The sequence below is a fragment of the Urocitellus parryii genome, chromosome 4, assembly GCF_045843805.1.
Source record: "Urocitellus parryii isolate mUroPar1 chromosome 4, mUroPar1.hap1, whole genome shotgun sequence".
In the NCBI taxonomy this organism is placed as follows: domain Eukaryota; kingdom Metazoa; phylum Chordata; class Mammalia; order Rodentia; family Sciuridae; genus Urocitellus; species Urocitellus parryii.
In genome coordinates this window covers 32,371,016-32,475,392 of record NC_135534.1, presented here as the reverse complement: position 1 = coordinate 32,475,392, position 104,377 = coordinate 32,371,016, and the positions used below count along the sequence as shown (strand labels likewise).

The following is a 104,377-nucleotide window of genomic DNA, read 5'->3' as shown; positions in this document are numbered from 1 at the left end:
ACTTACTGCTTTGTTGGCTCCACACCAGGTGGATAGACTCTTAATCTAGGTGTTTGTAAAATCTCCTTCCATTGAAAGCTCACTGCAAAATGGGATCATTTATGAAACCATAAAACCCAAATATAAATACAGGTCAGGTAAGGACCGCACTGAAATGGTGTTTTATTGATTAAATGCAGTAGGTAGACAGGAATTTTTTTCTCTAGGAAGAAAAGTTACTAATAATTGTGTCTTCCTAGGCGTATGCTGTGCACATACTGGCAGGCAGTTCTGAGGGGGCTCCTCAGCGGTTCTGTTTGTGTGGAGGAGCTTATTTTCGTCTCTTCAAAGCCTTAGGACTCCTGGGAATAGAGCAAGTATTGTGGCCACCAACTCTCCTGCTGTTTCAAAGGGACCAGGTGTTTGTGTCTGATTTCCAGTGAACTTTTAGCATCCTCTGATCTATATGTATAACATTTGTGTTTTTCTTTTTTTTAAGAGAGGGAGAGAGAGAGAGAGAGAGAATTTTTTATTTAATATTTATTTTTTAGTTCTCTGCGGACACAACATCTTTGTTTGTATGTGGTGCTGAGGATCAAACCTGGGCTGCACGCATGCCAGGCGAGTGCGCTACCACTTGAGCCACATCCCCAGCCCAACATTTGTGTTTCATTTTGAGACAGGGAAGTCAAGAGGAAAGACAGGGCACTGTCAAGAAACCAGGGATCTGATCTCTTATGTACTGGCGGGTACCAGCTCTGGCAAATCAGGGCCCATTTCCCACGCTTATAAAAGGAAAGGACTAACCTTGGTCTTTAATAAGCTCCCTTCCAGTTGTGACATTTGGTGATGGCAGGATTGTACACAAAGCTTGAATGAGAGGAAGATCCTGGTTTGAGTGTTTTCCTCTTTTGTCTTCTGATTGTATGATACTGGACCAGTCATTCTCCCTTGGGCCTCATTGTTTTCATCTATAAAATGGGAACACAGTATACTGACACTGTTGCTGGGAGGACTAAATTAGATAATGGTTATTCAAATGTTTTGTATATGGAAAGGGGCTAAAAATTGCTTTATTAACGATTTAAGAAATATAGAAACTTCTGCCTGTGGGTCTGCATCTGCTGTTCAGCGGTTAGCGTCCACTTCCCTGGAGTGGATTAGGTTTTGCAGACCTGCAGGGAGCGTTCTTGCTGTCCTCTCTTAGGACTGCTGTCTGCCGCCGCCGCTGTCTTGAGCCGCAGTCTTATTTTTGCTTGTCTCCCGAGCTCACCTTCACCCCAGTGACCTCTCCTCATCTCAACTTATTTGAACTAAGTGAACGCATGAATGGAGAATGAGTGGTAATGGATGGGCCATGAAATCGTACTTAAAGGCACTATCTCATATAAAAACAATCTAAATAAATAACTACAAACAATATTTGCAGTTGTGTATTTACATTGGGTTTTGTGTTTTACAGTTATTTTTAACCGATAACCTTTTCAAAGCAAGTTTATGGAGCGGGAAAGGATCTATCTTCTTTAAGCTCAATAAGTTCTAAACCCTCTCTATTATCCTATCAAAGTTCACTTGTACTTTTGGAGAAAAAAAAAAAGAGTCCTAAAAATAAGTGTCACTAGATGAAACACAGAATTTACTAAAACTGTTCTTCAAGTGGGTTTCTGTCACACCTGACTTGTATGTGCTGCCTCCTGACTCTAAGACCCCAGCCCTTTTTGTTTTTTATTTTGAGATAGGGTCTCACTAAAATGCTGAGGGCCTTGCTAAGTTGCTGAGGCTGGCCTCAAACTTGTGATCCTCCTGCCTCAGACTCCTGAATCTCTGGGATTACAGGTATATGCCACCACAACTGACAATGTTGAGAACTATGAAATGCAATTTCTTCTGACTTAAAAATAACCTTAAAATTGGGTTGGGGTTGTGGCTCAGTGGTGGAGCGCTTGCCCATATATGAGGCACTAGGTTTGATCCTCAGCACCACATAAAAAAATAAAATGATATTTTAAAAAACCCTTAAAATTGAATTCTCCTCTCTCTCTCTCTCCCTCCCCCCTCCCCCTCCTCATCCTTCCCACTCCTCCCCTCTCCCCCTTATTCATGTTGCCTCTGCTTTTTAAAGCACTGTCATCTTTCTGATCTAAGCAGAACTTTGGTCAGCGCTCATACAGGGAAGAAACTTTTTAGTAAAAGACTGAATTGTTTCTCTTGACTTCTGTTTATTTTTGAGATGGGGTCTTCCCAGGCTGGCCTAGAACTCTTGGGCTCAAGGGATCCTTCTGCCTCAAGCTCCCCAAGTGACTGGGACAACAGGCATATGCCACTGCACCCAGCTTTTTTCTTGACTTTTGTTCCCAAAGTTTGGTAAGCTGACATTTTGATAATATGAATGTTTAAGATTTTACGTAAATCATTTAACTTAGTAACTGAATTTTATTACTTGGTATGACTGATTTCAGAGGCTCTTGAAATTTTTATTAAATAAAGCGTAAGTTTACTTGCTTTATCTCACAGTCAAGGAAGAATTACCAATTTAAATGAAGTTTGCTTTGGCAATGGAACAAAGCAATGTGTGAACCTGGTAATTATACTTTACTACTGTGAAAATGAACTTTTTCCTAATTTTTATTGGTGCGCTGTAGTTGTACATAATGGTATGATTTGTTGTTAATCTCTCTACATGCACACAATTTTCCCTTACTTCCTTTTCCTCCATCCCCCTAGTCCCTCTCCTCCCCTCTACTAATCTCCTGTTGATTTTCATGAGATCCCCTTCCCACATTTCTTTTCCTCTTTAGCTTCCACATGAGAAAACAAACTGTTGACTTTCTAAATTTGGCTCATTTCCCTTAATATAGTGTTCTCAAGTTCCACCTATTTTCCTGTGATTGACACAATTTCATTTTTCTTCATGGCTGAATAAAACTCTATTGTGTGTGTGTGTGTGTGTGATATATATATCACATTTTCTTTATCCATTCATTCAATGATGGACACCTAGGCTGGTTCCATAGTTTGGCTATTGTGAATTGTGCTGCTGTAAATATGGGTGAGTGTTACCAAGGAGTGGTATAGGTGGGTCTTGTGGTATTTCCATGCGTGGTTTTTTGAGGAACCTCCATACCGATTTCTATAGTGGTTGTGCTAATTTACAAACCCACCAACAGTGTAAAAGTGTTCTTTTTTTCTCCACATTCTTTCCAGCATGTATTATCGTTCATATTCTTCATAACTACCCTCCTGACTGCAGTGAGATGAAATCTGTTTTGACTTGCATTTCCCTAGTAGCTAATGATGTTGCCCATTTTTCTTAGTTTTGTCAGCCATTTGTATTTCTGCTTTTGAGAATCCTGTCAGAAGAGTAGGTAGCAAAGTTTTTCTCCCATTCTTAGGTTCTTTCTTCAAATTATTTCCTTTACTGTGCCTTAGTTTTTAATTTGATGCCATCCCGTTTATTAACTCAACATTATTTCCTGAGCTTGAAGGGTTCTATTCAGAAAGTTTTTGCCTGTGCTTACGTGCTGGTGTGTGGACCTTATATTTTCTTCTAGGAGTCACATAATTTCTGGTCTAATTCTTAAGACTTCTATCCATTTTGAGTTGATTTTTGCATAAGGTGGGAGGTAGGAGTTTAGTCTCATTCTTCTATATATAGATAACCAGTCTCCCCAGCACTATTTGTTAAAAAGGGTGTCTTTTTGCCAACATAAAGAATTCTTATCATTTATATAGTAACTGTGGACCAATAGAGGGTTAAAAAATTACCAAATTAATTCATAATTATCAACCAAGATCAATATGCTGACAAAAATGATATTTTTCATTCTTTTTCAATGGTATAATTTTGTTATTGATAGTTTTATATTTACTAGAAGGTAGTTTCTATAATTGACTTTTTTTACTTTGCTAGGTAAGGCAACATAGATATAACATCTTTGGAGTTTTAGTAGTTAATGCAAGAATTCAAAGCTGATTTGATTTTTTTGGGGTGGTAGGTGGGTACCGGGTATTGAACCCAGGAGCAGTCAGCCACTGGGCCACATCCCCAGCCCTTTTAAAAATTTTTTATTTATTTTTGGTATCGGGGATTGAACTCAGGGGTGCTCAACCACTGAGCCACATCTCCAGCCCCATTTTGTATTTTTATACAGAGACAGGGTCTAAGTTACTTAGTGCCTTGCTAAATTGCTGAGGCTGGCTTTGAACACGTGATCCTCCTGTCTCAGCCTCCCTAGCTGCTGGGATTACAGGCATGCACCAAGCGTGACCCAAGTAAATTATTTAGAGACAAGGTCTCACTGAGTTGCCGAGGCTAGCTTTGAACTTGTGATCCTCCTGCCTCAGCCTCCCAAGTTGCTGGGATTACAAGTGTGCACCACTGCACCCAGCTAAGCAGATTTTTTTTTTCTTTAGTTGTAGTTGGACACATTACCTTTATTTTATTTATTTTTTTATGTGGTGCTGAGGATCGAACCCAGAGCCTCACACGTGCTAGGTGAGCGATCTACTGCTAAGCTACAATCCCAGCCCCGAAAGCTGATTTTTAAATATAAGATTATTTAACCACATCTGAATTCAAATTCTAAATTATGTTCTCAATGTGTAAGTTTCTTTGAAACCATACTACTTTTATGTTTCTCTCCTTTCTGTTTCCTTACCAAGTTTTAGCTTTCATCCTGAATCACAACCCTTTAGGCTCAACTAAGTTTTCAGTGAATAGGTTTTCCAGAAATGAGTTAAGAGAAGATAATTACTACCAAAGAACAAAACTTAATTCTTTGGACTTAGTCTGCATGATAAGTTTTTGCTCACTATAATTATAATTTGGTTAATTGGATATAATTTTCTTTAATGCTGTTTAGCTCATGAAAAAAAATTTGAGTACTAAACATGTTTCAAAATATATTTGACAGAGAATGACACAGTGGGTGAAGGAATTCCCATACTTAAGTTGCTTTTAAGAGCAATGCAAAATGAAATATCTTAATCTGCCTCAAATATAATTAGGGGAAAATGTACTCACATTAGAGGATTTCTAACTGTTTAATTTGCTGTTTTCAAAGTCTGGGAACAGTGGCATACACCCATAATCCCAGCAACTTGGGAGTCTGAGGCAGGAGGATCGAAAATGTGAGGCCAACCTCCAGCAATTTACTAAGACTGCCTCCAAATAAAAAAGAGAGGTGGTAAAGAACATTTGCCTAAGCATGCACCAGGCCATGGGTTTGATCGACAACACCAGAGGAGGTGAGAAAAAAATAAAAAAGCTTTTAGTACCAAAAAGACCAGGAAATGGCATGCAATTAAGTGTACATGACTTTTTCTTGGGGTGTTATCATTTATATTTATTATGTATTTATTGTTAATAAATAATAAATAAATATAAATAATGTGGGTGCTTAACAGCTGACCACATTCCACATTCCAAACCCCCACCCCCTTTTTTGAGATAAGGTCTCAATAAGTTGCTTAGGGCCTCACTAAGTTGTTGAGGCTGGCTTACCTTACTTAGCCTGTGGAGTTGCTGGGATTACAGGCCTCTTAAAGCCATTTATTATTATTAATAATAATATTTATTTACTACTATTATTAAATTTTGTTACTAGGGATTTAACCCAGGGGTGCTTTACCACTGAGCTACCTACCTCCCTAGCCCTTTTTATTTTTGATTTTGAGACAGGTTCTCACTATGTTGCTGAGTCTGGCCTTGAACTAGCAATCATCCTGCCTTAGCCTCATGGAGTTGCTGGAATTATAGGCATGTGCCACCATGCCCCAGTGCCATTTATTTTAAATGGTATTGGCTACCTGGCCATGTTATGGCTACACAGGCCTGTTATCTCAGTGACTCTGGAGGCTGAGGCAGGAGGATCAGAAGTTCAAGGCCAGCCTGGGCAACTTAAACCCTGTCTCAAAACATCAAAAAATGAAAAAGGGCTCAGAATGTGGTTCAGTGGTAGAACACCACTGGGTTCAATCCCCAGAACTGGGAGGAAAAAAAAAAGAAAGAAAAAGGCTGAATAATATAAAGTAGCTATTGTAAATAAAATCTGAATGAAAAATTAGAGGGGCTGGGGTTGTGGCTTAGTGGTAGAGTGCTTGCCTAGCACATTCGAATCCCTGGGTTTGATCCTCAGCACCACATAAAAATAAAGGCATTGTGTTGTGTCCATCTACACCTAAAAAATAAATAACAATAATCAAAAAATAAATATTAAAAAAAAGTAGAGACATGTTTTTGAAATCCTTTATTTTCTAAAGGACTGTTTTAAAATTTTAAACTACAAAACAGACTCCATACATTCTGCCATAAATAAAAACAAACAATACGGCAGGACTCTACATAAGCAAACCGAGAACAACTGTTTTTCAGAAAATGTGATAAAATGCTTTACAATCATAAGCCATCCAGTTTTTAAAATAAAACTGTGGAAAACTCACAAATCTTCAAGCGGGACATACAAGACACCCTTGAAGAGGGAACAAAATGTGGTTCTGCTGTTTTGTACTGTTCTCACATTTTTGAAAACCTAATCTTGCTTAGAGCATAGGTCTGTTCCATATTCTAAAATTCACATAAGTTTGTCTTTTTCTCAAGAACCATATGATAGAGGCACCAATGACAATACAACTTTGTTTCCAAGAACCTTGTAACAAAGTATTGTCTCTTTTAAACATATGACTTAAGAGGCAAAAGGGAATCCTGGGTAAGAGTTTTCTCAAAGGCAGGTTTTGAGCCTGCTTCATCGAATTCGCTTCTGCTGCCGCGCTCTGTAGATGTCATGGACAGGGGGGACAACAGCTCCCTTTTCTTCATCTTCATCTGAATCCTCGTTGGGCCTTTTGACAGCCTTGGTGAGTACGGCGTTACTTTCCACGGGACCGTTGCCTTCCACAGCCAGCTCTGGGGCCCCACCGGTAATGATCCTCACAGCTTCCTCAACAGCTGCAGAAACAGCAAGAAGACTGTTGGACAGTGTTTAAGATCATGCTACTGTGAAAGAATGAGCATGTTCTACTTTGGATACTTAATTAGGTCATTTCTTGGCTTATTAGCACAGCAAGGTAGTATTGCTGATTCTAAACTAAAGGAAAAGACCAAAACTGCTATTAAAACTAATTGTTTTCACAAGCCAGATTGGATAGTACATGTTCACATGGATAGAAAAGATAAGCTTATATGACATTTTACTTAGAATCTGAATAAGTAAGTCTCTCTGTTCAAGAGAGTCCAGCCCACTCCTGGGTTTCATTATACTCTGCAAGTTGGCTGGCTGGTGGGAGGCTTCAATAGCAAAGAATAACCAGCTCTCCTGCCTAGGGGACAAGAATGTGAATAACACTGAAAATGAGTTCTCATTACTCACTATTTGGTATCTTGCATCTTCGGAAAATTTCCATCAGTTCATCCACTTGTACAAAAGGACCCTATTTTGACACATAAATTTTCAGTTACTGGGAAAGTTAAAATAGCAGGAAAAGCATACAATGGGTCTAATCCCTAGAGCCAATATATACCATGAAAATAGTGAACAAACCTGGAAACAGATAGGAGGAGGGAGAAGTTTCATCAAAACGACAGCTGCAGGGGGCACTGGAAATACTCCACCAGGGACAGGGTGTAAACCTGGAGCTGTGAGAGAAGGAAAGCATGACCCAAGTGGGATGGAAAAACTTCCGTGCAGGTAAGAGCTAAATGAAGTAACTCGCACATAATGATTTTCTAGGTTTCTTTTTTTTTTTGTTCTGGTCATTTTAAAATATGCTGTCAGTACTTAACCCGCTTGACCAACTCAAATGGGTGAGACAGGAAATGCATTCTCAACCCTGTGGCCACCTGGAAACAGAAATGTGACAAGTGACTTTGTGTAAGGAAACCCAGGCGCTGAGCTAAAGTTTTTGTTGAGGACTTTCTGAGCTGCACATGTCACTTGTTCATCAATCCTATTTAAAGGCAGTTAATCAATAGCATATTTAATCAGAAGGGCCTTGTTTAAAAAAGATCTAGAGGGGATACTATTAGTAACTGAATAATACCAAATAACACCACCAAAGTAAGTTTCCAGATATTCAAGTGATCTGCACCTACAGCATTTTTGAAAACTAAGTATCACTACCAAAATGGGTTACTGGAATCTGGACCACAGAGTTTTGTTTTTTTTAAGACATTCTTAGTTTATCTGGTTCAAAGATCACTACCAAGTCACTTGTCACAGTAACCCTAAGTCTAATAATTAACCTACAATGGAAAGGCCATGTTACTTTCCCCCCACACCTTGGATTTAAATCCACAAACACACCGAAGCCTCGGTGCTGGATCTGAAGTCATGGCTTACGTGCTAAATGCCGTGGCTGAAATGGAATCATCTGCTGGGTGTCTGGTTTAGGGTATTCTGGTTTTCTATCCACTTCATCTTTCAGAACAGGCACTATAGAAGGAGCTACAACTGGGTCTGGAATTATAGCTGCTAGCTTAGCACGGGAGACATCCTGAAAATGCAGAACAGAAGAATCCTAAACCTGAAAAAGGGTCTTATAAATTGTGCAGTTCTACAATCTTGAGGATACAGTGAGAATAATTGGGTTAAAACCACAGAGAAAGAATAGAGAGAGAAGCAAGAAGTTTAATGATGATAAAGATTGTTACTTAAAGGATAGCTACTGACTCTGAAGACTTGTTGTTTTATGACCCTACCCTGACCCCATCTAAGGATCACTAGATTGTATCACCACATAGGTGACAGGAGACAAATTTGTCAAGCTCTTGTGGGAGAGGTTGTAAGATGACAGCAAACATAGGGGTGATTTGGAAGAAAATTCAAGATTTTAGATATTCTTTTGACCCCTCCTTTCCACTAGAATTGAACACATCTGTCTGTTTCTTTAGGTGAGAAGCTTGGTTAGGGGAGGTCCTGCTGCATAAAGGTACAAATAAAAGGTTTGCCAGCACCTACACTTACGAGTAAGATTTTGCTAATGAAGAATGATTCCCAACAAACTGCTTCGGGGGAAAAAGGAACATATATATTAAACAGCCACCATTTGTCAGTTTTTCTCCTGACATCTCCATTTTATAGAAGGGTCTAAAGCTGAAAGGGCCACATTTCTCATAAGAAATAGAGGTTTGGGAGCCTGGCATTTGACCTCAACCAATCTAGAGGCATCTTTTCAGTATACTGTCAGGTCTGAAAATGTGTTAACAGGCCCTGTCCCTTTTCACTCTTTTCAAATTTGCTTAGACAGTTGGTGACATCTGGTATTATATAGGCAAATCTAAATGACTAGGGACAATGGGAACTGCTTTCTCTCTGACTTGTATGTACATAACACATCACTGACCACCACATGAAGAAGTACATTAATTCTTTCCAAATAAGAATAGAAATAGAAATACAGGATGGAAAATTCATATTCAACAAGTAGTTGTTTTCATTAACCTTAATTTTCATTTTCATCTTGGGAAAGTTCAAATAGCCTTGTTCTAATAAAATAGTCTTAAAATGTCTTTGCCTTTTCATTAAGGAAACAAGAAGCAGAAGCCACTTGAGCAGTGATCCCATGAATACCAAGATTCCCCTGGTTGAGAATAGGAACCAGGGACTGGCACAGAACTAGGGCGTCCACTAAAGACAATGTCTGAAGCTGAATCATGGGGTAATTTTTCTCAGTTTTAATATGGTTCCAACACAGAGTGAGACTCAGACTAAAAGAGGGCAGTGAGAAAGAGAAGATAGTCGAGAATACCCTAAAGCTAGCTGGCTTAAAGCAATCAATCGAGGACTCTGGTGTATCCATCTTCCCTTTGGATTTCCAAAATCTTGATCTTTGTTCACATGGGACAGAAAGATCAAGAAATGATTGTTTTCTCAGCAAGGGCTATTTCTGGTGCTTCATAAACATTACATCTTTCCTCCTGACTTAAACAGGTTCCTGGACCGGATTTGATTTTTATGGCTCAGCAGTCTACATAGGAGAGTTCCATTCCTATTTGAGCCTATTCCCCTGAGGGCCACTGAAGGAGTGCTGTTTTAAGGCTATAAATCTCTCAGGAAATTTTATGAATTGAACAAGTTGTCATGTTTCCTCATTATGTTTTACAGAGTAGAACAGAAACTACATTTGGTTTAAGATCTATCAAAACACATTCATCAATTAGAAAAAAAGTAGTACCTAAGATGATATTCAGAATTTTTTTTTCTTCCCTCCATATACTTTTCCACCACTCACAGGACAAGATGTAAGGCACAGACAATTTCAGGAACAAAATGAAAGTATTTGTTAAATCTCATTTTCAATTATTATTTTATTCAGCTACTTTTAATACTTGACATTTCATAAACCAAGAAAAATCAGTGAATCTCTTTTATTTTTTGCAAATCTGTTCTAAAACTAGATTAATTGATGTTTCAGAATTTACTCATTTAGAATGTTGGTTATCCATAAATTCTTCTAAAACATTGTTAAAACAAAAATACTACAGGCACCTTGATCCTTGGTACATACCTTATAACCCAGTGCCTTTAGTTCACTTGCAGAGCAAGGATATAAATCCATAAACTTATATCTGTCTACCAGCAAAGCTGTTTCTTTGCCTTCGTACTCTTCTTTGAATGCTGTAAACCGTCTTTTTTCCACTTTGAGTATACTGGCAAGATCACCAATATTACTTTCAAAAGCTAGAAATCGGGCCCAGATTTCTCTATAAGAAAAGAAATATAATTAATACTTGGTCATTCTGGTTTTAGGGCAGGGAGTCCATTTATCAAAAAGGAAAAGAAAAAGAAAAGAAAAGCCTGAATCTCTCCCCCTTTCTTCTTGAATTATAAAAAGCTCCTTTTTATCATAAAAACTTCCAAACTATAGAAAAAATGGAAGAGTATAATGAATACTTATACCATTACCCATATTTAATAACAATATTTTGCCATATTTGGTTGATCTTATTTTTGAATGTAAATTATAATACTTCACCCTAAATACTTGAAATTTTCAGTTTTTTCTTATTTAGCATGCTTTCCTATTCTTTGTGATCCATAAGAGACACTTAGGGTAAACTAAGTGGAAGAGTAGGAAAAGGAATCCAGATTTCTAATTTCTTCTGAATTTTGTTTAGTGGCATGAATTATAAATACATTTTCATCTTTTTCCCATGAATGTAGATCACTCAGGACAAACTTGTCTCATCATTATTCCAACAACCAACAGTAAAGGTCTGAGATTACTAAATGTACAAAAGAATATATTGAGTACCTACGATATACCAGGTACAGGGCTATCAGAAAAATCCTACACTGGTAGGTATTATTGTGACTCAGAAAGTGAGGATTGGTGAGGTTTAAAATATGCCCAGTGTCTATGTGAGCTGAGCTGGAAATTAAACCCAAGACCCCAAAGCCTTACTATTTCTACTGTGTTGTTTCTCTGTCTGGTATGACTGACAAGAGTCAAAACCACAAACTGGGGACACAATATATAAAACAAACTTTCAACACGTAAAAACAGTCTGCTTTGGTTTATTGAGGTAAAAACTTCCGAAGTCCTCATTCATATCAATTTCTAGAGATATAGTAAACTAGAAAGACATTAAATATTTAATAATAAATTAGGAAGGCATCTCTCAAAACAATTCTAATCCTTATGGGAAAATAATCAAGTATGAAAATATTACAGGTAAGTAAAACGAACCTTGGGAGAGAAGGGGACTCTATCTCCTAAAGGCCCACTCAAGCACATTCACTCCTAACTGGAGGATGAAGGCTGCCCTTGGAACCTGACTGATGCATTTTCACAATGACTTACCCAGACTTCTCCGGAGGAAGGCTTCCAGATGTCAAAACTCGTTCAAACAAAACTCGGGTATTATTGTCCTCTAGGATATTTAACAAATTTTAAATATTAAAAAAAGTCAGTTTTACAATTTAACAATATATTTTTACAAGCATTATTTCAACTTAATCCTCACAAAAATCCTCTGCAGAAAGGTAACTATTGGCACATCTGACTTTTACAGATAAGGAAACTTGAGGTTCAAAAGAATTGAGTAATTTTGATTTGTTTATTGTCATTGCATAACAGAGCTGTAACTAGAAACCACGTTTTTTTTTTACCTCTAGTTCAGCTCTCTGCACTACACTGCAGTTGTAATACAAGCAGTGTAATATTAGATCAAGGCATCCTATTCGTCTTAAAAATAATGAAAATTACATGCCTGCTGACACAATAACTCAGGCTACTAACATTTAAAAAATAACAATTTCAAACTTAGTTACAATTGAGTTTCTTTTTTTTAAGATACCAGGACTAATCTACACTTCATTATTTTACCATCTTGTAGAGAAACAATAATATCTAGACTGAGAAGCAAATAGTAAATGAATTAAAGAATAGTTGCCAGAGTAGATTAAATTTTAAGTCTTAGGAGTTCCTCTGCAATTGAAAGTGGGGAAACAAAACTTGTTAAACTGTAAGGGACTTTTTAAAATTTAAGAATACAGTAGTAAATCCAACAATCATTGAATTGTATAATAAATGGGTGCATTTATGATATGTAAATTAAACTCAATAAAGTTTTTTTAAAAATAACAAACAGCTGGGCTTGGTGGCACACGCTTGTAATCCCAGAGGTTTTGGAGGCTGAGGTAGGAGGATCATGAATTCAAAGCTAGCCTCAGTGAGGCCCTAAGTGGTTAAGTACACCAGAAAAAGTAAAACTCTAGTAGAGGGGCCAAGGTTGTGGCTCAGTGGCCGAGTGCTTGCCTAGCACACATGAGGCACTGGGTTCAATCCTTGGCACCACATAAAATTTTTTTTTTTTAATAAAAAAAAATACACCTACAACTGAAAAAAAAAAAAAGTAAACAAAATTCTAGTGCAGTGACTGGTTTTTTGTTTGTTTGTTTGTTTTGGTGCTGGGAATCAAACCCAGGTCCTTGTGCATGCAAGGCAAGCACTCCACCAACTGAGCTCCAGCCCAAGTAACTGGTTTTTATTGCCTTAGGGTATTTATTCAATTTACTCCAAGTCCCTATGCAAGATAAACCCGAGAGAGAGTAAATGTATTATGCCAAAGAAGTGGCACCAACTTTATTCACAACTTTCAATTTCACATATTAAACTTTAAAAAATGTTAAATACTACATTTTATCCTTTTTGCTTTATCCCAAGCTTTGCTACAGATACATTTCTTACCATCCCACATAGAAGTTACATGCCATGTTCTTTGCCTGGAATAATGCCTTTTTCTCTTTGTCTGGCTATTTCTTATTTTTCTCTCTGTTTTTGTTTTTGGTTCTGGGGTGGAGCCCAGAGGTGCACTACTACTGAGCACATCCCAGTTTTATTTTGAGATGGTCTCTCTAAGTTGCTGAGGCTGGCCTAGAATCTGTGATCCTCCTGAGTCATCAGGATTGCAAGCGTGTACACCATGCCCAGATATTTTTGTTTTTTCAAGATGCAACTCATGAGGCCTTCTCTATGACACCCTTTAGAACAACACTGTCCAAAAGAAATACAATGGGATCAAGTATGTAATTTAAAATTTCTGAGCCAGGTATGGTTGCACATGCCTGCAATCCCAGCAACTTGCAAAGCTGAGGCAGGAGAATACCAAGTTTGAAGCCAGCTTGGGCAATTTAGCAGGAACCTATCTCAAAATAAAAAAGGGGTGTAATTCCATTGGTAGAGCACCCCTAGGTTCAATCTCTAGTACCACAAAAATAAAAATAAATAAAAAATTTTGTTGGTACCATGGATTGAACCCGGGGTTGCTGAACCACTGAGTCATATCCCCAGTACTTTAAAAAAAAAAAAAAATTTAAATTTCAAGACAATCCCACTAAGTTTCTGAGATTGTCCCCAAACTTGCAATTTTCCTGCCTCAGCCTCCCTAGTTGCTGGGATTACTGATGTGTACCACCATAACCAGCTAAATAAATATTTTTAGAAGTAAATTTTCTGCTATTCTAGAGTAAAATGAGAAATTAATTTTAATATAGTTTATTCATTTCAACATGTAATCAATAAGAAAAATTAAGAAATCTTACATTCTTTTTTTTTTAAATACTAAATCTGAAGTCTGGTTAAGCAATTAAATTTTGCATGTCTTTGACTTAACACCTGCAATGTGGAAAGCAGTCCATAAATGTTAACTATTTGTGATCATTATGACATGCAAAATTTAATTGCTTAATCCTCAAGAATTCTATGGAAGTTTTCCCTGTTCTTACCATTCTACAGATGAGAACATTGCAGAGTAAGATTATACACCTAACTTCATAACTATGCCACAGTGAAGACTGAGGATGCAATTGTATTTTTACATCAAAGTCTTCTGTGACCAGAAGAATATAGTCCTGGTCATCTTTGTATTCCTGGTCCTTAGTAAAAGAATAAATGCTTGACAGCTACTTAGAGGAATGAAGGAACTATCTAAGATACTGAACCTGGGAAAAAACAATGTTGACATCAGATATCATGCTCATGTTAAGAAAATAGTAAGATAAATACATATACTAGTAATTATTCTAAAAAAAAGTAAAGCAAATAGTTTAAGATTAGTGAGGAACATAAACTTCATTCAAGAAAATTTATCAATTAAATGCCCTACTATCTCACTATTTGAGGTTAAGTCTTTTTCCAGAGTGTAGTCACTAAACTGAAATTAAAAAATAAACATTTGACTTTTTTATACTATTTAGGATATAATGATACTATCTTTTATATATGCTATATTTTTCTGAAATACTAAAATTATTGATATATGCTTATAATATCTCATTCTATAATCATTTACACATAATTTCATATTTATCTTTTTAAAATTTATTTTTGCTGGTACTAGGGATTGAACCAAGGTTCTCAGACATGCCAGGCAAGTGCTCTGCCACTGAGCGACATCCCCAGCCCATGTATATTTCTGTCTTAAACCAACTTTTACACAATGTTTACACAATGTTTATTTTAATAGTCAAGAAGTTGCATATCAAACTGTGGAACCAACCTAGATGCCCTTCATTAGATGAATGGATTAAAAAAATGTGGCATATATACACAATGGAATATTACTCAGCAATAAAAGAGAATAAAATCATGGCATTTGCAGGTAAATGGATGGAATTAGAGAAGATAAGGCTAAGTAAAATTAGTCAATCCCCAAAAAACAAATGCTGAATGTTTTCTCTGATATAAGGAGGCTGATTCAGAGTGGGGTAGGGAGGGGGAGCATGGGAGGAATAGATGAACTCTAGATAGGGCAGAGGGATGGCATGGTAAGGGAGGGGGCATGGGGTTAGAAATGATAGTGGAATGTGATGGACATTGTTATCCAAAGTACATGTGTGAAGACATGAATGGGTGTGAATATACTTTGTGTACAACTAGAGATATGAAAAATAGTGCTGTATATGTGTAATAAGAATTGTAATGCATTCCACTGCATATATAAATTTAAAAAATTAACTAAAAAATAAATTAATTAAAAAAAAGAAGTTGCATATCCTGGACTATAGGTAACTAGACTAAATTTTATACACACACACATATGGATGAATGAATTACCTAGCACAAAACCTGGCACATACTAGGACCTTAATAAAAGATGGCTGTATTATTGTCATTATAACAGCAGAATAAAAATCAAGAGGCTAATGAACATAATATCCTTTAAAATTTCTTTCCCAGTAGCCTCATGTAGCCTTTACTACGTGGACATCTCTGAGTATTGGTGGCTAGAGTTTTTTTAATGTGTGTTTTGTTTGATAATGCTGGGGGTCAAACCCAGGGCCTTGTAATGTTAGGCAAGTGTTCTACCACTGAGCTACATCTCCAGCTGACGAGGATTTATTTTTGTCAGTTCTTGCCCAGGAGATGAGAAATGAGTTGCCCACAGTTAGAAATGAATATCAACAACTCTGTGTCTCTTAACTCTTGACTTTGTAGCTTTATCCTACTTATAACAAAACTTTGCTGATCAAAGGCCATTCTGAAGTCAAAAGACATCTATCATTGTTCAATAAATATAAACTCCTGGTTGACAGGCCACAAATATTTCTTGGGTGGCTATCAAGTGGGTGGTTTTGATGTGATGTCAGAGTTATAATACATTCAAGAAGGAAAAACTTAGCAACATAATTTCAGATGGTTTAATATTAAGTACCATTAAAGCTTCTAGAATTAACTTACCATTGAGGTGAGAGAGATAGTCAATATAGGCCAGGACATATTCTGGGATGTCTCCATATTTCTTCAGTCCCAGCTCAAAAATCTTAAAGGCAACCGATTTGTCCTACAAGTAAAGACAGCCAAGTACTGATTTCTATGAAATATCAGATAAAATACTAAGAATATTAAAACTACAATACCCAAATATGACAAAACATGAAAGAATTAAAATGAAAATTAAAATCATGTTAAGTAAAAATTACTAAGCTAAAAATCAGCCAGTGGAGTTTAGGTTCAGAAATATGGGGTTTAAAACAAATAAATAAGCCAGATCCGGTGGGGTACACCTGCAATCCCAGTGGCGGGGGAGGCTGAGACAAGAGGATCACAAGTTCAAAACCAGCCTCAGCAAAAGTGAGGTAAAGCAACTCAGTGAGACCCTGTCTCTAAATAAAATACAAAATTGGGCTGGGGATGTAGCTTATTGGTTGAGTGCTCCTGAGTTTAATCCCTGATAACCAAAAATAAATAGATAGATAAATAAAATAGAAAACAGAAATATGGAGTTTAAGCTGGGCATGGTGGCACTTACCTGTAATACCAACAATTTGGGAGGCTGAGGCAGGAGTATTACAAGTTTGAGGCCAGCCTTAGTAACTGGCTTAAAAAAAAAAAAAAAAGGTGGAAGGGGTGCTGGAGATGTAGCTCAGTGGCAAAACACCCTGAGTTCAATCCTGATATATATATATATATATAAAAAGAGGAAGGAAGGGAAGGAAGGAAAGAAAGAAGAGAGGGAATGGAGGAAGGGAGGGAGGGTGAGAGGGAAGCATGGCAGCGCTTTCTTGTAGTCCCAAGTGCCTGAGGCTGGCACAAGGAATTGAACAACAGAAGGAATTGAACCTGAGAGTTCATGGCTTAAAGGTCAACCTGGGCAACACCGAAAGGTCTATCATTTTCAAAGAAAAAAGTAAAATAAAAGGAAATTTGGAGTTCAATAAGGCATAAAGCCATAAATTAGCAGGCAGCTAGTGATTTGGATAACATTCCACATCATTTTACAAATAAACACTTTTCCTTTATGAAATGAATTAAAGTTTAATGACAGAAACAAGAACTACTTTTAATTAATGTTTTCAGATAAAGAAGAGTACTTCATCTTTATATATGTATTTCAATATTTACCTTACTACAGTAATACTCCATGAGTGCTGCAGTAACATAGACATGGTGGCGGGTTCTGGTATCTTCTCTTGCTTTTTTAAATATCATTCGTCCAGATTTGATACCTTCTGCTCTCCTTGCAAATTTCATATATTGAATATATACCTTTGCAAAAAAAAAAAAAAAATATATATATATACACACACACACACATATATTTGTGTTACAGAAATTAGGCAGAATGTAATCTCTGTAGCATCACTAGCTTACCTGATTCCTATAAGAAAGCAATCCTCAACACCCAAAAAATTAGAAAGTAGGATTATAGAAGATGCATTATTTATAAACTACTTTTTTCTGTTATTAGAGATGCATGCTAATTAATGTGTTTTTGTTTTTTATTGAGATATGATTAATATATCACAAAATTCACCATTTAAAGTATATACTCCAGTGTTTTTTAACATAATCAAAAGGTTGTACGATCATCACCATATAATTCTAGACTATGCAAATTAAATTTTAAGGGGCAGGGGCTGGGGTTGTGACTTAATGGTAGAGCACTTGCCTAGCACATGTGAGGCAGTGGGTTCAAGTCTCAGCACCACATATAAATAAATAAAATAAAGGTCCATTGACAACCAAAACAATATTAAAAAAAATTAAAGGGGGAATTCCATTCCCAGTACAATAAATAAATAAATAGATAGATAAATATTGGGCTGGAGATGTAGGTTAGTGGTAGAGCACTTACCTAGCATGCACAAACCCTGGGTTTAATCCCCAGAACCAGAAAAAAAAAACAATTAAATACACAAAGTTGGATAACTAATAAAGTAAAAAAATTGATGTGGTACAAATTTGTTTAAAAAATTAATAGGCTGGGTGCAGTGGAGTACCTTTTTAATCCCAGGAGCTCAGGACGCTGAGGCAGGAAGATTGAAAGTTTAAAGCCAGTCTCAACAACTTAGTGAGGCCCTGAGCAACTTAGTGATCCTGTCTCAAAATAAAATATATCCTTAATTGCCTATATATATAAAGGGCTGTGAGTGTGGTGCAATGGTTAGTGCATCTGAGTTCAACTCCCAATACAAAAAAAAAATTAAATATATAAATTTTAAAAAAAAATGTGAAAGTACTCGAAAAGACTCCATTAGTGAATTATAATATCTATAAAATGCAATGTTTGATTTAATGCTATATATTTTATAATATATGTTTAACTTTGCATTTTCTTGGTTTATTTAGAAGGCCCACTATTTATTTTCCAAAGATCATATAGCAGAATTTCACTGATAAACTATGACCCATTTTATACCTAATACCTTCAGAGTTCCCCACCCATAATGAATGTGCAAAGTTTTTTTTTTTTAAATGAACTAATGACTGTTAGCAGGGACCTGGTTAGTTTGGATGGGTGGATGGATGGATGAAGTATATGAATTCTTCAAGGAAAGGAATTTATTGAGTTTGTCATTTTATTACTGCAGTATAGCACAATATACAGATGCCAGCAATTTTTGCTGGATATATCAGCCGAGTTAGTTTTTAAATGATGACTAAATGTAAGCAATTAGGGCAGTAGAATCCCAATATAAATATACAAAAGAAGCAGTATGGTGTAGTTGGTGTAAAGCAGTGATCTAGTCATAGGTCTCTACCTTTCCCACCCACTGGAAGAATGGCATTGCACTTCTGCAGAACCTCAGGGCTTTGGAACTATTACTATAGCAAGAATCAGGATAAAATAAGTTTGTCAAATCCCTTGCTGGAATGTTCATTTCTCCTATCTCTATTTATTTAAAAAGAAATATTTATTTAGTAACAAGTATGTGGCATAAAGTGGCTTCTAACCATGATCACAAGGAAAAGGTTACAGAAAGCACCTCTGTAGCTGTTTCATACTGCAGCATTAAAAAGAAAACCAGAGTAGAATTCAAACCAGCATTTGACAGCAACTCTGATGGGAAAGTGATGGCCAGGAGAGGGGTCACATAAGGGAATTTTGGGGAAGGTGAAGGAAATGTTTTGTATCTTGATTGTGATGGTATCCCATGACTCAATGTTGTTTATCAAGAATCATATAACTAGACAAAAAAAAGAGTATATTTTACTATATGTAAGTTATCTTGTTGTTAAATTAGACTGTCAAGGTAGAAAAGAAAGATTTGTAAAGTTACTCACCAAGGTGGGGTCAATATCCTCAATTGCCAGAAGTCTGTTATATATACTGTGAACCTTCTCATACTTCATGCGACTCTGAGGTGGTAGAGAAGTGAATACATATATATATACATACACACACACATACACACATACAAATCCATGCAAGATTTGAGCTCTAAGGAATACAGGGGCTGTATCCCCACCCCCATTGCAAACACCAATGGCTCCTGCACTGAGCATAAATATAAGCTAAGAACTAACAACTTTTCACTCTCTATCATTTCTGGCTAACAAAAGCAATATGACAGCAAAGAAGCATACAGAAAAAAAATTAGTCATGCAGTAAAAAATTGAATTATAAAGTTTGAAACATTTTTACTCACCTCTTCATAATCTGCATATGCAAAATAAAGAAGCATATTTTTCTTTAATAAAGTGCTTATGGCTCTTTCATATATATTAGCAGCTTCATCACTAAATAATTTGGCATTATTCATATCCTAGGAGATAAAAAAGAAGGAAGTATGCTTCAATAATTTAAATATAGTCAAAAGTGTTTAAAACTAATATAACTGCATCTAATTTTATGTATACATATCTAAAAACACACAAACACACAAGACACTCTCAGAAGTCTAACAAAATTCCAAGATTTCTTCCTATTTTTTTTGATGCTGGGGGAATCCAGAGCTTTGTACTTATTAAGCACATGCTCTACCACTGAGCTACACCCCTAGCCCACTATTATTTTTTTTATTTTTTATTTTTCTAGTTGTAGTTGGACATGATACCTTTATTTAATTTATTTATTTTTTATGCGGTGCTGAGGATAGAACCTAGTGCCTGGTACATGCTAGGTGAGCACTCTAATGCTGAGTCATAACCCCAGCCCCACCACCATTATTTTAACTTACAAGATAATCCTGCACATACTGTGGTTCATCACTTAATATTAAAAAACAGCCACTATATTTTTAATTCTAAGCAATCTAATCATATGAATGTCACTAAGACTCAAATTGACATGAGTTTAAATTTTCTAACACTTGCCAGGTGCGGTGGTGCATGCCTATAATCCCAGTGACTTGGGAGGCTGAGGCAGAGATTCAGGAGTTCAAAGCCAGCCTCAAGGGCTGGGGATGTGGCTCAGGCGGTAGCGCGCTCGCCTCGCATGCGTGCGGCCCGGGTTCGATCCTCAACACCACATACAAACAAAGATGTTGTGTCCCCCGAAAACTAATGAATAAATATTAAAATTCTCTCTCTCTCTCTCTCTCTCTCTCTCTCTCTCTCTCTCTCTCTCTCTCTCTCTCTCCCTCTCTCTTTAAAAAAAAAAAAAAAAAAAAGCCAGCCTCAAGAATGGTAAGGCACTAAGCAACTCAGTGCAAGATTTGACCCTGTCTGTAAATAAAAAAAAAAAAAAAAAAAAAGAGCTGGGAATAAGGCTCAGTCGTTGAGTGCCCCCGAGTTCAATCCTCAGTACCAAAAAAATACACACACACACACACACTCTAACACTTAACACTTTGTTACTCAAATTCTGTGCTATATTTTTCAGAAAATCACTGCCATATCAAAAATCACAAAAAGTTCATGAGGAGTGTAATACTTACTCCCTTCTCTGCAAGCAGTTTACTTGACTGTTCAAGATACTGGGCAGCTTCATACCAAATATCAGGGTGATGGCCAAGGACAAGCAGGCACTGTTCATAAGCAAACATTACTAAGGGAAGATATGCACAAACAAAACTCAATTAAAATAAATATTATTTTGAAACTATCAATATGCATCACAAGTAAATTTTTAGGCTCAGATACTCAATAATAAATGGTAAATTGGAAATCAAAAGCTTTATCCACCCAAGCCCCATCTGCCCATCATTTATTGTTAATATTTACTGAGCACCAACTTTATGCTAGAATGTGAAAGGCACTGTGAGTATACTAATGAATAAGATCTTTATATACACTAAGTAAGTAAATATAAAAATTACTAAAATGAGAGAAGTACAATATACTACTCCTAAACCTCAGAATAGCAGGATTTAAAATAGTTTACAGATTCAAGGCAATCTTCACTATAAAACTGACATCTAAAGCAGAACCTGAAGGAGGGATAGAAGATGGTCAGATGAGGAATGGGAATAACTCAGTGTAGAGTACTAGCCTAGCATGAGCAAGGCCCTAGGTTCAATCTCCAATAGTAGGTGCAGGGGGTGGGCAGAAGAGGGTCAGTTGAAAAATAAATGGACAGAGGAAGGATGGGGTAAATTTTAAAAATGACTTGCAAAGGCCTATAGGTGAGTGAGCAGGGCAAGATTGATAAATTCAATAAAGTTCCAAATTCTAGTCTGTCAGTGGCAGAGTAGTTTGCATCAGACTATACTTTCTGAAATATCAATTATAGACTAAAGCTTGGGTGTAACTCTATGGAAAGATGTGTATTCAGCATGCATGCACAAGGCCTAGGGTCCAATCCCCAGTATGCTCCTCAGCTCAAGAGAGAAAAGAAAAATACAAAAGTACAAAAAACAACTCTTACAAATGTACTAGAAAGCCAGGCATGGTGACATGTGCATATAGTTGTAATTATTTGGGAGGATCACTTGAGCTCACAGGTTTAAAACTAGCCTAGGCAACATAGTGAGACCCTATCTCAAAACAAAAACAAAACAAATTTTTTAAAGTATCAGAAAATGACCAAAAGGAACAGAAATCTAAGCAGATTGATCCCTTGAAATAAAAGGGAACTATGTTGGGTGAAATCCATATTTAATATGGCTTTTTCTTCAAAGGGCACATCCATGCCCATGCAACTCTATGGTAGCTAGAATTCAAGTAAAAATTCTTACTAGCTCAAAGTAACACAAAGTTGTAGGCTATGGGAACAGCGGGAAATTCCAAAAATGAAAGAGCCAGAGCTGAAAAATCAAGGCACAAATGTCCTCAAATCTTTAACTAATCCCTGAAATATACATACGTCGGAAAGAATACAGCGTCCAGCAGGAAGCAAAACCAAAAGACTGACTTGAACTGATATCTTAGCAGCTGCCTATCACAAGGGATACCAAGTTTGGTATTTGAATCTAATCCCAATGGTTTGAGTAAATACCTTAATAGATTTTCCATTATGTTGTAGGAGTAAAGATTATGTCCCAGGACTAAGGAATTTACCCTGAGATTAAGGATAAAACTAAAACAGACCTATCTTAATAGTATAAAACCAAATCTCTACCAACTTTAAGTCATCTGTCAATAAATTTAACTTCCTACTAAATAAAACTCAACATTCTTCTGTGGATGTGGAAGATAAAAGAATCCAAAGTCTTTACAATGTATCACTTGTACATTTGTACATTGTCCAAAAGAAAAAATAGGACTGTTCAACAAGTAAAGAAACAGAAAAACTGACTCATAGCCAAGAGAAAAAGCAGAAAGGAAACTATCTCCATGAGCTAATGGCCTAGATGTTGGAATCAGGAGACAAGGACTTTATAACCAATGTTACCTGTTCAAGGGTTTAAAGAAAAAGATGGTAACATACAAAATCTCAACAGACAAATGGAAACTATAAAAAAGGAACTTAAAACTGAAAAGTATAGTACATGAAGAATTTACTAAAAGTGCAACAGAAAGTTAGATAAAATAAAACAAAGAGGCAGTGCACATTATGAAATCTGGAGAACATAAGAAAAAAAGATTATCCTCACTAATCTGTGGGATAATATCAAGTGGCCTAACAGGCATGTAGTTGGAGTCCCAGGAGGGTTAATCTTATTACCTCTTTTTGTTATAAGGGTCTGATCCTCTGTACGAAGAGGGTTGCTCTTTTCCCACTGTATATATTTCTTCCACATATCTACCTGCTGAGCTTCTTGAGGAGTATTCTGTGGAGGCACTGAAGGAGCATTGCGGTCCAAGCCTTTCATTACTGTCTCATATTCCTAAACAAGAAGCATTTAAAACTCTTTGGTGATACTGGAACCACTCAGATACGGAGGATGGAGATGATCAGTTCTGAGTATTACCCATGCATAAATAGATTCCCAGGAGTGGGTGAATAGACCACCCAGGGGCCCTTTCTGGAGGTAATCTATGAAGGTTGCTCTCTAGGATATACTAGTTGACCAATAACATGACTGAAGATCTGGTGGATTACTGCCATCTTTAGAGAAGCTATCTTTTTAAATTAATCTTTTTAAATTACTTACTGGCTACTTTTCCTAACTTCTAAGAATACTAATGAATGGAAAGACATGCACACTATAAGATTTGTCCCTGAGAGCTATGTTATTTAATAAGTATACTCTGACTGCAGAATAGTACAGTTTTCTGATGAGCAAATATAAGCAAATATAAAAATGTATCCTTTCACAGAAGACCAAGCACAAGTAAGGATATGAAACACTATATTAGTTCTAGATAGAATCTTGTTTTAACCTTCTCTAAATAATAATTTCTTCTAAATCCAATTTGTTCTATTTTGTCCTTAACATGTCTGCAAAGAAATATTTCATTTCAAATATATCATCTCTTCAGACAGATGTGATGATGTCAATTGAGATTAATTTACATTAGTTAAGATTGCTAATGACTGAAATATCAAGAGTAACAAACACCAGACAGGAAAGGCCTTGTTATAAATGACAGCCTTGATAATAATTAAAATAAACGGCTGTGCTCACTTCAGCAGCACATATACTAAAATTGGAACAACACAGAGAAGATTAACACAGCCCCTAAACAAGAATGGTACTCAAATTCATGAAGCATTCCATATTTTTATCGTTGAACATCTTTAAGGACAATGTAAATGAAATTTTAGCAACTTGGTTAATAATCTGAAAAGTCTATTAATGTATACTTAAAATTCTGTTTGTATGAAAATGTATTTTCCTCTTTATTTTAACACTATGTAAAAGATATTATGTATATGAAGGTTTGAGAATTAAATGGTCTAATACTCAAAATAAATACATACATAAATAAATAAATGGCTTGATGGAATTTCATACCTTTGCTACACGCCTAGCATTCATGTAGTCTCTACTCCGATCTTCAATCATTTTTTTAGCTAAGTGAATATTAATACCCTAAAAAAAACCCAAAAACATATTATTGTTATTTTTGGTGGATATAGCCACACATCTAACAAACTAAAACCAATAATTAATCACTTCACTGGAATTAAGTGAAAGACATGCATAGCAACTGATCATTACTACAGGAAAAATAATTCCAAAAACATATCCTTTCACAGAAGGCCAAGCACAATATGTGTGTATATGAATATTTAGATATGAGTTAGCATTAAATAAAAATGGGCTGGGGATATATCTAAATGATGAAGTGCTTATTTACCATGTAAGGGGCCCTGGGATCAATCCCAGCATCTCTGCCACAAAGAGCTTTACAAAAATTATATTTTTCCCAGAATAGTTGTCCTGAGTTTGATCCCCACCATCAAAACTAAACAAAACCAAACAAAACAGCCAGGCATGGTTGTGCATAGCTGTAATCCCAGTGACTTGGAGTACTGAGGCAGAAGAACTGCAAGTTTAAAGCCAACCTTAGCTTAGCAAGACTCTGTCTCAAAATAAAAAGGGGTAGGTATGGTGGCTCCTGCCTCTAATCCCAGCAGCTCAGGAGGCTGAGGTAGCCAACCTCAGCAACTTAGTGAGGCCCTACACAATTTAGCAAGACCCTGTCTCAAAATTAAAAATAAAAAGGGCTGGGGACATGGCTCAGATGTTAAGCACCCTGGGTTCAATACCCAATACCAAAAAATAAAATTAAAAAAAGCAAAAACAAAAAAAGGGCATAACTCAGTGGCAGAGGGCCTTTGGGTTCAATCTCTATTGCCGAGAGAAAAAATGAGAAAAAATAAAAAGGACTGGAGATGTAGCTCAATATTGAAAAAGTACCCCTAGATTCAATCCCAGTACCAAAAAAAAAAAAAACCCCCCAAAACAAAGCAAAAACCTATACAAGGGCTGGGGATGTGGCTCAAGTGGTAGCGCGCTCGCCTGGCATGCGTGTGGCCCGGGTTCGATCCTCAGCACCACATACAAACAAAGATGCTGTGTCCACCAAAAAACTAAAAAATAAATATTTTTAAAAAATTTAAAAAAAAACCTATACAATGTGCAACACTGATATCCAGTTATCTGATATGAAAAAGGCTAGAATTCACAAATCCAGGATGTTTAAAAGTTAAACTGGATGGGTACAGTAGCCAGCAGCTCAAGAGGCTGAGCAGAAGGATTGCTATTTTTTTTTTTTTTTTTTTTTTTGATGCTGGGAATTGAACCCAGGGCCTTGTGCATGCAAGGTAAACATTCTACCAACTGAGCTATATCCCCAGCCCAGGATCCCAAATTTCAAAGCCAGCCTCAGAAATGGCAAGGCACTTAGCAACTCAGTGAGACCCTGTCTCTAAATAAATTCAAAATAGGGCTGGGGAGGTGGTTCAGTGGTTGAGCATCCCCAAGTTCAATCCCCAGGACCCCTTACCCCACAAAAAATTAAAATGGCTTAGCTTATAGCAATAAACTACTCTGGCTTAATTTACCTCTTCGTACTTATTATAGTCTCTCCAGAGTTGTTCAATATTGATCATTGGATTAACACAACCTCGTTGATAAACTCTTCGGACAGCTGTTATTCTCTGATTTTCTGCATAAGATCCAACTGCTTCCCTGAGATTGAATAAGAAATGTCATCATTATTATTACAGTTAAATCAACTGTTTACATAAAAATGTAAATATAAAGTATAAAACTATACTTACACGCCTTTTAAAAAATTGATGTAATCTACCCAAATCTAAGAAATAAAACAAAATGTTAGTATCTTTCTTGATACTTTAAGTATATATATTTAAGGGTATAGAATTTAAGTGTATATATTTAAAAATTTTAAATTTACCTGATAGGACATAATTTCCATTCCAATTTTATCCAGTGCAAAGTCATAAGCTTGAGCCATTTTTTCTCTGCAATGAATGTGAAAGACATGCTTTTGTTTTTTTTTAAATGTGTTATCAAAATATGTCTACATTTAAAACCTAACTTCTGGACATATAAGAATAGCACTTGAATCTTTTCTATAAACAAAAATTAAGGACATCATTGTAAGTACATAAAGTAATTATTTTAAGCTTGTCATGTTTATTAATTTATGAACTATTTCCTTTGTCTACTGCTTGTGGCTATCAAAGAGAAGGCCCATGTCTTATTTATCTTTTTATCCTTTAAATTGCCTAATTTATACACAGCAGATTAAAGTGTGAAAATAATGAGATTTCTCATTAAGGAGGTAATTTATATCTAAAGATTTATTAGCTTGAAAGTAAAATTTAAGGAGAAAGAACTCAGGAAAAGATAATCAAGATATAATTCTAGTCATAGAAATAATTTGTTATATACAAAAATAATATCCAAGAAGGTCCACTATTTAAATTAAGCAAAGATGGGTAGGTAGGTGATGTTAAGTCATAATGGGGAATTAAACTACCCAATCCTTAGCCTTGGATCAAGTGGCACATTGCATTGAGAGGTACCAGAGCAAGTGTGAAGATGTTTTTTAAACGTTTGACAAGTCTCTCACAATGGTCTGGTGTTGTAAATACATGGTGCTTCAATATGGAAAGTCTTCTATGATTAAATTCTCTAGAGTAAGACTAATACCAGTGGCTTTCTTTTGAAGCACTTTTCTTGATTTCTTAGAGAATCCTGAGTTTATATTTTTGGTATTGGGGACTGAACGGAGGTCTCAATCAGAATCTCACATATTCTAGGCATGTGCTCTACACCTGAGCTACACCCCTACCAAAAATCTTGGTTTTAAATCCTTAAGTCTCTTCTAAATGGAAGAAAGACATGATGTTAGTTTCTGTGGAACTAAATGAAAATATCATGCATTCTTAAGATCTTGATTTTACTTACTTGTAACTTGGTAGTTTACCCTTGGTTTCCCGGACATATGAAAGATAACACTTCCATAAATCAATGTGCAAAACCTTCATAAGGCATCTCTGAAATAGCTTTAAATACAAGAAACTATTATCAGAATTCAGTTAAATAAATTTCACATATACATGAATGAAATGGAACTTAAAAAAACAATTTCAGCTTCTTTCAGAAATTTCTTCTCCTTCCTTCCTTCCTTCCTTTCCTTTTTTTTTTTTCTTTTCCAGTCTCCATAGAGACTGTCAAAAATTGCCAATGCTGACTACATTGCAAGTCATCTCAGTGGGATATTGGGAAAAGTTTTCAATTAGTAATAAGTACACCTTGGATAAACCTCATCAGATGATATTAAAACTGCAAAAAGCTAAGAATTTATTTTCTTATAAATAAAAGGCAAATAAAATTTCCCTCTGGTTTTCAGCTTGAACAGTTAAATCATTTTCATGTTTCTGATCAGTAGGATACAACTTTTCTTTTTTTTCTCCCCACCACCACTAAATTAAAAAAAAAAGATAAAGAAAATTATTCTTTTTCTTTTCCAATTTTTCTATGATGAATATTTTAAGCATATAAAAAGGTCAATAAAGTAAAATTCCTATATAATCACTACCTAGATTCAGAAACTGTCAATATTTTACCATATTTGTCTTATATATACAATAATAAATTCCAGCATAAAATACAAGTGTATTTAAAAGAACTCACCTTTTCAACCTTGTCATAATTTTTAGCTTTAATCTGAAGAGAAACAAAGATAATCATAGCATTAGCGTTATTGTTTTTAGAGTATCAAAACACTATTTCTGGATTGTTGACTAATTTTTTGACCAGTTTTTAACCAACCTTGCAAATTCACCTCTACACTTATTGATTAATCTTGCTCTTTAATAATAACAATAGAAGTTAGACCCCAACATGGATAATTTATATAATGGATATAAATTGATTCTATATGGATTTTCAAAGTCATCTACACTTAAACTTGTGAATATAAAATTTTGTTAAAGTCACAACACAAATATAGAAATATATACAAATAGGGCTTTCTGTATCTACTGAAGACAAATTCTACTTAAAGCTTTACCTTCCCTGAATAGCTCCTACTAGAACAATTTGAACACAGCAACAATATGATCTGCAAATCTTAACTACACTTATTTAGACACTCAGTCATCGGATTGCAGGCACTGTGCTAAGTACTGAGACTACCTCAGTGAATAAGACACATCTGCTAACGTTTTTATGGGAAAAATGAAGCAAGAAAGAGGTCATTATAAGAAATTGTGCTAAGTGCTAAGATGGGGAAAGTACAGTGTGCTATTGGAGCATTTAAGAGGAGCAAAACAACTCAAAAGAGTTGGGGAATTGCAAAAGATTGCCTGGAGAAACATTAAGATCTTAAGGATGAGATGGCTGCTAAACAACAGGAGTTATTCTAGGCAGGAGGAAAAACTTGCAAAGGCAAAGATTAAATACTATTAAGTTTCCCTTTCTTATCTTTTGAGTACTTTCATTAATTGTTCAATTGTTATATTGGTAAATCTTTGTTTTACTCTGGTAAACAAATATTTTGGTTGGTTAGAGAAATTCTGACTTGTCTTTTTCTCTCAAGTAGTCTAGAAAAAATTTTTCCAGCTTTCTAGCTTAAACTGCCTCAGATGAAACTATCTTTTTCTGTTTGTTTTGTTTATAACTTGCTCTTTCTCCCTGGAACTTCCAAATCTTCATTTTATTCTTCAGTTTTCATAAATTTTACACCACATGCCTTTGTTCTTTAAGGCACTTAGCCCTGAAGTCAGACCTCTTAGGTTCACGTTTAGGTTTCACTTAACCTCCTTTTTCTTCATTGGAGTAAGGGAACTAGTAGTATCTATTTTTCAGGGATATTCTGAGGAGTCAATGAATTAATAAATGTGAAACCTTTAGAATACTGGTAGAGTCAGTGCTCAGTAATTATTTATTATTATCACTAATTCTGCTTGGAATTCAGCAAACCCTTCAAACCTATAAATTTAGCTCAAGAATTTTCTTCTTTTTAAAATCATTTTTTTCATCTGTCCCCCACCCCAGAACTTCTACTATACACCTTAGTTCTCCTGGTTCTATCCTAACAATCTGTTATCTCTAAACTTTCTTTGAATTTTTGCTAATGATTTTAAAATAAACTGTCCATCAGATTTTCCAGGCTCATTTAAGTCTCCATGGGACATTCTCCTTCATTTAACCTTTTGCTCTGTTAATACTGAACTTTGAATTTTATGTTTATACATTATTTTGCTCCAGCTGTCCCTCTCTTCCAAGAAACTCTATTTTGTTGAGGGCCTGTCTTGACATTTTTTAGTTAATATCTCTTTCTGGTGACTGAATCCTTAGATATGAAGTTGTTTTTCAGTCTATCCACTGATGCTGTATTGGCCATCCTAGCATAGTAGAAGTTGACTCCTCTACTGTGACAGCTGAGGAGCAGGTGTTGACAGCAAATAGGCCACTGACAGTCCCGTGCCAGGGACCCACAAAGAAACTCTGCTCAAGAGTAGGGAGGACTCAACCTGCCTCTTCTGTTCTGTTTTAGTTTCCTAGAGGACAAATGACATCAACATTACTCTGGGGTAGAAAAGCTGGGGAGCTGGAGTTGTAGCTCAGTGGTAGAGTGCTTATCTAGCATGTGTGAGGCACTGGGTTCAATTTTCAACCACATATAAATAAATAAAAGTCTATCGACAACTAATAAATAAATAAAATAAATAAAAGCATTTGAGGGGTCCAAATGTTAATAGTATTAAGTAAGCTTCTTAGACCTTTGCCAGCACTCTTCTTTGAAACTCCCATAGAATTTGAGGCCTTCTTGTATCCACAATTTGGCCAAGTTCAGAGTGACAGTAAAAAGGATGAATTCAAGTTACCAGCTTTCTAAAAGCAGATGAGATTATGTATAGTTCTTAAAAGTGGTTTGGAAAACCAAAATGACCCACTGGGAAAATTGGCAATTCCAGAAGTAAAAATGAAAATGGTTAAAATCCATATGGCAGTAGGTACAATCTTCTAAGGGGAGAAAGACAAAATAATAGATATCATTTTATACTCATCAAGATGGTCAATATTGATACTACCAAGCTATGAAAGATAAAGAGATCTCAAACATTGCTGGGTAAAAAATGAATTATCAAAGGCTTTATGAAAATAACAGCTATTCAAATAAATATATATCTTTTAATCCAGAAATTCTACTCTATCTATCTCATTGAAATAAATTAATATTTAAACATATTTGTGCAAGATTATTTACTGCTCACTTTGTAGCAGTAAAAACAATAAGGTGGGTGTGGTAGTGCATGCCTGTAATCCCTGTAGCTAGAAAGGCTGAGGCAGGAGGACCACAAATTTGAGATCAGCCTCAGTACCTTAGGAAGACCCTATTTCAAAATTAAAAGGGCTGGGGATGTATCTCCGTGGTAGACACTCCTGGGTTCAATCTCCAGTACTGCGCGCCCACGCACACACACGTAAATGTTCACCAATAGGGAAATCATTTAATAAATCATGATGCATCATATCATGGAATATTACGTACTCACATAAAATGAATTAGAGCTATACCAGGTAATTGGGAAGGATTTTTTTATAAAATCTTACGGAAAGTAAATTTAAATGTGTATAACATAATCCATCCTTATAAAATACCAAAAATAAATCCTATATGTTTATGGATGATTTTATAAACATAGAGAAAAATATGAAATTTACACAAGGTTGCAAGATCTTGGTTGGCAGTATAAAGGTGGAAGAATTGAAGACAAGACACTGTTCTATAACTACATAACTTCATTTATGTATTTCATTAAAATTATATTTATAAATAATTTCACATTATCCCCTATACAAATGGGTCCTGTGTCCTGGTTTCACCAATTATTTCTTCAATTGATATTTGTACAACAATGTCTAAAAAAAGACACTCTTAACTAATAGAGGCTCTTTGGCTTTTAGATGGCCATTGGTTGACACTCATTAATTCAATCAAAAATTTCATTCGAGAACTCCTCTACAGAGCCAACACTGGTGGCATTACCACAGCAGCTAAAAAAATCTCATGATTTAAAAAAACATTATTTATTGTTTTAAAATTTTAAAAAGTATGGGCTGGGGCTGGGGCTGTGGCTCAGCTGTAGAGTGCTCACCTCGCACTCACCTCGTGTGAGACCCTGGGTTCGATCCTCAGCACCACATAAAAATAAATAAGTGAAATAAAGGTATTGTGTCCAACTACGACTAAAAAATAAATATTTTAAAAAATAAATAAATAATAAATAAAAAGTATGGGCTGGTTGTGGCTCAGCAGTAGAGTGTTCGCCTAGCGCGTGCGAGGGCCTGGGTTCGGTCCTCAGCACCACATGAAAATATAAAGATATTGTTTGTGTCCATCTACAACTAAAAAATATATGATAAATTGTGGTATAAAGGTGTATTAAGAATTGTAATACAAATAATAATGAGAGCTCATGTAAAATAAATAAATTTTGAAAAAAATTTTAAAGTATTATCAATCCAGTTTTGGTATAAATTATACAGTGTGATGAAATGAAAAAATTTGATAATAATGATCAACTACTTAATCTCACTCAGCATGGGTTTTGCCACTTAGACAATAGGAATGGCACTAACATCTACTTCAAAGGGTTATTCCCAAAATTGAAAATCCAGACATTTCAGGTACTGAAAAAAAGTCTTACCAATTAACAAAGCTATGAATGGGAAAAGTATAGACCTTTTATTCTGTCTCCTCGGAACAGCTACATATTCCAAGTAGCTAGAAAGAGCAATAGTTATTATAATTGGTTTCACATGACAGCAGAGCAAAGATTATGGTCCAGATCACATTCAAATTCCATTTTGGTGAGACTTGGACAATACCATGTCTTCAGCCAGCCTATCACTAGTCCATTTCTTTTTTTTTTTTTTTTTAAGCATGATTTTTTTTTAAAGAGAGTGAGAGAGGAGAGAGAGAGAGAGAGAATTTTTAATATTTATTTTTTAGTTCTCGGCGGACACAACATCTTTGTTGGTATGTGGTGCTGAGGATCGAACCCGGGCTGCACGCATGCCAGGCGAGCGCGCTACCGCTTGAGCCACATCCCCAGCCCCCACTAGTCCATTTCTTGTCTTTAAAAATAATTCTAATTAGTATTTACTAATATTTATATATAACTATCTTACTTCTAAGTTAAATATCCTTAAATATATTTAGCATAGTCATGTGCATTTGTACAGGGATCCATTTTGACAGATAGCTAAAGAAAAATTCTAAGATTTTTCCATCATTTAACAGAAAATGTATTCATTGTACACACATAATTTTGCAAAGCTTACATTGCTTATATCTTATTTATTAAAAGTATGTTGTGGGGCAGTGGGTATAGTTCAGTGGTAGAGAGCATGCTTAGCATGCTTGAGGCTCTGGGTTTGATTCTTGGTACCACATGCACCAAAAATAAATAAAAGAAAGAAAAACAGTAATATTATATAATTTTTCATGGGAGGGACCCCTAATAAAATCATTTGGGTTGAGGATATAGTTCAAGTGGTAGAGTACTCACCTAACACGTGCAAGGACCTGTGTTTGATCTCCAGCACCACAAAAAGAAACAAACACCTTTATAGAAGGGAGGTAGCACAGTGGCACAGTAGGTATTTACTAGCATGCATGAAGACCTGGCTTCCATCCCAGCACATGTATACACACAAAAAACCCACACCAAAAAACTTAAGTCTCTTAGTTGAGAACAACACTTCTTAACTTTTAATGTACAATCAATCATCTGGGTTGTTAAAAAAAAATGTAGATTTCTGTTTTTTTTATTTTTTTTTAGTTATTGATGGATCTTTATTTTATTCATTTATATGTGGTGCCGAGAATTGAGCCCAGTGCCTCACACATGTGGGGCAAGCGCTCTATCACTGAGCCATAACCCCAGCCCTAGATTTCTGTTTTTTTTTTTTTTAAGAGAGAGAGAATTTTTTTTAATATTTATTTTTTAGTTTTTCGGTGGGCACAACATCTTTGTTGGTATGTGGTGCTGAGGATTGAACCCGGGCCACAAGCATGCCAGGCGAGCGCGCTACCGCTTGAGCCACATCACCAGCCCAAGATTTCTGTTTTTTAACAGAAATTATTCAAAGAAAGACAAAGATATCAAGGAGCTCACACTTTAGAAGCAACGATCTAGAAAATTACCAGATATATACTTAATATTCACTAACAACAGAAGGATATTTAAAAGTGATTAGAAATATACCAAAACATAAACATAACATACATGTTAGGGTGATAAAATGATTTTTTCAAAATTTCTATAATATGAATATATAAATAATTACAAGAAAAAATTTAGGATAATTTTTTAGAGGCATCAATCTTTAATAACTTACAGGCAAATGCTAAAAAATAGTTAATAATACAGAGAACACACATGGCTTATAAAAAGGGTTGTGGATCTACAAATGTGAGGGAGAGATCTTGGTATTTTTCACACAGACACAAAAAATAAAGACTATTATGACTGGGTAGGATGATTTTTAATAATTATTCTTCTAAGTATATCTTATTTTTTTGTTTGGAGTTTGTTTTGGTAATGAGTATTGCCTTAGCCTTTTTTATTTTTTGAGACAGGGTCTCGCTAAATTGCTTAGGGCCTTGCTAAGTTTTTGAGTTGAGGCTGGCCTCTAACTTGCAATTCTTCTTGCCTCAGCCTCATGAGTTGCTAGTATTACAGATGTATGACACCATAGGCTGTTTGTTTATCATAAAAATTTGCTATTACTTTTTCTTTTCTTTTTGTGGTGCTGGGAATTGAACTCAGGGTCTTGTGCCTGCTAGGCAAGTGCTCTAACACTGAGCAACAACTCTTTTACCTTACAAATTAGTCATTTGAATTTTGCTAAGATATGAAAAGTTGCTATGGAAGGAAAACAAATTTTTTAAGTTGTCTAATAATTACTTTTATTTTATAGAATGGGAAGATAACTGGAATACCAAGATTAAACTTAAATTTTGATTTAAATAATTGGTTATTTGGGAGAGTAAAACAAGTGTAAATTATAAACACAGATCTCTTCCTAATACTATTGAAAACTTCAAATTTCCAGTCCTTTGTTAATTTTCACAACTATTTAAGAATTAGTTGGTCATCAGTTGTTTTGAAAAATAAAATTTGAGGAATTATTGCAACTTGCAATTTGAGGAATTAGCGCAATGTGAGGAATTAATGCGATTATGATGTTCACTTATAGATAATTTAATTTTACAAAGTTTAAACTTTACAGAAAAAACATCTTACTATACCTTTATTAAGTATAGTAATATCTGTTTTTAACAATTCAGATTACCCATACCCTTTACCTGGAATATTTTTGTATTGGAAATCTAAAGAAGCCATAGTATTGAGCTTTCAAAAATAAAATTAATTTTTCCCAGCTAATGTTAGGAACATTTCATGCTTCATTGACCATTTTATGCAATGTGAGCAGTGTAAATGCCTATAAAATTAATACCTTTCTCATCAGAGAAATAAAACCATCTGTCAACAGGATTTGGACAGATTTCTTCAAATTTAATGTTTTTCCTTATTCCTTGAGGGGAAAGAAAATCCCAAAACATAATTTTTTAAAGTGTGTTTTTTTTTCAATTGTCTATTATAAGAATCATTAATAAGTGTGATTAACTTGAAATGGCTCAAACATGTGTTTGACAATTAATCCAAATCATTTAACTCTTGAAAGGATATCAAGCAAAACAAGAAAAAGTCTCTGTATATTTTGTTTAGGTTTTTACACAATAACCATTTGGGACAAGTTAAAGTTTGTATTTTTCCACAGTACTGAGCACACAGTAGAGGTAGGGCTAGGATTCACCTGAGTTCATATTGCAGTTGTTTTAATAAATATGATGAATGAATCAGTGAATTGCAGCCCTACATTCCTAATTGTTTCCTACAACTTTAGTATAACACATATACTCTTTATGGGACTTAATTTAAATTTAGTTGAGGTGCAGAAGTTATAGATTCTGCTGATTGTCCAAAAAGCTTAAACTTAATCTTGAAAGCAAATGAAATCCTTGGCTGCTCTTCAACCTTTTATGCCCTGAAAACTATGCTTTGAAAGATTATAGAATATAAACATGAATTTGGAAAACAATGAAGAATGACATTATAAGGTCTACAAGCAGGACTTTAATCACTGGAGTAGTCATAGAACAACTCCTAATTTTAAGGAAAAGTTATCAGCAAAGGAGTTTCTGCAAATAAATTCATTTAAAAATATATTTATTTTTAAATTATAGGTAGACACAATCTTTATTTCATTTTTTATGTGAGGCTGAGGATCAAACTCAGTGCCTCCACATGCACTAGGCGAGCACTCTGCCACTGAGCCACAACTCCAGCCCCAAATAAATTCCATTTTTAATCAACAAATAAGTATGTGCCTGCTATGTAGCAAGCTCTTCTCTAGCACTGGAGAAGCAGTGGCAGATGAGTTATATTTCATGAGGGATCAGGTCAACAACTAATATAGATAATTTATAGCTTTGTCACATCTATTTCCTAATTTTCCCTACAAAAAACTTTAGTTTCTATAAGATATGATTTTCCTAAATAGACATAAAGGGGGATGGGGGTATAGCTCAGTGATAGTCTGCTTGCCAAGAGTGCACAAGACCCTGGATTCAATTCCCAGCACTGCAATGTGTGTTTGTGTGTGTGTGCTTTTCAACCTTTTATGCCCTGAAAACTATGCTTTGAAAGATTATAGAACACACCCTCTCTCTCTATACACACACACACACACACACACACACAAATATAAATGTATACTTACATGTACATGTATGTCAACTTAGACTTAGTAGTTGGCCCAAATCTATTGATATCTCATAGATTCTAAGCACTTCAAGCACATAAATGTGCCATAGAATTATTTGCCAACTATGAGTGAAAATTATTATAGGCCACTGAATTATATTGTTTGATGGTTGAAAATAAAATGAACTAAACAATAATCTGCTTATCTTTAGGTCTAGACTAAATTTGCTTTTGATTCTTTGTACTAATCATATGGTATTTCTTGAGCCAACTAAAAATTATTGGTTGTGGTCGGGAAGTGGAGCACAGTGGTAGAGTGCATGCTTTCTGTACATAGGCTATATGGGCTTGATCTCCAGCATTACATACAAAAAGTATTTATCATTTGTTCTTAGGACTTGTAAGTGGATACAGGAATATGAACCTGAATCCCATTTAAAACCTAGTTGAAATCATAAACTAATTCTGGAACCAACACAGAACTGAATTTACTTTTAAATTGTCTCATATATGCTCCCTATAAAATTCAGAGGAAAAGGAGGACTATGTAAATTAGATAACAAAAAAAATTTCACTGAATAGATGTAATCCAGGTCATTGTTAGAACGTGTGTGTCAATGAAATAACATGAATTTCTCAAACTTTCTGTGGAATACTGAAGACATCCATGTGAGAAACAATATGTACTAGAAAAACAGGTTGGTCAGCTGTGGTGAAGCTCCCTTATAGAGGACACAGAAAGCCAAGCAGAGTTAAATCTGAACACAAAAAACCTTGATGTCACTGAGGCTTTTATGGTAGGTGATAACAATGACAAAAGTAGGGAAAGATGGTTCATCACAGTGTCTTGGGGCTGAGGGGTATATAGGTTGGAGAGAACATAGGTAGCTTTTGGTGCTGTGGGATGAGGCAAGCAAGTATTAGCTTCAAGAACAGTGAAGATGCTGTTGCTGTCATCTGTGAGGAAATACTGCTCTGGGCACTGGGAAGGGACAGCAGGTAAGAAAAACCAATAATGTAAAAGAAGAAAAAAATAAATAAGTAGATTTTTTTCCCCTATGGGAACAAAAATGAAACATGTTATGAGAGTTGCTGTAAAGTTTCCCTTTCTTTAGGTACAACTATAAATAAGGTAGGTAGAAATTGATTGAAGTCAGGAAGTAAGGGATTGTTTTCAAATAAGCATGTGTTAAAAGAAATGTTTATATATACTTAGGGCATCTAATACATAAGGAATTAAGAATATACAGACAATCAAAGACTCATTTTTTGAAATTATACATTCCCAGGCAGGACAAAGGAAGCAAACTCCAAAGAGAACTGGAGGTAAGAGGAGAAACATCACACCTATAATAAAGAGACCTGGTGTATAATGGAATATGCCACAGGCCAAAAGGAATGAAGGTACAGAAAAGAAAAGTGGAGCTGGCAATAAGAAAGTCAATGCTCGTTTATTACAAATTTTAAAAATTGAAGCAATTCATTTTCTTAGAAGTTGAAGTTAATAACAAAACACTGCTAATACTAGTAGCATTTATTAAATACTTTATGTGTAAGCAGTACTCAAGTTTGCATGCATAAACTCATTTAATCCTTCAGAACACTCAGATTGAGTACTATTATTCCCCATGTAAAGAAGAGAAAACTGAGGCACATGGACATATTTAGTAACTTGCCCAAGATCACCCAACCAAGTTCTTAATCATCTTACCATATTACTCAAGCATACAATTTGCCTGAGGATATTCACTGAAAGAGAACTTGTAATACAGAAAATTAGGAAACAAATGACTAATAGCATAATGATTAAGGAAGTTATGCTTTGTCTAAACAATGGAATGGGTTTCCACAGACACACACATACATACACACACCACCACTTTAAAAGCAATGATATATAATACCAAATGGAAATAGATTTACAATGCATGTTTAAAAAGAATTTTAAGAATATCTACTAGCCAGGAGCAGTGGTGCACACCTAAGTCCCAGCACGAGGGAGGCTGAAGCAGAGGATCACTTGAATTCAGGAGTTCAAGGCCAGCCTGGGCAACATAGCAAGACTCTTAAAAATAAATAAGTAAAATTAAATTTTTAAAGTGTATATAAAGTGAGTATATTCACACTTTTATATGGCTATCTAGAGTGCAAGAGACACAAATGTAGGAGGAATGCACATAAAAGAAACTATAGGCCAAGGGCAGGGGTTGTAGCTCAGAGGATGAACACTTGCCTCATATGCGTGAGGCACTGGGTTCAATATTCAACACCACATAAAAAATAAGTAAATAAAACAAAGATATTGTGTCCATCTACAACTAACAAAACAAAACAAACCCCCAAAAAACTATAGATCAAAACTGATTCCAGGGGAGGGTTTATCAAATTTCTGTGACATTTGATTTCCATAATAATTTCACCCAAGTGAAGAGAAACAAAAAATTTAAGAGAAAGAAAAGTTATAATAAATTCCTCTTTGTAGTATCATTACAGTTTGGACAGTAAATTACTCTTCATAATATCACTAATATTTTCCTCTGAATGTAAACATTCCCATTTCAAATCTGTTTTTAAGTGCTCTCAGATTCTTATCCAGACCTACAAAGCTTAATTTCAACCAGGACTGCTGAAAGGCAAAACTGTGACCCAAATTTTTGTCTAAATTTATAGGGCTCTGTCAATGACCTCACTTAACATGTATAGCTTCAGCCTGCTTTTACTCAAGTCTAAATTCTCTGAAAATAGTTTGTCAACATCACTCCAAACATTAACTTTCAAAGGATAATTAATCTGAAAATTTTAGAGTTAAGAAAAATTCAGCAGAGTATTTACTTTTTGAGAAAAGTGAGTATAGTCATGTGCAACATCATAATCAACAGTGGATCACATATACAATGGGGTCCTATAACATTCTAACAGCCAGTGAAGTTGTAACCTCTTAGTTCATATAAATAAACTTCCTGATGTTTGCACTACAATGAAACTGGCTGCTGTCACATTTTTAATAGTTAACCAAATGTTGGTAGATTTCCTAATTTTGATAGTGAGTCCTATCAGAATATTGTTTTGATAAGCAATGAATGGCTACAATTTCATGACTCAATGGTTTTGTTACTCTGCCATTCATCATGTCATCTGGAGACCATGTTATCCCTCAAAATTAATGTCTGGCACAGATATTTCAAATGAGAATGGTCACAATGGTTTGAGATTCTCCAGTTATCAGGGAGGTCAGAGGATCAGGTATAAGACAATGATCTTAAAAACTACATCATCATCATGCCGGATGCGTGGCATATGCCTGTAATCCCAGTGACTGGAGGCTGAGGCAGGTAGATCACCAAATTTAAGGCCAGTCTCAGCAATTTAGCAAGACTCTAAGCAATTTTGAGACCCCCGCCCCCCGTCTCAAAAAATAAATGGGCGTGATGTACCTCAGTAGTAGGACATCTCCAGGTTCAATCCCCAATACCAAATAAATAAATCTATTCTGTACTGATACCTCAGTTTGTAGTTTTTCTGAATTATCATAATAAGAAAAATCCTTCCAAAGTTAAAATATTATTCAAAAATACAATTTAACCGGGATTGTGACATGAACTACCTTAGAAAATCTCAATCCACTCTCATTTGCTGAGTTCATTTCCCAAAATGTCTGGAGACAGAAACCATTTGCTTAAAGCTCTTTAGAATTCTTTCATCTGCTACTCACTTCTCAGGGAGTATGCAATTTGAAAACTGCTATTTAAAAAATTGTACTTGATTTATCATTGGACAAAAGCTTTATTAACTTTCTAGTTGCAGATAATTCCTCACAACTTTTATAGAAATTCCTAGAAGAATATCATTTAGCTAAGTTTTCAGTAACATTCAATGAATGTGCATATTTCTCTATGCAATTTTGTTACAATTTAATTCTTACTTTTTTTAAAATTTTTCTTTTTTGGTACCAGGGATTGACGCTTAACACTTAGCTATATCCCCAGCCCTTTTTAAAAATATTTTATTATATAAGAACATATATTTATTTATTTACTTAGAGACAGGGTCTTACTGAATTGTTACGTGCCTTTCTAAGTTGCTGAGGTTGGCTTTGAATTTGGGATCCTCATGTCTCAGCCTCCCGAGCTGCTGGGATTACAGGCAAGAGCCAAAATGTCTGGCTATACTTATACTTTTATAGTGAGGAATAATGCATAACATTTATACTAGCTACTATGGTGAGTTATAATTCACTTGGCTTTTAAAAAAAAAAACAGGATTAAACTTCTACAATGAAGTAGATACAAATTCAGCTGATTGCATTTCTATTTTTTAAGCAACCTGCCCACTCTTCCAGTATTTATGGCTTAACATACTATTATGGAAATAAATAATGTTCTCATTCTACACAGGTATAAGACATTTCTTCAACTAAAATATTTCATGTTTTTTAAAACCAAAACTGCTACTCCTAATTTGAGGTCAGGATTAAGCACTGCCAGCTTTACACAAGATAACATAATCACTATTTCTATTATAACCCAATTCCAAACTTTTCAATCCTGTATTTATAGCTTATTTTTACTTTATTATTGCACTGATCTCATTTCAAGTACCTTTTAAAAAATGCCTACCAGATAATCTCCCAATCATCTTTTGCACCAAAATTACACATTTATTCAACCCAGTTCCCTGTAGTTTTAAACAAACTACGTTAGCCTTTCTTTCTAAAAATTTGCAGCAGCTTTTAAATCATTATCTGTCTCAATTTGAAAGATCACACCAGCAACCTTTGATAGTGAAATACAAATTCTAATAGTAAGCCTTAAAAAAAAAAAAACTTGTGTAAAAATACAGAAATAAAATTATTACTTTCTTATAAAGCAAAACTCTTGAAAACCAATGAATATGGAAGAAAAGACTGGTTAAACAACATATATCTAGAATATTGTGCCATCACTAAAAGTGAGTTTGGTAGGCCAAGCCTGTAATCCCAACTACTTGGGAGGCTGATGCAGAAGGCAGATTTCAAGTTTAAGGCCAGTCTGGGCAACTCTGAAAGACTCTGTCACAAGACTCTTGTGTATGTGGTACAGAGATTGAACCCAGGGTTCAATAAAATAAGACTGATTAAAACCCTCTGAACTATATCTCCAGCCCTTTTTTATTTGAGTCAGAGTCTCACTAAATTCCAGGCTGGCCTCAAACTTGGAATCCTCCTGTCTCACCCTCCCAAGCTGCTGGGATTACTGGCCTGCACCACCATACCCAGTTCAAAATAAAATTTAAAATGTAGCTTAGTGGTAGAGGGCTCGTCTAGAATCCACAAAGCCCTGGTTCAATCCCCAGTAATGAACAGACCCCCACGTCCCCCCAGAAAGTGAGTTTATAAAACATAGTAACAAATAATCAAAAAAAAATTAGAGGGAGGATGAGAAATATACTATCATGTGAAAAAAAAAGCTACAAAAAAGCTTTAAGGCTGTACAGACATATCTAGAAAAGTTAATAGAAATTATAGTTTAAAGATAAAAAGTAAAATATGGACTTTTTTCTCCTTTATGACTGTAATTTTCTAATGTTTCTAGAAAAATACCATATTGTTTTCTTTTTAACAATCATGATCAGTTCTTTTTCTCCCATCTCTCTCTCTTTCATGTTCCATTCAATAGTATACCATTATGCTTGCCTTTTAAATTTAGCTATTTAATTCCAAAAACTTTGTCAAGTACTTAGCTCAAGTAACAATTATTAATGGAAGTCTACCATAACTGTATTTTTTTTTCAGTAGCCCATCTAGGTATTATTCTACTTATTTGAATATTAGAAAACAAGCAAGCTAAAATCATTTGGAAAATTCCACAAAGGCACTGACATTTGTGTTTTATTTCATAGTACCCAGAACAGTGGACAACATATAGCAGATACTCAATAAACAGTTACAGGTTTATAAAGAGTGCTAAGTATTATGATTTCAGTAAGTTCGGACTACAATGATTTATGAAATAAAAGACTGATTAAAACTCTAATGTGGATTTAAAAATTAGTAATTTCACATGATTAATATCTTTCCATGAGTATAGGTAAGTCAATTCCATTTTTCCACTAATTCTCTTGAATGGAAAATGGTTCTATTTCTCAAGCAATTTTGCTTCAAATAGCCAAGGAACAATTGAGAAACTAGGGATTTTGAAAGTGGAGATGTGAAGAGGTAAAAAACAGCTAACAAATAATCCTTCTAAAAGCCAAAGAAAAAATTGTTAAAAATATTATATTCTAGGGCCGGGGTTGTGGCTCAGCAGTAGAGTGTAGAGTGCTCGCCTAGCACATTCGAGGCTCTGGGTTTGAGCCTCAGCACCACATAAAAATAAATAAAGGCATTGTGTCCCACTACAACTAAAAAATAAATATTAAAATAATATTATATTCTAGAAGAATCACAAAAATTGAGAAATATTTTTTCTTCTACAAGGCTTGTTTTTTTAACTTTATTTTTATGTGGTGCTGAGGATAGAAACCAGGGCCTTGCATGTGCAAGGCAAGTGCTCCACCGCTGAGCCATAACCCCAGCCCCTACAAGTCTTGTTTTAAAACTGAAATTTTGAATTTTATCACTAGAATAGTTGTAAAACAATCTATTAAGTACCTAAAAAAAGATTTCCCACTTACTCATAAATTCCTGACTACATTTCTCCAAACAACTATATTTAGAGGCACAAAAGCATGCCCTATGTTCCCTCAAAATTTCTTACGATTTAAAATTTTTTATTTTCATTTCACAGCTTATTTCCTCCAAATATATGATAACATTTTCCAAACTGATACCGTTAAAAGAAAAGAATTAAGTTAAAATTACATATGGAATGCTGCCATCAAGGTTGTTAATAGATGAGAAACAAAGATCAGAATTGTAAAGAAAATTAAAGGGGAAAAACTGACTAGTGACCTTTAGGTCAAGATGGCAATACTTGGGGGGCTCAGTGGTGAGTACTTGCCTTGCATGTGAGGTACTGGGTTTGATTCTCAGCACCACATACAAATTAATAAAATTTTATTCACTAATTAAAGGTCCATCACCAACTAAAAAGATGGCAATACTTTAGCCAATAAATTGTGGTGGCAATGGGGTTATTTCCTATAATCTAACAAATACAATGGTCATTATTTCTAGTTGATTCTAACATATGGTTCTAATTTTGACCAGTTTTAATATAACCAATTACAGTGGACTGAAGAGATTATGAAAAGCTGTAATATGTAGAAAAATAGTAAAATAACAGTTTCGTAATGCTCAATTACTCAAAGCAGTGGATCTCCTGGCAGCCCTTTCTCAATCACCACCTATACATGAGGAAGGACAGAGAACAGGCCGCAAACCATCATTCTGTTCCCCTCCCCACATCCCACCATCCTCCCACAATATGCATACAAGCAAGGTGTAAAAATAACCTAAGGGCAGACTTTCAAATTGTTATAGTTAAAATTCATCGCTGGAGCTGGTATGGTGGCACACGCCTGTAATCCCAGTGGCTCAGGAGGCCAAGACAGAAGAATTACAAGTTCAAAGCCAGCCTCAGCAAAATCGAGGCACTAAGGCACTCAGTGAGACCCTGTAAATAAAATACAAAATAGGGCTGGGCCTGTGGCTCAGTAGTCCAGTGCCCCTGAGTTCAATCCCTGGCACCAAAAAAAAAGGAGGGTTAGGAGAGATAGGAGGGTTTGTACTTCAGAAAACCTCCCCAAAAGAAAAACTCATTTTGAAATGTTTTATATTAAGTAGTTAGATAAATATAAAACCAAGTTGAAAGGGATCTCCATGATTCTTGAAAGATATATTCACAATTTTTATGTCTATTAATTTCTATAAAATAAGCTATTGAATTGCTCAAGAAATTACTGGGATTTGTTTACCTTCACAAATATTTTAAAGGCAAATCAATTTCAGGAGGGGAAAAATACAACTAGCAAGAGAAACATGCTATAAAATCTACTTAAAACTATTTCACATACAATACCATTCCACTACATGTCTAATGTTGAGCTGCAAATCTATAAACCTAGGCATAAAACATGCAGTTGAAAGAAAACTTAAAGCATGGCATATTTAAGAATATCAAAATAACAAAAGAAAATACTGGTTTTTCATCTAAGAAAGTATCATTCCCTTGACTCACACATTGAGAAAAAAGAAGTATAAAAAAAGTTAACACACACACATAAAAAATTATGTGATTATTTGTTGATTATTTAAATGTTATGCCAAAATTATCTGTTCTTTTGTTGTTGTTGTTGTTTGTAGTGCTGGGAATCAAACCCAGAGCCTTGTGCAAGTGAGGCAAGCACATTACCAACTGAGCTATATATCCCCAACCCCAAGAAATCTCAAACATATGAAAATATTCTCAATCTCCAAAGATAAATAAAAATGAAAATCACACTAACATGAGCATTTTTTTACTCATGAGTACTGGCAAAATTTAAGTGTAAAAATACATTGTGGGTAGAAGTCACAGTAGGTAAACTGTTTCAAGGATTATGGATGGAATTTAAAATTGTGACGTGTACAAGATCATTTGGATGTGTAAATATTGTTTAAAATCTCAAAAGCTCCTTAATCCAGCAATTGCAAATCTAGGAATTTAATTCATAGAAATATTTACACAAACAGAGGTGGCATGTACTCACTGCAATAATGTAATAAAATAAGTTGGTGAAGAACTTAAGTGTCTATCAATAGTAGAGATGTTAAACAAAATAAGGAATATTGCTTGCTTGTTAAAAGAAAAACATGCATGTGTGTAAATTAAACATTTCTAGGTTCAAAACTGAACATTATCACTGGGGAAACGTGACTTTTCACTGTAGGTCCCTTTCATATCTTCTAATTTTTGAACCTCATTAAAATTATTTTAAAACTTCTCTTTAGGTGATACATAACCTTTTTAGCTATTTTTACATGTTAAACATTCCTGAATTTTCACCATCAGTTCTCAAAACAAATATTACAAAAAATGTGCAAGAGAAATAGGATATATATTATGTATGCAGAAATTACATCTATAAACTTAAGTTATCTAATAATAATTTTTAAAAATATTTTTAGTTGTAGATGGACATATCACCTTTATTTATTTATGTGTGCTGAAGATCAAACCCAGTGAGTGCCTCTACCCTGAGCCACAACCTTTTTGAGGCAAAGGATTACATCATAGCCTCTAAACACCTAGTAGAATTTAAGCACTTAAAAAAAAAAACTAGGTGGGGATGTAGCTTAGTGGTTGAGTGCTTGTTAAGGCCTTGGTTCAATGCTCATTACCACAAAAACAAATCCAAAAAAACCGTATTAAGTCAGAACAGGTAGCACACACCTGCCTGTAGTTCCAACTACTGAGGAGGCAAAGGCAGTGGGATTTCTTGAGCCCTGGAGTTCTGAGCCAAACTGGGCAACATATTGACACCTTTATTTTGTGATAAAAATTTTAAAAATTAAAGAGACCCTATCAACCTTAAAACAAATAAAGCATAAAAAACAATTAAAAACTATTAACCTTAATACAAAAAAGAACAGAGGCACTATCATAAAAATCTCTGTAGTCAGGTAATTTTCAAACATAAAAATAAGACACTAATTAATGGAGATACTGGTGTAACCTAAGATTATTAAAGACATTAATTTCCAACCAAGTAAAACTGTATATAGTATTAAACATATACAAAGTCACCAAATGAATATGCCTGGGTAAAAATTTGACTTTAAGTAAAACAGAAATTACTTGTTTGGTGCCATAAACTATAATTACTGGCACCAAAACAAAATTTATGTCTACTTACAAATTAAGAAACATAAAAATAAAATTAATAATCAACTTTGTCCTGAAAAGGAGTGAAAAATATAGTATCAATTATAATTGTAATAAAAGTCCTTTTACTTATGAAAACTTTGAACTGAATATCTAGCAGGGGAGAAAGCTTATTAAGAAAACAAAGTGTGGAGCTATAGCTTAGCAGTACAGTGTATGCCTAGTACCCACAATACTCTGGGTTGTATTCCCAAACCACAAACCACGAAGAGTAACACAATAGAAACAGAGTTTCTTATTCTTAAATATATACATACTGTATATATGCACACAGTTGTTTCAGTTACATGCAATTGGAAATGTACCAAAAAATGAGCTTTGCCAATGTTATTTTATTAACCTTGCCTAAACATGTCTTTTTTTCACTACCATAACTTAAATATCTTGTTCTCCAGTTAGAACATTAAAAACTGACATACTCTTATTTCCACTGTATTCTGGATTCCTGTATTGCTGTTAAGATAGTGACCTAACCACCATTCCTTTGAAGGTCATTCTTTTGAATGCACCCGCTTCTATTAATCTTTTTAATCTTTAGTTTTCTGTAACTTCATTTTCATATGTGGACTATTTTTTTAAACACTTCTGGGAATCAATGAGCATCCTGAATTTCTTCATTTAAATCTTCAATAATCTGGGAAAATTCCTGGAATCTCTCTTCAAGAAATTGTTTCTGACCAACATTATCTCAACTCTTAAAACTTCAATTAGGCATAATTTCATTTTCTCTTTTCTCTTAAGCATTTTTTTGTATTTGCAATTTCATTGTCTCCTTAACCTTCAAATAGGATTCCTTCAGTTCTCCAATTCTCTCTTCACCTGTGTCTAATCTGTTATTAATCTAATTCAACCTTAATTCTAGTCTCTGAAATATGTGGAGGTTTCTGCTACATGCAGTTTCCTTATATGCTTAGTTTCTAACTGAATTGCTCCTTTTCCTCTGAAGATTATTTGTGGAGCTTCTTTGAAGCCTACAAGGTAGGTGGCATCACTCCAGTGAAGTCTCAGTAAGTCATTACCAAGCACCCAGTGCATTATTCAGACAGATTCATCTTAAATTCAGGGCTGGAGTTTTGCTGAACACCTGTTATGTTCATTTCCACAAATCCATGCAACAACTGTTACATCTCAGGATTTCCCCTTTCCAGTCTTCTCAGATGAACGCAACTTTGCTTAGTCCCTCATGAGTTGTAAAACAGCATAGATTTTCTTCTGGTTTCTTGTCACCAGTCTACAGCCTTTTGGGCACACAACATTAAGGCAAGTGAAAGTTCCATTGGGCACATCACCCTGAGCAGGCAGGCCTTAGACTTTGACTTTTGCTGCCTGAGCTCCTAGAAGCCTTCAAAATTACAACTCATGTTCTTCCAGTTTGGCAGTGTAAAACAATTCTAGAATTTTGCTTATCTCTGTCCCCTTTCTTTTTCCTCTCAGTTAGATTTTGGCCTGGCAATTCCGTACTGTGTTGTTAATTCTTCAAATATAAGATGTTCTTGAAAAGCAACTAACTCTAAAATCCAATGTTCATTGAAACGTTAAATTCCAAAGGTAAAATATAAAATTGGAATCCAATTAATAAAATACATTTCCTAAACTATGGGATTTCCAAATAAGTGTAATTAGTTAAGTACTTTGAGAGATTTTATAAACCCAGCAATCTGAATTAACTTTTAATATTTGTTATGCCTATATGAAAGTTCTGGGTAAAACAAAAAACAAAACAACAAAAAAACCCCACAAGATAAAAACAGTAAAACTGATTTCTACAAGATAAAAATTATTAAGCAAATGAAAAAGATTTAACACAAATTGACTGTATTTTTTAAAAAAGTGAAAGCTAGATTCATGTATTTTATATGTTTTTTGAAAAGAAATCTAAATGATACTTTAAAACAGGAATTTATATATTTTTGAATATATAAATGTCTCAATTTTCCACTCAAATCAGATTTTGGCACTACGGAAATAAAACAAAATTAAACTTGTCAAGGAAAAATGAAAAGTTAAAGTGTTTATACTTCACTACTTTGAGAAAACAACCCATGAAGTTTTACAAACCAACATGTGATATGTCAAAGTCTTATCATTTTATGTTCACATTCAACTGTATCAGAAATTTTACTCAATATATATGTATAAAATTTTTTTGGGCTAGGAAAATATTCTCCATTAAAAGGTATAATTTAAAGTAAGAAAGCCAGATGTGGTGGCACATTGCTATAATCCCAACTCAGAAGCATAAGGCAGTAGGATCACAAATTCAAGGCCGGCCTCAGCAACTTATGAGACACTGCCCGAAAATTAAAAAAAAAAATAGAAAGGACAGGGGATAAAAAGCATCCCTGGGTTCCTGCCCCAGTATCTGCCCCCTTCTCCCACCAAGTAAGAAAACTTAAAATGCTAATTAATTTAATTGGGTAATCATTTAAAAAAATAAATCTTTCTCTTGTCATACATTAAGCTAATTCTAAATGTCAAAGTATTCAAAAATACTTAAATATTGGGGTATTAGGTCATTCAGATGGGCCTCTAGCTTCAGCCTCCCAAGTAGCTACCCTAATTCTATCCTGCCCAATAAACATTCTTTTTAGTGTTCTTTATATAAGACAGATTTTTAAAAAATTAATCCAATGTTAACAGTGATGATACTGGCCACTTACAATTTTATATTTATGAAAATACTACTCTGTTGTACACTGATATCATAAAAGCTATACTACTTACGGAAATTAGAATTCAAGATAGAAAATGTTCTTATTCCCCATCATGGATTTTTCATTCAACAAATATTTATAATGCTACTATATGCAAGCATTGTTCTAGCATACCAATGTGCAAGAGACAAATTAGAAGCATAATCAGTAAATTGTTCAGTATGTTAGAAGGTGGTATTACTAGATGAAAAGGAGAGGATGGTAAAAGAAGAGGAGTTCTGAGATTTTGAGAACAGGGGTGGCAATTTTAAATATGGTAGACACAGATCTCACTGAGAGAGCAACATTTCTGTAAAGATTTAAAGAAAGCAAAGGAACTAGTGAAACTGGTTTCTATAGAAATATGGTTAGGTAGACAAAAACTTTAAAAAAAAAGTGTAAGATGAGTATGTTTCTGGATTAAGTTTAAGGAACACCAGGGGAGTGTGACTGGGGAAGCAACTTTACTGTATAGAGTGATTATCTGTTCAGCAAATATTATGCACAAAAATGTATACCTGATGATATCTTAGTATCCATTATTTATCAATCAGCCTAGGTGAACTGTTACAGAAACAAATGATTCTTAAAACATAAAAATGTCAACTTTTCATATAATTACTAGGGATACAGATATAAATTCATGAAAAAAAATCACCAATTAAAAAAAAATCCTATTTCTTCCTGGAATAGAACCCTGGTTATTTTAATGTTTTTGGAGTCTAGAAAAGTAGACAAACCTGAATAAAAACCAGGTTACAAACTCAGTGATCAATATAATCAGTATAATCCTCAACCACTTTTAATGCTATGAAGACATTTCACTTAATACCATCTTTCAAAAATATCACATCAATTTCTTATTAATATTTCCTCTTACAAATTCTTCTGAATACTTTCCTCTTCATAACACATTGCCTAGATAAGCAATCTACCCTAACAAATTTTTTGGTTTCATAAATCAAGAAAATTAAAAACTTTGAAAACATAATCAACTGATTTAATTTTTGACAGATGTTTGGAAACCACTGTTTACAATATTTATGTATTTCACAGGTGTTCAGGTATTTTAAAGGTTTTTAATTATTTCAAAGGTATTCAGAAGATATCAAGACACTAGTTTCAGGATTCTACATTATTTCAAGTTTTGATAGTAGGATCAAAAATATTAAGTTGTATCTTTTAATCTGGGTTATTCTTTGTTCCTTTGGTACAACTGACCATTTAAAATACATCTGTGTGTTAACCTAAGTTTTAACCAAAAGAGGGGGCAAAGTTTCATGTTTTTTCATTACAAAATGCATAACAAATGAACAATTTTTTCTTTTCCTAATCAGAATAACTTGGGAACTGTACAACATTGCATGAGCTAAACACTTGATGATGTAGTATCTCTGAACTAGTAAAAACATGTTACCCATGGTGAAAATATTTCTATGCATCAAATTGTTTCATGCAATTGCTCCAAGTTTTGCTTACTATGGAAAAAAAAAAAAACGATTCTCCGTTAGAAAAGGATTTCTCTCTAAAAATGAAACTTCTGGTTATTTTAATGTCACATTTTCTTCAAACTGTATGAAGACTATTAAGAAGGTTTTACAGCTTAATTCTTTAAGATTCAAATATAAAATTAAAAATTGATGAAACCAACATAATTTCTAACCAATATGCAACTGAGAATTAAATAGGAAGTCTGCACTCGTTAACAAAATATGGGTCCAGAATTATATATGCAACTCTCAACTTTGTCTAGAGCAAAATTATGTTCACTTTATTGCTTTAGCCATTATAAAATTTCATGTATTCTTGAATTTTCTCCAGTTTTATTCCCAAACAGTCTAGCTGCAATTATAGATTAACTATTAGATTATTATACTCACATATTCCCAATAAGAAAAAAATTATAAAATAGCCACAATCATCTGTTTATAACACTAGAAAGACTAGAAGCAATATTCCACATAAAAACCATCAGGCTAAATTTCTTCAACTCAATTAAAGCATGGTTTTTCTTTCTCTGTAGGGTCTCTATATTTGAATTTCTCTACTTTCAACCTTTGTTCAGAAGTTTTAAGTCTTTAAGAGGATTTCCTTGATCTACTCTTCCCCAAATTTTCTCTATGTAATTGTCTCCTATATCAAACAATAAATTTCTTTACTGAGGTGTCCACAACACCTAACACATGGTATGTGTTTACTAAGTAGATACTGGAAGTTTAACAAATTTTAGAAGCAGTTTAGGAAGTAAGACAATTCTTTTGTTTCTTTTTTTTTGATATGTAAAGTGAAACCAAGACTTTGAAACAAGTCACATATAATGGTGCTTGCCTACAATCCCAGAGACTTGGGAGACTGAGGGAAGAGGATCACAATTTTGAGGCCAACCTGGACAACTTAGCCAGACTCTGCTTCAAAATAAAAAGGAGCAGGGATGTAGCTCAGTGGTTAAGCTACTCCTGAGTTCAAGTCCCAGTTACCCACCCACCTCCAAATCTGAAAGGAGACATTTTTTTTTTAACCTACGATGATGTTAAACCTTTGAAAATACACAGATGGTGTGGGGCCTGAAATAGTTCCAAATGACTTTTTTGAAAATCTATAAAGCCAAGTCAATTGTAGTACTGAAAGAGTTTAAAACTTGGGGAACTTTTTCATAATATAACCAAGGCAAATACACCAACAGGCACTTGTAAATTTCATTCTACTAAAAACTTACCATGTTAGGGTACTTTTAAGAACTATATGCTTTCACATGTAAAAGTACTCGACCAGAGGGTTTAAAAATTCTGCCTGTATAAATTTGTATGGACTCCTAAAAGTCACAAACTATATCTTATACATTCTTTTTTAATAGATATTCTTTATATCTATAAAGTATCTTAGAATAACCATCACTGATCACTTTTAAGTAAACTTCCACAGTTCTGCCAGGTGTAGTACACACATCTGTAATTCCAGCTACTTGGGAGGCTGAGGTAGGAGGATCCCAGGGTCGAGGACACTGTCTTTCAAAATGAAATAAAAGGGGCTATGAATGTACCTCTGTAGTAGAATTCAAAAGTTTAAGTTCAATTCCCAGTACAGACAATAAACAAATAAATATGTACATACATACACACCAAACTATAGTTGAATTGTGAGAATCTTGGAATTGCAAATTTTGGTACCAATAAATAATTCAAATTTTGACATACTCTCATGATGGTTTATTTACAATAAAATTGATATTTTATCAGGTAATTGCCTAAAGAACATATTTCAGTTTTCAGTGACATGGACTGACGATGTTAAAAGTTTATTTTCAATATCTAGGCCTGATAAACCGTCTATTACCAATAAGTGAAAATGCTGATCTAGTTTCAATAAATATGATTTTCCCATAAACTACAGAAAATTTTCTAATATTTGCTAGATATGCTTCTGATGTCAATCATTCATTTCTATTTTGCATGAAGTTGTTTCATAATCTCAAATATTAATGTCTTCCCCCCAAAAAAAGAACATATTCACAATGAGTAGTCTAGTCTTTAGCCTCTCAGAAACATTTTTTAAGACTTCTATACTTTTTTTTTGAAAGAGTATGAAGACAAATTAAAAGGATATAATTCTCCACTTAAATACTTAATTTTGGCTAAATTAGAAACACATGATAAAGATACAACTCACAATATCGAGTGGTTAAAAAAAAAAGTGTTCTTATGAATTTAACAAAAGCCCCCAAATTACAAAGACCTGGCCATCTTATGCACAAAATTACTATTATTTGAAATTAGATCCAAATACAGCTAAAAATTTAAAAGACTAAAGGGGTGCAGTGCATGGAAAAGAAACAAGTAAAATTCTAGATAGTATTTTTAAAACACGCTGAATACAGTGGCACATGCCCAGCAACTCAGGAGGCTGAAGCAGGAGAACAGCAAATTCTAGGTAAACTTGGGCAACTCAAGGAGTTAGACTTGGGGGGCGGTAGAGTACTCACTGGTAGAGTGCCCTTGGATTCAAACTGAATAGGGACTGGGTATTCACTATACATTTTCTTGAAACTCACTCGAGATCTATCAGAATAAAAAAAAAAATTGAGAAGAAAAAAAATTGAACTTGCTTAATTAAATGAACAATTTTGTATGAAGCCTAATTTTTGTATGCATGGAAGTTACTGCACCATGCCATCTTCTAAAAGATTTGCTGAAAATTCCATTAAAGCAATTTTTTTGACTGAGTGCTCATAAAAGTCTATTTTTCCAAATATATGCCAAAATCCTGACAAACTTAAATGAAGACAGTTAAATAAAGTAAAAATACAGGAATATGTTAAAATAGCCAGGTACAGTGGCACATACTTGTAATACTAGCGACTTGGGATACTGAGGCAGGAGGATACCAAGTTCAAAGCCAACTTCAGCAATTTAGCAAAGCCCTAAGCAACTTATTGAGATCTTGTCTCAAAATTTTGAAAAAAGTGTTGGGGATATGGCTCAGTGGTTACGTTCCCCTAGGTTCAATCCCAGGTACCCAAAAACAAAAAATCTGGAAACTGTTGAACAAAGAAAAAGGAAGTCATTTATGAACCCACTGTATTACCTATTTCCATAAATGTACTATACTCTAAATTTCTTTAGTGTAGTGGCTAGTGATTAGGAGCCTAGAGTAGGGAATTAAAATTCCAGTGTTTAAATCCCTAGCTTTCCCATTTATTTCCCAGTAATTTAAGCCTAAACCACTCTAAGTCTCAGAAACACTGAATATCTTAAGGTAATGGGAATTATACATTCCTACATCAAAGGGTAAATTTGACTAATTTTAAGTTGTAATGATCCATAAGTACTAATCAGTGCATGGAATATATTCAAGACCCAATGTTAAAAATTACTGAGATAATAACTGCAAAAAATTAAGAATCTACAATGAAAATTTTTTAAAGGTAACTTTTTTTTACTTATCAAAAAATCTCATTCAGAAAACATTGTTACCTACATACTATAGATCTACATTTAAAATATAATAACTGAAAAAACTGCATACTTAAAAACGAACTGCCAAGTTAATTCCATGAATAGTTTGGGAAATCTTAACTGCAAATACATTAAAATTTAAAGTAAAATGGGTTAAAGTAAAAATATTTTTTAAGTTCCCCTTTCTGTTCCCTTACTGTAAGGACGATTCTAAAGACAACTCTGGTCTAGAATACTTCGTTGTACTTTTTCCATTTGTCTTTTAACTTACAAACAACATGAGCTCATATTAGTTTTCTCTTTTGATAGGTGAGCATCAAGTTGAAAACAGTATGAAATTCGATAAACTAATACACAAATAACAGAAAAAGACCATTGTTGTGATGTCAAGTAATTTAATCAGTAATAGAAGTTTAAAAAATAATCTAGAACAAGGGAAAAAAGGATTAAATTAAAACATTATTGTTCCTTTAAAATGGGTTAATGCAAATGTGCCACCCTTATGTGAGATGTTAATAAGAGTAAACTGCCACAGGTGAGGGAGGATGAGTGGCATATGGGAACACTGTGTGCTTTACAATCAAGTTATCTATATACCTAAACTGCTGCAAAGATAAAGCTTATTAATTTAAAAAAATAGGACTAAAACTCTCCTGATATTGACAGCCTAGTTTTACAAAGAATTTTGTATGGTGTAAAACCACTATTTCTAAGCAATTATTGTAGTTGATCTTTTAGCCATTACCTTATGCCAGTCACTAAATTTTTGTTTCTTAAAAAAGTGAGGAAAATAAATAAATTTTTAAAATGGGTTAATGGTTGGTTCTATAGGAAAATATTCTATATAAGCAGTTCACAGCAAAACATAAGTAACACTGAGCCTATGTGGAAGTTACATGGGTTACTATACATTTTCTTGAAACTCATTCGAGATCTATCAGAATTTTTAAAAATTGAGAATAGTTGAACAACTTGCTTAATTAACTGCCACAGTAATTTAATGGAAGAGCTTTAGGTCCCAGCAGTCATAAATGCCCACCTCCAGATTCTGTCATTCCTATTCTTACATACTACAATTTTTGAGTAACCTGCAAATTCCTTGGATTTCTTTAAGATTATTTAAAAAATATCACTTCTACTCTAGATTATTAGGCCAATATTACATTAACACAGATATTGAATAAAGTTCTGTTCTTGTAGTTGAGGAACATGGCAAAGAACCACCCATTTCCTTGCTAAACCTGAGATAAAATTTAATATAAAATTTCTTTTAACTGAACTTGAATATTGACTTTTTGTGAGTACTGTTTCTTCAAATATCAATTATCAATTCAGGAGAGTCAAATTCACAATGGACCAGCTCACTTATCTAATACAGTTGTTTAAACACAACATTAGCCAACACAATTTATTTAGATGATCTTTTTGACACATTTTCTAGGTTATTTTTAAAGAGATCATTCATTTTTTAAAAAACTCTTGTAAAATACTGAATAATTTGCAGGTCACAGTGGCACAACATCTACAACCTCAGCCACTTGGGAAGGAGTACTGCAAGTTCAAGGCCAGCCTAATCATCTCAGGGAAACCCTGTCTCAAAATAATCAAAAGGATTGCAGATGTAGCTTAGTGGTAAAGTGTACCTTGAACCCGTGCCCCCCTCAAAAAACAAAAAAAACCTCACTTGATTAAGTAAACCCACAGTTATTTCCAGTAGGTTATAGTGGTTCATATTAAAATTTAAGTTCCTATACAATGTAACTGTGTGGATGGAGCAGGTTTTTTGGTTTCTTTCCCTGTAGGCTAAGAATTGACAGTCATTACTGACAAGAGTACATTATTTTATATTGGGAAAACTTGCTAAAAAGGCACTTTAATCTTCCAAATAGTCTTATCGAAATGCACTCACTAGTAAGCTGCTTACAAATGGGGGGAAGAAACAGTGTGGAGAGAAAGTTAATACTTCCCAGTTGTTTCCAAAATTAAACTTTGAGACACAGAAATAGTACCCGTTTACATTGAGCAATAAACATTGAAAAACACTAGCTAATAAGGAAAAATATTGCTGATTCAGGGAAAAATCAACAGGTTCAAATGGAAGGGCAATTTTTGGAGGAAAACTGATTAAAAGTATTGTCAACCTGCCCCCAATATAATACTTTAAACTCCCTTATGACACTACACTTTTTGAGAACATTTTATATGGCATTGTCATTCTGTACATTTGGTTGTTTTTATATAAAATTTTACATTACTGAATAAAGATTATTTACAGTCTCAAAGTAAGACTTTTGAGGGGTGGGTGCTGGGAAACCAACCCAGGCACTTGTAAATTCTAAGAGCTTTCTCTCTACCCTGGAGCTCTACTCTCTGCTTTCCCTTCATGATTTTTTGTACTAATTACAAAAGAAAAATTATTAATTACGCAGTGGAGAAACTGGTCAACACCTAAAACACACCATCAAAATTGACATCACTAACTGGACATGGTGGCATATTCCTGTAATCCAAGTGGCTCAGGAGGCTGAGGCAGAAGGATCCCAAGTTCAAGGCCAACCTCAGCAACTTAGTGAAACACTGTCTCAAAAACAAACAAAAACTGGCTGGGAGATGTGGTAGTGGCTAAGAGACCCTGGGTTAATCAACCTCTAGTATCAGGGAAAAAAAAAAAAAACACAGACATACACACATCACCAATAAGGGGCAAATGAACATCATGCCGTCTCTGGATGAGTTAGACTCTGGATGAGTGACCATTTCTGTAGCTTTTCAGCTAAAACATAAACCTAAACTGGATGAGTAAGCATGAAATTTAAGGACTGGGAAACTTCCACATCAAAGGAGACTAAAGAGGGCTGGGGATATAGCTCTGCTGGTAAGTGCTTGTCTTGCATACACAAGGCCCTGGACTCAATTTTCAGCACCACAAAGGAAAAAAAAAAAAAAAGAGTAAAGAGAAATGACAATTACATATGTTTAGTGATCTTAAACTAGATACTGATTAAGAAAATTGCTATAAAGGTCATTGCTCTAAAAAGTAGGCCATAGATGGCAAATGTTGATTTCCTGAGTTCAATAATAGTTTATATATAAAAGTATATATTTGTTATTGGAAAACACAAATACTAAAGGTCATAATGTATGCAACTCATTGCTTAACCATTCAAAAAGAACTGACAAAATACATAGATGGCCCTAGAAATCTATGGGTTCAAACAAATTTAACCAACTGCAGATTGAATATGTAGATTTATTATTATTCCCCAATTACTTCAGTATAATTAAGCACTATTTACATAACATTCACTTTGTACTAGATATTGTAAGTAATCTGGAATGAAATATATGAAATAATATAGGTTACATGCAAATGCTATGCCATTTTATACAGAATTTGAGTAAGCATCTATAGAATTGGGGTACTGAACAAGAGATGAATGCATGTCATAATATTAACCACTGGCCAATCTGAACAAAACAGATATGGGAGGTTTTTTTTGGATTATTCTTGCAACTCCCCATAACTGTAAACAATTTCAAAGTACATTAAGTTAAACTATTTAAATTGTGTATGCCTACTTGTATCCTTTAAAAGCAAGGCTTTCTGTTCAACCCATGCAAAGCAGATTAAACCATGTGATTGGCATACAATTTGCATGTTCAATTCTAAATACTAATAATCTAAATAATGTTTTAAACATTTTCTCAACTACCATATCAAAATTATAAGAACCACAGAATCTTCAAATTTCTTGATTGCTACACAGTAGCTAACAATGATAACCAAATGGCAAAACACTGTTTAAATACAAGAAATGTTATTGTCAATCTGCCCCCAATATAGTACTTGAAACTCTCAAGACACTTCACTTTAATGAGAATATTTCACAGCATTGTCATTTTTCATAGTTGTTTTGTAGATTACTGAAGTGATTCTCAATTAATAAAAACCCCATTAAAAAATCATCCTTGGTTTGAATTTTGCCATTAAGAAAATAAAAAAGATTTATTCTGTAAGAGGACATGAGTTTAAAATGGCTGAACACTTGTAGTGAAAAATCCCAAAATGAATTGAAACTTGGCTACAAAAGTAACCGGTTCCTTTGAAGACACTCTGTTCCACACTCCTAAAAGAATTAGTACCCATACTATTTATAAGACTCAAATACAGGGTCTTGGGCTGGAGCTCAGTGGCAGAGTGCTTGCCTAGCACATGTGAAGCCCTGGGTTCAATCCTTAGCAACACGTAAAAAAATAAAATTAAATTCTGTCCATCTAAAACAACAAAACTTTTTAAAAAGCACTCAAGTACTAGTTGAATAAATGGATGTTAAATGACAAAACTGAAAATATTGACATACGGTATTCTTCTTTAAACTAATGTTAGCTACTACAAAAAGCTGCAGCTAAAATTTTTTTTTAAGCCACATCTAGGTTGAGTGACCCTCTGGTGAGATTTAGGACTTCCTTAGAAGTTATCTGATTCTTAAGTTTGGCATCCATGTTTTTATTTTTTTTAAGCTTATGGAACCAGAAAATTGGGTTTCAAACCCAGAACAACAATTCAGTAAAATATTGTCAAAGCTAAAATGACTATTCCTGATCAGATCTAAAATATCACACTATCACCAAGCATGTAGCACAGGTTTCACTGATTATTTCTTGGTTATACAGGAAAAACAAATTGATTGTTTTTATTATGCTGATGAGTATAAGGAATGTTCTGTCACACATAAACTGTACTGACAGCAGGAATATTTGATTACTGCCCTCTAATGCCTCAGTTCCTGAAATTGGCTGAATGAAAACACCTTAACAAAAATATATCATGTATCCATTCTTCAGAGATTGAAATGTGGCATTACTGGGATGCTAACCTAGCAGTTTCTATGCTTTTAAGGTATCTCAGCTGACCAAGCAGGGAAATGTGAAAGATCTGGCTCTAAAGGATAAATTTGATTATTCATGTACAAAATGAGAGGACCAGAAGTTGGATGTGGTGATGCATGCCTGTAATTCCAAAGGCTCAGGAGGCTGAGGCAGGGGGATTACAAGTTCAAGGCCAGCCTCAGCAACTTAGTGAGACACTCTCAAAATAAAAAATAAAAACAGCTGGTTCAATCTCCAGCACCAAATAAAAAAAAAAGATAACAAAATGAGGGGGCCAAACAGATACAAATTCCTAGTTTGGAAGATAGCATCCATTTTGGCTTTAAATATGCAAAATTCATAGTATTCAATCTAGCAATTGAAAAAAATAGAAGAAAAATCACTATTAAATGGCCAACATTCTTCAAGTCCAATATGAAAAACTGCAGAAATTATTGTCATAAAATAGGCCATTTCCCATATATAAATTTTTGGGTAAGGGAAGACCTTTCAAGAGCTGAAATTTCACATCTAAATAAAAAGACTATTAAATCATAGAACATTTTCTATCATAAAATTGAGTTGTTTTTATAAATATCAAAACAGCTTTAGTAACTCATCTTTGAACCTTATTACATTTCAACATTATCCCAAGACTACAATTCAATATTGCTTTGACATGGCAATGTCTTCACAATTATCATTTCACATCTCCAAATTGGATACTTTTCTTTGGAGGTCTCTCAGCATACAAAATGGTAACTTACCCACATTATGATTCTTTGAGCCTTATTAAAGCAAATGCAATTGTCAACAAGTTGTATTCAACTTGTTCACCATTTTTGTTGTTGTTGTTCAAACTGCTGTGAATTCTGTTATGTGGAGGGAAAAAAAATCTATAGACTTCAACCTGTTACACCATTATAAAAAAAACAACTGTTTTCTGGTAGAAATTTCTTAAGAGCAAAACTGTTTCGTAATAAAAAGTTTAAGCCTAAAAATAAATTCTTTACAAGCTAATAAATACATTCTTATCCATTTATAAAAGTGGAGCTTTTTACAGGTATCACTGGTAATATTTTAGACATCTTCATTTCCTGGAAGAGCCTTGCAGTTGCATATAAAGTAACTGTGTGAACGTTGATCTACTAAACAAAATAAAAATGAAACGAGAAAATATCTGAGCCTTTGATGTTAAGTGGTCTTTTTGTTTTTTTAAGCAAGTGAATTGCAATCTGGTTCTATGCTTAAATGCTTACACCCTGAAAAGGCTTTTATGAGCTGAAATTAGTTCTCTTCCCAAATATAGCTGTTTTTAGCTCTGTAATATTATGAAGAGCTTAAATGTGTTTTGTTTATTCACAGATGCCATGTTGGAGAATATCTCTAATACCTCTTGGGAAGGGACAGGAAGCACAATTCAGAAATTATTCCCTACGATTTTTTAAAAAATCTTTTTAGTTACAGATGAACACAATGCCTTTATTTTTATATGGTGTTGAGAATTGAACCCGGTGCCTCTCATGTGCTAGGCAAGCACTCTACCACTGAGCCACAACCCCGCCCCATATTCCCTGATTTTAATGACTATATTCATGATAATTTTTAAAAGGATTAGGTATTAAATAAATGTTATCCTATAAATATCCAGGAAATTTTATGCTAAAACACAACTTCATTCAAGAAAAACAATGAACCACATGATCACAATTTAGAATGTATTTTGTCATTCATAAATCTAGTTAGATATATCCTTTCCCATATTTTCAGGTATCATAACTCTTATTAAACAAAATAGAATAAGCCTTAAAAGAGAAAAGAAAATGATCATTTTTTAATGTTTACTAATGATTGCTGAGGTTATAATTTTGTATGCCTGTGATACCAGTGATTTGGGAGACTGAGGCAGGAAGATCCCAAGTTTGAGGCAAATCCCTGTCTTAAAATAAAAAACAATAAGGACTGGGGATAGAGCTCAGTGATAAAACATCCTGGGGTTCAATTCCCAGTACCAAAAATAAAGCTGAGAAATATAAAGGAAATTAGGTTGATTAGTACAGTATTATGCTTGAAAGTGGCTTTTTTTTTACATAAAAGAATTACCCAAGCCAGGTGCAATTGGTGCATGCCTGTAATCCAAACAGTTTGGAAGGCTGAGGTAGAAGGACTGCAAGCTCAAAGGAAGCCTCAATAACTCAGGGAGGCCCAAGGTAACTTAGTGAAACCCTGTTTCAAATTAAAAATATAAAAATGGCTAGGGATATGGCTCAGCACCTCTGGGTTCAATCCCTGGTAACAAAAATAAAATAAAAATTACCTTGAAAACATAGGTTTTATTTAAAGAAATTTTGTAACCCTAGTGACTATATCCTTTTTTAAAGTTTCAGTATGAAATGTCTTGGGAGAAAAGGCCCCCAAATCGGAGGGAAAGTGTATATATAGATCATGTTAGTACAAGTGATAACACCTAAATGCTGCTATGATATGGACAGGGGAAAAGGATGGTTTTAGACATTTTAATAAAACCTAAAACAGTTTACTGTTTGTAATGATGAACACACAAGTACTTCTTTTACTTATCAAATAGTACTTTAGTTTTTCAAAGAACTTTCAGATATTTGATCACTCAGTTGTGTTTGCAAGTACTTTCTGTTGTTTTACATTTCTATTCTACATTTATTTATGCATTTAAAAAACTGTGGATAAAAAAAAAGCATATTGAATTTTAGAGTAAACTCTGAATAATCACACAGACATGGACCAACATTTATTACAAACAGGAAAAGTTTGGATCTATAAGAGTACAGAATTTTTTTTGAAGGGCAGCAAACTGAAGTATAAAAAAAATAAATCACCATGATCTATATAATATTTTTACCTGCATTTTAAAATCACATTCATTCTTAAATATATACAAAACATTATAATACAGTAATTTAAATTGCTATGTAAAAGTATTAAACAGTGTCAACAGCAGAAAAGTTTTATTTCAATTTAGGTCACTCATGATCCATCCTGAGTTCACCTCCATTTTCCAAGAAGAAAGGTTATTTTGAAAAACTGAAATTTATAGTTCACAACCTAGTATTTATAAGGAAAGAAAAACCAAGTAAAGAATTCATATTTTAAAGTTTTTAAAATAAAAAGCAATCAATTCTCTATATATTTTTATTAAAGAATTACAACTTTCACAGACATCAGGTTACATTGTTGCTATTACCAGCAGTATTACCTTCTTCATTTCTCCTTCAGCTACCAAGAAAAACATCCTTCTGTTGGAATATTTCTTATCAATGTGGCTCAATTCAAAATAAATTACTTCTAACAATATTGTAGCTTCTATGTTGTCATATCGATCACCCAATTACACGAAAAACTACAGAAACCATAGGAGAAAGGGAGGCTTAAAGGAATATGGTGAAATTGTACAGCTTTTTGCAATTTTGTGCCGAGTGACCCTTTTGATCACTGTAAAAAGTGGTTCTATAAAGAGCACTGAGACTGATTAGGAGAGGAATACAAGTGTTAAAATAATTTTGTATTTCTTAAAACAAAAATAAAACTGAATTTAAGTCATTTGTATACAATTAAAATTAGAGATATTTTAAATGTTTCCTTTCATAAAACTAGAAAGCAGTAGTTTTATATCACAACAGATAGATTTAGACTACTGATAATTTATCTCTTTATGAATACTCTTAAAAATAACTTGCTCTTATTATTTTGTTAAAGCATGTGAAGCGGAGGTTTGGAATGCAGAGTAAAGAAAGCATTTCAAGGAAAAGAGACAAGTATTATTTCCCAAATATTACACAACACTAAAAAGTAACTTGAACTAATGTTCAAACTTACTGTAGTATGTTACAAAGAACATGACCCTAAATGTCCATTTGCTAGAAAGCAACTTTACCTCCATCGGTTTCTATATTGTAGCAAAAAAATAAAAGTGGGTAATAAGTTAAGGATAACATCTTAAAACCCCAATTTTATAAAGGCAGGTAATACTAAACTCTCACTAATGTGAGAAAAGCTAATATTAGTATCATTTAACTTCATTTAAAATAACTATAATATGCTCTGATTTTCAATGTGTTTCAAATTCAAAAATAAATTTTTTTTCCTGCCCCTCAGAACTTGAGCAGCATGTTCAAATAATTTCTCCAGGGAAGAAATTTACTTTTCTTAAAGATGTATATATTTTCTACTAGAAAATATTAATATATTTAGAATTGTACATGAGTTCGGCTTAATATAAATAAATGAAACGTCACAATTTCCCCACCATGAATTACCAAGTTACAACAATGTATTAACACAACTTTATTTTCTTGAGAGTGCATACAGGATGTTATGTAAACACTGTTAGTATTACTTTCAATGTAAAGACATTCTTATTATTAACTCAGATATTTTAAAAGTATTATAAACAGGTTATATGTCCTCTCCAGATATAAAGGTCACATTGAATGATGTGACCAAACAAAATTTTAGCCTTCCACAGGCCAAAAAACAAAACAAAACAAAAAAAAAAACCCCACAATGTGAAAATAAAAATAGAGAGCAAATCAGTAAAGACAAAAACACAGCTTGGGTATGCATTTCTGAAACCAGTGTTCAATATAACAACTGAATTCCTAAATCAGAAGTGTAAAAATTTAAATATACATATTTGTTACCACTTTTTTCAATGGATGATTTATATACAACATACATATTATGTGTTTATACATACATATTTGTGTACTTGTTGTGTATATGAGTGTGAAATAACTGCAAATATTACCAATAAATCAGGCAACTGCTAGTAGCTGTGAAATATACAAAATGAGCCTATTATTTAGACAAATTTCAGCCCCTGGGAATAGCATATGTTCTTTTTCAAATTTTTTTTTAAGAATGCAGTTTTTATATCACTCATGGTATTCATAATTACAGAATGCAGTAGTATCTGCCAATTTCAATTTAGCTTATGCTATAATAAATGCATTGATATGTCTAAATGCTGGAGAAGACTCAAATTATTACTTTAAAACACAAAAAAAGATTATATATTATGTTCATTTCTGATCAGTTTAAATATAAGCTAATGTGTCTGTAAAGTCAGACTAGAATGTAGACCAGGTGCAGGTGATCCACGTTCCTTGCTTTAATACAAAGCAGCACTGGCTTCACACTCAGTTGAGTTTCTTCCCTGCCTACTCTGGAGATTAAAATATAGAAGAAATGATCCAGAGAATAGGGCCTCACCAGTTGAGTTTCATGCCTGCCTACTCTGGCAATTAAAATATAGAAGGAAAGAAATGGTCCAGAGAATAGGGATGAAAATTTAAGCATATGGATCAAAACTACCAGACTCCACATAAGGCACAATCGCATTCACACATACAAACACACAAACACACAGACCATATACACAACCTCACACACAAAAATAAAACACACATGATGTTCTTGCTATGGTCTGTAACTTCCCTCCCACAAAGTAATACAATCTAAATTATAGCACAAATCTAGTGAGTACACTGTAGCCTCTATTTAACTCTACTGTTGGTTGGGTCCATTCTGAAGACACATCACAGGTGACTCTGTGTTGTGCTGAACTCTGTTCAATACTGCTGATGGCTGAGGTCCTTTAACAAGGTCTAAACAGACCCACATAATATAAAATTTCAGCTACAGTGAAAAATGTTGAGGCTGCAGTGTACTTAACTACATTGAGAATTTATATTACAAAGTTAACATTAAAAATAAAAGTACTGCTTGAAGTCTTATAAAGGAGTTATAAAAAGAAATGGTTATTTTCAGCTAAATGTGGATATCAATTATTCGCATTTCACCATTCCATCCTATTAATTTATAACCTGAAAATGATTTCTTGGTGCTGTTAGACACATTAATTAAGAATGGGATCCTTATTCTTTAAAGTAAACATTCCTGGCTTCAAATTTCAAGACAGATTATTTAAAAAAAAAAAAAACCCACAAGAAAAACAAAAATCAAAGTATCATCAGGAAAATTATGATTAAAAAATTTGAGTTACATTAGCTTATTTCTGCATAATGTAAACTTCATCTTAAAAAATGAGTGCTTACAAAGACAAACCATGCATTTTCACAAAATTAAAACTTGATATCATTCTTCTCTTATGTTTGTTTCATTTCACCAGACACTCAAAAGACTATGAAACTAAGTTAACATTTCTGTATATTCATATAATCCCACATTCATATTAGTTTGTAAGTAGAAATAAAAAGAAAAATGAGTTCTAAATAAATGACACAGGAGGCAATAAATTGACACATGACAAGTAAATAAAAGGCTAAAGCACTCCAATACCATTGAAACTGTTTTAATGTTGTTGCAACTCCAAAATGCAACAATCATCAGCTTGTCAAAGACCCAAATTTCAAAAATTCATTTTAATTATTCCTTCATACCTATTTTACAAAATAAAGGCACGAGACATTTAAATCCTCCTTGTCCTATTTGTGCTATGTTCCTAACTTGTTTCCTATCTCTACTGTGTATGCTGCAATTCCCATCAGATGCTATATATGAAAAAATAAAATAAAATATTAACCTCTGCTTCAATGTACAGTTTCCAGAATCTGCCAGAACTTGGGAACTGGGCAACAAGGCGTTCATAAGTCTTCCGTGCTTTGTCTATAGGTTGATTCTAAAATTGAAAACCAATAAACAGCATTTACAATGTTAGGATTATGAAAATATTATTTACTGCAAAACCAAGTAGTGTGATTGGACCCATAGAGAAGGAAATGTAATCCTATATCACTAAACCTGTGCCTCTCGAATGAGAATGCTCCAAGCATCAAGGTCATATGGATTCTCTTCTAATTTCTTTTCCGCTTTCTTCACCTTCTCTGGGACATACTCAGCTGCCTGAGGAAAAAAAAATAAATAACAAACTAAAGTTATTGTTTATAAAAATCTCATGCCCAACTTAATTCAAGAACAACACAGAACATGCCAGTCTCTAGAAGCAATGTCACAAAGCATTAAAATGTCCTCTTACAAAAGAGAACTGCATTTTACATAAAAAAATCTATGTGTACTGTATACATAATCAGAAGTCACATGCAATCAAGTGATCACTGTTTTTTATTTAATTATGATATTTTACCTTTAACATCATTTTATGTTAAATAGCATATCATCACAGTCTCAAACTGTTTGTAGGACCCCTATACTCTTAAATTGTCAGAAGCCAGGCATGGTGGAACATGCCTATAATCCCAATGACTTGGAAGGCTGAAGCAGATGGGTCAAAAGTTCCAAGCCAGACTCGGCAACATAGCAAGGCACTAAGCAACTCAGTAAGACCCTATCTAAAAATAAGTAAAATAAATAAACAAAAAGAAAGAAAAGGGGCTAGGGATGGTAGCTCAGTGGTAAACCACCCTTGGGTTCAATCCCCAGTACAAAAAGAGGGGAGAAAAAAAAAACTCACTCAGAAAAATAGCTTTGTTTTCCATATTTGCAAATATTCTCTGACTTTTCTGTGCATGTATGGTGCTGGAGATTAAATCCAGGGCCTTGTGCGTTCGAGGCAAGAACTCTACCAAACTGAGCTAAATCCTCAGCCCTTTGAAAAAAAAATTTTTAAGGCAGTTGAATTTTTCTCATCTGCTTTTGCATTCAATCTGCTGTCATACCATGTTATATAGATGCTGAAAACTTCCACTGTACACTCATTAAGAGAATGTCTTAGATGTCCCTTTTTGTTTGAGATGGGGGTCTTTCTATATTGTCCAGGCAGGTCTAGACTTTCTGGGCTCAACAGATCCTCCTGCCTCAACCTCTCAAGTAAACTGAATTACTGGTATGTGTCTTAGATTCTTTTCTTTTTTTGGTACCAAGGATTGAATCCAGGGTGCTCAACCTCTGAGCCACATTCCCTACCATTTTTATTTTGAGACAAAAATCTAAAGTTGCTAAGGCTGGCTTTAAACTTGGATCCTCCTGCCTCAGGAGCCCCTGGGAATACAGGCATGCAACAAGGCACTTAGCTGGATCTTATGTTTCTTATGAAATGATTTACACTCACATATCTTCTGAAAATCTTAGAAGCCCCTGGGGGGGTCCCTGGACCAAATATGAGAAATACTGCAGTTAGAATATTCATTCTGAGCCACAAAATGTGAGCATGACATGACACAGAAATTCTATTTTGATGAAAGAAATGATTCACATATATAAAGCATAAAGAAAACTATGAAGAAATCTGCAATAAAAGGGATTTAAAAGACATGCTAAAATGCTAAGCACAGTCATGTCTGGGTAATAAGTAGTGGAAATAAAGGTAAATTTTCTCCCCTTCTAGTATTATCCAAACTCTTTAATAAGATGGCTTTTGTTGTTTTGCGTACTGATGACTCAACCCTGGAGCACTGTGCCACTGAACAACATATGGAGCCTTTTATTTTCAGACAGGGTTACACCAAGTTGCCCAGCCCTGACCTGGAACTTGCAGCCCTTCCTCCTCAGGCTCCTGAGTACCTGGTATTATAGTCATACATCAACGCACCCAGCTGAAGGTGGTTTTATTTTTACAGAGATTTAATTTTGGGGGTGGGAATGTAGTTCAATGGGTACAGCACTTGCATAGCATGTATAAGGGAAGCCCTGGATTCAATTCCTAATACTGTAAAAAAGGACAAAAAACAAAAACAAAAAACAGAAACCCTAAGATAGTAGCTACCACCTGAGGCATAAAAAACTTCTTGTTCTGAATACTTCTGTGTACCACCAAAAATAAGCCAGATAAAAATTGTTTTTTTCCAGGACTTCTTGAACCCACAGTATGTAATATACATTAATAATATTTGAGGATAAAAAAAAAAGCATTGCCATCACCGTTTTTCTTTTCCTTTCTTAAAGAATTATTTCATGTAACAATTTGTTCAGAGAAACAGATTACCTAGAAGAAATAAGCTCCTTTGAAATAAACTGCACCACTGGCAAGAATTCATTTATTTAGAATGAAAAACATTCTTGGCGCTGGGGATGTGGCTCAAGCAGTAACGCGCTTGCCTGGCATGTGCAGGGCGCTGGGTTCGATCCTCAGCACCACATAAAAATAAAATAAAGATGTTGTGTCCACCAAAAACTAAAAGATTAATATTAAAGAAAATTCTCTCTCTCTTAAAAAAAAAAGAATGGAAAACATTCTAAAAGACTACTGCAATTTAAACTAAAATTATATTGTTTTGCCGGGTGCAGATGCATGCTGGCAACTCAGAAGTTAAAGGCAAGAGGATTGCAAGTTCAAGACCAACTTCGAAATTTAGCAAGGACCTAAGGACTTAAGGAGACCCTGTCTCAAAATAAAAGAGCTGGAGATATAGCTCAGTGGTAAAGTGCCCCTGGGTTCAATCACCAGTACCTAAAAAATAAAACTACAGGTTGGTAACAAGCCAATCACTGGACAATGTGGTTCAAAAAGAAGCAATATATGTAAAATCAGCAAGTCATAAAGGTGGCATTTCACATCAGAATGGTGAATTATTCAATAAATATAATCTACTGTTAGAATAATTATGTCTACTTTATCAAAACAAAGTCAAGTTTCTATTTACCTTTTCTACCAAAGTAAGATAGATCAAAAATTTAAACATAGACCAACAAGGGTTTGGGGATATCACTCAGTAGTAATGCTAGATATCTGTGTATGAACAAATTATCAAGATCAAAATACAAACTTAGTATCTCCGACCCATGTGACAAAGCACTAAATTTATTGGTGTAAAGTCCAGTTTGCAATAAAAGAGACCAGTGACTCAAAAAGAAAATGGATGAAGGAGGCTAGAGGCATATCTCTAAGAGTGCTTGACTAGCATGCATAAGACCATAGGTTCAATGCCCAGCACTTCTAGGGCAGGGGCAATGCATATGAACAGTACAAAGAATAAACATTAAAATCAACTTTTTTTTGTTTTTGTTTTGGTACTGGGAATAGAACTCAGAGTTGCCCTCCCTGTGAGTTATATACCCAGACCTTTTCTCATTTTGAGACAAGATCTCCCTAAGTGTCCTGGAACTTTTGATCCTTCTGGGTCAGTTTCCTAAGTGGTTGTGATTACAGACATGTATCATCATGAGGGCTATAATTAAATTTTTAAACATTAAAAAAAATGCAAATGAAATTCTTACAACAGAGATCAAACATCTTAAAATTAACACTGCACTGGCAAAAGTATGAAGAAAGAACCCAAAGGTGTTTTATCACAAAGCAACATCCCCAGCCCTTTTTATGTTGAGAGAGCATTTCACTAAGGTGCTTAGGGCCTTGCTAAATTGCTGAGTTGCTGGGATTACAGGTGTGCCCCACTGTACCCAGTTTAAAAAGACATTCTTAAGTTGACAGAGGGCAAGTAGTAATACTGATCAAAATTAGATATGATGGTGTCATGCCCCTCACCCCACCCTGATTCAGCACCAAAACTATTCAACAGGAGAATCAGCCTCTGGGACAGGAGTCTGCTGTTATTTCTCCCTTTTTAGCAAAGCAATAACACTTCTTTTTCCTTTTACTCAAAACTGTGTCCTCATTACAGGACTGGCACTGGTGACAAGGACTGCGCTTTGGGTAACATAACTGTCTTCATTTTTGCCAATGATTTCTTCTGCCTTTTTGAACTTACAGATCACCCACAATTCAATTTTTGATCTGTGTGCTTTTTTTCCCGCCTTCTCTAAATTGAGGTTTTGGCCCCGTGTTCAGCTGGTATCTTTTCTCAAAATCTGGATATCTGATGGTTATTTCTCAAACTCACTAGATACTAAAGAGAAAACAAGGGGTTGAAAAAGCCTTTGGAAACTAAGCTATTGCTGGGTTAAACTGCTTAATTCAAGACTTACATTAAACCTGCAAATGAGGATCTTAAAAATCTATAAAAATACAATATGTTCGGGTATGTTCAATGTGTTTTCATAAGTTGCTGATGTATAGAAAATAGCTCAAGATTGTTTTCTCCTGAGTCTTCACTAAATCTAAGGCTTCAGAGAGGTAAAATTCTAGATAACATGAGTCACTCTATAGGCAAAGAATATTAAGATTTTTGGTCCTCAATTCCACTTCTAGCAAATTGTCCTATTGCATATGTGCATAAAAATGTTAGCATACAAATGCATAGGCTAAAAATTGCTCACAACTGGAAATAATTTAAATACCCATGTACGAAAGGGCCAGTTAAATAAATTACAGAAAATTGTAGTCACTAAAAATAACAAGGCACACAGCACAGTAGTGAACACCTTTAATCACAGCAGCCAGGGAAGCTGATGCAGGAGGATCCCAAGTTCAAAGCCAGCCTCAGCAATTTACCCAGTCTCTAAGCAATTTAGCAAGACCCTATCTCAAAATAACAGATAAAAAAATGGGGGGGGGGACGACTGGGGATGTGGCTCAGTGGTTAAGTGCCCCTGGATTCAATCCCTGCTAACAAACAAACAGCAAGGCAGGGCAGGCAGCAATATACTACCATGTCTGTAATGACAGATTTTTAAAACTCCCACAGCAGCCAAGCATAGTGGTACATGCCTGTAATCCCAGTGACTCAGGAGGCTGAGGCAGAAGGACCCCCAAGTTCAATGACAGCCTCAGCAACTTAGTGAGACCCCGTCTCAAAATAGAAAAATAAGAAGGGCTAGGTGGTAAAGGCTCAGTGGTAAAGCACCCCTACATTCTATTCCCAGTGAAAGAAAGGGAAAATAAATAAATAAATCAGGGCAGTTTGGTACAGTGACATATCCCTGAATCTCAGCTACCCATAAAGCTGAGGCAGGAGGGCCAACCTGGACAAATTAGTGAAACTCTGTTACAAAAAATAAAAAACAGGACTGGGGATGTAGCTCAGTGGTAGAGTGCCCTGTCTTCAACCCCTAATACCAAAAATAACAAAACCAAACCAAGTACCACACACACAAATCACCTTACAATGTTCTTGGGTATTCTTCTGGAGCTAAAAACCTATTTGGCCTAATATTAACCCACCAAGTTGAAAAAAAAAGTATCATGTGTGTATATTATATACATATATAAAATATTTTTAGTTGCAGATGGACACAATACCTTTATTTATTTATTTTTATGTGATGCTGAGGATTGAACCTTGTGCCTCACACATGCTAGCCAAGCACTCTACCACTGAGCTACAACCCCAGCCCTCCAAAATATATATTTTATAAAAGACTTGGAAGTTAGATTTTAACATCTGACCAAGCATGATCACAGCAAGAGGTATACATGACTCTTTATGAAATAAACCATTCTGTCAGTGATATGCAACCCTGAAAGTACATTCAAATCACCTGGGGGACAGAGATTTTAAAAGATGTTCATATTCCACCCTAGATCAATTAAACCAGAGCCTCCAAGAATTCATGTATTTTTTTTTTTTAAGCTTTCCAGGTGGTTCTAGTCCAGACTAATTGAAAACCATGGTTATATATTACTAACCATTTTTGGTGCCACAAAAGATTTCTGCAGTTTAGTAAAGCCTATGATCCCTTTCTCAGAATAATGTTAAGTGGCACAAAATAATTCTCTCCTTCCTGCCCTTCTTTTGCAATACTGGGAACTGAATTCAGGGCCCCATGTATACCAGACAAACTATCTCTGAGCTTTCCCAGCCCTTTTTCTTTTTTTTATTTTGAGACAGGGTCTAAGTTCTGAGACTAGCCTTGAATTTGCAATCCCCCTGCTTCAGTCTCCCAAATAGCTAGGATTATAGGCATGGGCCACTAGGACTGCAAATTCTAAGGAATTCCAAAGGAAACCAACTTGATATTAGCTACAGAAATGTTTTTTTAAACAAAATTTACACATAATAATATATATTAAAATATCAAAATGGCAATGAACGCAAACAAACTTTTAAATATGTCATATATTCGAATATTTAAGTCACAAAAGCTGCTAAAACTACTATTCCGGTTTCTGATACACATTAATAATGGAAGGAAATGCTCCATTTTAATTAGACATTAGCAAGAAGTTTATTCCCCTGGTGGGCACAGTAACACACACTTATACTTCCAGTAGCTTGGGAGGCTGATGCAGGATGATCACAAGTTCAAAGCCACCCTCAGCAATTTAGCAAGGCCCTAAGAAAGGGCTGGGATGTGGTTCTGTGGTTAAGCACCCCTGGGTTCAATCCCTGGCACAAAAAAAAAAAAAAAAAAAAGTTTATCTCTACCTACTACCCAATTCATGGGACCCCTAATATTCTAATATACAGGCACATAGAGGACCATCAGGAGTATCATTACATCTCTATTTTCTCTAGTCAATGATTAGTCAAACATTCATAAAACAATCTATATAGTTAATTCTCAATTGACTACGTTATGGATGGATGCTACCCTAACAACCAAGAGTACACACTGCAACCTATGGCTCCATTTAATTTCAACCACCCCGCCCTCCAGGAAAAAAAAAAAAAAAAAAAAAGCCTTTTGCCACAGTTAGAAACTAGTAGAATAGCCAAGTTTGAGAATGTGGCATTTCTGTCTTCTGGACTGGTGACATATTGCTACAGGGCAAAGGAAAACTGAACAGTTTCCTAGAATCCACAACAGAACTTGGGCCTCCATGAGGAATGAAGCTGACCAGGCAAAGCAGCACATTAATCTCAGCTATTCAGAGACTGAGGCAGGCAAATTTCAAGTGGGAGCCCAGACTGGCCAACCTATCTCAAAAATAAAAATAAGCCGGGCATGGTGGTGCATGACTATAATCCTAGTAGTCTGAGAGGTTGAGGCAGGAGGATCACAAGTTCAAAGCCAGCCTTCAGCAACTTGAGGCCCTAAGCAATTTAATGAAATCCTGTCTCTAAAAGGACTAGAATGTAGCTCAGTGGTTAAGCACCCCTGGGTTCAATCCTCAGTACACACAGATAAATAAATAAGTGAACTGGGATATAGCTCAGTGGCAGAGCACTTGTATTGTATGCTAGAGGCCCTCCGTTCAAACCTTAGTACAGGGGGAGAAAAAAAAATTGTACTACATCCTGACTCTGCTGCAAAAGCATTCCTATCAGTCACTTTACAAACAAGGACAAGTTAGGACAACCTAGGACAAGTTTCCAATGCCCATTTGTAACGGACTAAAGTCATGACTGTTTAGTACAGCCAAAAGAACAGCTGAAGAGAAGGGGGGAAAAAAAACACCAGCCAGCAGCTGTTCCAGGCTTCTATGCCATCTTTCTACCAAAAGAAACTATCAATATACAGCTTTTCTGTCTTTGGAATAATTTATAATTCCAACATAACTCTTCACGGAATATTAAAGAAGAATGAAGCTCCACATCAAGTGAGTAGAACAAAATTTAGAGTTGTTCTCAAAGCATGTACATTATCAATTACTTAATTTTCTAATTTTTTTTTTTTTTAGAGAGAGAGAGAGAGAGAGAGAGAATATGAATATTTATTTTTTAGTTTTCGGCGGACACAACATCTTTGTTGGTATGTGGTGCTGAGGATCGAACCCGGGCCGCACGCATGCCAGGTGAGCGCACTACCGCTTGAGCCACATCCCCAGCCCTTAATTTTCTAATTTAACTTCTCTGTGAAAAATAACATGTATATAACTGATTAAATGTTGGGAGATAGTGTAACTATATATTTAACCTTTTAACTTTCCATTTTAATGACTTTATTAAGCAGTGACTGATAATATACAATTTACCCATTTGAAATAAACAATTCAGTGATGGCTTTATGAATATATTAAGTTGTGCAACATTACAAATTTTAAAAAAATTTATCACCCCCAAAAGAAATCTACATCTACTAGCGGCCACTCCCATTTCCCTCCAATCCTCCAGCACCAAGCTACCACCAATCTACTTTTTCTCTAGAAAACTGCCAATTATTTCACATAAATGGAAAACATACAATATGTGGATTTTGATTTCTGGCTTTCATGATTTGTGTTTAAGCTTATATAAAATATTTTTCTTTTTATTGCTGAATAATATTCTATTATATGGGATAGCCTGTATTTTATTAAAGTCATGTAGTAACTCTAACACTGAGGAATCACCAGACTGCTTTCCAATGTGACAAGCATTGAAAAAGGCCCAGGTTCTCTTGTGAACCATTTTACATTAGTACCAGCAGTGTGTGAGAGTTCCAATTTCTCCACATCCCCAACATTTGTCATTATCTGTCTTTCTGATTACAGCCATACTAGTGGGTATGAAAGGGTATCTAACTGTGGTTTTGATTTACATTTCTTTAATGGCTAAAGAGGTCAGGCATCTTGGGCGGGGCTGTAGCTCAGTTGCAGAATGCTTGCCTAGCAAATGTGAGGCACTGGATTCTGTCCTTAATGCATCATAAAAACACATAACATAAAGGCATACTGTCCATCTACAACTACAAAAAAAATTTTAAAAGGTCAAAAGCATTCTCTCATATTGCTTATTGGCAGTCTGCACAAATCTTGGGGAGAAATCTTTATTCAGTCCCACAGCCCATTTTTTAATTGGGTTATCTTTTATGACTGATTTTTTTTTTTTTTGGAGTTGTACATGGACAACATGGCTTTTTAAATTTATTTCTGTATGCGGTGCTAAGGATAGAACCCAGTGCCTCACACAAGCTAGGCAAGTGCTGTTACTGAGCCCCAGCCCCGGCCCACTTAAGTTCTTTAGATATATATTAAATACAAGTCCCTTATCAGGCATGGTTTCCAAAAATTTTCTCCCATTCTGTGGGCTCCCTTGTCACGTTTAACTTTTTGTATGAAGTTAAGTAACTCATACAGAAATAGAACTAATGACTTTGTCTTTACAGGCATCAAGCACCATTCAATAATTCTCAAAACTTTTTATTAAAAAATTATACTCTCAAAAACTGAGAAACTACTGGATACAGCAGAATACATCTGTAAACATAGATTGGGGCGGTTCAAAGTTAGCCTGGGCAACTTAGCAAGACCCTGTGTCAAAAACTAAAAAAGGTGGTGGAATGTAGCTCAGTGGAAAAGTACCACTGGGTTTAATCAATGTGAAAAGCATTGAAAAAGGCCCGGTATAAGAAAATAAATATCTTCAAGTCAATATAAATAACATTTTATGAAAATATATTTTCTAAATACAAAACAGAAATAATGAATGGTACTGTTTTTATTTTTATCCTTTTTTTTTTTTTTTTTGCAGTATTTGGGAATCAAACTCAGGACCTTGAGCATACCAGGCAAGTGCTCTACCACTGAACTCCTTTTACATTTTTGCTACCTTTTCAAAGTCTACCTACGAATATTCTGCTTCTGCTTTCAATCTGCTACAATATACTGGTTAGGATGAAGTATATTAAGAAAATTCAGTCTCGCTGTAACATAATTGGAGAACAGGATAACTTTTTAATAGTCTTTTCTTAACAGTGGATAACAGTTAAGAAAACTCAGTTAAGATAACATTCTTGGGAAAACTCCATGAATTATATTCTTGAAACTCAAAATCACTTTCTATATTAGCTCTTAACTTTTACCAGGGCTATGGGAGGGTAGGGTGTGGAGAGGTGACAAAAAACATGATTAGAAGAACTATATAGAGGGGCTGGGTTTGTGGCTCAACAGTAGAGCGCTCCCCTCCCACATTCGAGACCCTAGGTTCGATCCTCAGCACCACATAAAAATAAATAAGTGAAATGAAGGTATTGTGTCCAACTGCAACTAAAAAAATAAATATTTTTTTTTTAAAAAAAGAACTAGATAAAGGTAAGGATATAGCTCAGTAGTAGAGAGCTTGGCTAGCATACATAAGGCCCTGGGTTTAAACTGAAAGGGACCAAAACCCCAAAAACATGATGATATAATTTCTTCTTCCTATTATTACAGAGGTAAAACGGACTAAGTCTTTGCTCCAAATAAAATTTTGAGGAACGGGGTATTATGCTAGGCTCAAACTGAATTAAGAGAGAGATCATCTTAATACATGTGATACACATAAAAGAGGGGGGATACTTGGGTGCACTGGCACACCTCTATAATCCCAGATAATGGGGAGACAGAAGCAGGAGGATTCCAAGTTCTAAACCTGCCTCGGAAATTTAGCAAGACTGTGTCTCAAAAAGTTGGGGATGCCAGGTGTGGTGGCACCCGCCTGTAATTCCAGCGACTCTGGAAGCTGAAGCAGGAGGATTGCGAGTTCAAAGCCAGCCTTAGCAACTTAGGGAGCCCCTACGCAACTCAGTGAGACCTTGTCTCAAAATAAAATATGAAAAAGGGCTGAGGATGTGGCTCAGTGGTTGAGTGCCCCTGAGTTCAATCTCCTGTACCAAAAAAAAAAGTTTGAGGATGTAGCTCAGTGTCCCTGGATTCGCTCCCTGGTGCTGGAGGAAAAAAATAATTAAAAACATAAAAAGTGGTGGGGATGTGGTGCAGTGGTAGAGAGCCTCTGGGTTCAATCCCCAGTACTGCCATTTAAAAAAAAAAAAAAAAGGTATTGGGTTAGGGGGGATGAGATAGTAGGTTAAAGGACTCTTGACCATCAGCAACTAAATAAGCAGATCAGCCTCAACCCTGGTTTTGTAATGAGTATTTTCCTCTGTATCTAAATAGAGCTGTGGGAGGTTGTCAGTAAAATACTATTCTCAAACAATCTGTTTTTTTCCCTACTTATATCAAATATGCATTTTGTTAATATTTTTGGTACTAGGAATTGAACCCAGGGGCATTTTACCACTGGGCTACATCTCCAGCCCTTTTTTCCTTCTTTTTGACACAGGGTCTCAATGTCATATAGTATGATGGCTCCAACAGATTATAATGGAGCTGGAAAACTCCATTACAGTATAACCTAGTGATCTTTGCCATCTTAACATACAAAAGATTACTCATGTGTTTATGCTGCTGCAAACAAATCTACTGCATCACCAGTCATATAAAAGTATGGCACATACAATTACTTACTGTATATAATACTCAATAATGAAAATAAACAGCTATGTTGTTGTTGTATGTATCATTTGTTAATGATTATAACAGTGTATAGTCATCATCTTAGTATATACTATTTTAAAAAGTTTACCATAAAACAGTATGCCCTGTAAGAACAGCAACCATCTCATATATTTCATGTATTATTATTATTATTATCATCGTTATTTTGCAGTGCTATGGATGGAACCCAGAGTCTTGGACATGCCAGGCAAACACTTGACCACTAAGCTACACCCTTCACAACTCTTCAGAGGTCCTGATTGCATCACTTTCTCTGGTGCTTGATTTAATCTTGTGTTGTTTTGTTCATTATGGCATTAGAACAGGGAAACAGATTACCACACATACACATCTTCCAGAGCCATAGGTCCTAACATCTAGGTTTGTATGAACACCAAGATATCCACATGACAAAATTAGGAAACAGCCATCATTAACCAGAATGACTATTATATAATCTGTTCTGTAATACATGTTTGCAAAACGTCACATACCATTAAAAATACAGTGACACCAGATTCAAGTCATTCTAACAAATTTTGGCTACGATATTAAGAACTGCATATAATATATATTTGAAAGTCCTAAGTTTCTCTGTAGTTAACCTTTTGTTTTTCAAAATTAGAAGTAGACCAGAGTAGCACTCTGTAAGACTCTAAGAATAGTAACTTAATTAAGCCAACTCACATGCCCAGAGAATAAAGTATTTTATATGACTGGTGGTAAGGACTAGAAGCCAGCTTAGTTCTGTGTTCCTTTATCAATGCAACTGAACTCTACTATTGAGTTTTGGGGAACAAAACTGAATATATATCCTGTATTATGAACTCTTCAATCTTTCCAAAGACTAAAATTCTACACATGCAAACAATTAAAAAACTTTTAAAATAAACTACACTTATTGCATAGCTTATTAAATTTGCTTATTCATCCCCTAAGAAACAAATGGCTACAATATACATATAAGTGCTGAGGCTATAATTTGGTGATATAGCATGAGGTATACAAGGCCCTGTGTTCTATCTCCAGCACCACAAAATAATAACAAAATATATAAATAAAAATCTTGACCTTTTTGGTATTTGGAAGACCAGGCTCTTTCAATCAAGAGTAGCCAAGATATTTTGTTAATGATTATAACAGTGTATAGTCATCATCTTAAAAATAAACCAAATTAAACAATAGAAAAACATCAATTAAGGCATAGTCTTGCACTTCTCATTTTATTCAATATTTAATATATATAGTCCCACCACTTTTTTTGAGACACGTTCTCCCTAAGTTGCCCAGGCTATTCTGGAACCTGTGATCCTCCTCTCCTGCTCAGCCTCCTAGGTAGCTGGGACTTCAGGTGTACCATACCATCAGACTTCAAATCCCTTTCAGATCAATTTTCACACCATTACCAGCTATCCAACAAAACAAAATAACTCAAAATTCACAATTAGATCTTCAAAAGACATATACATTTAGAAATATGGTAGAAAAGCTTAAAACTATGACTTTTTTGGCAACTGCCCAACTAATGAGTACAAACAGCCAAGTACAGACTTTGCCTTCTAATAATCCCTGTGTCCCCTGATACAATCTATGTTGAAGAACAAAATCACTCCTAACAGTTCCTTTCTGTTGTAACTCTAAGAAAAACCAATACGAAGCACAGATTAACCATACTGAGGATAAAAATCACTGCCACATACACTATCTTCTAATGTCCGGTAACCCTAAGAAATATTAAGAATAAAGATCTGGAGTTGGAGATATAGCTCAGTGATAGAGCACATGGTTTGATTCCACCACCACAATAAATAAGAAAGCCTTTCCAAAGAGTAAAAGAAATACAATAAAGTTGAAGTTAATTTGCCCACTCAAAACTGTTAGAGTAAGCCAGGCACAGTGGCACATGCCTGTAATCTCAGAGACACAGGAGGATTCCAAGTTCAAAGCCAGCCTCAGCAACTTCACGAGACCCTACATCAAAATAAAAATAAAAAGAGTTGGGTATGTGGCTTATGGGTAAGCATCTCTAGGTTCAATTCCCAGTATCACCACTCCAAACACAAAAAAAAAAAAAAAAAAAAAAAAACACCAGAAATATGTTCAAGTAAAAATCATTAAAATACAAGAAGGGAGGGCTGGGGATGTGGCTAAAGCGGTAGCACGCTCGCCTGGCATGTGTTCGGCCCGGGTTCGATCCTCAGCACCACATACAAACAAAGATGTTGTGTCCGCACTAAACTAAAAAATAAATGTTAAAAAATTCTCTCTCCCTCCCTCTCTCTCTTAAAAAAAAAAAAAACCAAGAAGGGAAAGAAGGAAAGGCTATTACAGAAATTTTTACTAGACAGATTAAAAAATAATTCAACCCAAGAACACATTGTACAACACACACAATGGCTCTTCTACCTCTTCCTAACCCCACATATATTTCCTTAACTTCAAATGGTTACTCAACAAAAACAAGGTTGCTGGTTTCATTCCTCATTAATAAGTACACTGCAGAACACATTTTTCATTTTTTTTTTTGTATCTTCCCAAACCTATTTTTCACTAATAGGAAAACACTAAGTTGTTGAGACTGGCCTCCAATTTACACTTCTCCTGGGTTGCTGGTATCATGGGCAAAGGCCACTATATCTGGCTAGAAAAGACATTTTTTTAAAAAAGTGAAATACAGGACTGGGGATGTGATAGAGCCCTTGCCTAGCAGGTAACAGGCCCTGGGTTCAAGCATCAGCACCAGGAGAAAGGGTTAGTTAAAGTAGTCTTTCCTGAAGAGTGTGGAAACACAATTTGAGAGGCTTAAAGGTTCAGATAAATGGACTTGTCCAAACAAAAGTTCTTTTCTTCCTCTTATCCAAGCCATCTTTAAAATAATCCACTTGTATGCCCCAAATACTAAACTTTGTATAAATTAGCTATACACCTGTCATCCCAGTAGTTCCTATATGCAAAAATCAATCTACTCATTGAATCATATAAGACTCAAAATAGGCTGGGGTTGTGGCTCAGTGGTAACATGCTCACCTAGCACATGCAAGATGCTGGGTTATATCCTCAGCACCAAAAAAAATAAGCAAATAAAACAAAGGTATTGTGCTTTTTAAAAAAAATAGTACTTCGTAGGTTTTTAACATAAAGCTGAAGAAGGCAGTTCCTTCAACTCAAGAAGCTTGGAACAGATGGGGAAATAACGGCCTATTTATTATGTGCTGCTGGAGTAGTGCACAAGGCTAAATGAAGAATGAGATCAAATTGTACCAAGCAGTAAAAACACATACGAAATAAAAATATAGCTGTAATTCCAAAAAGAATCAGATGTTGCGGGGAGGAGAGACCCACATTCACTTAGCTTTATCATTAAACTGGCAAAAAAGTAAACTGTTGTGGTGACAGTGTGGGAGGAAGGGCACAGGACTGGATATAGTAAACAAGGAGCTCCAGAATTTCCTTAAACACTAAAGCAAAACTGAATTCCTTCACAAGAATTTTAAAAAATAAACATTAGCAATAATTTTGCTTCTCAATAATCACTGCTGTCTTTCAAAGGCCACAAATCACAAAATCATAATATTTGGGGGACAGGTACTAAGGCTAGAACCCAAGGGTACTCTATCACCAAGCTATATTTTACCCCCTCTTTTTTCCAAGGGTCTCCCTAAGTTGCCCAGGCTGGCCTCAAACTTATCTTCCAGCCTCAGTCTTCCAAGTAGCCTGGATAATGGGTAAGGCACCACAGCACAGGACTAACTTCATATTTTTTAGTAATAAATTAAGGTATTATCGGGTCTACTCTACAAACTTGAGAGCTTCCATGCCAACTGAAAGGCTAAAAGAAGTCTACACCTGTTATCTTGTGGGATCTTTCTCCACCCAATCCATCCCTTGTAATCTTTCCAAAACAAATCCATGATTCTAAATAATTTGGTTTTATTCTCATTATTCTTTAATCTTGTTTATAGTCTTTTTTTTAATGATCTGATTCAGGTCATTTTAGGCACTCTTTCTACTGACTTTCAATGATCACTGTCTTATACAGAGAGCAAGGTACAGTTCATTCTTTACAAATCATTTAATTACTATCTCAATTAAAACAGAACTGTATAATATCTGGTATTTGCTTCAGTCTATTAATGGACAAGAGAGCAAGTAAAGGTATGATATGAAGATGAGCCACTCCAGGGGCCGGGGCTATAGCTTGGTTCATTCCTCAGCACCACATTTAAAACACACACACACACACACACAATATAAAGGCATGCTGTCCATCTACAACTAGAAGGAGAGAAAGAGAAAAAGGAAAGAAAGAAAGAAAGGTAGGTAGATCAGCCACTCCAGGTATGTAATTGGGAGCTACTTGGGAGGCTGAGGCAGGAGAATAGCAAGTTCCAGGCCAGCCTAGGCACACTTAGCCAGACCCTGTCTGAAAATGAAGAACAGCTGGGGATGTAGTTCTATATATGCAGTACAGCACTCAAGTTCAATTCCCAGTAGGGAGGGCAGGGGACAGGAGGACCCTAGTTTCAATTTCCAGCATCACACTCACAAAAAAACTTTTTGAGGGGGTACCAGGGATTGAACTCAGAGAAATTCAACCACTAAGCCACATCCTCTGCTCTATTTTGTATTTTATTTAGAGACAGAGTCTCACTGAGTTGTTTAGAACCTTGCTTTTGCTGAGGCTGGCTTTGAACTTTCAATCCTCCTGCCTAATCCTCTGGAGCAGCTAGTATTACAGGCATGGGCCACTGTGCCAGCAAAAAAAAAATAATATTTACATTAAAAGATTACATAAAATCTTTGCAAGGCATGGTGGTGCACACCTGTAATCCCAGGAGGCTGAAGCAGGAGGCTCAGATTAGAGACCAGCCTGAGCAATTTAGAGGGACCTAAGCAACATAATGAGTCCCTGTCTCAAAATTTAAAAATAAAAGGATTGGGAACATAGCTCAGTGGCAAACAGCTCCGGGTTCAATTCCTAGTACATATAATAGGAGAAAAGAAGAAAGAAGCATCTCTTCTTTACATAAAAGTATAAAGCAATAAATTGACACAGAACAGAATTTATTTTAAAAAAATTTTTTTTTTGGCCAGGCATGGTGGTGCATGTGTGTAATCCCAGCAACTCATGAGGTTGAGAAAGAACTGCAAGTTCCAGCCCAGTCTCCAAAACTTGGTTGAGACCCCTGTTTAAAAACAAAAAACACAAAGGGCTAGGGATATGGCCCAGGGGTAAAGTTCTCCTGGGTTCAATCCCGGTGTGTGTGTGGGGGGGGCGCTGGGCATGGTGGCACATGCCTGTAATCCCAGGGGCTCAGGAAGCTAAATCAGGAGAATCAAGTTCAAAGCCGGCCTCAGCAATTTAGCAAGGTCCTGCGCAATTCAGGGAGACCCTGTTTCTAAATAATATATTTAAAAAGGGCTGGGGAAGTGGCTCAGTGGTTAAGTGCCCCTGGGTTCAATTCCTAGTAACAACAAAGGGGCAAGGAGGGATTGGTGGTTTTTGGTGACAAACTGTATTGTAGGTGTTCATGGCACTTTTCTTTCAACTGTTCTGTGTTTTAAACGTTTCATGATAAAATTGGGGTTGTGTATAAATTTTCATCACCATTTACCCCCATTAAAACATCACAGTTCGGGCTAGGATTGTGGCTCAGTGGTACAGCACATGTCTAGCACGTGTAAGGCACTGGATTCAAGCCTCAGCACCACATAAAAATTTTTTTAAAAGGTATTGTGTTAATCTTAACTATTTAAAACACACACACACACACACACACCACAGTCCTCCTCCAGGTACACTGACACACCCTGGTAATCCCAGTAACTCAGGAGGCAGATGAAGGAGGATCACAAATTCAAGGCCAGCCTCAGCAATTTAGCAACACTGCCTCAAAATAAAAAGGACTGGGATGTTGCTCAAGCATAAAGTACACCAGGGTTCAACACCCAGTACAAAAAAGTTCTAAAATATTCAAGGTCATGACAACATTTCTTCTTAACAATTTTAGGCAAATTTAAGAATTAACAAGCAAATCCTGACACACACCTTTAATCTCAGCAGCCTATAATCCCAGCAGCTGGGGAGGGTGAGGCAAGAAGATTGCCAAATTCAAAGCCAGCCTCAGCAACTAAGGCCCTAGGCAACTCAGTGAGACCCTGTCTCTTAACTAAAATAGAAAAAGGGATGGGGATGTGGCTCAGTGATTAAGCATCCCTGGGTTTAACACCAGGTAAGGAAAAAAACGAAAAATCAAAACCAAAACAAAACCAATGAATTTCAAAGCATGCAATGATACCTCAATACCCTACCTCCTTTGCTTTCAGATGCAAAACACCAGTCCACAAAATGATGCATGAAATAAACAGGTTTTTTTCTTTTTTTTTTTGGGGGGGGGGGGGTACTGGGATTGAATGGAAGATACTTAACTCCAGAGACACATCCCCGTTCCTTTTTTATTTTGAGCCAGTCCCACTAAATTGTTGAGGCTGGCCTCAACTTGAGATCCTCCTACCTCAGTCTCCCCAGTCGCTGGGATTAAAGACGCATGCCACCACACTAGGCCTTAAAAATTTGGATATAATTTAAAGATTTTACATTCGTGGACATCCTAATTATCACTACAATGTAAATACTGTAAAGATTTCCATATTGAATTCAGTCCTGAAGCAAAAGCCCAACTTTCCCAACAAATGAAAATTTATAGTTACCCAATCTATACAGTAAGTAACAGACCTATTTAACCTCACCTGTCAAACTCCAATAAAGGCTTCCACGTTATTAACTGAGAACTAAGTGTATTTTGTTGCTATGGCAATGGAAAATTGCAAGAAAAAGACTTTGAAAGCTATCCTCCATTTTAAAAACTGTTCCACCAAGACTAATATCAAAAAATAAATATCTAAACATACCAGACCTTACATCGAAAAGCACATTTAATGACCCCTTTCATAAAAATTAGTTTCCTTTTCACACGAAAAGGTAAATCTAGTCTACAAAATTCAGAACATAAAGAGCAAGCCACTTAATTAAGAAGGTAAATTTTAAAATATCTAAATGTCACTCATATCTACTACTAAAACGGACGCTTTTGTTTACAATAACAAAAAAGATATCCCGTTTTAGATTTATCAAATTCTGCAACGTCTGTGTAGCCGCAAAAAACGAAAATGAAATGTGGCTAAAAGGGAGAAAAGTGAGGAAAGCCACAGAACTCCCCAAACCTCAGCATAACCATGCTGTACTTCTAGGCTGCTTCTTGTATCACTCACTCTTTCAAGGATTTTTCCGGATTAGTTTCATCTCAAAATTTTTTGTTCTCAAGCTAGTAACCTATTTCTGCATAGCGTGCATTGTGGAGGAGGGCGGACGCGAAGGAAACATTGTCAAGTTTTTGAAACAGCAGATACATATTAACATAACCAATTCCTCATCAGGTGAACACCAAAATGATACCAAATAAAAAACATCCCAACAGGGGCATTTCCATGAATCTAAGACGAAGCAACCTCCCGGCTATTGTCTAAGTTCAACATTTATTCGTTTTAACGCTTAAGACAGAAAAGCAAAAAAAAAAAAAAATTAAATCTAGATCATGTTCCCCTTTCCCACCATTCTTCAGTACAGGGTCCCTAGGGTTCACTAACTACGAACATGGCTGGAGTACTCGGACGAACAGACTCGTGGTGAGAAGAGGTCGCCACGAGGCCCCGCAATCTCCTTCCTCACCTGCTCCGTGGCTCCGTCTCCTGACATGGCCTCAGATGATTACAGCGTGCGCACTGGCCGACGATGGGAAGCTAGAAAAGAAAAATTAAACTAAAAACAACCCCCAAACCAGCAAAGTAAGCCCCTGCCCAGCGGAGTCAGACCGCCAACACGAATCGCCACCGCCCACTCAGATATGAATTAAAATGGCTGCGCCCCTGCCGGCGGAGAAGGGGGTGTGGCTTCCTATTAACTTCCGGGGGCAGAGGGCGGGGCTAAGCCTCCAGTCGCCAGTTATTCTGGGCGCGCAGACTCAAGACAGCTCTCAGGGGGCGGTGCCAGTGCGTGAGCTAACGTCACGGCCCTAGGCTGGTGAGGCTGTTGCGGAACTGGCTGGGACCGGCTAACAAGCCGGAAGCTATTGGCGTGGAAGCTCGCGCGCTTCTTGGAGTTTAATTATTAAGTGGTAAAGCCCTCTTCCTCACTGTGGACGCCTGACTGCAAATCAATTGAATTCAGGCAAACCAACCATCTTAGGGAGCAATGCTAAGGTTTTTCGGCTTTTTGTAGTTTCTTAGGGAGTCCGTGGAAGTTTTCTGCGGTTTCGACTAATGCATTCTGGGGCGTAGGAGGAACCCCAAATTAAGCACATATTAAGTCTTATAATCGCTTTCTCCCGTTGTATAATATAAGTCTGGAAGAGCCGGGTTTTCAGCTCAACATCTCGTTTTCCCATCAAGGATCGTTATAAAAGGTCTCATTCTTGTCTCCTCTTCCATCCCCTGCTCAGTATTGGGGAATGAAACCAGGGGTGCTCTACCTCTAAGCTACACACCCAGCTCATTTTTCATTTTGAGACAGGATCCGGTTAAATTGCCCAGGCTGCCCTTAAATTCCCTATACTCCTGCCTCGACCTCACAAATTGCTGGAATTACAGGAATGCACCGCTGGACTAGCAACACTTGCTTTATTCGCTTAGTATATCTTGGTGGTCACACCTTACCAGTGAATTTAGGAATGAAATAATGAAAATCTTTGTTTTCATCTTTTCTTAACAGCTGCATACTACTACTATGATTGTAGCATAGGGCTACCCTATCCTAAATGGTATATTAGTGCACCCCTGTAATCGCAGCAACTGGAGAGGCTAAGGTAGGAGCCTTGCAAATTTAAGGCCAGCCTGAGCAAGTTAGCAAGACCCTCAGCAACTTAGTGAGACCCTGTCTCTAAAAATAAAAAGGATTGGTATAAGTAGCTAAAAGCTAGGATTACAGCTCTGTAGTACCACTGCCCAGTTCCAACTGTTTTTCACATAAAATAATTTATACTTATGATAGAGACATAAAGAAAAGCATAGAAATGTTCTATGGCTGAGGATATGTCAGTGTGATAGTGCTTGATTAATATGCAAGGCCCTGGATTTGATCGCTAGTACCACATGAACACACTTGGATGAAGCATAAATAAAACCATAGACAAAATTCTGCTGTATTATAGTTACTTGATAATTCAGAGACCTGGCTGCAAAGGATCCTCGGGTTTCTTCTGTAATTCATTATTAGTTCTGAAGGAAGTCAAGATCTGAAGTTATTTGTGAAATCCTAAACTTGAACATGAAGGGAGAATGAACCCTCTCGGGTAATCAATGTGCCCTTTAATTTTGTTTCATGTGTAGTAAGAAAAGGATGGCCTAAGTCCCAATTTTTACAACCCATAAAAATGAAAATAAAGCTAAGTATTTCCAAAGACTCAAGGAAGTAGCCAAGAAGAGAAATATTCATTCTTTAAAGTGACAAAGGTAGGAAGAAAAACAGTGCTAATAAAAAACTCTAGATTCATGTGAATTTCATTAGCAGTTTGGCCTGAATAAATCTCTTTATAATTACTGGAAAATGTTACTTTACTTAGCTATGTAATTAACAAATCAAATTATCGAAACAAAATGTCAATACAAAAAACTTAAGAAATTTACAAAGCTGTACAAAAAAAAAATAAAAAATAAAAAGGATTGGTGACGTAGCTTCGCAGTAAAGTGCCCCTGAATTCAGTCCCTGGTACACACAAAAATTACCCAACCCTGTTGATATAATTGTGTGGATTTCCAATATTTTGCTGTTGACTGAGAATAAAATTAATGGAAAACAAAGAAAAAAATCTTATTTATTTGGTGCTATTTTGGACTGCAATTTGGGAAAACACAGACTCTAGCAACTATGAAAACCCGCTCCAAGGTTTTACAAAATTGGCTAAACTGTTTTGTAAGAAAGGGGTTGGATGCCCTCTCAGATTATGGGTGGTTTGGAGGAAGGAGTCTGATGTGTAGAAGTCAGCAGAGCTTAACAGTGTTGGTTTGGCAAATCCAAAGGTCAACTCACAACTGGAGGGAGAGAATGCTTGCAGCCCACTTATAAAGATCTCCTGAGATCTGACTAACCTCTTGAGTCCATTTTAAGTGCCCTGAATCAATACTACTTCATTTTAACTTTGTTTTTTTGTTGATAGCTATAAAAATAATATATCTACAAATAATCCTCTTTCCCTTCCCTAATCTTGGGAAACAGGGTTACCTTTCTTTCCCACCCTAGGCAGAGTTATCTGTCCTTGAACACAGACTCACCTCAGTAACAAAGTAACTCAGACTTCAGGATGTCCCCAGAAGAGCTCAGAAATGACTGTCTCCCAAAATAATAAGTTAATTATAACTCCTGACAGAACATGTGTAACCAAAAGCTCAGCCCTTATCCTCAATGTCAATCTAATAATGAAGACAAGGTTTTGAGAAAAAAAAGTTTTCTTGCTTTGCTAGCAAAGGAAAAACACAAAGGACTCCTATCCCAGAGCCTGTGATTCTTCTCATCAAGGGGAGCAGGGGTTGTTTTTGAAGAGGTGATTCAGAGAAATGAGATTAGGGAGGAGAAGGTCAGGGAAAAGAAGGTTGGGAAAAAGAAAAAAACATGTAAGTTTTAAAACAACAAGGGATATAATTAAAGTATAAAGTGAACTCCTGTTTAATTTCCCCACTGTCAATTTCTAGCTTCCATTTCTATGGAAAGTGGGCAGTGACCTCTCCAAGTTGCTTTCTGCTGAAAAGGGATGAGGAAGGGAGTCTTTAGAATGGGAAGCTTTTTACTTGTTGCCATTCTCTCTTCTAGGTTTTTGTTTTATAGTTACAAAGGGTAGAAGAGCAACAGAGCAGTAAATGGAAAGACACATATACAAGGGCAATAATGAACAGGGTAGTGAAAATGAGGTAGAGAAGACCTAATAAAATAGATTTAACATCTCTTTGGAGAACCTGTCAGTTAGGCCTGTCCCCATCCCATCTAAAAGGGATGTGTGGTGGTCAAGGGTCTGTTTTAGCCAGGTTGCTTGTTGCCTGATTTTTCAATACTGGTCTCCACCTATGAGGAGGTGTTAATATAAATGTAGCAAAATTTAGCTATAGCACAAATTCCCCCTTGTTCCGCTGACAGTCTAATGGCTTGTAGGTATCTAGCACTACCTTGGCCAAGGAGTCCAGAGAAGTCTGTAAATTTGAGATGGACAGGCTGTCTCATTGGCCAAGGTAGAGGTTTTTGACAGATTTCAGAGGACCCAATGTTGTGCCCCAATTCCCCATGAAGGTAATAAGGTGTAACCAAAAAAGTATTGATCATCATCAGGAATTCTACCAGGGAGTTCCAGGGCCAGTTGAGTAAAAAGCTTTAGGGAGTTTGTCCAGTGAGATGATTTCTTTAAGGAATAAATTTAAAAAGGTGCCATTGAATTCCCTAGAAAACATTGGGTGAGATTTGTGAAGTTTCTGAGACATTTGGTAGCCCAAGGACAGTTACTAATTTTATAGATGAACACATGTCCTGCAGGGGCACAGAAAACCATTGTTTCTCTAAAGAAATCCCAGTAGGTCCCCCAATGAGAAAATAATGCCCAACTTTAAATCCTGTTCATTCCATCCAAGAATGATCTGGAAAGGAGTAATCAGTTACTGCTGTAATCTTGTCTGCAGGAAATTGGACAATATGTTGTACACACAAAGGTAGTTGTTCTTGCTCTAGAGGAGATCTCATTTTGAGATATCCTGGAATTCATATTCTCTTATGGCAGGTAAGTGGTGTTAAATAAAAGGAAGAGTGAGACAGTGAACGTTGAAGATTGTCTCAGCTGGATAATGCATTACTTGAGCAGGACACATAATGGTGCAGGTTTTCAGGTCCCAAATTGGCATCCAGTCTCCATCCAGGATCTGAGTAAAGTTTGTAATGGGATGCACAAAGGGTCACCATGGTCCGTAAAGGAATGGGCTCTTGGAAGGCAGGTCTAACAATAAACTGCCTGAGTTGAGGTAGCCAAGGTAAAGTATCCTAACAAAACTGTTGTTGTCCCAGCCTAGAGAGGTAATGTGAATAAGCAACAAAGTTAGTAAAAGCATTAAATATCTCATTATGATTTCTTAAACAAATATTTTAGATCCCCTATGGGTTCTGATGTCCATGCAGGGGAGGTGCCTTCCTGCAAGTTTCTTGGACACTTTTTCACTCTAGTATGATGAACTCAGGGTTTTAATCCAGCAAGTTTCAGGAATATGTGAGTCATCAGAAGCATGTCATAAGGTCTGGTCCACTTTTCTCCCAGGTGTTGCTCTGGTTCATGGTCTTTCCAAGTCTTAAGTAACACCTGGTTTCCAGACTGGAAGAGGTGAAGAGGTGATTCCAAACTTGGAGGAGACATGAAGGAAACATACTCATGCATAGTGGTTAATAGTTGACTGATTTGTTGTACAAACTGTGTTAGCCTAGTTTCTCCTGCAATAGCTATGTCCTTTTCTTTCCCCTGGGGTGCCAGGAAGGATTTCCCATGCACTATTTCATAGGGACTCAATTTAAGCCTACTTCTGGAGCCCACCTGTATTCAGAGAAGAGCAATTGGCAACACCTTATCTCATTGCAGGTGGGTTTCTTGGCATAAGTTAACCATTGTTTTCTTTAAGATGTGGTTCATTTTTTTTTTTCCTGTAGATTGGGGTCTCCAGGATGCTGGATGCTTCCACTGGATATCACTTGTTGGGTCACTTCCTTTTTTAGCAATGAAAGATGGTCCATTGTCACTTTGCATTGAGGAGGGGAGCCAGTATCGTGGGATCACCCCTTCAAAAGAACTCCAATTATTTATGAAGCCTTTTCTATTCTGGTAGGATATATCTTTACCCACCCAGAGAAGGCGTCCACTTCCACCATGCGACCAGCGCACTGGTTTCATTAAAGAGATTCTTGGCATAAAAGTTATCTAGTGAGATCAAAATAAACACACAGACTCAATTACCTTTTTCTATGACCAGGTCCAAGACGGCTCCCACCTCTCTGGCTCACAGCTCGAACCACCCGGTAGGGCAGCAAGGATTACTTAGGGCTAGCAGGAGAGAGAGAGAGAGGCAGAGCACGCCAGGGAGTGGCCTTTTATTGGGGAACAAGAAATTCAGGGGAGAATTCCATCCAATGAAGGTTGAGGGGGGCAGCACTCCAAGGTTAGGGTCAGTGATTGGCCTCCGGGTCAGTGGTCAGTCACACCCCCACACGGACAGGCTCTCGCACCAGGAGAGGGTCCGGAAAGCTCCGACACAGTTTAGCCAGAGCGCCTCACACCCAATCCGGGAGTTGCCCAATCACGTGTGAGAATGGCTCCCCACAGTCCACCAATACAAGCAAATATATGAAGTTTCCTGTGGTATGGGGCATTTGGGTAAAATCTATTTGCCAGTCAACAAAAGGCTGTGTTCCCACATATTGTGTTCCTCTTACAGCAGGCTGCCTTTCAGTCTTGGGATTGTTAGGGGCATATAACACACAGTTTCAAGTCACCCGCTAAGTGGTTTTTGGAGGTGTGGTTCCCACAAATGGGGCTTGATAAAATTCACGAAGGCATCCCCCCATAGTGTGTACTCTCATGTAGGTGTTTCACCAAGGGCCAGATCAGTCTTTCAGGCAGGAGGATGAGTCAGGGAAATTTTGACTCCACCTGGAAGTACTATCACAAGAATCAAAACCCCATTCTTTGGCCCATTTTTAATCTTCCTCAATATAAACAGGCTTGTATTGGCCAGTTCAAGCTGAGGTATCAGAGCCCCAATAAATTGTAGCCCTTTTGGCTGACCTATTCACGACTTGATTTCCCCTGGTTACATGAGTGTCTAACTTCTGATGACTGGTGCATGATTGCCACCTGTTTTGTTCAGCCACTGCCTGAATTAATGCCAGAATTTCAAAGACACGTTTAATGTCCTTGTTTTCAGCAGTGAGTAGCCCTCTTTCTTTCCAAACAACCCCCTGTGCATGTACCATCATGAAAACATGTTTGGATCTGGTAGAAATGTTTACCCTTTCCTTTTGACAGCCTGAGAGCTCTTGTCATAGCAATTAGCTCTGCTTTCTGGGCTGATGTTCCTGGTGGTAATGCCTTAGCTTCCACTACCTGTTGTTCTGTGACCACAGCATATCCAGCTACTTGCTGGCCACTGTTCACGAAGCTGCTTTCAACTGTGAAAAGGTCCCAGTCTGGCTCTGTGATACACTGATCAAATAAATCCAATCTGCTAGAGTAGATAGATAGTTTCTAAAATTTCTAGGCAATTATGTGGTATGGTCCCATTGTCATCTAATGACAACAGTGTTGCTGGATTTAACATGGACAGGACTTTAAGGTTGACATTGGGGTTCTCTAGTAGGATGGCCTGATATCTCTCCATCTTCCCAGAAGTCAGCCAGTAGCCACCCTTCTGTTCTAGTAGGACCAAGACTTGGTGAGGGACAAACACAGTGATGGATTGTTCTAGAGTAAACTTTTCAGCCTCCTGTAGCAAATCACAAGTGGCTGCTACTACCCACAGGCAGGGGGAGGCCATTCTTTTGCTGTGTGGTCAAGATGATTTGATAAATAGGCCATTGGTCATGGTATATCTCCCAGTGTCTGTAAGAGAACTTCAAGGGCTGTACCTTGTTTCTCATGCACATATAATCTGAATTCCTTTTGTAAAGTAGGAAGTCCCAGGGCAGGGCCTGTCATGAGGCTGTGTTTTAACTTCTCAAAAGCAGCTTAGCATTCTGGGGTCCAATTCAAATGTTCTATATCTGTTCCTTTTAATGCCTCATACTAGGGTTTTGCTTTTAGTTCAAAGTTAGGGATTCAGATATGCCAGAATCCTGCCAGTCCCAGGAACCCATGTAATTGCCTCCTGTTTCTGGGTTCCCTAAGATTGCCTGCTTTCAGTCTTGCTTCAGACTGGGTTCCTTGGCTAATTTGAAATCCCAGGTAAGTGACTTGTTTGCAAGTTAGGGCATTTTTAGTGGACACCTTATATCTCCATGAGGCTAGATGGATTAGAGCACCAATAATATTTGAAGACAATGTTCATAGTCCAGGTTAGCTATAAACAGATCATCCACATATTGCAAGAGGATTCCCTGATTCAGCTGTAACCCTCACAAGTCTTTTGCCAGGCATTCATTAAATTGAATAGGAGAGTTTTAAAATTCTGGAGGTAGGACAGTCCAGCAATACTGGGTAGTTACTTTGGTATTTGGGTCTTGCCATTCTAAAGCAAATAAATAGTAATTGGGACTTTCTTTCCAGAGGGATGCAAAAGAATGCATTCTTTAAATCCAGCACTGTGAACCAGCCAAGTTACCTGAAATTGTAGTCAACAGGGTGTATAGATTAGGATGAATGTTCTGAACAATATTATTATAGCTCTCAAGTCTTGCACAAATAGGTACTCATCAGTGTGAGGTTTCTTATTGGGCAGAATAGGCATATTGTTGGGGGGAATGAAAAGGCCAAATCAACCCCTGTTTCAGAAAGTTATCTAAATGGGGGCTGGGGCTGGGGCTCAGCAGTAGAGCATTTGTCTAACTCGTGCAAAGTGCTGGGTTTGATCCTCAGCACCACATAAAAAAATAAATAAATAAAATAAAAGTATTGTGTCCAACTGCAACTAAAAAAAATTATGTTAAAAGAAAAGTTATCTAGATGGGTTGGGGATATAGCTCAGTTGGTAGAGTGCTTGATGCACAAGGCCCTGGGTTCAATCCCCAGCACCACACATACAAAAAAAAAGTTATCTAGAAGTGGCTGAATTCCTATTAGTGCCTCTTTTTAAGAGGGTGCTGCTTTGTTGTTGTTGCTGTTTTGTTTTGTTTTTTTGAGGCAGGTTATCCCATCCTTAAGCAAGGTCTTGATGGGAGTAACTTTGATGGCCCTCCCTGGGGTCCCATCAGTCCATACAGTTTTACTCACTGTCAGATGAACTCCAACAGGATAGGTTTGGTTTCCTTTTCCTGCTTAGCAAGCAAAAGCTGGAGCTGAAGTATATTTTCGGGAGATTCTTGTAGATGAAGTTGTTGATTTGGGGGTGAGAATGTTATCTGTACATTTAATTTACGTAACAAATCTCATCCCGGGAGAGGGACCAAAGGGGTCATTTTGCCCAATGAAAGTCATATTGACCATGCAGAGGTTTTCAGGGGGCTTCTGGATTTGCATCTGTGTATTTCCTGTCCACCTGATAAACTTGCTCTAAAAATTCTGAGGGGGTCCTCGTTGATCTTTTGCTGTAAATCCTAAATCTTATTTAAACTTTTTTGCTTGGGTACTTTCCTCTTGAGTCCCACCAAAAGACATTTCTGATAATGATTAACCATTGGGTTGTCTGCTGCCACATTTGGGTCCCAATTGGACTCCCTCATAGGAACAGCTTCTGCTGGTGCAGGGGTGTGATTGGGATCCTCATTATGGAGCCTCTGAGCTTCTTCCTTTGCTCTATCAATCTCTAGTTGTGCTCATCAGCCGAGAATAACATGTTAAGCAGAGTCTGTCTGCCCAGGTGAGGTGGTGAGTGGCAAAAATGTTAGTAAATAACTCAGCCATTTTCTGTGAATCTTCCCAATAGGTTGGGTTTGAATTTTTCCAATTCATCAAGTCAGAGATTGAGAAGGGACTAGAAGCCCAGTAATACCCCACTGGTTGCCCCAGTTTATTTATGCTGATGGGGTATTGCCTTAGAGGGAATTGACCTGCTGGCAACAGGTGCTCCCCAGCCAAAAGGAGTGCCCTGGTGGGTTTTAGATGGGGAGAGCGTCCCTGACCCAGAGTCAAAGCCCTGTGATGCCAAGCGGCCGCCCCTTTTCCTCCACTTTCCCTTCATGTGAAAGGCTCCCTATGGAACTAGGAGAGCGAGTGGGAGCCATAGATGGTTCTAGGCCAGCCTGCTGGTCAGGCACCAGGTTAGAATTAGGATTGAAGGGGTTTGTTATATTTAAGTTTATCAAATCCTCCTCAGCATTCTCTACCGACTTTCTGCTATCCTCATACACTAGGAGCTGTGCCTTTCTCTTCACCATCAACTTAGTCCCTGGACATTCAGAATCCTTACTATGTAGCAATATAAAAGCTTGCACATGTGGGATTTCTTCTCATTTTCCTGACCTCTGGCAGAACAGCTCCAACTGCAAGGTCATATGAAAATTCAGAGTACCAGACAATGGCCACCTTTCTTCCCCATCCAGAACATACATCAACCAGACTTTGTTACAATAAAACATCTTTTTCTTTAGTCATAGCTATTCATCTCCCAGTTAGCCAGGATCTTTTCCAAGGGACATTGTGGAAATTGACACAGTGTTGCCCATGTCTTAAAGGGGCCAGTAATGGATACAAACAATCAACACAGACAATTAGAGGGATTGCCAAACTCAAGGCCAACAAACAGAGGAAAAACCAGAGCAGATCAGAAGGGAGTAAAATCCCTGGGTATCAGAGTCCCGCTTAACCAAAAATCCTACACCAATGGTGTCACATATGTCTCCATGAAGAGGGACCGGATGTTCTCAAAAAGATGTGTGGATTCCACAGATGTGTGGAATCAAGGGTCTCAGTGTGCACACTTGGGGACTTTCCAGATGGCCAAGGGTGTCACCACTTTCTGATGTTCAGTTTCCTTTTTCTCAAAGCAGAGCAACTGATGGAACAACTTGTGCCATTCGGGGAAAGAAGGCAGGAGTTCCCCAAAGCAAAAAGAGCTTTGGCAGCTGCTGGGATGGTCCTTCAGTCCCTCCCTTTACTCACAGAAACAGCATCTCTGGTTAGGTCTGAGGCAAACTCACGCTGTTTCCCAATTTCTCCAGCAGTCAGCTCTCAACAATCTCAACAGCCACTTTGTATCCTCAGCATGGAAGTGGGGTCGCTTGGAGTGCCAGACCCTGCCCAAGAAAACTGGAGTGGGGGCTGCTCTTGGGTCCCTTCTTGGTCACCAAATTTGTAACTGAAAGTTTAGTCCTCATTCTTGATGACAATCTAATAATGAACTCAAGGTTTTGAGAAAAAGGAAAAAGTAGTTTTATTGCTTTGCTAGCAAAGGAGAAACACAGGCCCTGTCCCAGAGCCTGTGATTCTCCCTATCAAGGGGAGCAGGGCTTTTTTTTTTTTTTTTTGGTACCAGGGTTTGAACTAAGGGTCACTCAACCACTGAGCCACATCCCCAGTCCTATTTTGTATTTTATTTAGAGACAAGGTCTCACTGAGTTGCTTAGTGCCTTCAGCAGGTGTTTTTTTTTTTTTTAAAGAAGTAATTCAGAGAAATGAGATCAGGGAGGAGAAGGTCAGGGAAAAGAAGATCAGGAGGGGAGAGGTGTGGGTGGGGGTGAAAATCAGGGGGAAAAAACATGTAGGTTTCAAAGCATAAAGTGAACCCCTGTTACACATGAAGAATGTAGCCTTTGAATCACCTCTTTAAAAGTCCCCTGCTGGGCTAGGTTGTGGCTCAGTGGCAGAGCACTGTGTTTGATCCTCAGCACCATATAAAAATAAATAAAGGTATTGTGTCCATCTACATCTAAAAAATATTTTTTTAAAAATAGTTCCCTGCTCCCCGTAATGAGCAGAATCACAGCCTTCGGGACAGGACTCCTTTGTGTTTCTCATTAGCTGACAAAATCAAACTTATTTTTCCTTTTCCTCAAAATCAGTCCTCATTATTGGACTGCATTGGGGAAAAGGACTGAGCTTTTGGTATCATGAGTTTCCTGTAATGACGTGGGTAGATTCCACTGAGTAAGATAAGATTTACAACTGGATTAGAGTGGAGACAGTCTGACTCCAACATTTGTACTGCCATATTGTTTTCTTTTCCAACCAGGAAATAATCTGTATGTTCTTTGTATTAGAAATACCAGAGTGCCACAAGGAATCAAACAGGTGCTGAGAAGTAGCTTGGCAAGGAAAACTTTACCTCTGCACAAGGGTGTGCTACACAACAAAGTCTGTCAAGCAAACACACTTTAGGTTCAAGAGTACCTCAAGGATACTCTTTTAGCAAAAACCCCAATACAATAAAGCATTACTATCTATCATTCCTCATGTTGTGTACTTGTTCATCCTACTTTGTATCCTTTGACCTACATTTCACCATTCCTCCTCCCCACTGCATGATTTCTTATGTTTTACATGTTACTGTATCACTCCTGCCAATATATCTACCTATCTATTTATTTATTTAGGGCAGTACTGGAGATTGAATCCACAGGCCCTTTACTACTGAGCTAAAGGAGCGCTGTACCACAGAGTTGCATCTCCCCCCTTTTTTGGCAGAGTCTCGCTGAATTGCTAAGGCTGGCTTTGAACTTGCCATCAACCTTCTGAGTTGCTGGGATTACATGCCAGCACCACTGTGCCCTGCTTCTTTTTATTTTTATTTTTAAAATTTGAGGGTCTTGCTAAATTTCCTGGACCAGCCTTGAATATCTGATCCTCCTGCTTCATCCTACCAAGTGGTTGGGTTGCAGGTATGCACCATGGCCTGGCTTTAAAGGTTTTTCAAGCAGGGGAGAAGACAACACAGCATGCATTTTTTTGGGAGCCAGCACTGTGGTATTGCCTGTAATTCTAGTGATGCAGGAGCCTCAGGCAGGAGGTTGGCAAATTCAATCCATTCTCAGAGACTTAGCCACACCCTGAGCAATTTGGGAGACTCTATCTCAAAATAAGGAAAATTAAAAGAACTGAGGCAGTCACTTGTCAGTAAAGCCACACCAGGTTCAATATCTAGTCCCTAAGTAAATAAGAGGAAGCAAAAGAGAGAAAAGTGAATTGAAGGCGTATGCAAAAGATAGTATATAATGATTGTTTACGGAATTTAAGATAACTAAGGAGGGAAAATGACTCAAAAGTTTGGGGAAAAGCAGGATCACATGATTTTGAGGACCTGTTGTTGCTACTAAGAATCAAATCTCAGGGCACTACACCACTAAACTAGTTACATCCCTAGTCCGTTTTCTTTTCTTTCTTTTTTTTTTTTAATTCTGATTTGTTATATATGATGGGCAGAATGCAATTCATTTCATATTATACATATAGAGCACAATTTTTTCAAGTCACTGATTGTACATAAAGTATTTTCACACCATTCGTGTCTTCATACAGGTACTTAGGGTAATGATGTCTAACTCATTCCATCATCATTTTTACCCCCTTCCCCTCTCCCTTCCCTTCCCTCCTCTTTGCCCTATCTAAAATTCCTCCATTCCTCCCATGCTCCCCTCCAATCACCATTTTGAGTCAGTATCCTCATATCAAAGAAAACATTCGATATTTGTTTTATTTTGGGGATTGACTTGCTTCACTTAGCATTATATTCTCCAACTCCATCCATTTACCTGCAAATGCCATGATTTTATTCTCTTTTAATGCTGAGTAATGTTCCATTGTGTATATATACCAAAGTTTCCCTATCCATTCATCTACTGAAGGGCATCCAGGTTGGTTCTATAATTTGGCTATTGTGAATTGTGCTGCTGTAAACATTGATATGGCTGTGTCCCTGTCATATGCTGTTTTTAAGTCCTTTGGGTATAAACTGAGGAGTGGGATAGCTGAGTCAAATAGTGGTTCCATTCCCAGATTTCCAAGGAATCTCCATAGTGCTTTCCAGATTGGATGCACCAATTTGCAGTCCCACCAGCAATGTATGAGTGTGCCTTTTTCCCCACATCCTTGCCAACATTTATTGTTGCTTGTATTCTTGATAGCTGCCATTTTGACTGGAGTGAGATAAAATATTAGAGTAGTTTTGATTTGCACTTCTCTAATTGCTAGAGATGTTGAATATTTTTTCATATGTTTATTGATCAATTGTATATCCTCTTCTGAGAAGTGTCTGTTTAGTTCCTGGGCCCATTTATTGATTGGATTTTTTTGGTTTTTGAGTGATATATATATATATATATATATATATATATATATATATATATGATGTGCTTGTGGTAAAGATTTACTCACATTCTGTAGGCTCTCTGTTCACCTCACTAATTATTTCTTTTGCTGAAAAAAGAAGCTTTTTAGTTTGAATCCATCCCATTTATTGATTCTTGGTTTTAATTCTTGTGCTACAGGAGTTTTATTAAGAAAGTTGGAGTCTAATCTGACATGATGGAGATTTAAGCCTACTTTTTCTTTGTTAGGTGAAAGGTCTCTGGTTTATTTCCTAGGTTCTTGATCCACTTTGAGTTGAGTTTTGTTGATGGTGAGAGATAGAGGTTTAATTTCATTTGGTTATATGTGGATTTCCAGTTTTCCCAGCACCATTTGTTGAAGAGGCTATCTTTTCTCCAATATGTGTTTTTGGCACCTTTGTCTAATATAAGATAACTGAAGTTATGTGGATTAGTTTCTGTGTCCACTATTTTGTACCATTGGTCTACAGATCTATTTTGGTGCCAATACCATGCTGTTTTAGTTACTATTGCTCTGTAGTCTAGTTTTAAGTCTGGAATAGTGTTGCTTCCAGCTTCACCCTTCTTGCTAAAGATTGATTTGGCTATTCTAGTTCTCTTGTTTTTCCACATGAATTTCATGATTGCCTTTTCTATTTCTGTAAGGAATGCCATTGGGATTTTGATTAGGATTGCATTGAATCTGTATAGTTCTTTTGGTAGTATGGTCATTTTGACAATATTAATTCTGCCTATCTAAGAACAAGATAAATCTTTCCATCTTCTAAGGTCTTCTTTAATTTCTTTCTTTAGCATGTTGTAGTTTTCATTGTAGAGATCTTTTACCTCTTTTGTTAAATTTATTCCCAAGTATTTTATTTTATTTTTTGAGGCTATTGTAAGTGGGATGGTTTTCCTAGTTTCTCTTTCAGTGGATTTGTCACGGATATACAGAAATGCCTGGGTGTTGATTTTATATCTAGCTACTTCGCTGAATTCATTTATTAGTTCTAGGAAATTTCTGGAGGAATGTTTTGGGTCTTCTAGATATAGAATCATATTGTCTGCAAATAGTGATCATTTGAGTTCTTATTTTCCTACCCATATCCCTTTAATTTCTTTCATCTGTCTGTTTACTCTGGCTAGAGTTTCAAGAACTATGTTAAATAGAAGTGGTGACGGAGGGCATCCATATCTTGTCCCAGTTTTTAGAGGGAATGCTTTCAATTTTTCTCCATTTAGAATGATGTTGGCCTGGGGCTTAGCATAGATAGCTTTTACAATGTTGAGGTATTTTCCTGTTATTCCTAGTTTTTCTAGTGTTTGAACATGAAGAAATGCTGTATTTTATCAAATGCTTTCTCAGCATTTATTGAGATGATAATATGATTTTTATCTTTGAGTCTATTGATGTGATGAATTACATTTATTGATTTCCATATGTTGAACCAACCTTGCATTCCTGGGATGACCCCTACTTGATTTATGATACACTATCTTTTTGATATGTTTTTGTATTTGATTTGCTAGAATTTTTGCATCTATATTCATTGGAGATATTGGTCTGAAGTTTTCTTTCTTTCATGTGTCTTTGACTGGTTTTGGAATCAGGGTGATATTGGCCTCATAGAATGTGTTTGAAGTGTTCCCTCTTTTTCTATTTCATGAAATAGTTTGAGAAGTATTTGTGTTAGTTCTTCTTTAAAGGTCTTGTAGATCACAGTTGTCTATCCGTCTGATCCCAGGCTTTTCTTGGTTGGTAGGCTTCTGATGGCGTCCTCTATTTCCTTGCTTGAAATTGATCTGTGTAAATTGTGTGTATTATCCTGATTTAGTTTAGGCATATCATATGCCTCTAGAAATTTGTCGGTGTCTTTGATATTTTCTATTTTAATGAACTACAGATTTTCAAAATAATTTCTAATTATCTTCTGTATTTCTGTAGTATCCATTGTAATATTTACTTTTTCATCATGGATGTTAGTAATTTGAGTTCTCTCTCTCCTTCTCTTCATTAGCATGGCTAACGGTTTATCAATTTTATTTATTTTTTCAAAGAACCAAATTTCTGTTTTGTCAATCCTTTCAAATGTTTCTCTTTTTTTCAATTTCATTTATTTCAGCTCTAATTTTAATTATTTCCTGTCTCCTATTGCTTTTGGGGTTGATTTGTTCTTCTCTTTCTAGGACTTTGAGATGTAATGTTAGGTGATTTATTTGTTGAACTCCATGCAATGAACTTTCCTCTTAGCACTGTCTTTGTAGTGTCCCAGTAATTTTGATATGTAGTATTGGTGTTTCCATTTACTTTGGATAATTTTTTAATCTCCTCCTTGATATCTTTTGCAACCGATTGTTCATTCAATAGCATATTATTTAGTCTCCAGGTGTTGGAGTAACTTTTATTTTTTATTTTATCATTGATTTCTAATTTAATTCCATTGTAGTCTGATAGAATGCAGGGTAGTACCTCTACATTTTTGTATTTACTAAGTTTTCTTTGTGGCATAACATATGGTCTATTTTAGAGAAGGATCCATGTGCTGCTGAGAAGAAAGTGTATTCATTCATTGATGGATAATATACTCTATATATGTCAGTTAAGTCCAAGTTATTGATTGTGTTATTGAGTTCTATAGTTTCTTTGTTTAGCTTTTGTTTGGTAGGTCTATCTAGTGGTGAAAGAGGTGTGTTAAAGTCACTCAGAATTATTGTGTTGTGATCTATTTGACTCTTGAACTTGAGAAGAGTTTGATGAATGTAGATGCTCCATTGTTTGGGGCATATATATTTATAACTGTTATGTCTTGTTGATGTATGGTTCCATTAAGCAGTATGACATTTCCATCTTTATTCCTTTTGATTAACTTTGGCTTTAAGTCTACTTTATTTGATATGAGGATGGAAATTCCTGCTTGCTTATGTAGGCATGTGAATAGTATATTTTATCCCAACCTTTCACCTTCGATTTGTGGGCATCTTTTCCTATGAGTCTCTTGAAGGCAGCATATTGCTGGGTCTTTTGTTTTAATCCAATTTACCAGTCTATGTCTTTTTATTGGTGAGTTTAAGCCATTAACATTTAGGGTTATTATTAAGATATGACTTGTTATTCGTCACTAGTTTATTTTTGCTATTTCGCTTGACTTGGATTCACCTTTGATTAGCTTTTCTTTTATGCTAGTTCTTCCCTTGCAGATTTCCATTGTTGTTTTTCATTTCTTCCTTGTGGAATATTTTGCCAAGAATGTTCTGTAGTGCAGGCTTTCTTGCTGTAAATTCTTTTGGCTTTTGTTTATCATGGAAGGTTTTTATTTCATTGTCAAATTTGAAGCTTAATTTTGTTGGACATGAGATTCTTTGTTTGCAACCATAAGAGCTTGCTATGTGTTGTTCCAGGATCTCTTAGCTTTAACAGTCTGGATTGAAAAATATGCTGAGATCCAAATTGATCTTCCCTTATAGGTAATCTGATTTTTCTCTCTTGCAGCCTTTAAAATTCTATCTTAATCTGTTATGCTAGGCATTTTCATTATAATGTGTCTTGGTGTAAATCTGTTGTAATATTGTACATTTGGTGTCCTATAGGCCTCTTGTATTTGATTTTTCCAATTCATTCTTTATGCTTTGGGAATTTTCTGATATTATTTCATTGAAGAGATTGTGCATTCCTTTTGTTTGAATCTGTGAAGCTTCCTCTATTCCAATAAATCTTACATTTGGTCTTTTGGTGGTATCCCATAATTCTTAGATGTTCTGTTCATGGTTTCTTACTATCTTCACTCTGAGGTCAACTTTATGTTCAAGATTGTAAATTTTGGGGCTGGGGATGTGGCTCAAGTGGTAGCGCGCTCGCCTGGTATGCGTGCAGCCTGGGTTCGATCCTCCAGCACCACATACCAACAAAGATACTGTGTCCACCAATAACTAATAAATAAATAAATATTTAAAAAAAAAGATTGTAAATTTTGTCTTCATTGTCTGAGGTTCTGTCTTATAAGTGGTCTAGTCTGTTGGTAATGCTATCTATTGAAATTTTTAATTGGCTTATTGTTTCTTTCATTTTGAGGATTTCTGATTTTTTTTCCAGTGTCTCTATCTCTTTCTTAAAGTAATCTCTTGCAACTTGTATTTGCTGTCTTTTCTCTTTGTTGGTATGATCGATGGTCGCCTGAATTTGTCCTCTTAGTTCTTTGTTGGAGTGATGGGGTTTTGCCTGTATCTGCCCACTTAGGTCATTCTTTAATTCCCAAATCATTTTAGTTATGTCTATTCTGAACTCCTTACATGACATTTCACCTACTGCACTATCTATGGATTCTATTGTTGTAGTGTCTTCATTTGCTTGGGGCACTTTCCCCCTTGTTTTTTCACGATGTCTATGTGTCTTCCTCTTATGCAGTATAGATCTGAGGTATTGCAGCTTCTTCCCTATTGTCTTATAGTGTGCCCACAGGTTCCCAATACCTCACTTTTAAGGGAGAGATCAATATTATAGCACTCAATGTATCCAATGTGCAGCCATTTATCAGTTATCTTCTATTTTTTACATTTACAGTTTTGTCACTCTAAACAGAAATGATGAGTTCAGTTATCTTCAACCATATGGCCAATAGGTTTGCGTAATGGTTTACAATTTCTGATAGTGAAAAGGGGTCCTGGGGGATTGGCTGAGATGTTTATGAGGTAGGATGTTAGAATATGGAGGTATTAGATTATATGATTAGTGAAGATAATCATAAGAATTTGGCTGTTAGTAGGAGAAACAAGAGATAGGCAACCCCATGCAAGACTCCCTGTTACCTCAGTACCAGGATAACTGTTAGCACCCTTAGTAGAGAAAACCTCTGGTGCAGCCAGGCCACAGGGACCTTGGTGACATCTTACTAGGTCTTTATTGTTGCCTCTTGATAGAAGTGGTAATATCCCAGTTTCGTGGTGGTGGCAGCCTCAAGCCTGTGTGTTTCCTGATGTTGGGCTGTGGAGCCATGCTTTGGTGATTAAGGAACCCCAGTGCAGGGTGGCTCTCTCTGCAGGTGTGGGGTGGCGGGCAGGTGGGCTGTCCCTCCAGAACTCTGAGCTATGGTGGCATAGGCGGGCAGGTGGGCTCTGCCTCTAGAACTCCAGGTGCAGTGGCCATCCCCAGTCCTTTTTAATTTTATTTTGAAAGAGGGTCTTGCCCAGGCTGGCCTTGAATTTGCAATCATCCTGCCTCAGCTTCCTGAGTTACTGGAATTACAGACATGCATCATGGCACCCAGCTCACACTATTTAAAAAAACAATTAAGTTATAGATGGAACACAATACCTTTATTTTACTTATTTATTTATATGTGTTGCTAAGGATGGAACCTGTTGCTTCACATGTGCTAGGCAAGTGCTCTACCACTGAGCTACAACCCCAGCCCTCAAACTATTTTTTTTTCATATGTCCTCTATTGTAAGTGTGCAATTTTGCAGAAGGTAAGTTTGTTTTTTAGGAAAGGATAAATTTCATTATAGTGAAAATGTGTGTGTATTTTTGCCCTCCACTTCTTTTTTTTAAAAAACGTGGAACACTTCATGAATTTGCTTGTTGTCCTTGGATAGGGGCCATGCTAATTTTCTCTGTATCATATCAAAGGTGCTGCCCACCTTTTTTAAAAATCAAGCACTCATCTTTTTAAAAAAATATTATATATATATATTTTTTTAATTTTTTTTTTAATTTGGTGCTGAGGATCAAACCCAGTGCCTAACGTGTAGACAAGTGCTGTACCACTGAGCCACAACCTCAGCTTTAATCCACAGTTTTTTTTACTATCTGATTTTCCATAAATATATAAATGTATTTGGGAGCCAACATGGCTCCAAAAACAATACAACACTATTAACACATGTATTGTGATTTTTTTTATTGTTACTTTTGCCAGTTGCAATGTTTTCATGAATCCGCCAGGTGGCAGACAAATACAATTTCCACATAATGAGTCAACAAACTGAAAGAACTTTGCTTCCTTATGGTAATTCAATTAGAAATGTTAATCATAAAAGACTGGGGGTAGGGGCTGGGGGTGTGGCTCAGCGGTAGAGCGCTTGACTAGCATGTGCAAGGCCCTGGGTTCCATCCTCAGCACCACATAAAAAAAATAAAATAAAGGTATTGTGTCCAACTACAACTTAAAAAAATATATTAAAAAAAAGACTAGGTGTATATTTGATATATAATATACACACTTGCTATAAATACATCAAGCATATCTGACCTTCTCATTACCACAGTATAAATGTGCTGCTTTTATGGTTAAAGAAATTTTTATAATTCACATGAGAATTTTTGTTAGAAACAAACTGTTGAAAATCATTGTAATTAAGCACCTAAATAATATTAAGTACCATGTTATCCATTGTCTTAAACACTTAGAAATGTATCTATTGGCCATGAAATCTAGTTTGATCCTTTGGAATCTGAAAAGCAAAATCAATGATGCATCACTGATAAAACAAAATCCCTGTTACTCAACTGCCTGGATTTTAAAAATTCTTTGAATATTTCTACAGTTATTTCTAAGTTAAAACCCATAGTCAAAATTGCTCATAAAAGACTGGGTGTATATTTGATCTACATACTTGTTATAAATCCATCAAGCATATCAGATCTTCTCATCCCACAGCTGTATTTCCCTAATATTTCTGTCTTCTTTTTATATTTTGATTTATTTTACAGAAAAGGTTAACAGGCATATAATTTCAGATATGTAGAGGGATGGGCAAATATTTTTAAAGCTTGTGTAAGAGGGTCACAGATATATCTGGG

At 35.9% G+C, this 104,377-nt stretch overlaps 1 protein-coding gene and 3 non-coding genes across 4 annotated transcripts; 1 reads left to right on the top strand and 3 right to left on the bottom strand.

The window, feature by feature from the left end:
- Positions 1–6,248: 6,248 nt before the first annotated feature.
- Positions 6,249–84,536, bottom strand: Cstf3 (cleavage stimulation factor subunit 3). The gene is made up of 21 exons (XM_026404939.2): positions 84,349–84,536; positions 65,450–65,551; positions 65,232–65,327; positions 28,143–28,175; positions 27,414–27,511; positions 26,395–26,461; positions 26,258–26,292; positions 26,039–26,165; positions 24,483–24,560; positions 23,249–23,411; positions 21,081–21,190; positions 19,851–19,967; positions 19,486–19,560; positions 17,323–17,466; positions 16,159–16,261; positions 11,779–11,848; positions 10,483–10,678; positions 8,316–8,469; positions 7,518–7,612; positions 7,347–7,407; positions 6,249–6,925 (listed from the first exon to the last, which is right to left on the bottom strand). The coding sequence occupies exons 1-21, from the start codon at positions 84,373–84,375 to the stop codon at positions 6,723–6,725; spliced, it is 2,154 nt and encodes a 717-aa protein (XP_026260724.1). The 5' UTR covers positions 84,376–84,536; the 3' UTR covers positions 6,249–6,722.
- LOC113194232 (U6 spliceosomal RNA) lies at positions 24,145–24,251 on the top strand. Its single transcript, XR_003302256.1, has one exon. It is a non-coding gene; the product is annotated as a U6 spliceosomal RNA (small nuclear RNA).
- LOC113194189 (U4 spliceosomal RNA) lies at positions 27,665–27,803 on the bottom strand. The gene has a single exon (XR_003302244.2). It is a non-coding gene; the product is annotated as a U4 spliceosomal RNA (small nuclear RNA).
- Positions 84,537–103,125: 18,589 nt separating the features above from the next.
- Positions 103,126–103,228, bottom strand: LOC113194203 (U6 spliceosomal RNA). The gene has a single exon (XR_003302248.2). It is a non-coding gene; the product is annotated as a U6 spliceosomal RNA (small nuclear RNA).
- Positions 103,229–104,377: the final 1,149 nt, after the last annotated feature.

Excerpts from the sequence above, each read along its gene's own strand:
- Cstf3 (XM_026404939.2), bottom strand. The coding sequence starts at position 84,375 with ATGTCAGGAGACGGAGCCACGGAGCAG. Across the intron at positions 65,328-65,449 it reads TTCTCATTCGAGAGGCACAG|AATCAACCTATAGACAAAGC; the intron begins GTTTAGTGATAT and ends TTTCAATTTTAG. Across the intron at positions 11,849-16,158 it reads CTATCTCTCTCACCTCAATG|AGGACAATAATACCCGAGTT; the intron begins GTAAGTTAATTC and ends TAAATATCCTAG.